The 125,945-nt window shown below is 35.7% G+C and overlaps 5 protein-coding genes and 1 non-coding gene across 6 annotated transcripts; 5 read left to right on the top strand and 1 right to left on the bottom strand.

Moving 5' to 3' along the window:
- Positions 1-17,036: 17,036 nt before the first annotated feature.
- On the top strand, positions 17,037-35,932 carry LOC146141562 (lipoma-preferred partner homolog). Its single transcript, XM_083389849.1, has 10 exons — positions 17,037-17,196; positions 25,886-26,041; positions 26,278-26,364; positions 31,059-31,184; positions 32,015-32,176; positions 32,728-32,845; positions 33,317-33,432; positions 34,129-34,259; positions 35,067-35,187; positions 35,506-35,932. Exons 1-10 carry the CDS (start codon positions 17,182-17,184, stop codon positions 35,617-35,619), a joined length of 1,146 nt encoding a protein of 381 aa, XP_083245975.1. The 5' UTR covers positions 17,037-17,181; the 3' UTR covers positions 35,620-35,932.
- A 9,940-nt stretch (positions 35,933-45,872) lies between these two features.
- Positions 45,873-68,504, top strand: LOC146141561 (solute carrier family 2, facilitated glucose transporter member 5-like). The gene is made up of 14 exons (XM_083390285.1): positions 45,873-46,187; positions 47,486-47,590; positions 47,664-47,759; positions 48,221-48,339; positions 49,005-49,129; positions 51,313-51,428; positions 52,315-52,477; positions 53,183-53,370; positions 61,084-61,197; positions 61,958-62,062; positions 62,640-62,712; positions 64,770-64,897; positions 65,888-66,018; positions 66,912-68,504. Exons 1-14 carry the CDS (start codon positions 46,149-46,151, stop codon positions 67,006-67,008), a joined length of 1,599 nt encoding a protein of 532 aa, XP_083246411.1. The 5' UTR covers positions 45,873-46,148; the 3' UTR covers positions 67,009-68,504.
- A 5,078-nt stretch (positions 68,505-73,582) lies between these two features.
- On the top strand, positions 73,583-88,582 carry LOC146141559 (glutathione reductase, mitochondrial-like). The gene is made up of 11 exons (XM_083389481.1): positions 73,583-73,774; positions 75,176-75,294; positions 76,045-76,114; positions 80,097-80,211; positions 80,545-80,638; positions 82,649-82,835; positions 84,185-84,346; positions 85,214-85,325; positions 85,513-85,644; positions 86,965-87,098; positions 87,396-88,582. Exons 1-11 carry the CDS (start codon positions 73,634-73,636, stop codon positions 87,543-87,545), a joined length of 1,416 nt encoding a protein of 471 aa, XP_083245607.1. The 5' UTR covers positions 73,583-73,633; the 3' UTR covers positions 87,546-88,582.
- Positions 81,757-81,830, top strand: Trnat-ggu (transfer RNA threonine (anticodon GGU)). The gene has a single exon. It is a non-coding gene; the product is annotated as a tRNA-Thr (tRNA).
- Positions 88,583-91,382: 2,800 nt separating the features above from the next.
- LOC146141558 (uncharacterized) lies at positions 91,383-94,410 on the top strand. Its single transcript, XM_083390181.1, has 3 exons — positions 91,383-91,406; positions 92,288-92,732; positions 93,632-94,410. Exons 1-3 carry the CDS (start codon positions 91,383-91,385, stop codon positions 93,754-93,756), a joined length of 594 nt encoding a protein of 197 aa, XP_083246307.1. The 3' UTR covers positions 93,757-94,410.
- A 14,131-nt stretch (positions 94,411-108,541) lies between these two features.
- LOC146141557 (uncharacterized) lies at positions 108,542-118,335 on the bottom strand. Its single transcript, XM_083389761.1, has 5 exons — positions 118,091-118,335; positions 114,507-115,087; positions 112,406-112,499; positions 110,463-110,618; positions 108,542-109,155 (listed from the first exon to the last, which is right to left on the bottom strand). Exons 2-5 carry the CDS (start codon positions 115,011-115,013, stop codon positions 108,968-108,970), a joined length of 945 nt encoding a protein of 314 aa, XP_083245887.1. The 5' UTR covers positions 115,014-115,087; positions 118,091-118,335; the 3' UTR covers positions 108,542-108,967.
- Between the last annotated feature and the right edge of the window lie 7,610 nt (positions 118,336-125,945).

The raw sequence follows: 125,945 nt of genomic DNA, 5'->3' as shown, positions 1-125,945 counted from the left end.
TGACAAATGAATTAATTTAACTCAAGTTATTGTGTCAAATAACTCGGGTTAAAATCAAGTGTTTTCATTAAATATTTTTTTTAATAAAATTTGGTTATTTATCTCAAATTTTGCACATAAAACAATTTGCTTGCTGTATATGTGTTAAGTGTTTTGTATTTTTTAGTTGAGATATTGCTTTTGCACGGACGAGATTTAATTGTTTAACGTTTTATTGTCATGTCAATGAAAGACTTGACCTGTACCAGGCTTGTGGTTTTTGCAAAATATTTAACTTTGACTTAATTAATTTCAGTTGATTTAACTGGGACTTGACTTTAAGTCAATTCGAACTGTGTATTAGTAAGCATGAATTTTGCCGAACTGGCAGACAAAGATTTTGAAGCTTGTAATATTAGCGTCAACATCTTGGTTGAAATAAGTCAGTACGAAAATATGCTCAGTTTAAAGTTTGTCCTTAGTTTAGAAAAGAGAGGTGTGATGTATCAGACAGTCGATAAACTATGGTTTGCATTATTTGTGATTCATCTATGAGGTGTTTCGCTTTGTTGAAAGAAAGCTAGAACGGTGTTTCGATAAGTAGTACCGATAAAAAGGTTATTTTTTGCCACGCCTTGTGCTTTATCTACAGGCCATCAGCACTTATAATTTTTTACAGGAACGCTATAGCGATAAAAAGGTTTTTTTTTTACTATGGCATGTCTTTTTTAGCAGGCGACCCCTTTATGTGCTTAAATGTGTTTAAACTTAGATTTTAGTGACATATTTGCTCGCTACATCGAGCGATAACCTCAGGTTTCCCTAAGCTTGCTTGTTTTAGACGTCCTGTCCAGTTATGACCAAACTTTGTGACGCCATCTTTAATAATGCGTTATTAATAATAATCTACCCCTGGTGTGTTGTTTGTGTGCAACCTAGTACTCTAATTTCGAAAGCCGCTCTAGAAATCGTTCTATTGATCAAGCGATTAGATTTGTTATTGTTAGCCTGTTTTTTAGCCCGAGGTAATAAGTTTTTCCAAATTTCCCTCAAGCAACCCTGTTGTTACTTTTTACAAACGCGCTTCTTTTATAAAATTTGCCCTGGCTGTAAAAAAATAAATTTGTTTCCTTCTGTTTCCAATCATCCTTAAATTGAGTCAAAATACATTCAAAACGTAAAACATGGGTTAGTTCATATTGAAGAGGATTTGAAACTGGAAAGTTGGTTGGAAACTAGCTTTACGCCATGTTTTTTACACCTTTCAAAGCAGTTAGTAGATTTACTGATTTGGATAAAACAGTTGTCTGATTGGGTTAAAAAGTGAAAAAAAAACATAGCTAATATTGTTTATCTGGATAAATACGATGCATCTCTTATCGCAGCATTATTTAAAACGCCCGGTGAGTGACGTCACAATGGCCTCTTGTGGCGCGGCCTTATCTTTGTTGACACAATGGGTGGATTGTGACGTAATGAGGCGGGGTGCGAGGCAACTTTTTTCGCGGTCGCTTGATTGATGTGTGAGAACGAAACCACGCTGGAAAACATCTTTCCATGAGATTTATTTAAATGATAAAGGCCTTTATTAATTTTCCTGAAATTTTGCGTTTGATGCCTAAGGGCGTTTTACTTTCTTCGCGCTAGTAAACAACTACTGGATTTTATGGGAATGAGTAAAACTAACTTGCAATAAAAGGGTGGTATTTCAGTATTTTGTTTTTTCTGTTCTACTTCTACTTGTAACTTTCTACTTGTGATTTTCTACTTGTTATTAAAATACCAATTGCCATTATATAAGGACAGATTGAGGAATTAAATAAACCTTGGCTGTTAAACTTACCACAAACTTAAAAATCACATTTTTAAGTAAATACTTTACAACGTTTCAACAAAATGTCAGAATTTTTTTTTATTTTAAGCTTTTTTTCAGACTAGCATTTTTCCGTATGTGTGAAACGTAGGAGTATCACAGCCGATATAATTATAGAAGATGGTAAAATTTTGAACATTTTCGACATGAATAAATAGTTATTCGAAACATTCAAAATGCTACCTATATACTTCTGGATGGGATTTAATATTCCAACCACGCCTAAATAAACGTTTAGCGAAATCTATACCGCAACTAAAGAAACCTCGGCGATTGCGATTTTTGCGATAAAACATTTATTACTTTACTTAAAAGTTTAGGTTTAAGGCCTAGGGGTGTTTGGTTTTCCCGCAGAAACAATTGTCCCCTTTAATATTGATCGATCACCGCTTTATAACCGTATCTCAAACGTTTCGTTCTCTTATCTCTTTAAAATCTGGAGACTGTTTGAAAAAATAGCACCCCATACTTGTTTTTCATAGAAAATTTTAGTAGCCTACAAGCAAGAAATCAATCGAAAAAAATTTAGAAAAAATAAAAATCAATGAGACAAAATTATATGTCGTTTTAAGAAAAATGTAATAGGCTGAAAAAAATAATTAATTTCGCCGTTGTTTTTTTTTGGTCGAAAGGTTAATACATTATAAAAAAATTATTGCTAATTTTTTTTAACATACAATAAAAAACCTATGAACACTAAACACGGATCTGTTCATAATATTCAGTAGAAAGAGAGTCGTTTTTATCTTAGCCTCACTTACAGCACTGATAATGGCAAAAGAAATTGCCGAAACGTTTGCTAATAAAAGAATGAATCTTTTATCTATTATTTGGGCCACTCTCTTTCTAAAAAAAAAACCTATCATTCGCTAAAAACTACTAAATTTTGCAATCTTGATTTCGTTGCTTTGTCTGTCGAAAGTATAACAACTTGTAAAAAAAAAACTATTCTCTATGTAACGTAAAAACGAAATTTCAAAATTTACCGAAACAAGTTAAAAGTGGTAGACGTATGAAGCAGTGATTCTGTATTCCGACCAAGGGTTAGTATAAACTTAGTCGGCATGCCACACATTTGACCAACCATAGCTAACACTGGGATAACCTTTGACCCCTTCCATCAGCACCTGTAGCCCACAAGGCAGTGTTTCTCAACCTTTTCTCATGGCGACCCAAATCCGAAGCGTAGGTAAAACAGCGAGGTTTTGGTGACCCAAATGCTCTGCACTGTATTTTGCAAGATTTAAGTGTACAGAACACAAAAAAATGAATAGCTTTAAAAATTCAAATTTAAAAAAATCTAAAAAAAAATTGGTAAAAAAAAACTTTTTTATAGTACTGTCTGTGGTATTTGGTCAAATACAAAACGGCTCTGCCAGTTTAAAGTGACCCAGAGGTTAACAAAAACTGCCACAAGGTCTATCCGCACGAAACATCACGTTTAAACAGGGTGGCCGCCCCTGAAAAAAAAACTGCTCCAGTTTTTACACGCGCTTTTAGAGCAAATGCAAGTAAGCGTGTCTTTAGCAGGGCGGGCGCGTGTTCTGAGCATTCTTAGCGGCGTTTTTGGACGGAAGAAATGTACGGAAACCAACCCGGTTGCTGCTGTAACGTGCAACAGGCCAGCTTGACTGTTTAGTAGTTAACATTTTTACTGCAGCGTTTTGTATTTTATTTTTTATTTTTGGTACAACAGGCTATATTGGGCACTTTAAAACGTGGCGGGCTTAATTTTTTTTACTTTTTTTGACGCTGCTGTTATGTGCAATAGGCCAGCTTGAGTCTTTACTTCAAAGCGTAAAGTTTACATTTTTACAGCAGCGTTTTGCATTTTTTTGGCACACCAGGCTGCATTGTGCACTTTATAGGCCAGCATGAGTGTTTAGTTGGTAGCGTAAAGTTTACATTTTTTCAGCAGCGTTTTGAGTTTTCTTTTTTTTTGGTCCATCAGGCTGCATTGGGCACTTTAAAACGTGGCGGGCCTATTGTGTTTATTTTACCTTTTTGTCATTTGAGCAGTTTGCATTGGTAATTTAAAAAGCGCAGAGTAGAAGTAGTTTTTTGCATTTTTTTTTCACGAAAAGCGCACAAACTATGGTAAAGCATAATGTTGAAATGAAGGCCACAGCGTTGTAACAGTTAATATGGTGCAAAAATCCATTTTCTTGCAGATTGAGCTTTTTTACGATTTGTGAAACCGTCAAAGGCGCCGTAGACTTGACTTGGACTTCAGTTATTTCAAAAAATGACTTTGCTTGGACTCAAGTCATTTCTAAATGACTAATTGACTTGACTGGGACTTGAGTTATTTCAACATGACTTGTTTACAACACAGCGGTTAGCCTTTTTTGTCGAGCTTCTAAATACAATTCAAGTGTTTTGCGCGGTGCGGTGCGATGCTGCATATTTGCGGTTTGGTACACACGGCGTGGTTCGCATTCTCCGAGTTGTTTGAGATTAGCGGCGACGCGGAAAACGTTATTGTGTGCAGACAGGTTTGAGCAATATCAGCTTGGTGTAGTCGTTTTTTTGAAATGAAACGAGAAAACTGGTTTTGACGAATTCGAATATGGCCTTTTTACAATGTTTACTAAAAGAAAGTGTTTCGCAGAAATTAAACGTTTTATAGCTTGATACCTGTTTTGGAGATTTATTATTAAGATACATTACAGCCCGTGCATAGTGTATACATTTTATCAATCTAAAATAGTTTTTAGAGTCTTAATCAAAGTCGGTTATTCATGAGTTCTTAAGTAAAGTGTATTTCTCCACAATAGAAGCATCGTCAGTCTCTTAATTCGAACGAAAGGTTCATAAATGATTGACTTTGATTAAGACAGTAGAAAGAATAAATTGGTATTTTTTCGCATTCGTTTTTTCCGTCGTCTACCATGGCTATTTGACAGAAGTGTCAACTTATTAAAGTTAGTTTATCGTCAAAATCAAACTGCAGAATTTGTGAAACTCTTTAATTAAACTTAGAAGTTATAACGGGCCAGATCACAGTAGTCGTTCTCACAAGGAATGTTTTCAGTAAGAATAAAATGTTCTTTTTCTCATTTTTTTTCCCGTCGAAGGTGTCAGGACGTGTATATACCCTTAGGAACAGATTTACCACTTTTATGGCACAAGTTTCGGCCGTGTGGGATGTTTTTAACCTTTCGGGATGTCTGGTTATAAGCTAAACATCGTTTTACCAGGATTGCAACCCTATAGCGTAAACCAAAGTGCCGCTACCGTTGGGAGTAAACTGTATTAAAACCTGTCTGTTGAAAATGAAATATGGCCTTTAGAACGGAAAAAAATGAAAATAATTGTTTTAAGCAACGCTATTTACAAAAAAAATCGTTACAGTTTAACGTTAAATTAAAAAATGTTCAGGATCTGTTTTTCACGATAATTTTGCATCTTTTTGGTTTCATTTTCACATTTTTAATAGACTGGAGCTTAATGGTCCGAGGTTTTAGTTAGAAAGCCCGTACAGAGGTAGGTAGCATTTTAAAAGTTTCGAATAACTATTAAGATAATTGTTGGAGGTTGTAGTAAGACGTACGTAGATTGCATGTCAAATCCCATACAAAAGTAGGCAGCATTTTAAACGTTTCGAATATATATTAAAATAATGGTTGGAGGTTGTAATAAGACGTAGTAAGTACATCAAAGCCCTTTGTGAACGTTTCGAATATCTTTTTATCCATTTTTGATGTTGAAAATGAATTAAGAGTTATTCGAAATGTTCAAAATGCTACCTACTTCTCTATGGGATTTGATATGCAATCTACGTTCAACTGCAACCTCCAACAATTATATCTTAAGATTTATTCGAAAACGTTCAAAAAGCAACCTACGGGCTTTGTATCGGCTTTGGTAGTATTACTAATATTCACTTTCGTCTGCTGTTCCGCAAAATTTTTTTGCAGAAAAGGTTTTACACGGCTCAAAAAAGGTTGAAAACACTAGGAGTTCAGTCGCGGCCAATTCCCCTGCGATTTTTAGCATGAAAATCCGCTTATTTATCTTTTTAAGAAACTTTCTTAATTACCAACTATTTGCAATAATTAAGTTTGTTGTTTAACTAAAGGCTAGCCAATTGAATAGTTTTCTACGAAACTTTTAAGTAAGATTTTAGAAAAAGTTACTGTCTTAATATATATATATATATATATATTAGCCTTGATAACAATATGTTATATTTCTTGCCATTCCAACACAAAAATGTATGGTATTGCACGTTTAGGTTGATTTTAATACACAAAAGCCTATCTAGAACAGATTGTTCTGAACAATGTACACTGGCCTATTATATCGCTCATAGCAGCAGCAATTTGCGCGCCTTAACCGCTCAAAATATCGTGGGAAAAGCTGTCTGCTTGCCCTTTTCTAATCGACTGCACCATCGCGTATGAGACGCCCTTTGCAAAACACGATGGAAGATAGGCAAGCCCTTAACCTGTGTCGTGTATCCGATTAGGCCCAATTAAGCCGGGACGAGTAGCGAAGGGCAAACAACTGCTAAAAAGTTAAGAAAAACAGAAGATTTGGCGTTCGAGATATATTAGTTTATACGCTAGAATATTTTAGGCATACGAATTGTGTATTTATTGATAACTGCAGGTTGAAAGATGGCTTGGATTTTTTTAAATGGTCAAATTATTGTGGCGCGATATTATTTTAAACGCGTGAAATGTTAATTTTTGATAAATGACAGATTAAAATAGTGTCCTGGCTTTTTTTAAATGATTAGATTATTAGGCGCGAGAATATTTTAAGGACATGAAATTGTCATTTTCGATAAATAACAGATTAATATAAAAGCCTGTTTCTTTAGAGCTGTTTGATTATTATGTTGAGGCGAGAATATTTTATGGACATCAAATTTCAATTTTTGATAAAAGACAAGTTAAAATAATAGTCTGTTTTTTTTTAAACAATAAAATTATTTTTACCCCATAATATTTTAAGCGCACACATTTTAATTTTGATAATAGACAAGTTTAAATAGTAGCCTGGCTTTTTTAAAACCGTAACATTATAATTTAAGGAAATTGAAGCACATAAAATTGTAATGTATTAGACATTGCTTGAAAACGACAACCTAGCAAAAAACGAATGATTTATCTCAACGTGAGCATAAAAAGCTAAAACGGAAAAATAAAAAGGCGATTTTGTTGTTTAAATATGGTAAAAGTAAGCTGTTATCTAAATATCGTTCAAACTTTAAACCTTCTTTGAATTAGAATTTTGCAGCCTTCGTTACAGACATAATTGGCCCAAATAAACACATTTCAAAGCTTCTAAACCATAAATAACCCCTTTGACTTGCCGATATCAGCCCTACACAAATATTTATCGAATATACAAGATATTTGCTTTGGAGATTGCCTCACAGTTTGTAAGCCTTTAATCGTGTCAGCTGCGCAGTTCTGCAAACTCTAATAATCTCCTATTAAAAGTGATCGGCTTTTGAAGGCCGACGCCCGACATATAGAACACAAAGGGTTGTCATAATTGCGCTTTTTAATCTCTGTTGGTTTTTTAAACTGGGTGGGACACTTTTTTCAATGTGTCTCTATTTAAGGGGAGATGCCATGGATTTTTCTATAGTCGTTTTCTGGTGAGAGTTTAGCAAAGTGGTCAGTTTGTTATTCAGGAGAAATCGTTGAAATTCTTTGGGACCCTTGGAATTGATTGCATATTGAATATTGAAAAGTCTTTGAAAAAACCCGTTTTTTTACCGAAGGTCTTTGAATATTTCGAATTTATTTTAGGTGCAGTTTAAGTAACTAGTTTTGAAAAAATCGTAACACTTTAGAAACAAAGCAATTTTTTAAGCCTTTTGTTATGACAGTTTTTTTATTTTCTTTAAAAAGTCTTTAAACCTTCGTATTTATTCAGTAAAAATGTGTAACAACCCTTGGTGCATAATGGTTGGATGTAGTAGGACGTAGAAAAAATATAGAATCCTATACAGAAGTAGGTTGCAATTTGACTATGTTGAAAATGAATAAAGAGATAATCGAAACGCTCAAAATGATACCTACTTCTGTATAGGCTTTAAGATTCTTACCACATGTGACAACGCTGTTATAGTAAAACGGCAAAAACGGCAGATAGTGATTTTGGCTGGAGAATAGAATGGGCATTACCAGACTGATTCCAGTTACAGCGAATTTTATAATAATTGCTTCGTGGAAAACTCAATATTTTGGTCGACCAACTATTGATGAAAGTTCGTTTCGCGCAGACGCTGACATTTAACAGGAACACAAATAGCTTTGAATTATTCTACGTTATAAAATGCGAACGCAGGTCTGGCCGCATAAATAGTACAACATTTTCTAAATGTCAATCCTTTTTTAGTGAACTGCCACAGCTTTTTTATCAACTGCCAGGCGGTTGAGTTAGTATCAGGCCAGTTGGTAGTGATGCTAAATTACACAGGCGTTTGACAAGAATAAGGTACAAAAGTAAAGTTGCGGCTAAACTTACCGTTTTGTAGGTATTTTGCGGTGTTGTAATGACTTAGGTGCACTTAAGGCACTGTTTTTAAATATCTTGACTTAAGTCTTTTAGACGAATGACTTGACTTGGACTCAAGTCATTCAGTCAAATGAATTGGGTTAAAATTAAGTGTTTTGTTTAAGATTTTAATATAAAATTGTGCTATTTATCTTCATTTTTGCACTAAAAACGGTTAGATTGCTGCATAATGGCTTTTTAGTTAAATTATTGCTCATAATCGGACGAGTTCATCCCTTTTAATGAAATTGTTATTAGCGTATAAGAAATTAGGCTTTTTCCTAGAACTGATAAAACGAAATTCGGTCAAACTTCAGAATTCCTTGTTTTAAAGCAAAGTTAGGTACACTATGCACGGATCTATGATGTGCTTGGTAATGGATTTCAAAGCATTATCACCAGTTAAAAAAACATTAACTGATAATGATACAAGTGCGTGTTGAAAACTTCTTTATCAAGATGACGTCGATTTACTCGACCTTTTTGGCTTTAAGACTTATTATGAAGTCAAAGCAAAATTTATCAAAGCCCATATAGAATTAGGTTTCATTCTAAACGTTTCGAATAACTCTTTATTCATTTTCAACATCTGTTGTCTGTATGGACTTCAATATTCTTACTGACTTACTACAACCTCAAACTATTGTGCTAAGTAAAGTTCTTTTTGAACCTTTATAATTGTTTTTGGATTGCTGTAGTGTACAATATAGACTTAAATCCACGAATCAATTACTAAAACCTTAAATAGATTAAAACTCACATGTTTGACGCTAAATTTAATGCAGGTACGCCTTACGTGGCATACGTAATGTAGAAAATCCCAATTAATACCATCCCGGTGATACGTATTATCACGTGGCGTAGCGCATTAAATAAATATAAAATTCCTAATGCGAACATTAGCGCCTGTCTACATAGTTTTGTCATATCCTAGTTAAAAATAGCTCGGCAGCTGACAGGTATAGCGGAAACGCATCTCATTTATATTAACACCAGTGTTCCTTTTTATTACGTATTTATGTGATGTCATCGGCGAATTTCCCAATTAAACAACTCCTGAACCGGTTACATCCGTTTTATCGTTGCGTGATTTTACTCTTTATAAGCCGGGTAGTTTAGCCGTTTTATAGGTGGCTGTTTGAATTTTTGAACACTGTACAATTTGTAAGTTTTACATCGCTAAGAAAAATTGTAATGCTACTCTGTAAAAAAACCGTAACGCACTTTACAAAGAGGGCCAGGCAATCTTTTAGTGACCATAATAAATTAATCAACCAATGGACTAGATATCACGGTTTAAATTGAAAGTATTGCGTTTTTATCAATGGAAAGTTTGGAAACTGACTTATTTATAGGCTAGAATATTTAGTAAAAAAAAATAAACCGTATTTTTGCAATAACAAAGAAAAAAAAACTGTCTATAAAAAGGCAAAGGCCACAAACGACAGAGTTGAACATAGACTAACAAAACCTAGTTTAAAATCGAAATCGAACGGTGAATGAAACTAATTTTGTAACGAGCTAAAATATTGCCAACACTACAAACAAAGAGGCCGAGGTGTAAAATAAAGCATAGCATTTTTTCTCATTAGAAATTAAACAACTTATAAGCTAGAATATTGGAAAAATCATTAAAAAACAAACAATTGTTTCAAAATTTGGCCTACAAAGAGCCAATAAGGCACAAAACACATTAAAAAAAAATAACGTTCGTCGTTTTTAAAGAAGCCACAATAACAGCCACACACGACACCTCGTTTCTTAACTTCGCGCCAAAGGGCCTTTTGATGTCGGTCGAACCCCTTCGCTTGCTTTGGATGACAAATCTAAGCCCATTACTCACCCAGTTTAATCAGCTAGCGTCGCCCGTGTTGCGTTGAACGCCTAAACCCTCCCACGCACAACTGCGGTAATATATAAGTTTGCCACGAGGCCGCAGACCAGCCTGAATAAGCTTGTGGTCGGCTACTGGTGAAAGTAGGTCGTGAAATTTGGATAGGAATTTTGGCCTGACTAATTGTTCAGTTGTTTTGTGCAGAAATTTGTTGTTTATTTATATTTTGTTTTTGTAATTTTGCCTAATTATTTTGTAATTTGGCCTATTTATCGGAGGTTTAAGTTAGACGTAGTAAGAATATCAAAACCCATACAGAAGTAGAAAAAATTTTGAACGTTTAGGATATCTCTTTATACCTTCTTATATGGGATTGATATTCTTACTTTGTTGTAAATGATTTGGAATTGCGGTTAAGCGCTCATTTAACGAGAAGAAAAATAGGAAATTTACAGATGATGCCATTTACCTGGCGAAATTCATATTATAGACTGTACGTTTTAAACACCTTGCTGGCTGTTTTTTGTTCCAAGCGGTAGCGCTTCTCAAGTTACTATTTTTTATAATAATAAAATCAGCGTGTTTATTTAACGATACAGTGTAAAGAGATAGGCAGCTTTTGCAAACAGGCCCAAAGATACTGCTACTTCATTCCTGGCTCTAAACGCCCCTTAATCCGATAATCGAATTAGCGGTCACCCTACAATGCCAGAAAATAGGGGTGCGGGCAAATTTAGTATCAACAACAAAAGACCTACTGTCTTGTGCGCAAACTTTTCGAAAAATCGAAGAACTTGCCCGTCGCGCTTCGCCGTCCTCCTTGTTACGTCACAGTGGTTTGAGGCGGCAGGGGTAATAGTGCGGGGGGCTGAGTTTTAAGTTCGTTTAATGCGGTTTAGTACTAATAACGTTAGGGCCTAGTTCGGATTGTTTTTCAAAGTTGACTAAAAATCGAGGTGTTTTTTGGCGATTAGTGTTTATTCTAAATTTAGGGCTGCGGAAAATTACATGCGACCAATTTGATCTCGGAAAAGTTCAGAAAATGATTGTTTATGTTCGAATTAGTTATTAAAATTAATTGTTTTTTGGTAGAATTTATTATTAAAAAAAATTGAAAAAAAAAGATTTTTTATGTTAGAATTATTTATTAAAACAAATTTAAAAATGCTTGTTGATGTTAGACTTAATTATTAAAAAAAATTAAAACAACAATTCCAATAAAAACAATTGTATCCCCCCCCAAAAAAAAAATTGGTGGGCCACATAAAAATGATTGTATGTTGGAAATTTTAGAGTTAGATGAAATAGCAACGCCTATATAAACCAGTGGCTCTCAAAGTGTGTGCCGCGGCGTACAAGTATTTCTCGAGAGATTCTCAAGTGTGCGCGAAACTTTTCGTCATTTTTTGAAATAACCTGCTCGTGTTACAAATATAGGCGCGGAGACAAGTACGTGAGCACAATATCCATAAAATAACCGACTATTGGGTTTGAGTGCACTATGCATGCATCTGTAATGTAGCTTGGTAATACATTTTAAAGCCAAAAAGGTCGAGTAGATCGACATAAGCTTTATTGAGACGTTTCGATACAAACTTTTATCATCATCAGTTTTCATATTCCTTGATAAAACTAGAAAAAACTTTTTTGTTAATCTTAGGTTAACTATGCACGGATCTGTAATGTAGCTTGATAATGAATTGCAACGCCAAAAAGGTCGAGTTGGTCGACATTATCTTTATTAAGACGTTTCAATACGAACTTGTATTATCATCTATATTAATGTGACTGAGAAGTAAATTAATCCCTCGACTATAGAAACTTAGAATGATAACAATTGCGCCCCACCTTTGATAAGTGATGCCTTGATTTATTTACAAATGACTTGACTTGGACTTGAGTCATTTTAAAATGACTTGTTTACAACACTGGCAGGAAAGCAAGTTTTCGAGTGTGTTACCGAGTTCTCTTATCCCACTTATCTCTGGAGTAAGGTGACAGTTTTGGTTGGCCGTTAATGAGTAACCAGAGGCCCGTTATCTCCTATAGCTATTAGGGCGCCCGCATAATTTACCTCGTCAACAAAGAAAACTTTAAAACCTTTACGGGAGGGCCTCCTATTGTACATCTTCAGTTTTTTAGCCTTGTTATACTTTTGTGCTAATTGTTTATCTTTTCGCACTTTTAACGCGCATAGAGAGAAATTGTATTTTTGGAAGTCGAATTAAAAATCGGCGCACAAAAAGTCTGTCTAATTGCAAACATAGGTATTCAGACAATTTTTCAAGTTCATGTCGTTCTAAATTTGCTGCAATTGTAAGTTTAGTTAAGAACGTGAATAATGTATTACCGCTAGATTTTAATCGTTTCTTTTTTTAATAATTTAATATATTGGCAAGTTTTTTTTTATCAGTTTGGTTTGCCATTGATGGCTTTTTTGTCGACAGCTACATGTTGTTTTATCATTCAGGAGTTTCTCTTTTGAGGCAGATTTACTTTTTCCAAAGCTAAACTAAAGCCCTTTGCAAATGCATTTTAATTTGACATAGAAGCAGGTAGTTCATTTTGATTTTAACAGCATATTTTCGCAAAAAGTAAGCCTAAATTTCTAAAAGCGCAGAATTAGCACAAATCTATTCTTTTGGTAGATTTCAGGCAAGTTTTTTTTTCAATTCGTTTAAAAACTTACACTAATAAGTGAAGAACTATTGAAAAATACCTGTTACTTTCAAACAGTGTTTCTCAACCAATGGGTTGCGCCAAAATTGGTTTGCCGTTTAATTTGGTTGGGTCGCCGAATGCAGTAGTTCGTGTCGTTAGGTATACTAATACCGATCAGCAAAATTTCCTAAAATTTTGGAGAAAATTAAAAGAAGAAATTTTGATGCGGTTTCGGCTATAGACTCACGTGCAACATCTGAGCACTTCCACCGTACATACATATTCGAGTGCGCGCTACATATACACCACAATACAATGCACGCGTCACCATACATTGCACTAGCATGTACACGAGTCTGTAAAGTAGTGAGAGATGTTCTTCTCCTTCCACGGCCGCCACCTCAGCTCGTAGACGCGCTGTTGCAGAGATTATTAACTTGATCGCGACTTGCGCTCTCTGCTTGATCTCAGATGTTGCACGTGAGTCTATAGCCGAAACGGCATCAAATTTCATTAAGAAATGACAAAGTTATCGTTTAAAAAAAAGAAGAAATGGTTTCTAAATAATAATTAAATTTAAGTTTGTTAATTGTATTGTCGTCATTGTGTCACTTAATGCTTACAAAAAATTCAGTAAAGGTTGAGAATCACTGCCATAAAGTATATTATGCACTAACTTTAAGCTTACAAAATGTTCACTAGAGAGAATTGCGTCAAAGCCTTGCTGTTATGCTTGCTCTAAGTCATATTTGGGTCGCCGCGAAAAAATGTCGAGAAACACTGCTTAAATGTATCAGTCCTTATTCGTCAAGAAAAAAAAGTACTAGAACGTTCGATTCCAAGCTTATCATAACAGACAAATAATACCGGGCGGATTATAATAGTTGTGAGAATCCTTTTAACGCCAAGCTAGTAGTGTATAAGGCTATCCGGCTACTTCTCCTTTCCTAGTATTTTGTCTGCACCTTGACAAAAGGCTCGTATTTCAAAACAAGTCACTCTGGCCCATCTCTTGCCAAACAGCTCATGTTTTCGCCGCTGTCTTTCTGAGAGAGAAAACTTGATATCGTTCTGTCAAGTTGTTTTTAGCATGGGGACACCTGAGTGTAGGCTCACAGGAAAAGTAAAATGCGCATAGGATGTTTTAAAATTTATTTTTTGCCGCTTAAAAGAGGTTAACTCTATGTCGGTAATTTCGTTTTTCAAAGTTGTTTTTAGCATTTGGACACCTTACTATAGGTTCACTGGAAAAGTAGAATGCGCATATATTTTATAGATGTTTTAAAATTCATTTTTTCCGCTTTAATGAGTTTAACTCTAAGTTAGTAATGTCGGTTTGCAAAGTTGTTTTTAGCATCGGGAAAAACGTGGATGTGGATTTGTGCATATTTTTCTGGATGTTTTAAAATTCATGTTTTGCAGCTTTAAAGAGATAAACCCTATGCCGGTGATATTGTTTTGCAAAGTTTTTTTAGGGCACCTTTCTAGGTTCAGAGAAAAGTAAAATATTCGACACGAAAGTTTTACAATTAGGTACACTATGCACAAATCTGTAGTGTAACTTTGAAAATAATCTAAGCCAAATAGGTCGAGTAATTCGACATCGTCTTAAAAAGACGATTCGAAACAAACTTGTATCATTATCGGTTAATGTCATTCATCATGTTATTATGATGATACAGGTGTGTATCGAAAAGTCGTTTTGAAAAGGATGTTAGGTTTGGTCGCCGACTGCAGTAGATCACATTGTACAATTTTACTTAAGAGCAACATTGCTCCAAACGTTTAGAAAAAATGCGTCAGCAATAAGAAGACAACAGGCCCATATATATTGAAATGGACTTTATCAATGCTACTGTCTTATTTCTTCTTTGTTTACTTTAAGCTTGTAACAAGTTCAGTGAAGATAAATTGGTTGCCAAAGTTTTGCTGTTATACGTAACGCTTAGCATTTAGGCCCGCAAAAAAGGTTGAGAATCACCGTTTTAGTGAAAAGATCCAATGGTTTCAATACTGCGCTCGTTGACTTCTTCACCTGATAAACCTGATCTCTTTAGCCGGATGTCAAGTACTTGAACTCCATTGATAGGATCCACGCTGTATAAATAGCCACATCCGCAGACACCAACGATTTGATTAACCCGCCAAGTCGTACTTTCGCTATCGCCAATCCCCTTTACACGCAGGCTTGATTTATTTTAGCTCTTCCAAATTAGATTAAGTAGATAATTTTAGTTTTTTTTTTAAATTGGATTAGAATTGAAATTACCGACTTATTAAAAGCCAAAATTTAAACCAGAATTTGAACTAAAATTACATTTAGTAGTTCACGATCAATTTAATTTGAATCGCAATTTGAAATGTGAATGGTAAATATTTATGGGCTAATTTTTGTACGTTGTAGCATAGGCTATGCTTTTCAGATTTTAAGAGTCACCTATAAGTCGTTCTGGTCAAAGAGTATGTATTTCGATTGTTTGATTCGACTAAGAGACTAAAAATGCTGTTCTACAAAGTAGCATTTTTGGTAAAACCCGAATGAGATTAGAACTAGAATTAGAGCACACAAGCAATTCACAACTAAAGTATAAATTAGAATTAGCCACATTTTGCTCACTATCTACTTGTCCAAGTCCCCTTCCACGTATTGCGGGAACGTTGCAATTTGGCAGCCAACTGCCCATCACGACTTTTTTAATGCTTTAATTCCGTTTTGGCGCCTCAGTCACTTTTTCTGTTCAACTATTATTATCACTGTGTTGTTCGACGCTTGGGCTTGAAGTTTGTATTGGCTGTGTATAGGTCGATCTTTTTTTGTTTTTTAAAAAGGGGTGCTTAAAAATTTTTGCGCTATGACGTCACACATTTTTTTCCGCTGAAAAGATAAGTTTACACGCAAAGTGGTGAAATGAAAGTGTTAAAACGTATTTTAAGTTTTTAAGTTAAAGTAAACAATTGACGATACAACTGTCAGTATTAATGTCGAAATGTGACCTCAAATCGTACGCATAAACAGAAATATAAAGTAGTTTGCATGAAGATTGATTATTATTTCAGAGGTGCTGAGCACCCCTAGTTTTCACCAGGGATGCTCTTTGTACCGTAAACACCCTACTAAACTCGGCGCCCATGATGATTGGCTGTGTAGTGTGTATGCGAATATAGCTTCGTGACAAATTGCAGTGACTCCGCATTTTAAATAGCGCCTATTAGGCTGTTTCGAAGAATTTCTATCTCGTACTGGCTTAAGTTCAATGCAGAAGATTCTGTTTTGACTCTTGCACATATAAAACAAGATTGTGTTCATTGCCTTTGGTACGGTATAAAGGGCCTAAACGTTCTATAAATAAGTATTGGCTACTTGTGTAACTACAGTAGGTAATTGTTAGTTGGTGCTTCAGTGTTTCTCAACCCATGGGTCGCGACCTAGAATTAGGATGCCGTTTGATTTGTTCGCGTCGGCGACTGCAGTAGCATGGTTAGATTTATTAAGATTGGTTTTGAGCAAGATTTGTCTAAATCTCGAGAAAGTTGAGCAGGCAATACCATTCGTGCTAACGCCAGTGCTTCGTGTTTTGTTACATTTATTAAATTTTTGAGCAACATTTCTTTAAACTTGAAAAAAGTCAAGTGAAAGATTTTTGGGTCCTAAAAATTCGCTGTCATGCTTAACGCTTAGTATTCGGATTGCAGCGAAAAAAGGTTGAAAAACACTAAGATGAACTACTAACGTTCTGTCGAATTTTCGTAGCAATTGTCAGCAATGCCCTGTCGAAAGTCTAGGCGTGTTGATCCAGTTATTTACAAATTTTCGAAAGTTTTAGAAGGTGCTGACTGCAATATGTTCAATGTGGATGCTGTCACATTTTAATTTGTAAAATTGTTTTGAATATTTTGTAGCATAACGGTTGGAGGTTGTAGCAAGGCGTATAGTAAGAACATGAAAGCCAATACAGAAGTTGGTAGTATTTTGAACGTTGCGAATAATTCTTTATTCATTTTCAACTTGATAAAGATTGAACCAAAACAACCGAAAATCAGTTTGTTTTCGATGTTTATAATTCGCTCCTAAAAGCATGATCAATTTCAACAGTAGATGAGGATTGAGATTCGGCGCTTTCGTAGCAATAGAAAAAAAGAAACACTTTTCCCAATTTTAAAGTCTACCTTTTTATTCAAATTTCCAGTGACTTAAAAACACTATAGGCCTCCCAAATACTTCTGTGCATAGCGAAATAAAATTTCAACCTTTCTGGATTGGACCATACCATAGGAAAACGTCGCCGCTTGCCTGTTATGCAGTAATATCTACGCCATGCTTAAATTCAAGGTGAGTTCTAATTGCCATTTCGTTCTGTTTTATTTCAGCATCGCAAGAAACTACAAAAACTGCTCCACCAGTGGTTAGAAGTGGGCCTTCAGGCGATGTCAAGCCTGCACCTGTACGTATTTCGTGTCTGCCAATCAAGAATTGGCTTTCTAAATCAGCACATAGCGCCTAATCTATTTATATACAGGCGCCAATCTGCCACACATTGAAATATATTTACTATTCTAAAACTGTTTTTTTTTTTATGCATAATGTTTTGAGGTTGTGGTAAGACATAGTGAAAATATCAAAGCCCATACAGAAGTGGGTAGCATTTTAGGTAGCAAAAATGCTAGCTATACTCCTTGGCTTTCATATTTTTATTACGTGTTTTTATGTTTTTAAATTTTTGGGGAATTTTTTTTTTACTGGTGTATGATTTCTGAATTAGACTTTCATTAAAATTGTTAAAAGGCTACCTAAGGTTAGCTAACATCAAAAGAAAAACAGTTATAAAATATAATTGCTTATAATCGGACAAGTTTATCAGTTAACGCTTTATTTTATAACAACGACTTGACTGCAACCAGTGACTTGGACTAAGACTTGACTTGTTATTTATTCGAAAATAGCTGACTTAAACTTTAATAACTGACTTTTAAAATTATTTTACGAATGACTTGGCTGGGACTTGGATCATTTCAAAATGACTTGTTTACAACACTGCAATTAGAAGTCACGATATGCCCAGTAAAAAGCTTAAATTAAATGTTGGCGGACTGCTCCGTGTCTCTCTAATTGCGCTGAATGCGGCTTTCTTGCAATATTATATGCAAATCAAATGCATATTTGCAGCGGTACTGTGGTTCAACTAATGCAGTACTTCCCAACCTTTTTCAGTTCGCAGCCAACTTTTAAGGCAAGTTTTATTATGCAACCCATAATAAGGTATGACCAAACAAATAAAGTTACATAAAACCTGCATCTTTACTACTGGCGTACGTAGTGAAACAGTTAATGCGACACAGCACATCTAATTCTTACGTATTTGCTACATAGTTGCATTCATGTTATGTAATGATAATGCAATAATTTCCCGATCGAATAGAAATCTATACCATTTAGAAATGCATCGCGACGCACTGGTTCGGAAGAACAGAATTAATACATGGGTTCTTAACTCTTTAAACTTTTTTTTAACGCAAACCCCTAAACGGCAAAATATCAAATATTTTTTGAAAATGACGTCATTAAACTATTAGATTCAACTAAACGTGTTTTTGGCTTCAAAGCATTTGTTTTCAATTAAACTAGTTTATTTAGAAAATTACTTTTCATTTTTTTAAACATTGCACTGAGATTCAAATTAAACCTTCATGGACCCCCTAAAACTTGTCCACGAACCCCTGGGGGTCCGCGTAGCCCTGTTTAAAAAACCCTGAACTAATATAACCTAACTTTTAGTTCGCTGCTATTTTTAAACATTTTCGTTTCAAATTTTCGGGTTAATCAGTTCCCGACTTGTGTATGAAGTAGCCAAACTCAAAAGCGCCACCTTCCGGTAAAAAATTGTGGTGTACTTTGCCGCTTGGTGGCTAAAAAGTTGCAAAAGCGTTTCTAATATGATTGGCCTTAAATTAGTAGTAGGTTATGTTACCACGCTATAGAAGGCCTATTTGAGTGGTATTTTTCACTATCCATTTGTCAGCAAAAACAGCCAAGTCCCAGTGTGAGTGGTGAAATTTTGTGGACAAAACTTGATTTAACACGATCATTTAAACCAGTGGTCGGCAAAATTTTTTCGCCGCGGCTTAAATTTCTCTTTCGAGGGCTTTTAAGGCCGTGAAACCACTACAACAACAGGGGTGGATCCAGGATATTTGTTTGGGTTCATGATTTTTTGTAGAATGACGTCACAAAGTTACATCCTGTTGTTCTGGAGAGATCTCGATATCTTTATCAAGATGATGTCGATCTACTCGACCTTTTTGACTTTGAGATTTATAATCAAGCTACATTACAGATCCGTGCATAGTGCATAATGTACCTAAATTGAATTCTGCTACGTAAGAACTGTATTATTGTAATATATCACACCTGGGCAAAATGCGACCCGCTAAGTAATCTGATTCGACCCGTGGCTAATTTCCAAAAATTAAGTAACCTTTACGTTGATATTATATTAGATTATGTTATTCAAAAAATATCTCTACCTTACTCCTTAAATATTGCTATTGCTACTCAATCATCACGTAAATCTTTTTTCTTAGAACTGTACCAATTTCTGCACACTAAGCCCCTCCCAGGTATACTTACTCACCTTATATTGTTGTCCAGGCGATCCAAAAAAAATTGACTTATATTAGTTTGGCTTTATGGGATTCACATATTTAATATTTGTTTACTTTTTTGTTATTGAAGGAAATTAATTAATTGTTTAAGGAAACTGAAACGCTTCAATGTAAAACAAATGCTTTTGAGAGCAATGTCAGGATGGCCTGCGGTAAAAATAATTTTTTTACATAAAATTGTGCCTAATTTTTACCCAAAATTAATTCACCGGAACGCAGTGTTACTTACTGTGATATATTAACCTAATTGATAAAACCGAAGCGTGTAAATGTATATTTTAAGTTGTTAGGCAAAATATACTTACTCACCCGGTAAATAGCCTGAACCTTCAACTGCGCGTATTAGATCGTCACAAAACGTGCCCTACAAATCACTTTGGCACCAGTTGCTTGACTCATTATGCGCCTCATCATTTAATGTACTTATCTTGGTCGATGGTGTACAGTCACGAAGTGGCGAAGAAAAGCTCTTTTCCTGTTTAACCGTAAACTTCTATTGGCGTAATCTGTGGGAAATCTTTTTTCAAGGTTTTGAGCATAATGGCTGGAGGTTGTAGTAAGACGTAAAAATAATATAGAGTCCATACAGAATTAAGTAGGATTTTTACACCGATGATGGCATGGGTTATTGCTGAAACGTCTGTAAATTGCGAAATGTCGATTTTATCGAATATTATGGCTTTGACATTTTTGTTGAAATTCTCCCCAAAAAAACGTGTATTGTGTTCAAAATATTTGACAATGATATGGAATACTATATATGGCTGCTGAAATTATTAATCTTTATTACAAATTTAAATGCAAATTTTAAGGTCTTAACTCATATCGTTTATTTAATAATAATTGATGGCTATTTCATAACATTACATTTTTTATAAAGGGCTTAATAAAAATTTACGAATTTCTTATAAGATGTAGCAATACTACAAAGGTTTGACTAGGCCAGTGGTTCCCAAACTATTCATTCCGTGGCCTGATGTTTTTTTACAAAACATATGGCGGCCATCGTTTTTTTTTTACATTTAGTTATGACTAGTGCATATTGATTAACAAACGTTTTTCAATATTATAAACATTTTTAGCCACGGCCCACAGTTTGGGAACCACTGGACTAGGCGATAGATTGCTTTTAAAAGTGGCCGGTTGAATATGGTTAGCACACCCACTGGTTTCACCAATGGCAAAAATGAATATTGAGATATTCTAAACATTCAATATGTTACCTGTTCAATATGTTACTTTGGTGTTCTTATTACGTCTATCTAACACCTCCAGCCATTATATTAATATTTATTCAAATCTTACGAAAAGGTGTCTACTTCTGTGGGCCTAAAATGTCTACTACCTCTTGCTAAAACCTCCAGCCATTACGCTCCAAAATCTTATTTCGCGTTAAATACAGTTTTTTTAACTCTTTTTATCGCGAACCACTAGAATTTTTTGGGGGTTTGGTACGGACAAATTTTGGCATTGAAATTTAAGCAGTCATAAATTGGCGTCATCTAATAAATAGACTTATATAACCTGCTGTTTTCGGTCCGACAAATGTATAACTTATATGAAGTCTAAATCCATTAAACGTCAAAAGTCTTGTTTTATAAAAAAATTGTTCCATTTTATCAATAATAACTATAAATATAATTACGCCTCCATGGAAACTAGTCCACGTATATTCGAGAACCCCTGGTCTAATGTAATACGAAATATTGGTCAAAAAGTTCGCAAAAAAAAAACAGCATCGGTAAACATGCCTTTACCTTATTTGTCAGCGGCAAAGCTTTTATCACACCAAAAATAGCGTTTCTTTTTGGGCTAGTAAACACCGAAATACCGTGAGCGTAAATACGACGCAAGCAAGACACCACAAAAATGCCAAACTTCTCGAGTTGGAAAAGCGGCTATCTAAGCTTCCATTTCGTCTGCGTAAAAAGCCGTGCCGTCGACGCTCCTTATAAGGCAATACATCGCTGCTCTGTCTGTTTTCAAAGGTCTCAGCAGCGTGCTGAAAAAAAACGAGAGTCTAGTAGTTTGCCTTGGTGTACGCAGCAGCGGCTGCGAGCTATAAAACGCACGGTTTTTGTGTGTTCGTTGCGTAAGCAGACTTTATTTATTTTAGGTTTTTAAAATTGGGTTAGAATTAGGTCATTTCAGTTTTTGCAAATTGGGTTTGAATTAGAATTAGACCGTTTTTGCTTTCTCAAATTAGATTGGAGTTTGAACTGCAATTACTTTTAATTCTTTACAATCAATTTAACTTAATCGCACTTTATTCTTATACGAATGTAAATGGTAAATTTTTTTGTGCTAATTTTTATATATTTTAGCACAGCCTATGCTTTTCAGACTGTAAAAATCGCCTAAAAAGTCGTTCCGACCAAAGGTTATTAATTTACATTCTTTATTTAGACTGAGAAACTGAAAATTGCCATTGGACAAAGTAGAATTTTTGGTAAAATCCCAATTAGATTAGAACTAAAATTAGAGCACACAAGCAATTCACAAACTATATTAGAATTAGAATTAGCCGCATTTTCCTCTAATTCATTAAATTAGAAAACTAGATTTATGTAGTTGTCCAAATCTGTGCGTATAAGGTGCTGTCATTTTTGTATAAGTACCTCTTTGGGGGTGAAGATTTCGCACTGTTTCATGACACCCGTGAGTTGTGTAAAGTAAAATATGGCGCGAAAGTGCCTTGAAATGCGATGATTATTTTAAGTGGCGCTAACTCGTCAGAGCCCTTGTGTTCTAGCAGCTGGTTTCTTGTTAAGTTTGAAGTGTGTTTTTAGCGCCGACCATGTGGGCTCCCAGTGTTATTATTGCTGCGACATGCGAGTGCTATTTACTTATAACCCCTTGTTCCTCTGCCTTTTCAGAGTCAGTTCTAGAAACTTTGTCATGCCAGACAGTATAGCTTCAGTAAGGAGCAGTTTGAAAATTAATTCATTCGACTTAAGATATACTGACGATGCTGAAATTATAGCTTCAGTAAAAAAAAAACAATTTGAAAATGTATTCATTCGAATTAAGATAGGATCCTTATAGGATATTTTTCAGACCGGAATTGCTAGATTATTCTGTACGAATAACCAATAGAGAATTTTATAATGATAAGACATCAGTGTAGACTTGTCTCTATGTTGTTACTCTTTTTACAATATTTCAGTTGTAGCTCAAGCTAGTCTATTGGAATTTGCACAGCTAAGCCATTGAACCCTAGTGATATGGGACTTGAAAACCGAAAGGAATACAAATCGATACGCAGACCCGTACCATGGCTCAATTTATCAATAAATAATAGATGTCGGTCTAGTTGGCAAAAGAAATACCGTCGCATTTAAGCGCGTGATCCGAAACATTTTAAGCGAGGGCTAGTTTTAGGGGATTTTTGTGCTAAACGAGAACTAGTTTTAAATGGTCCATGAAGCTATAATTAAAATATTTCGGAGTTGTTTGACAAAATTGAAATAAAATTATTTTTTTTATCTTTTTTTTATTTGTATATTTTTTTTTATCATAAAATATATTAATTATAAAAAAAACGCTTTGGCATATTCTCCTTAAATGTATTATAAAAAACAGCAGGTTTTAGGTCTAGTTGTATTATGACGTCATCTCTAAAAACTGCATACCGACCTGGTCCACGCAAAGCAAAATATTTGTTTAGGGATCCGCGTTCAAAAATATTTAGTTGTAAAGCGTCATTAAAAAATAGTCCAGCAATAAAACGGCCACTAGCCCCTGTAAAAAATAATTTTATCAGTAAAAAAAATGCTTTGGCACCTTTTACTTGAATGTATTTAGTGTCTATTTTAATTTCACATTTTTTTAGATTAGGGTATGCGCTAAAAAAAAGTGTGGCCCGCTTTAAAAAAGTTTAAAGACCTCAGCCCTAAAGCGTTCCAATAAAACTGCTAATAGCCCCTGTAAAAGATTTACCATCGGTCGTTCGGTACGTTCGTCACTTATCATTAGAGCGAGACAGGATGCAGTCAACTTATTCTCTCGCTATTACTCACGAAAAATGCGTGACGTGCAGTGTCGGAGGGTTTTACAACGCTTACAAGTTACACACAGCGCTACACTTGCGTTGTTACGAATGGACAGGTAGGCAGTTGGTATACATCACGTAAAAAAGCATAGGGTAACCAGGTGGCACTATCCAAAGACAAATTGTATTGATACTCCACAATAAGAAATTTTCCATTTTGTACTGATTTGTTTTTATATAATGTCACCTAGTTACCATTATATAGAAGAACTTTTAACTGTGATATAGAAGAACTATTAGAACTGTATTAGGGTAATCAAGGGTGTCACTTTATAAAGACAAATTGTATTGAAATCTCGACAAGTTTTCGCGCAACAGTGCTTCATCAGGTCAAAGTTCGAATCTACTTTTACTGTTTAAAGATTTCTACTTTGACCTGATGAAGCACGGTTGTGCAAAAGATTGGCCAGAATTCAATACAATTTGTCTTTATATAGTGCTACCTGATAGCCCTATTTAGAATTAGACGAATACGACCGTTTACAAAGATTTGCAAACATTTTTCTTCGAAAGAACCCTAAAGGCAAGATGTCAGCGAATATAAAACAGGTAATGTGTTTATACTTATGCGTTTTTCGCGAACCTTTGGGCATTATAGTCAGTTAGATAACAGACAAACTATCACAGGTAGGGCATCAGCTATGTACAGCAACATTTTGAATGGGTTGATTAGTTTAGGATAAAGCTTAACCTTTTTGTTAGGATAAAGGACACAGTCGAGTGACTTTCTATCGCACTTCAAAAGTTGGCAGCATAAAAAAGCCACTCAAGGCAACAGAAGCTGCAACAATGCTTAGATAGCTCTTAGGTAAACCACATTAGCCTGAGATTAAGTACACTTGTTTTACAAGCTGATATTAAACCGCTTTGGAATGGCTCTAACGTGACATAAAATCTGCTGGTTTAGATCATTTTACAAGGTTTATTAGCGGGTTTATTGCTGGAATAATTGATATTACTGCTTTAGAACAGGGGTTCTTAAACTTTTTTTAACGCAGGCCTCTAAAAAATGTTTTGATTTGCGCGGACCACGGTCGGCATGAATTTTTCAGAGGTAACGTCATAATACAGTAGACTTAAAACCGGGCCGTTTTCGGGTACGAAAAATGTGAAATTAAAATATGGTCTAAATACATCCGAGAAGCGTTTTTTTTAACGAATATATTTACTTCTTTATAGAGGCTTAATTAGAAGTTTTATCGCTTGACTATTTTATAATGACGCTTTAAAACAGGGGTTCTTGAACTTTTTTTAACGCGGACCCCTAAAAGACCACATGGTTTGGGGTGAGGCCAGTGACCCTCAAAAGTTTTAAATATTGTAGTAGTTATTTTGGCCCTATTCAAAAACATTCTCTAGATTCATTACATTAGGATTTCTAAAAGAATATTGAAAAATATTCACATCTAGTAGTGCCTCTCTTTGACCAAATTTTATATGTTTTTATAAAATTGGCCATTTTAGGGTAATGCACTGTTCAAAAATCATTTAATCTTACCATCAATGGTTAAATGATTAAGGGTATCGTAAATAAAGCAACTAAACCCAACCATGTTGGATATCATTTTTTTTAAAGATGGCGACATAAAACAAGTAAACTAAACAACGCGACTGTATTAATAGTTTCAAATAGCGCTTTTAATTCGCCATTTGAAGTAATTAATTAACATCACGGAAACGTTATAGAGCTCAAGTGTATAATCTGTGGTTTTAAAAGTTTAGCTGTAAGTTCGATAGCCAGAAAAGGCCATGAAAGGTATTATAAGCGTTTTAGGCAATGTTCACGTTGTACAACGTACCGGAAACGAGAATGACGTTTTCCTTTGCTTTTCTGCTTGTTGCAAAATTTACAGTTTTAAAGTTGAGGGGCGATGAAATATCAAGTCATTGATAAGTAGGGAGCATTTTGAACGTTTCGAATAGCTCTTTATTTATTTTCAACATCTTGAAAATGAAAATAGGCCTATAGGCTTTCTTACGCAAAAGCGGAATCTAGCCGGAAATCCAGAAAACTATTACCGATTACCGTTATCGATTTAATTATTTTGCCTATAAGATCATGGTAATGACGTCATTATCATGGGAAATTGTTATTTTTGTCCAAAATATCCAATATCGGTATCGAAATAAAACGTGGAACTTCATCGGACTTCCCTGCAGTTTTCGGCAAATACAAATATTCTTGTTATTTTTAACCTTTTATGTTGAAAAACAAAAATTGCAGAAATAAAAAAAATTGCCAAAAAAAAAGATTTTTTGTGACGTGACGTACTGAATGACGTCATAACCCGTGTGTTTGTTGCCATAGGTAACTAGTACTTTGCCGCGCGCTGAAAGCGAAGTGGACAAACTGACAAGTCAGCTGATCGAAGGACTGAGCAACGGAAAGAAAGACAAGTCCGACTCTTACCAGGGATTTGACCTTCCGCCGCCGCCTGACCTTGACGATTTCATCACATCGGTGGTGAGTTTTTTTTTCAGTTTATTTAATAAACAGAAAAAAATTGAAAAAACGATTTTTTGCCTTATGGACAGGGCCCTGTTTAAGCTCAGACTAAGTAAGCCCGAATACCTAGCTGTATTTTAATGCCTTCCTGCTAAAAACACAAATAACGCAACACACAGCAAGCAATATGTTTTATGTCGAAAAATTGAGACAAATAACCCATGGAATAAAGACACCCCTGTGTTTTTTAACAGCCTTCACAAGAAGCTCCAAAAAGTCCCGACCTGCCCCCACCCCCGAAACTCAACGGAAACTACAAACCCACTCCACCACCTGTACAGGTAAAACAAGTTGCAGACTTTCAACAAAGTGATCATTTAATTGCCTTTAAACCAAGAAGCACAAGTTTAATTTTTTCTAAATTATATTATAACGTGTGACAGAGTAAGCAGTTATGTAAGATTTTATTAAGTTATGTAAACAGGTATTACACATACGTTGGTGTACTACAGGTGTATACCTTTTCTGCTTGATGAGTAATGGATTGTTTGCTTAGTAGGCGGTACTATAGCTTTCCGCAATGAACGCCTATTTTCGTATCGGCTTATCATTTCGTGTGTAATGAAAGTGTTTTTTAATTGGTTTTAGTGAAGTTTATATTTCATATACATTAAAGCGATTGCAAAAACATTTTACTGTTTTTTTGTTTCCCATGGCATAATGGGTCCCATGTGATTACGGTTAGTATATTATGTGGTTATTTTAAAAAGGAAGTGGCTATTTGACTGGATCGCTATTTTGCGCTTGCACTAATGCTTGATTAGTTTTATGATTTGGGCTAGGGTTGGGAAACCCTAGGTTTTTTTACGCATTGCATTGTCTTTGAAAAAACTATGTATGTTTAAAAATCTATGAATAGTAATTTATTTTAGATCTAACTTAAGTTATGTTTAAAAAAAGAGCCGTTAAGAACAACTAAAAAAATATTTATAGTTATGTTGACCATTAGTCCATGGCAGTACGATATACTGATTTGTTTTTCAACTATTCAGAAATCGTCTAGAGATCCAATTTTAGGCATTTAAAAACGTAGAGATTTTCTTTAAAAATTCTTGGAATCTTCCCTTTGAATGGCACATTTAAATCTCTCCTATAAACAGAAAGCAACCCTAAAGGCCTCGGGTAAGTTACACACAGACTGAAGCGCACACTTTCAACACCACGACGTGTGTTGTGTTTACCGACTTATGAGTGTCACTTCCACGAGTTTGCTTTGATCTACGCCTGTCTGCACAAATCCCCGGTTTCCTTTAGCGTGTTGGTGTTTCCTCATATATGTCAAGGCAGTGCGGCGCAAATGCTAAGCGCAGGAAATATTACAGCGAAGCTTTGGCGAACCAGCTCTATTCACTCAGCTTCTTGTATAAGACATTAGTAGTCCGATAATATCGGATCGGAGCCGATATCCGATGACAAGTATTAGTATCGGAACTCGATACCAAATAAACATAGAAATTTTAGCCATTATTAGCGACCCAGCGCAGCGAATCAAACTTGAAAGGTAAATTTATCGAAGGTGACTAATTTTTTTTTAATGTAAAAGATTAAATCTGAAAAATAACTTTGCAAAAAGGTTATCCCAGTAAATTTAAAAATCGCTTTCATTATTATCTAACTATTTCATTGCAGTCTGACAATAAACCATGGTACAGTAACTTTGCTGGACGTTCGTTTCCCAATCAAATCATTCTACAGTCTACAGATGCCATTGTGGATTGGATTAGATTGGATTAATATAGCTGCATTATGCGACTGGAATTATTTTTAACCCAATAACCTGGAAAAAATGTGTCTTTCAATTTCACCTATTTGGCTTGTTGGACCACAGCAATGACGTCATTTGGTATTGGATCGGATCCTGATACTTTTTATTAAAAACGTCGAATATTGGTATCGGAATAAAATGTTAAGTATCAGACATCCCTAGACATTAGCATAAAACAGTTTGAATTGAATTATTATGAGCTATTTAATGGAAACGACTTCTCAAAAACAATTCATAGGTTTAAAACAACAAAAATTTGTATAAAAAATTACATCGCTCTTAGTAATATTAGAAAACAAAAAGTATAAATGTCATGGTGAACACGTTTAAAGTAGTTTAGAATTATTTACGACTGCTCTCTTAAAGCAAATAACTTGCACGCAAAATATCAATTCAATATGTTGAATAAATATCTTCCTATTTTCTCAAGTATCACAGAATTTTGCTCAGAATGAATCTCAGTAAATTTAACCATGTAAACTACTGCAGACCCATAGGTTGAGAAAAACTGTGTTAAGGCCTCTCCACGTGTTAACCTAATAACGTAGGATTTGTCATTTCCCTTTGCGACAAATCATTTTGTGATGTTCTATCTGCTATGACAAGCAGCAAGGAGTTCGAATGGCGGTCATTAACTACTAACAGCTCAATGAGGCCCAGAGTGACAAGGCCCAAAGTGACAAGGCCTAAAACCACATTACAGATTTTTATCGGCCCACTTTTTAGTTAAAAAACAACAGAATACAATGAAATATTTTTAAAGAATTTAATTACCAAGTATTTGCAACAAGGCTCCTATTTTATCTAAGTTAATATATATATACTTTTAGAGTTAAACTCCCTGGCAAATTCGCTGAACACCATGAAAATATTTGTTGTAGCTTTTTAACCTTGTTTGTTTTTAATATTCGTGCGAATCCTGATTTTCGTGAAATTATTTTATACAATCAGATCAGTCCTCCTAACAAACTTATTAATTACCAGAAAGTGATAATATTTTAAATTTTTTGTAGTTAGAATGCAGCAGCAACTCACGGATTACACGTTATTAAATGCATGAACCACTTGTGCCTTTTTACAAAGGATTAAGTTGGTTTCGTTTGTCATAAAAAAAAAGTTCGCCATCCCTTGCCTATCCATCAGCTTTTTAGGTCAAGTGTACTTTCATTCGAAACAAATCGCCCATAATATCCTTCTCACCGCAGGCTAGTTGTTTTTTAGTCTTGCCTGCAATACAATCCTGACCAGGCTTACTGATTTCGGTAACCCTCTACGAAGGCATCTTGTGCACTCTACACATGTTATGCAGTTGTATTACACCAGTGTTTGTTAACCTTTTTTCTTGGGGGCGCACCTAGAGACGTATAAAAACGTGGCGACGCACCTTGCGAGCGCGAAATTTTTTAGGTGTATCGGTGTTTCTCTTAAATTTCCTGCAATTTTTTATTATATAGGTTTTATAGTTGCATATCTGTAAAAGGAATCCAGCCTTTAAGACTAAAAACGTTATTCTGACCATTTTAAGTCTTATTCCAATTAATTTTGGATTAATTCGACATGTTTAGGTCTTATCAAGTCTATTTTAGATCTTATTCTGTCGTGGTTATTACTGCGAATATGGCGTTATTATGTCGGTGGTTTTAATAGGCCTACTACGGTAGCCTATTATAGATTAATTATCTGATTTAGATATTGTTGCTTTGAAGGTCTTATTTCGTTTTTTTTTTTTTTTTTTTTTTAAAAGGCTTGTGGCAGTGGTTCCCAAACTGTGGTACGCGTACCACCAGTGGTACGCGAGAGTCTTTCAGGTGGTACGTGACTAACTTTAGCATACATGTAAATTTGCGAAAACCTTCAACTTTTAAAACTTTTAGATTGGGTATTTTGTCATGTCGTTTTAGTAATTTTGGTTTTGTACATTTATGACGTAACACTTATCTGTTCGAGATAATAAAACGCTAATTGTTAGCTGGTTTAATCAGGGTTGCCAGTTTGGATTTTTTAAAGCCAAATTTGAAAATTTAGGCTTTTTTTGAACCTCTTGGGTTTTTTTTTTTTTTAAAAAAAATCCAAATGAAATTTTGCTTTTTTAGGCTTTTTTTGTTTCATTCCAAAATTTCATGAGTTTTATGTTAAGAAGAGATCAAACTATCACAACAAGAGAAAAATTGCCACAAAAAAATGTACAAAAAGAGATAAAATACCAATAAAATTTTACAAAATGCGCCAAAAAATTGGCACAAAACGTGAAATTCAATGTACAAGCATGATCATTTATTGTATTTTTATTAATTTAAGGAAAAACATAGGCTTGTTAGAGTTTGTAGTAGTTTTGGCTTTTTTTGGCTTTTTTTTTTAGGTGAGTTTGGCTTTTTTTATTTTTTCCATCTGGCAACCCTGGGTTTAATATGTATGTAATGTACTAATAATGAATCCAACTGATGGCAACAGTGTAGTATTGTCCTCTGTATATTGGTATTTAAATCATATTATTATTGAACTACTATAATTTCTTCTAAAATAGAGGAATAGCGAGAGAACTAAATTTTGTTAAAAATTTAGGAACATGTCTAAATGAAAGTACAGTCAGGGTCACATAAAGTACGGGTTTATAGCTATTGAACACAATGGAGAAGCTCTTTCACAATGTGTATTTGTATAAAATATGTTATCATGCTTTAACCGAGTGATCAAACTAGTAAATTTCGTCAAAACATCTGCCCTTAATACTCGGTTGTTTAAACGTCTTTGTGAGAATCTCAGTTCCAAATACACCTGTTTGCTCAATTACACGGAGGTGCGCTGGCTCTAACATCCATCGCATTAAAACTATTTGCTGTATTTTGTATAATTTATGGCTTTTATGTCTTCATGACATTTGTTAAACTTTAATACAGCCACATACTCATTTTCTTATCTATTTGCTAAAATAGTTATAGTTTGAGATATTCTAGTCAGTTGTAACTTAGGTGGTACGTGAATACTGTACAAAAGCTCAAAATGGTACGCGAGAAAAAAAGTTTGGGAATCACTGGCTTGTGGAATCAATTATCTAAGCTTAATAGGAAAGTAAAAGATAGGACAAACATTATTTTTTCCTTTTGTTCGCGGCGCACCTGGCAGCCTTTCATGGCGCACCGGTTGAGAAACGCTGTATTGCACCCTTGCGATTTCGAACAGCCAGATTTAACTTGCATCTTTGTTCGACAGCCAAAGAAGAAACAACCGCCTCCAGTGATGTCGAAACCAACATCCGGACCCCCACCAGTGATGCCAAAGCCGTCCAGATCTGCCCCGCTCAAATCGACCCACACCGGCATCAACACAGTAAGCTTTGTAAGTATTTTTCAAAGTGGACGTATTTGTCTAATTCTAAATAAGGTAATCAGGTGGCACCATATGAAGACAAATTGTACAAACTACATAGTTTGACCTGATGAAGCACGGTTGTGCGAAAGCTTTTCGAGAATTCAATACAATTTGTCTTTATATACTGCACCTTATTGCCCTGCACTTCGTAGGTGTAACGCTATGTGCAACGATTCGTACTTAAACACATACGTGTATGTATCTTCATTGAATGCATCTAAATCGTTCGATTGTTATTGGAGATGGAGGATTATATCAGAGTGGAGCCGGTGCCCGATGCCCAGCGGTAAAATCGGCACTTTTCCTAGGGTGTTATCTTAATTCCGAGTCAAGTCATTTGTAAAACAACTTAAGTCCAAGTCAAGTTTTTTAGAATAAATAACAAGTCAAGTCCAAGTCAAATCCTTGTCATAAAAGTTAAACGTTGAACTATTAAAATTGGTAAACTTGTCCGATTATATGAGCAATAACTCAAACCCAAATCACACAAAACGCAACATATACAAGCAATTTGTTTTATATGCAAAACGTAAGATAAAAAACACAGTTTTATAAGAAAAATACCTGATGAGAGCACTTCATTTTAAGCCAAGTCATTGTCCAAAAGACTTAGGTCAAGTTAAGTCATCTAAAAACAGTGACTTAAGTGAACTTCAGTCCAGTCATTACAACACTGTTCCTACGTACAGCTGACAAATCAGCCTAACTCAAAGATTTTTCAAATGCTCCACCAGTAGACAGGCAATTAGGTATTTACCAGATACACAAAAATAAAGATGTATTTGTTAACCTTCTAGCAAGTCAATCAGCCTTCTTCCAAACCCGAAGTTGCCCCGAAGAGTGAGCGACCAGCGGTCGGCCCAGGTTCTGAAGAAATCAAACCGGTGCCTAAGGCGTCTGTTGAGGACGAACTCGACTATGTAACCAGGACATTGTTCGAGGGAATGGACAACCCTAAGGTAAGTTTTTTCCAAGATTTGGCGTTTTTTTGGCAGCTGAGAAATTTCAAGAGACCGCTTACGAAGAGTAATGCTGTTTTTTTTGGCGTTAAAGTTAGCTGCCAGAAATTGTCGGCTGGTGTTTCAGAAGTAGGCTATCTTTTGAGGGAGAGATAGGAAGCTTTGAGAGAGCCGTTTTCGGTTCTTTTCAAAACACACTAAAAAACACTGCCTACAAAAAATATTCACCATTTCCAGGGCAAAACCAACTTAATTTTGGTAAATTGACTGTTTTTTTGATAATTAATCTCAAAGCCAAAAAGGTCGAATTGGTCGACATCAACTTGATTAGGACGTTTAGATACGAACTTGTATCATCTACAGTTAATGTGACTGAGAAGTATCAAAAAAAGGTGGGACCTAATCTCAAAATCGTGTATCGGTTAAAGAATAAAATGTTCATAGTACGTCTGTAGTTGCAATGACATGCTAATCTCTCCCCTAAAACAACCCCCAAGGGGTCCATGTACCCCAGTTTAAGAACCCCTGCTCTAAACCCTCGTTGTTTATAGGACGAAGACATGTATGGTTTCTGTGCGAAGTGCAACGGTGTTGTGGAAGGTGAAAAGGTTGGATGTCAAGCCATGGACCAAATCTGGCACATCAAGTGCTTCAACTGCACAAGCTGCCGTAAGTTCACGCACAAAACTGCATCCTGACACTCAAATTTCTTGTTTTTATATTTTAAGGTTGTAATAAGACGTAGTAAGAATATCAAAGAGCATAAAGAATATAGGTAGCATTTTGAACCTTTCGAAAATATTTTCATTTTTAAAATCCTTGATAAAAAACACAAATTGTTGTTCGATATTGGCCAACTTTCTTACAACTGTGCTTTGTCAGGTCGAAAAGAAAATAAAAGCAACCATTTTTTGTTTTGTTTACCTGTAGAAAATTCTGCAAAAAGACTTGAACTTAATTTATTTCACAAATGACCTGACTGGGCCTTAAGTCATTTCACTTAATTCAATAACTCGTTTACACTGACGACAGTCAGTATGTATAGAGTTATTCTGACCTTGGACACCTAGTAACGGTGGCTTTAACGGTTAACCGATTCTAAAAAACGGGTTTATATACAAACTATGTATTTGTTTTCAGAAACTCCACTTCACGGCGAACAGTTCTTCGCAGTTAAGAACAAGCCTTGGTGCCAAGAATGCTACACCAACTCACTGGATAAGTGTGACGTCTGCAGCCAGACCATTACCGACAGGGTAAGTTTATTTCTCTGTTTTTTTCTGTGACATTTTAAACCAGCGGTAAGTTTATATCGGTGACAGTTTAACAGAGTTGTGATGACTAATGACTTAAGTCTTGACTTGAGTGCACGTAAGTCACTGTTTTTAAAAGACTTGACTTGACTCACGTCTTTTGGAAAAATAACTTGACTTGACTTAAGTCTTTCAAACAAATCACTTGGGTTAAAATTAAGTGTTTTCGAAAAGCATTTTTTATAAAATTAGGTTATTTATCGCTCAATTTCTGTACATTAAACAATTTGCTATATGTTGCGTTTTTGTTATTTTTAGTTCAATTGATGTTTACGTTTCATTTTTTTATGTTTGACTTAGAATTAACTTCCTCTAATAATGACTTTGAGTTGGACTTAAGTCGTTTTAAAATCTCTTGTTTGCAACACTGCAGTTAAAACGCAAAAATTCATATTATGCTCATTTGTTCCAACCTTTTTGGCTTACGGCAGCCTGCACAAAAGATAAAATAGACTGCAGGACCCTTTACGAAATTCAAAAAATAGTTTGAAAAAAAAAGAAAAACTGTCAAAAAAGCAAAACAAATAAACTGAAAAACGTGATACTATTTCAAAGCGAGGATAGAGTATCAAAGCTGAACTTAGACCTTTCGTAACGCGGACCCTTAAAAAAATAACGCCTCTTTTTTTACTATTTCAGATATTGCGGGCCACCGGTAAGGCTTATCACCCAACCTGCTTCACGTGTACCGTTTGCAACAAGAGTCTTGACGGAATTCCCTTCACAGTGGACGACAACAAGTTGATCTTCTGCGTGGACGATTACCACAAGTGAGAATACTCACACACCTTTCTAAAAATACCCAATTTTGTAAAAAATAATAAAAATCTTTTTTTTTATTTGACAAAATGACTCAAGGGCATACTCACATTCTTAAGCGACATTTTTTCAATTTGAAATTTTTTGTGGTAATTTTATAACTAAAAACCTATAAAAAAGTACCCAATATTATTGAAAAAAAGTAATGAGAACACTTCATTTTAACCAAAGTTATTTGATAAAAAGATTCAAGGGCCAAGTCAAGTTGTTCAGTTAAAAGGCTCAAGTCAAGTCAGTCATTAGTTTGTTTTCTGCGTTTAGAATAACCGCGATTAGGAGTACCCGCACTTCTATAAATAATACCAAAATCTATCAAACAAAAAAAATGAAAACACTTAATCTTAACCAAACAAAAATCATAGCTAAATCCAGTCATTTGTTCAAAAGACTCAAGTCAAGTCAATTCGTATCAAAAATGTCTTGAGAAAAAGTCAAATCGACGTGAAACGTCCCAATAGTTATGTGCGTCACAATGTGCAATGTAACTTGTTACTCGGTGGTATCACAAATTGTTTTACCAGAGAAAAAACTTATACTCAATAAAAGCTTACATACTTAAGTATGAAAAATAATTTACTTATATATATATCAAAACGCATTTAACTTATAAAAACACTTCATTTGAAAGTTAATTGGCAAAATGACTTGAAGTCAAGTCAAGATGCAAAGAGTGACTTTAAGAACACTTAAATGAAATCATTGAATTAGATCATTACAACACTGTCCTTATGTAATTTTAATTTGCCTTCTTTTTTCAGGAAGTACGCCCCCAAGTGTTCGGTGTGCAACGAGCGAATAATGCCGGAACCTGGCAAAGAAGAAACAATCCGCATAGTGGCGCTAGATCGCAGCTTTCACGTGCTTTGCTACAAGTGCGAGGTAAGCTATTCGACATTCCATGTGTGACAATCACTGGTCTATATAAACACACATTTTTTTTGTATTTTTTAACTGACAGGAGCAGTACGTTTTGTTTCTGTTTGATATTTCGTTGATTCGAAAAATTCAGCGATTGATTTCTACCTTACAACGTTAATTCGTCAAAAAACTATAGTTTTTACAACTAATTATACTTTTTTAGCGCTAAATCAAATTTTGGCCCAATAACTTGAACAAAATTATGTTTGAGCGTTTTAATTTTTTGTAAATTGTGGAATACCCTTCTCCAAAAAAAATCAAACACTTTTCTTTTCTCAGCTCTGCGGCCTCAAACTGACGTCAGAAAAGGACGGAAACGGGTGCTTCCCCCTCGACAACCGCGTTCTCTGCAAGAACTGCAACGCCCAGCTCGTCCAGCGAATTGGAGCTTAAGTGAGCAGCGCCGTGACGTCATTTTGTGACGTCATCAGGCGGTCGAAGGAATTTACGACTTCGCTCCCGGTCTGTACTGTACAGTGTACATATAAGAGCCCAATCCGTTTAACCTCTGGTTATTTTGCTGGTGGCAGCTCTAGCTCCACCATGCGATAAAGATTTTACGCCTGTTTGCCCGCTGTAGGGCGCTCTTGCATTGCATTGCCAAATTTTTGGGAACTGGGGCCGTTTAGGTGCTCGGTTAAACTTCGATCTCGCTGTAAAGTACAAAGCGAAAAACCTAATTACCACAAGTAACTAATTCGTCTTGTATTTGGCTTTTTTTTATCGGCTTATATTTTGTGCCTTTATCCTATTCTACGGCAACTTTAAAACTTAACCAGGGGCAACTTTCCCTAAATGCATTTTCCAGCCCTTATGTTGTATTTTCAAGGTAACTTAAAAAAAAACAGGGAGAGAACGTTTTGTGCCCGTTTTAACGAGTTTATTTTAAATGATAAATTTTTTTTTTCGTAGCAACTTACAAATGCACTCAGGCCACTTTTTTGCCATGGTTCTGTGCCTTTTTAAATGTTTTTTTAAAAATAGCCTACATTGACAATTTGCATCAAAAATACCAATAGATTTTAAACCCCGATTTTATTCATTTGTAAAGTTGGAAACAAAAGCGGACTATTTTTTGAGTTGGCGTTTTCAAATCTGACGCTTAATCTATCCAGCGAAAGTTTTCAAAGCCGTATTTTACAACATCAAAGTTTATACTTACTTAAAACGAATCGGCTTGGTTAAAGGATCAAAATCCCATACAGATGTTTCGGATAATGCCTGGAGGTTTTAGTTAGACGTACAATGATTTTTAAGCCCATACAGAATTTGTGAACGTTTCGAATAACTGATTCAGTGTCTTCTTACGATGTTAAATATGAATTAGGAGATATTGGAACCTTTCAAAATGCCCCCCTACCTCTGTATGGGCCTCAAATATTTATTCTATGTACAGTTACAACCTCCAACCATTATCTTTGGATTTAAAAATGTTACCTTCTTCTACATGGGCTTTGCTATTCTTACGAATCGTAATGGCAGTTTCGTTTGTATGTAGCCGTCGAAATATCACAGACGTGGTGGTATTTTTTATTGTTGCCCTTAATCCCTCATTGCGCCATAACACAATACATCATAAAGGCCTTGGCACGCACTAGTTCTGTAAGCTATTTGTGGCACAACTCTTCATTCACAATACGTTTCGGTTCATTGTCATTGCTCACAACAGCATAATAACACGCCCACTTTCATTTTCAAGGAGGAACTTAAAATTCGTTGTGCTGATATTTACATAATAATTTATATTGTATTACCTTTCAAACTACCTTGAAATGACAGGTATTCGATAAAAATCGCTCTCATTATTAAGCTATGAGGTTTATATAAAATAAATAAAAATCCCCCCCAAAATGAAAAAATTGAAAGGAGTATAATGAATATAATACTGCAAATCACTGTAATGATCACCCCATCTTTTTTTGAAAAAACTTTAAAGCTAATTGTCAAAAGTTTGCAGTATATTTTAAAAAGGTCAATTGTATTTGGTAGATTATGAAGGCGTACAAAATTTCGGGGACTGAAAAAGCGAACCTTGTGCTAAACTTGGTTCCAAAACTTTACAGCTATCAAAGGCGCTCTTGGCCATCGACGAAATCAAATTAACATTTAAATTTTAAAATATAGTAACTGGAGGATGTAGTTGGACGCAGAATGAATATTAAAGCCCATACAGAAGTAGGTGGCATTTTGTAAACCTTTCGAATGAATCGAAATATACTGGCTGAAGGTTATAGTTATACGTGGAATTAATATCGAAGCCCGTACAGAATCAGATCGCGATACTTTTTTTCCAAAATATCGGGTATCGGTATCGGAATAAACTGTCAAATATCGGACATCACTAGTTTTAACAAAACTGACCGGTATAGGCATCAACCTGTTTATTTTCGCACCAAAAAAACAGGAGTATAATTCCAACGTGAAAACGCCCCATTGGTCAATAAAGCCCAGTCTCTCCCGAATTCGACAACTGGTTAAAGGGTGGGAATTGCTTGCGTTGTGCAAACACCAAAGCAAGGCCAAACAATAAATCCCCACTTTTGTTTTTGTAAAACGACGCCTCCTACTGTTGACTGGCCGAGACGTACTTAACATTCTTTCGCCACGCCGGGGGTGTTTTATTACGCTTTAATTGCGCGCGTTTGGGGGTGCGCGATTTACGTCAGGATGACGTCAAAAGATGGAATGTTTGCCTCTTGACAATGGAAAACAAATTGTTGACAGACGTAAGGATATAACGCTGTGTTAAAGTTTCGGATAGGCTTTTCATTCGCTTTTTAAGCATAGGTTTACTGTTTGACTTTCAATTTTTATTTTTAATAGTCAATGTACAAAATCTAACCATTAAACTCCCCAAAAAGGGGGAAATTTCAGATTTAAAGTACATTTCGCATACAATTCAGTTCTTGGTTAGATTTACGTTTTTATTCGTTTTAAGAATTACCAAACCCCATATAGAAAGTAGACAACATTTGTAAACTTTTCGTATAAACCTTTATTATGTGTAACGTCAATGTTACCTACTTTTGTATGGGCTTTACAGTTTAATACAGCTTACAACAGACATTTTAGTTAAGTTTAAACTTGTTTCTTCGAAGTTTGAATATAAATACACACAAATTTCCAGTTGATAAGACTCCCAGATTTTAAGAATAAATATCAAATGCCAATGAAAAGTAGGTAACAGTGTTAGATTCTTCAAAACACAATATACTTTATTATAGCCTTTAGTGTTTAATTTTTTACAAAAGATCTACAGCACTCATACAAAGGTTTTTTTTAAAGTTCATATACAAAAAAGACAGATATATCAACAGTTAGTCAAACTTTGGTGTGTAAACATCACATCCAACAAAGTTCTTTCACGGCGCGTAGTAAAGCGTCGCCATTCATTGATTCGCGCTCCATTGTCAGTCGCGATTGTTTCCCATTGTGACGTCACTGGAAGAAATCGTGTGCCACGTTACGAGATTATGTGACGCACGTGAATCGCTGGTGCGTGGCCGTTGCGCCGCGTTGTTTTGCCCGTGGGTTTATTTTCACCGATAAAATTGGCGGCTGGGCGAAATTCATGGCAAAATCTCAGCGCAAAAAATACAAATTTTATGCCGTAAAGTAGATTTCCAAATATTTCGCTTTGATTTAGAACCTGAACGATATAACGTCACTAACTAGTAAAGCAGCGTAATACACAAAAAAAATAAGTAAAGCTTATAAAAAACTAAAAGTTGGCACCTGAAATAAATTTCTTGACGAGCAAAATGTCAGTGAATAAAATACAATTTTTACGTCACGCGGATTGAAGTGACATTTCCGACTACAGTTCGTTTTAATTTAGAACCTAAACGAAATCATTTTAGTAAGAATATGAAATGCCCATGTAGTAAGTAACTTTTGAACGTTTCGAATATCTATTTATTTAATCTGATGTTGAAAATAAATAAAGAGATCTTCGAAACGTTAGAAAGTTACCTACTTCTATATGGGAAACTACGTCTAACTTAAAACCTTCAAACATTATAGACAAAAAACTTAAATTTTCTTTCTTGCATTTTCCCGGGTTAGCTACTCCAGACAACTGGTATGTGCGTTTTAAACACCAGCATGTAAAAATCCAGCGTTGCGGTTTTAACTCTGTTCAATTCAAAGCTCAATCGTGACGTTATTTTAGGGGCGTTGCCCTGCCATCCGCCTCAAGCTTTTAACGTAACTACGTGGCGTATTCTTGTGACCAATCATGCGGAACCGAGTCGTATAACTACGTGCTAAAAGGAAGCTATATTTCCTGTCTTGTCGCTTCAAGTCAAAACCGGTATTATCCTTCCAATTGAGCCGCGCTAAATCGTTTGAACACTTTTTGGAGTTTTTGATAGTGTTGTAAACAAGTCATTATGAAGTAACTTAAGTCCTTCTTAGGACATTTTAAAACTAAGTCAAGGTCTTGGCCTAAAAATCTTAAGTCAAGTCAAGTTATTTCGCCCAAAACACTTAAGTAAAGTCCTGTCATTTTGTCCAAAATACTTGAGTCAAGTTAAGTTAATTTTCAAAAAAACTTAAGTCAGGTCAAATAATTTTGCTCAAAAGACTTAAGTCAAGTCAAGTCATTTGAAAACAGTGACTTATGTTCAGTCAAGTCATTTCAACACTGAATTTTGTCGCCATTTTTTTAATGCTTTTTTTCCATAAAAAGCTTGTTTTTATGCCGTTTATCTGTATATATATATTTGTACATAGCACCTTTGCTACGTTTTCTTGCACTATAGTTTTCAGAGCGATTTTTTTTTGTCTAAAATCAAGTGCGTCGCGTATGCTTAGGTTTACCGAAACCAGTATTACTGATTCCCCTTTTTGGTTTGTTTTTGCGCTATTTGGTTTTGTGTAATTTTGGGCAAATCAATATCTTAAGAAAATCAGGTGGTTTACTGGCTCTATTTTAATTGCTTTTATTGTTACTTTGACCTGATGAAGCACGGTTGTGCGAAAGCTTGTCGAAAATACAATACAATTTGTCTTTATATAGTGCCACCTGATTTCCAGATTTCGAATTGGACAAGTACGTCTACCAACAAAAACTGAGAAAATTGCTAATACTTTTTTTTTAATTTTTGGGTAATGTATATATAATACCAGAATTCGAATACTGTCAATAACACTTTTTGCCCCAAATTGAGAACATTGTTGTAATTTTGCCATGCGCTTGTTTTTATTATTTGTACATTGTGATTTTGCTTTGCTTACGAATCCTTGAAAAAAACTAAAACGTGTTCGTCTTTCGCTTTTGTGTTTCGTTGTTGTTGTTTAAATGGCCCTCCGCAAAAGTTTCTTCCGTGCCAATGTGACGCAATACTCTGCATTGTGACGTCACCATTGCTGTGTGTGTCAGCGTCGCAAAAAACCGTAGCAGAATAAAAGCACCTGCAAAAAAACGACTGTATATGCACGAGCTTGTTGCGTGTTGATTTGCATATTAAGAGACTTTAGACTCGTAGACACCTGGTCAGCAGAATTTCCTTGTGAACAAGAGTTTGCGGCAAAGGGCGCAAAACTTCTTGCTTGCTAGAAATAAATGTTTCGTAATATTCCAGCATGAGAGACATCACTTAACTATAAAGCAGCGCTGCTGGTTTTAGAAGTTTTAGCGTCTATATTTTTTGTTGGATTATGTTAGTGCAGGGTTTCTTAACCAGGGGTGCTCGAACTGTTCCAAGGAGATGTAGTGATGCTGAATCAGACACAGAAAATACATTTCTGTAATTTATTTATTTGCTCAGTTAAATGTGCAACTCACATTTTGGTAACCGTGTTATCAGATGCTTGTATAAAAATAAAATTACAACGGTTTTTATAATTTAAGCAATTATAGAAGAGGAAAGTTTTTTAGTTTTTTTTTTTTTAGTTTTTTTTTTTGAATATAGCAGCATTTTTAAAGGCAAAAACTCTGGGTAAATTGTATGATGATTTTAAAGGGGCGCATCAAGTTTTGTATAGCATACAAAAGCAAATTTTGTATAATATATGTATTATATACAAAAAAACGTGCAAAAAGATAAAGACAAAAAATTAGGTATGATTTGGCAGTCTTGCAAGTGTTTTTGTTTAGTGTGACGAGTACAAATAATTAGATTTCGTATTGAAAAGTCTTTGGAAAACCCTATGTTTTTTCCCAAGTCTTTAAATAGTCTCTGAATTTATTTTATGTTCAGCTTGAGATAAATGCTAAAAGAGGCCGTTGTAAAACCAGTTTTTCAGCTATTTGTCATTGTGTATGCTACTTTTTAATTCTACACAACAAAAACGTTGGCGATCCAACTTTAGGTCGTTGAAAAGCTGTAAATAGTGTTTAAAGACGTTTTAAAGTTGAATGCGTTGAAACCTATTAAAGTAGAAGCATTTTCAGAAATGACGTCACAAAATTACGTCATACCGTGACATCTAGAAGTTAGGCCACGAAATACGTCAAAATGTTACGTCGCAAAGTTGCATCTAAACGTGACGTCAAAAAGTTACCTTAAGAACATCACACAGTTCGTTTATTTTAGTTAAAGTTGTAGATTGGAGAGTTGTTACTTTAAATAAAAAAGCTACAACGATGCAATAGATTCGCGCAACGTAAAAACGTTTTTCCAAATTAGATCATTTTAGTTTTCTTAAATTATATTATAAGTGAAAATATTCAATTCTTAAAACACAGAATTTGAACTCGATAACATGGGTAACACTAATTTATGGAATGATGAATGGTCGGAATGGTCGGAACGCACACAGTATTATTATTAAATATAGTAACACTTGACCCACCTTCACCCACAAACGTTAACCCACACCCTACCTCAAATATTGTGCGTTGGTTTAATAATTGTTTTAACGGGGCAACACTTAAATTAATGAGCGTTCCGACCATTCCGACCATTCATCATTTCGTAAATTAGTATTACCCGATAACATTAGCCTATTCACAATCAATTTAGTTTAAATCGCAAATTATTCTTATAAAATATCAATGGTAATTGCGCTAATTTTTATACGTTTTAGCATAGCCATGTTTATTATTCTGTAAAAAATCCAAAACTGTCAACATAAATTTGTTTCGACTGGCAGACTACAAAAGGCCGTTGGACAAAGTAATATTTTTAGTCAAATCCGACGTATAGATTAGAACTATAATAGATTACACAAGCAATTCACAAATTTGATTGGAATTAGAATTAGACGTATTTGCAGAACTAGAACTAGCCGTATTGCTTGGTTAGATTAAATAAGAAAACTAGGATTATGTAGTTGTCCAAGTCTGTTTGCCACGTTTTCTTAATGGCCTCAAGCAGTGCATTGTTTGTAAGATAACAAATTAAGCTGCATATTGCAATAGGCAGATACTGCAAGATAAGACTGTTGCATACCAGGCTGTGCGGCGTTTTAATAGCCTGCTGCTAATTCAATTACATTGCTTTGGTATTAGTTGTGACTGCACTAGTGGTTTTGGATCTGTGTTAGGGTTTTAGGTGGACGTTTTGCAGAGTCAAGTAGCGTAAGAAATTTCTAGTCACAGCAGGACAGCTTTCTGTGTATTTCAAATGATGTTAGTTTGCTAAAAGGCTTATTTTGTTGAGTTTTTGATATTTTCGTGGCAATGGTGACTTGCCATGTTATTAGGATCGTCTTTAAAAGCCTTTACTTCATAAATTGTCTCTTATTATCATTGAAATTTGTTTATTGTTATCAGTTTGGGAAGCTTTAAGTTTAAACAAATATAGACGGTTAGATGTGAGTTCTATATATTCTTTATTGTATTTAAGGGTGCAACTTTCGTAGCATGTTTGACAAAAAAATCCTTTTTCGAATAACAGCCCCGATTTATCTGTCCTATAAATATACGAATAAAATGTCAGTGCACATTTTTTTTAGAATAAAGGACATCAGTTCTCCTAAGGCGCACTATTTTTAAATCCATATTGTCTTTCTATTTTTACCTATAAAAAACGCTACTGCTTTTGCCCTCGACACATAGTAAATAGCAACGTGCAATTTAGCACATATAAGTTGTAAAACCATGAATAGGCTGGCTTACGACATTCAGTCAAACGACCTTGCGTAGTAACAACTTTCAAGCATGTTACGTCATCCGCATATCCCCCGACCGTATTGACACGCTTGCGTCATAGCTAATGACGTCAGACAGGGTTTCAATTTGGATTGGAACGTGCAGCTAGTCTCACGTTCGCTGTACGGGCTAAATTTAAAACGGCTGATCCAATCGATTTTCAGTTTTCCTTAGCGCAGTGTTTCGCAACCTTTATTTCGCGGCGACCCAACTATACTAAGCTTAAGTTTAACAGCGAAGCTTTGTCGACCCAATTGCGTCTTTACTGTTTTTCAGGCTTAAATTGAACACAACACAAACTAGATAGTAGCATTAATAGAGTCAAATATAAATGATATGAGCATTGACTCCGTATGAAAAAATGACTTGACTTTATTAAAGTCTTTTGGACAAATGACTTGAATCGGACCTAAGAACTTCGTGGCATCATAAGCAGCTAGAGCTAGACCATGTAGCCTACAGCTTAATCGTGCCTTCCAACAGCTTCTAAGCCACTTCTAAAATGGTATATGGCGGGCTGGCGGCCTCAATGTCACAGACACGAAGCCAGACAGACACCTCAGCTGAGTTCTAGCCTAGTGTACGTGCGGTGTTGCATGTCTAGAGTGCTGCGGCCACACTTTAAACGCCCTGTCTAAGCGTTCTTTACTTCCAAGAAGGACGTGCAAGCATGCATGACACACCCTCTCTGTTAGACCGCTTCTCAGTTCAAAGAGTTCGATTTTAGTTTGGTATATTGCAGTGGTTTCAAACTTTTTCAGCTAAAAGCATTTTTGTTTCTTGTGGACCTGGGTCGGCCTGAAATTTTTAGACCTGACGTCATATTTTGACGTCATGAAACAAGTACTTATTACGAAGCTTACAGTTTTCGGAAGAAATAGTGTAAAATAAAACTGTAGTCTAAATAATTTCAAGAAGTACGCGTAACGCGCTTAAGCGTCTTTTTCAGTTAATGGACCATGTTCCCCCAAGGGTTCATGGAGTTCAGTTTGAGAACCCCCGGTATAGTGTCTGTGCTATTGGTGTATAACATTGGTACTGTTTTCATAAGTTAATCAATTTTTATATGATAAATTAGCTGCTATGTTAACGATAAATTTCGTTTTTGCACAAATTGGCCATTCAAATTCTTTTCGAATGTAAAAATGCCACAAGTATTTCGATATTATAATAAAAAGGGGTCAATTTAAGCGAACATTTCCATTACGCAAACGTTCAGCAATATGTTATGCAAAGTGACGTCAATTTTGATGACGTCAAATCGTCAATGTCATCTAGATCGAGAAAGGCACCTTTTAACACATACACGTGCAGTGAAGGTGGTTTCACTACATCACAAGTCTTTCCGACTGCTTTTTGGACCTTAGACTCTGAGGTAGCTCAGCCATTTCTTCTTAAGAATTTCTTGCCTAGGTGAGAATTGCGTCATCCAAGTTATGGACAGTTCGCCTCGTTTTACTACGTATTTACTACATTATGTTCTTAACAGGATTTTGAGTCTCAGTTACAGTTAACCAATAGATGGATCACTTTTATAAACAAAGTGAAACAACAATGGGGAAATTTAGGACAAAGGCCATTGTTGGGTAGTTTCGTTTGTTACGTACTCACACGACAAAGGATTTCACGCAAAATCTTTTCTTAAAGTATAGGAACATAACGTCCATGAACTTAACAACAATATACGATTGGAATATCAACATTTTAACACAACCTAAATTTAAGAAGATGTTTTCTTTGTAGATTCAAAAAATATATACATTTAACAGCAAAATATCCAAACAGTACGCAGTTACTGAAAGCTAATTCAGTTATACTGTACCGTGTGGTGCATTAAGCTTTATAGATCGATCTATTTATGATACGAGGCCGCTTTAACAGTTGTGACTGAAAAACAAAAAGCGCCCATAAAAATCAAACCGATTCCTTGTCAGCAATTGTAAAACAAAGATGCAACGTGGCAAGTCAAACATACGTGGATTCTTTCACTTAAATTCATCTCTACCAAGCGTCCGTATGCTTTATTACGAGTACTTTCTCCAAATGCTTCTCATTGGCCAGGTTTTTGGGGCGTTTTTCCTCCCAACAATCATGGATTTTCAATAAAATGGTTAAGTAATAATGTCAACATAATTCCAAATAAAATTCCCTCACACAACATATACTCTGAAGTGTTTTCTGTTTACCAAGAAAAAGTGCAGTATCCGTCGTACGTAATTGTTTAAATAAGTGTTATAATTCCAACACTGTTTGTTTTTGGTTGCGTAACCATTTTTTCTCTTACTATAATTCGTACAGTCATAGTGGCTTTTATTTCGCTGTACGCTGGCTCTCTTCTGATTGGTCACAATTCTAGGCGTCGTCCCGATAGAGCTTTAAAAAATGCCAGAGGGGTCTAAATCGCTTCATTATGAATGGACTGAACTCACGCGAGGTTTTACTAGGAGAGGTGTAAGATGGGCGTTGGCGCTAACGTAACAGGATACGATACCAGCTTGTTTTCACAGAGGGACGCTTAGAAATGGAAGCTAAATATGAAGGAAGGGTAACAGCATGCGAGCCAATGATGAATGTGATTTTACTTTTGGAGTTGACCTATGTTATGACCCGCTTTTAAACGGCGGACGTAAACATATGATAGAGTAGAAAAACTAGCTTTGGGCAATTCTATCAAAAAGGAGTTTTTCTGGCGCACAATTTTTGTGTTTTTACGTCTTGAAATGCTGTAGAATAAAATCTGGACGTTTTGCTGAAACCTAACGTTTTATTTGCGATTACAGATTTAAATTAAACTAACATTTTTTGCTCTAAAAACGTAAAAAGCATGTCTGGCTCCGATGTTCTTGTTGATCAATATGCACCGGTATGTATTTATTTGTTAGTTCTGTAATGTAAAGTAGAAATACCTTTAAATAATTTATTAACCAAGTTAAGATTTGAAGGACTTTAAAACATCAATAATAGTCGGTCAAGCCTGCGGAAAACACGCCTTTTAAGGATGGTTGTGACATGTCATCCTAACATATTAAAATTGATTTTTCTGTCAATTAAAAATATAATGGAGATCCAAAAGTCCTATAGCCTACTTGTATACTTTTGTGTGTAACTTTAGTGAAATTGTTAAAAGTCACCTTAATTTATGTACCTTATTTTACATTCAACCTAGGTACTTTGATTTTAGATTGGTAATCCTACTATGAGGAAAATGAATTGTTTCAACTCACTATAAGATTTAAAAAAATGAAAGCCTCAAGAAAACATTTAGCTTAATGTAGAAATACAACCTAAGTATTTGTCAGAAATTTTAATTTATTACAAAATTGCAAATTCGAGTCTGAGTTAAGAAATTGTCCATCTCAATATAAGATTTCAGTGTTTCTTTTTAAGCGTCTGTAGAGCGTTTAACCTTATTTATTTATCAGATTAGAAGTGACAGTTTTACACAGTTAAATGTTTGTTTGTTGACTCGGTAAACATCCTAATTTGTGTTTACAGCTTGCTAGTCAACATCACCTGAGAAAAGTTAATCATTGACAGACAGTCGGTGTAGTATTAATGCGACAACGTAAAATCAATCGCAGTTTTGTTATGATTTGTGATCAGAAGCAGTTATGACTTTACAGACTTACAGTCATAGGAAAGGTAAAAAAGTATTAGGTTGTTATTTTTTTTTCAAGAAAGATTTTAATCCTGAAGATTTCCTCGACCAGATATTCAGCGAAGAAAAACTACTTCAGTGTAATGCTCCAAAGAAAGTATGGTACAGTTTAAAGTAGCCAAAAAGCAGTCTTAAAATTTAGTGTAAAATAAAAGAGTTAGACTAACTTAATCTAAAAAATGGACAGCACGACAAACTCAAGGTATCTGTTGCTATGCTGCTTTTTGTAAAGAGGAAATTTGAAAAATTTGTCGCTAAAACATTTAAATTGTTAAAGACTCCAAATATAATTGTTAACTGTGCCAAATTTACTTTAAAGTAAGGGCCAAAATGTTATATATTGCAAATATAGTTGTGTAGATTTCTCAATTGTATTATGGATTTGGTTATTATTTAAAAACATAAAAAAAAATGTTTTTCAAAAAAAAAAAAAAACAGTTTCGAGTATCGTAAATACAGCTATATATATTCACCATATATTTATTTATGATGCATTTATTCAGAAACCGGTTGCTACCTTTTCCCTGACTATTGGTGTTTTGATGGCCGTCATCGGTGCTTCATTTCAATACGGATACAACATAGCAGTGGTCAACGCTCCTGCAGATGTAAGTCAACTCGAACTAAAATTCGATGCGAACATCATAAGAAACGATTTGAAACTTCCCGTTTTTTGTTTAGGAAATTAAGGATTTCTTTTTTGGCGAGCTGTGTGAGAACAACACCAACACCATGAACATCACTGCGAATTTCAGCACTGTTCAGACTACGTGTATGGTAAGCATAGTTGCAGTATAGTTTCTTATATAGACATTTATATATATATAAATATATAGGAATTGCCTATACCTGACATTTTAATCCATTGCCAAACCAATGACGGCATTAGTATGATCAAAATAGCAAATTAGATAAAAATAAAAATGTCGAAGGACATCATTTTCTGGAAGTTTAATTACCATCACTTATTTATGATATTTTGTTAAATTACCATTTAAGGTAAAAATTGCTGCATGGGATGGCAAATTGTATTCCAATAAAGTTTGGTATCGAAACAGCACTGATACCTCAACGAATATTGATAATACCGCTTGGCGTCTGGCATCCGCTCTGACGTGATTATACATATATATATATAGTTTTTGTTTATAGGCTTTGCACTTCTTTTATGAGACTTTATAATGAAATACATGCATTATTTTTTGATAGAAAATTTCTCATGTGTTTATTCTTTGTAGCAAGAACCAGGCCTGGCCGACTACCGAGACAACATGTTCGCCATCGCAGTTTCGGCTTTTGCCGCAGCTGGAATGGTTGGGTCTTTAATGGTCGGGCCAATCGTTGGAAAGTTTGGAAGGTAAATATCAATATTCACGAAAATTGCTGTTTTCTTTTCTATTCTTTAAAAATGTGCTAAAGTTTTATGGAGCTTTTGCTAGAATTCGTAGTCTTGCATCATAATCTTTAGAAACGTATTATGATGTTGCCAATGTTTTGAACTGTAAGTTACACACAATCAATCTGATTGTTATCAAAAACTGATTGTCATCAAAACAACTGTTCATGTATTTTAAAGCGTAATGTTTGGATTAGAGGTTGTAGTAAGATGTAGAAAGAATATCAAAGACCATACTAAAGTAGGTAACATTTTGTGAACATTTCGAAGAAATCTTAAGATAATGGTTGGAGGTTACAGCTAGACATAGAATGAATATCAAAGCCCATACAAAAGTATTAGCATTTTGTAAAGGTTTCGAATAAATCTTAAGATTATGGCTGAAGATGTAGTACGACGTAGTAAGGGTTTTGAAGCCCATACAGAAAGACGTAGCATTTTAAACATTACGAGTAACTATTTATTCAAGATATTAAAAAGGAATAAAGAGTTATTCAAAACACCTACCTCAGTATTGGATTTGATTTTTCTACTATGTCTATGTGTTGTATTTTCCTGTGCAAATTATTTTCAATTTTCAAGATTTTGTCTTAGTATTTTCATTAATGTCTTATATTTTTTTACAGGCGTGGAGGTCTTATGGTGAATAACTTGGCGTCGTTTCTTGCCGCGCTTTGTCTCGGACTGGCAAAACCGGCAAACAGTTTTGCACTCATCGTGATCGGCAGAATCTTCATTGGTATTTTTGCCGGTAAGATAAGATTTTTCACTTTGAATGACGCAGTGTTTTTTTTCAAATGTTACATAATGAGAAATAAAAGTTTTTATTTGAAAATTAACTGCTAAAAAAGTCTACAGCATTTTATAGTTTGATAAGAGTTTTAGAAAATCAAATAATGAAGATTCAATATTTTAAAGTTACTGCTTCTTCATTTAATTTTTTTTAATTTAAATGTTTTACAAACATGGCATTTGAATGCTAATCCCATATGAATATGTGTTAAACTTTGATATGCATTAATAACTACATGATTCTAACAATGATAAGCGTCATGTACTTTTTAAGTGTTAGAAAACCAAACAGTGAAAATCCAACATTCCCTCTGTATTTCTTTCTTTTTTTAGTTTAAATGTTGGACAAAGCATTCGAATAATAAAACGATACAGGACATTTTGCATTATAATAAACGCTAATCCCATATGAATAGGTGTTAAACTTTACTAATTCTAACGTTGATATACTGTCATGTACTTAAGTGTTAATGACATTTACAACACCATGCTTTACACTGATGCAGCACACTGAAAGCTGTCACGCTCCACAGCTTAGAATGTGACCCAGTTTTATCCCTACAAACAGAAGTCAATTGAAAAGGGTCATTTGTTCTGCCCGGCAGAATGCCCAGTTAGCTATAAAGAGGGTCATTCGAGCTTTTGTTTCCTGAAGTTTGGTTTCACAAACAATAGGAGCTTTGGATGCTCTGGTTCATTCAAGAAAATACACCACTGTGCACAACAAGTTAATTTCTGGGTTTAATTTTGTTTTGTAATCAAACGTTGTTTCTCCAACCTTTTTTTTAATAAATGAAATCAGCATTTACATGCTACCCCAGTTTATTTTCTGATAATTAATGCTTGAACTAAATAACAGGAGCGACCATTTATGGCTTTATGCCTAAATTATACACAATTAAAAAAAAATGTGGCTACACATGTGTACCAAAATGAGAAGTATCAATTAACCCATTAATTTTAAGTTAGCACATTAAGCACAAAAAAATCTAATACGATTCACAAATTGACCATTGAAATGTTGTATAACAAAGCACATATAGAAGAAGGCAGTATTTTTAACTTTTCTAATATCTCCTATACTAAAACCTCCAGCCATATAATTATGACACATAATTTGTCCAAGCATATTTAGTATCTTTCACACAGACTTAACACAATCCGATAATGTGTTAGCTGACACAATGCTAATCAAGAACAAAACAGTTTTAAGTTACCAGCCACAAAGCACTATAATGTAGCTTTTAAGCTTGATTTGTAATACCGAATACTTTGTTGGACATTCTTTGATGACAAAAGTAGAAAGGTGTTAGTGTACATCAAACACCCAGTTTGTAAAGTGATCTCATAATCAGCGATGCTTTCTACTTGTAAAGATAAATGTTCAATTTTTGTCTTGTCAATAATGAGCTAATTCTGTCATTTGCCTGACAGACCATTTTATATAAGAACATAAATAATTGGCTTTGGCTTCAAATTTAACATCTCAATTTTTTTCAAAATGTTCGGTTTGGGTATTAGAAAAATGCACATATCTCTATTTAGCAGTGTCTAATGCCAGCACATAGAGGAAAAACTCCAATACCTTTAAGCAGGGCTGTGGAGTCGGTTAAAAATAACCCGAGACCGACTCCACTCAAAAAACTCAACCAGAGTTTGATTCCGGCTAAATGTGTGATTTGAGTCTTGAGTCCAGCTCCTACAGCATGATTCAACCCATTTATGCGAGTCAAATAAGGTGGATATTCAGCAATCTACTCATAGGGAAGTCATACAAATCATCCACTCCCATGACATGGTTGGAAAATGTTTCACCATATGCTATTCCACCTTAATTTGCAGCCTTTCAAATTTTATACTGCGCATGCGTATGTGTGGACTCGGGACTAGGGTAGCCTTACATGGTCCTACTCGAGTCCCGACCCAAACCCAGCAAAAAAACGCTTTACGCGTTCAAGGTTGCAGCCCTGCTTATAGGTTCAATTGTTGAGGTTCTAGTTAGACATAGACTGAATACCCAACCACATACAAAAGTAGTTGGTTTCAAATGTTGAAAATCAATTAGGAATTATATGAACAGTCTAAATATGAACGTCTGGTTATTCTCGCACTTCCTTGTAACACTTTTGTTATGTATATAAGGTCTTGCAACTGGAATTGTGCCGATGTACATTGGTGAGATTTCCCCCAAGGAATGGAGAGGTGCTATTGGAGTGCTCAACCAACTGCTCATCACAATTGGAATCCTAGTAGCACAGGTACAATTTCCCGTGTTATATAACATTTTGTTGCGGTTTTATATCTCTTCATACTTATTGCCATTTAAATTACAAGAAGTAAGATACTTTAACCTAAACTTCAGGTTTAACAGTTTAAAACACAGTTTCCTATAAGCATATCAGACAGGAAAAAATTCCATTCACATTACGGAAACTAAGATACTTTACCTCAAACTTGAAGTTTCACAGTTTAAAACCCTTTTAAACATACAACAAACCAACCCCTAAATAAATATATTGTTTATTGAGGTTAGGAAGTACGGTGCTATATTTAAGTTTTTGTTCCAGTTGTTTTCAGTTTCAGTCTGCGCTTGTTTCAGTTTCAGTCTTGGCTTTTAAATGGAATACCACACATAACAAGCCCAAATAAAACTATTCATTCATAAGGCTAGGAAGCACCATGTTATATTCAATTTTGACAAACTTACAACAAATTTATTTAAGTATGCTATAGGACCGGTGAATAGATGTAATGGTGAATATCAATTGGTTTTCAGGTATATATTAAAGTAGTTTGGAACCCAAAGTAAAAAAAATAAAACCTAAAGTTAATAAATGTTAAAATACTGTGTATAAGTACAGGGTTGAAAGACTTTCTTAGAAATGTCAAATAACTTTACCACACACACACAAGTTGACACAACCAAGCCCTACTTAAATTATTGTTTCTTAAGGTTAACAAATCACTGGGCGTTATAATGGTTTTAAGGTTGCAGTAAGACAGAGCATTATAAACATTTTTAATATCTCACATCAGACGTTGAAAATGAATAAAAAGCTATTTGAAGTGTTCAAAATGCTTCCTACTTCTGTATGGGCTTTGTATTCTTACTACAAGGTGCTATATCCAAGTTTTTGCTTGCAGCTGTTCGGACTTCAGTCTGTTCTTGGAACAGCCGACATGTGGCCTTACCTTCTTGCTTTCACGTGCATTCCCTCCCTTCTGCAAATGGTCAGCATCCCCTTCATGCCAAAGAGCCCTCGATTCCTGCTCATCGACCAACAAAAGGAAGATGAGGCGAGAAACGGTGAGTGGAAGAGTATTAAGATTAGGTTGCTATAACTTAAGTTAATGACTTTACTTGAGTGCACTTAAGTCACTGTTGTCAAATGACTTGACTTGAGTTAAGTCTTTTTGGGCAAATGACTTTACTTGACTTAATATTATTATTTTTTAGTTGAGGTATTGCTTGTAATTGGTCAATTTTTATAGTTTAACATAAATTTTGGTAATAAAAAGGTAAACATGTTATCTACAGTTAAAGCAACTTCAAATAACATTTTTTTTCCCCAAACCGTTAAGTTTTAACCTTGAGAAAAAGCTGTAAATTGAGTAAAAAAAAAACAAAATTGAAAAGAAGAAAAGCTTTGCGTTTGTAAAATTTTTTTTTTAAATTTTATAACAGTTAATTTTAAAGGTATTCCTAGTTTTTGTTTAGTAGTGCATATTTAAAGCTAGTCCTAATCAATTTCTTTACTTTTGTTTAGTGTTTCTCGTTTTCTGATTATTTTTAGTTAACTACTCGAATTATGACGTCATATAGCTGGATCACAGCTTCCAAATTTTTACAATTATGTTCAAAATTTTAATTTTTAATTTTTTTTATATGTGCAAAATTACGTCAGGTGTTAATACGATTGTGTTGATATAATCTAAAGCAGAGATGATATAAACTAAAGCGGTCGGTTTTTGTGCAAACTCTCGGGGAATCTATAAACCCGATTTTTTTCAGTGCTTGTGAAATTGCGAGGAACCGACAATGTGGTGACCGAAATGGACGAAATGCGAAACGAAGCGGCTTCCCAAACGGCCGAGGGCCAACTTTCGATCCTCCAGCTCGTGCGAGAAAGGTCGGTCAGATGGCAACTCATCACTGTACTTTTGATGATGGTCGCCCAGCAACTATCCGGAATCAATGCTGTAAGTTTTTTTTTTCAATTCTATACCGTGAGTATTTTTTAATGATGGGGTGGATGGATTTGTAGATAATTTCTTAAAAAAAATTTTTTTATTTTGTTTTTATTTTTTATGCAATATTTTTGTGTAAATCGCAAGAAAGCTAAAGGTTTTTGATTATTTGTGCTTGGTGATAAAATATGTTTTTATCCCGAATCAGTTTTTTTTTTTATGGTTTAACTATGGTTTTTTTTAATGGGGTGTATGAATTTTGTTTGTTATAACTTTTTTTTGATCAATTGATTTGTGCATCGTTAAGTCCCTTGGCACCTGGTATTTTGTTTTGGACAATGTTTTTAATTTAGATTTTGGTATTTTTGTGTAAATTGTAAAAAATCTAAATCGCCCAGCAACTGTCAGGAATCAATGCGGTAAGCTTTTTTTAATTGTACCATCGGTATTTTTTTTAATGGGGTGTATGAATTTGGTTTCATAAAACTTTTTTTTGATGCATTGATTTTAGGATTTTTTAAATATTTGTTTGAGGTGTATATATTTTTTATGTAGAAATTAATGTCCTTGGCCACCTGGTAATTTTAATAGTTCTATTAGTTTGTTTTATACTAAGATTTGATTTTAATATTTTTATGGATTATATTTTTGTCATAAGTCCCAGTCAAGTCAGTTGGTAAACAAATTAAGTCCCAGTCAAGACAATTGTGAAATAACTCGAGTCTAAGTCAAGTCATTGGTGGAATAACTTAACTCCAAGTCAAGTCTTTATAAAGAAATACCCAGTCAAGTCCCAATTAAGTTTAAAGTGAACTTTATAAAACTATAAACTATAAAAATTGGTAAACTCGTGTGATTGTGAGCAATCAAACAACTTAAAAACAACAGAAACGCAACATGTAGCAATAAAATCGTTTTACGTGCAAAAAAATGGGATAAATAGCTCAATTTTATGGTAAAATATGAAATAAAAAACACTTAATTTCGACCCAGTCATTACAATACCAGTGATAAGTCTCCTAAAACCGTTAGGACATACATACTGCATCACAGGATGTTTAACGCCTACCACACACAGTTAGAACAAAACGGGGTAGGACCGTTTTTCCGGCCAATTTATCCGAAACCGACAAACGGTGCCTTTGTGTTCAATTGGTTGTTTTTAGATGTCGTTAGATCTGTTTAAACCAGGGTTTCTTGAAGTGTGGGCCGTAAACCCCTTGGGGGTACGCGGACTAATTTTAGGGAGTCTTATAAAGGCTTAATTGAAATCCTAATGGATTTTTAAAGAATAACCGGATTTGTGAAAGAGGGTGTAAAACATTCAAATGTTACCTACTTCTACTTCTGTACGGGCTTTATATTCTTACAACGTCTTACTACAACACGTTCAACCGTTATCTAAGATTTATTAGAAACGTTTACACCAAAATTATGTTGAGTTCATTTCAGTTTTGAGATTTCTTTCTAAAGTCTACTTTCCCTTACGGCTTCAATTTATGACGTCATCTTTAAAAACTCGACGCCGACCCCGGTCCATAAAAGCCCCCAAAAAAATTGTTAGGGTTTGCGTTGCAAAAAGTTCAATAACCATTGCTGGTGTAGGCTGTGCCAAAGGGCTAGGCCAAACCTTAACAGAAAAACTGGACTCGTGTCACTCGGTACAGGCGTTTCTTCGAACCTTTTAGGAAGCCTGCAACAAACGCTATTTGATTGACAGCTTACTGCTTGTGACTTATTTTGTATTCGTTCGTTTCAAGCAAAGCGACGTTTTCGGCAGCAGTATGGCCGGAAACGAACCTCGCCTGTTGACGCCAATGCTTGGCTGTCCTCTTGTTACCCGATATAGTTTACCACACACATAGGGATTACAATTTTGTTGGAACCGATAAAACGAGTTTACGCTTATTTGGTCCAAGTCAAGTCATTTGTAAAATAACTTAAATACAAGTCAAGTCTTTTTGACTTAGTCGCAGGCCAAGTCTCAGTCAGGTCTTAATTATAATAAGTCAATTTCAAGTGAAGTCCTACAGACTACAGTCATAACAATTAAACTTTAAACTAGTAAAATTGGTAAATTTGACCGATTATGAGCTGTAACCTAACTAAAATATAACACAAAACTCAACCTATTACAAGCAAATTGTTTTATGTACAAAACTTGGCTAAAAATGCGCATCGCCAAATTGAACGAGAATTCGTGGGCCGAATATTGGTAGCCTGGGGGTTTAAACCACCCTGACTTAATAACTCCAGTTTTCACCAAAAAACTCTATATTTTTTAGCAATGTTTAAGCATGAAAAAAATTCGAAAACTGGTTTTGCAAAACAAAATTCGAGCTTACTGATTTTGACGGACGCACAGGCTAGAAAATGTTGTGTTTTTTTAATGGCCAAAGTTCGTTTCTGGTTGTTTTAGCGCCATTTCGAGTGTTATATGAAGAGGGGTGAAAAAGGTTTGTTGTTTTTTACTTGAGTCGTTTTGTTACCGGCAAAGTTAGACCATGCTTTAAATGGCAAAGTAATTGAACAAGTTATACCTTGTACTTTTGTTGTTGTAAATTTTGAAATGACTGAAGTCAAAGTCAAGTCTTTTTTAAGTCCGAAATCATAACTAGAGTAAGTCAACTTTAAGTTAAGTCCTTTAACCTTGCATATGCTATTAAAATTGGTCAACTAGTCCGAATATGAGCAATAAGCCAATAACTCAATCAACAAATTCCCAAAAATACAGCAATTCCCAAAATACAGCAAGCAGATGTAGATAAGCAACTCAATTTTATAAAAAAGTGCTTAATAAAAACAGTTAAAAGACTTTAGTTAAGTCGAGGCATTGACTTAAGTCATTACAGCACTGCCTTGTACCGTATACATAAAAAAATGTTCCGTGTTACCCCAAAATTCCACCTAATATGCCACAATTACGTTGCACTGTCTTTTGTGAAGTGTTAAACAAAATGCACTGCAAATAAACTTCAATTTTTTAATTGTAATCAACTGACAAATTGAATTCGTGATAAGTTTGTTGTAAAAATTCCTAAAAAATTAACACAACTTTTTCCGCAAATTTTTCAATCTTTGTCCAAAAATTGACATTTTTTAGCGAACTATCCTAACCCTTAATGCGATTCGACTAAAAGCAATAGCTTCAAAATCGTACGACAAATCTCGCACCAAGTTGACCAAGTTTCCCCCCCCCCCCCAAAAAAAAAACAGCTCATAGTATAGTTTTGGTTTGTGTAAATATTAATTGACTGCACTTAAAAATAGTGGTTATGAGGATAACGCTAAGATTATGTAAAATTGTGTACTTCAAATTAGTCTTTCTGTCTGTAAAAAAAATTGTCAGAAACAAATTTGTAACTAAAATAAGTTATGAATATGATAATTTAACAAAAATAAAGTTTTTTTTTTTCAAAAATAGTTTAATTGCTGCATTTTTTGCATTGGGTTTTCTTTTTTAATAAATTTTGATTATAAAAAGGTAACATGGTATAGTCATTAGTCAAGTACCTTTAACCACCAGTATGATTTAATTAATAACCATTTTTCAAGAGTAGTTAGTAAGATTCTGTTTAGAAATTGACATTTTTCAGCGAACTATCCAAACCTTTAAAACGCGATTCTACAAGAAGCAATCGCTCCAAAATCGTACGAGAAATCTCGCACCAAGGTGCCACATAAGCGACCTTTAAGGATCTCTAAACCGTCTACGTAAGTCTAAAGGCGTTGCTCGTTGCTGGAGGCTGATTGGCTGAGCGGTAGGCGTGTGCGTGGGCGTATATGTCAGGTGGTTAGAGAGCTAGTGATCTAACTACACGGAGAAGCGGCTTACGTAGCATATTTCCGCTACGTAGAGGAGCTAGTCCCACGAGAATAGCGCTGATTTTCATGATAAAGGCGCCTCAGTAAGACACGCCCCCTGGCAATAATGCTCGTCCGCTAGGTTCAAAAGCCTTTTAACTGATGGTCCCATTGCTCGCATTAAAAGCAATATCTTTCACCAGTGTTGTAAACAAGTCATTTTGAAATAACTAAAAAAGTCATGGTCAAGTCATTTGAAAAATAACTTAAGTCCAAGTCAAGTCTTTTCGAATAAAAAATAAGAAAAAAGTCAAATCCCAGTCAAGAAATTTCATTCAACGCTATGTTGAGTGGTTGTAAATGAAGTCCGATTTAAGTCATTTTTTTAAGAACTTAAGTCCAAGTCAAGTCATTTTTATAAGAACTTATGCCAAGTCAAGTTATTTTGAATGGAAAATAAAACAAAGTCAAGTCCCAGTTTAATAAATTTTATTTAACACTATGATACGTTGTTATAAACAAGTTAGTTTAAAAATCCCGGTCAATTTCATTTAAGTCCCCGTCAATTTCATTTAGGTAAGTCAAGTCTTTTGTAAAAATAACAAGTCAAGTCCCAGTCAAGTAATTATTAAAGCAAGTCAAGTTATTAAAATAAAAGTAAAACCTTAAACTTTAAGACTTTATAAACTCGTCCGATCATGAGCAATAACTCAACTAAAAATAACAAAAACGCAATATACAGCATAAAAATTGTTTAGCGTACAAAATTTATGATAAATGACCCAATTTTATTCAAAAATATTCAATTAAAGCACTTAGTTTTAATCCAAAGTATTTGACAAAATGACTTAGTCCAAGTCAAGTCATCTGTTCGAAAGACTTGAGTCAAATCAAGTAATTTTGGTCAAAGGACTTTAAGTCAAGTCTTCTAAAAACAGTGACTTAAGTCAAGTCATTAACCCCCAGCCCATACAGAAGTATGCATTATTTTGTGAACATTTCCTATAAGGCTTAGGAGAATGGCTGGAGGTTTTAGTTAGATGTATAGGAGGAATGTCAAAGGCCACATAGAAGTAAGTAACATTTTCTTTAAACTGATTTCCCTAAAGTTAAGCCTTAACCACCAACGGATCTCTTTGGAATGCTATCTAAATAGGTGAGCCGTCGTGTGTTGTTTCAACCGGAATACCAACGGTTCTAAGTAATCTCAAGGCGCATTACTTGTCCCTAAAAACAACAGCGCCAACCACAACCAACAACCGTCAATACCAAACAACCACAAAAGCGGAAATGGCAAAATAGATACACCTATGACTTCAATCAGTAGCTAAACACGCCCGCTTGGCGTTAAATTATTCGTTGAACACGTATAGCTCGAAAAGTTCTGAGTTTACGGAATAAGTTTGAAAGCCTGCAGTTTAATGTGGTTTGAGGCTGCGTCTTAAGACTTTTTGCTAATTCATACATTAGACTTTGCATGCTCGAAATGCTTTACATCTCCCTGGTGTTATTTGCGCATTTCTAGCACTGCACCCAGTATAGAGCTTATATCTAAATACCATCTAGATTTTAGACATACGCTCAACAATGATTTTTTAGAAGAAATTGGTTTGTTTTGAGATACAAAGATAGTTCTAGCACTGTACCCAGTATAAAGCCAAAGATTGCTAAAACATTTTTGTCGCGTTTTTTTTTTCAGAAAGAAATGTATTTTTTGTAATGTAATAAAAGGATTGTGGCTTTGTACACCGGTTCGACACAAATGATGGCTAAAATAGATGGTATGTTATATTTTCTTTGAACAGCAACCATCATAGTACAATCTTTTTTTCATTCTTAAACCAAGCAAGGTCTTAATTTAACCTAATGAAGCACGGTTGTGCGAAGGCTTGTCAACATTGCAATACAATATGTCGCTAAACAGTGCCACCCGATATCCCCAATTTCAAATTACACAAATACGAGTTTCAGCAAATATTTTCCAGCAAAGTTGTAACAAAGTCATTCGCCCATAGCTTATATCATCAAAGCGCCATGCGTCCTTAGAATTCCACCTCTCGTCAAACGCGTGATAAACGCCACGCACTAATGACTTTAATGCCACACCCATTTTACGCCTGGTCGGCCTCAATATGACCAGCTCAGCTAATGAGGCGAAATAGGCGGTCAAACCGGTAGGGCTACTTACACAAACGGTACAAACTACCTGTTGGAATGTGGCTTTAACCCGGCCCGCTTAACTGGAATAAGATTTTAAGGCTGTTAGACTTGAATTGTTCCACGTGTGTTTTTTCCTTTCTCTGTAAGTTTATGGAACACGTTTTGTAGCACCATGAATTACCTGCTGGAATATGGCTTTAAACTGGCCCCGCAATTCTGGAATAAGATTGTAAGGCTGTTGTACTTGATTCATACCACGTGTGGTTTTTTTCCCTTTCTTTGTAAGTTTATGGCAAACGTTTTGTAGGACCACAAATTACCTGTTGAATGTGGCTTTGGCCCCGCCAAACTGGAATAATGTTGTAAGGCTGTTGTACTTGAATCATACCACGTGTGTATTTTCTTTCTCTCTAAGTTCATGGAACTCGTTTTGTAGGACCACAAATTACCTGCTGATATGTGGCTTAAACTGGTCCCGTCAAACTGGAATTAGGTCGTGTAAGGCGTAGGCTGTTTTGAACGTGAATCATACTTTGAAGTTTTTTTCCTGTTACGTGTATGGCACACGTTTTGTAAGGCTGCTTATTTACGTCCTGAATCATTAACCCTAAGGGCAAATTCACGTGTAATTGTTGTTAGGCTAAAGGGTGTTATTTGGAGTTCATTTTATTATTTTAAGGGGGGACGTGTTTTTTTAATATAGGAGACATGTTGTTTTTTTCTCAAAAAAAAAAGTTAGAACAATAAGCTTAAAATGTTTTAATCTTTGTAGAATGCCGCAATTGTCTAACTTTAAAAATCTGGAAACCAGTTGGTACTGTTTGAGATTTTACTTTTAACCTGATTCTCATATTTACTTCAAAAGCTAACCTTGCAACAAAGTCGGTGATAATGAACTCACGCACGATTTTGATTACAAAATTTCGGTTTCCTAATCCCAAAGATGGTTAAAATTGTTTTTTCCACAACAGAATCTGGCTCTTCAACAGAACACATAATGCCGACGAAAAAGTTATAATTTTTTTTAAATGCCTTGAAAAACGCACTGCTTCAAACAACAATCTGATAGAAAGGTTTTAGAACTTGTTTTTTTTAAAAAGATGCATTTTGCTAAGTAAATGGCGTCATTGGTTTTTCTGTGGGCAAATAGTAAAAAATATTAGAAATATGTTGAAACAAAATTGGAACAATTTTTGATATTGGAACAATATTAATAAAAACATATTTATCGCACAAAAAAATACAACTCATTAAAGCGTATTTTTAGCAAAAAAGCAATTAGTTCTCAACTGTCCATAACCTTAACTGCACAAAATAGTGTATATTTTTGGAATCCAAAACCATCGGCAGGTTTCTGCGTGTCAATCACTGTTTCTCTGTCACGCGTATATAAACACTCAAAGTTAGAAAAAAACCGAGTGAAACAAAAGAGTGAACAGTTTCTAAAGGAATTGTTTGTTTCGCTTATACTGACATCGTCAGTTCTTATGTAAAGTGAAATACATATACATGGAAAAGTAATAATGTCAAAAACATATGAAAGCAGTACAAGTTACGTAAGAAATTAACAAAATATCAGGCTGTCAGATAAAAACTATAAGCATGTAAAACAACTGCATTCAGCGACCCAACCAAATCAAACCGCGACACATTAGTTTCGAAACACTGGTATACAACAACATTGCTTAAAATATACATGTAGAAAAAAAACAGTCGTTTTTGAGTACTATTTTTCTAATCTCGAATTGTTTTGTACTTCAGGTCTTCTTCTACTCAAACATCATCTTCGACAAAGCGGGAATCCCCAAGGGTAACCCCCAAGATCTTGCATCGGTAGCGGTCGGAACTGTAAACGTGATCATGACAATCATTTCGGTGGGTTTTTTAAGAATTGTAAAGTGGCTAGGTACGCTATATGCACGGATCTGTAATGTAGCTTGATAATGCATTCCAAAGCCAAAAATGTCGAGTAGATCGACATCATCTTAAATGAGACGTTTTCGGAACTATCATCTTCAGTTAATGTGACTGAGAAGCAATTCAAGCATTACTTATAAAAGGTGGGATGCAATTGTTATCAGTTTAAGTGCACGCATCGAAACGTCCTAATTAAGATTATGTCGATTTACTTAACCTTTTTGGCCTTGCAATATAAAATTGTTCTTCCGGCAATAACTTCGTTGCAATATCACTATATCAGTGCCCTGATGAAGATTTCCTGTAAAGGTTATCAAAACGTCGGTGCATTTAATAAAAAATACTTGCCTGAAGATCAATTTTACAAATGATACAGTCTGACAGCAACAGTATATTCATTAAGTTTTCAAATCTTTCTAAACCCCCTATAGAATTGTCACATTTGAAAAGATTTTTTTTTGTTTTGTGCCTGAAATCATATCAATATTATTGTAAGAGGCTGTAACAAAGCCCGTAGAGAAGTAGGAAGCATATTTTAATGTTTTGAATAAATCTTGAGATAATAACTGTAGGTTGTAGTTGTACGTGGAATGAATATTAAAGCCCATACAGAAGTAGGAAGCATTTTTTAATGTTTTGAATAAGTGTTGAGATAATAACTGTAGGTTGTAGTTAGACGTAGGGGGCATATTTTAACGGGTTTGATTCTTTTTTGCAGGTTGGAATTATCGAACGTGTTGGTCGTAAAGCATTGATGGTGTACGGCTTCGGAATGATGATTTTCTGGTGTTTGGCCATGACAGTCGTGCTTAACCTTCTCGGGGTAAGCATTACTTCTATTTTTATTCACAATCTGGCAGCTCTGACTCTTGTGGCTTAGGATTATTGACGGCTTTAAATAAAGGAGTCTTTAACATCGGATGAACTTTATTTATTACTCATCTTACGAGTGACGCATACTGGTTACGTGGCAGTTTAATTATGAGTAGCCTAAAACATTTTTCTTACTTGATAGAAAACAACAGTCTAGAAAGAAAATTAAAACAATTAATTTAAACCTATGTCAAGTTACAAATAAATAAGAGTACATAAGCCCAATAATATGTTAAGGCCCATTCTTAAGCAATGGCTTAAAACTGTAATCAAAATGAATTAAGAGTGAAATAAACCCCAGATGTTTTTTTGGTCTTATAGTAACCAGTTTTCCTTAAAATAGAAGCTTTTAATTTTATGAAGGAACATTTTTTTTTTCAATTTTGAACCTAATTTTCACAAATGTGATTTCCATTTTTTCACAAACATGAAACACACAGCATGTTTTCCATATTTATGGCCTAAAATAACAAAACGTGTATTTTTTTCAACTTTATGTAAAATATGATGTTTTTTTAACTTTTCAGCACGCCTCTTGGATTTCTTACCTGAGCATTGCATGCGTGATCGGTTACATTGTCGGATTCGCGATTGGACCAGGTAAAAACCTTTGATTTAAACAATATAATTTATAAAAAAAAACTTAAACAATGAAAACATATTTAAACAATGAAAACACTGACAGATTTGGGCTAGTCAAGTCTTTGTCCAAAAGACTAAAGTCAAGTCTTTGTCCAAACGACTTAAATCAAGTTTTTGTGCAAAAGACTAAAGTCAAGTTTTTGTCCGAAAGATTTATTTCAAGTCTTTGTCCAAAAGACTTAAGTCAAGTCAAATCAAGTTGTTTCAAATCAATAATGAATTACGTATCGGAACCGAGACCACCCTAGTATCGGACGAGTACCGAATCTAACACTTGTCATCGCGTATCGGCTCCGATCCGATATTATCGGACATCCCTAAAAACCTTGTCTTGTAAGTGGAATTTATACAAGGTAGTCCATTGCCGCCTATAGCTGATGTTCAGATGTTTATCAACTCATTCTCGTCGGTTCATTTTTGATATGCGCATTATAAATCGTTTCAGACACTTGAAAAGCCAGCAAACTAAACTGTAAATTGTAATAACTGCAAAGTGTAGAAACCCTAGTGATGATTAAACGTTGTTGAAATTATACTTTCCTAAACGTTTTAACTAATCAGAAAACAAAATCGACCTACGACTTGGCCAATCCCCTTTATAACACAGTAAGGCAAAATGGAACTCATGATGTAATAAAATCAATTATATCTATTGGATAGTAGGCGAGAATATGCCAAATTAGCCTACATCAGTGTATCATTGCCGAGAGTTTAATTTTCAATTGCTTAAATGAGTATTCGCTTAATATTTTCAGCATTTAACTATGTAATTATTGCTTGCATTATTTATCGACAGATAGATTACGGTGTTTCGTTCGCCCATCGGTTCATTTTTGTTTTACATGTAATGCGATTTTTGGTTTGCGAATGCCCCTAGGCGCAATCAAAATGCTTCTAAAACGCCAAGATCCTTCCAATTACGCTTCAAGCTTTGCGCGATCGCGCCGTCTGTTATCTTTTTACTAAACACCCGCGTCCGTATGCCACGAATTCCAGATAAACAGGTTTGATCAGATTTGTCCTAGTGCTGTAGTAATGTCCTGTTTGGGATTGGTGCGCCGCCTGTAGCCTTCTTTTCTTCAGAACCTCAAAATGTGTGACACCGCGTTGTAATGACTCAAGACAGTGACTCATTGACTTGACCGAAGGGCATTTAAGCAACTTATTTTAAATTACTTCACTTGAATATTTGTCTTTCGGGCAAATGACTTGAGTAGCTTAAGGCTTCTGATAAAATGACTTGACTTGACTTAAGTCTTTCGGGCAAATGACTTGATTTGACTTAAGTCTTCTGATAAAATAACTTGACTTGACTTAAGTCTTTCAAACAAATGACTTAGGTTGAAATAAAGTTTTGTTTTTTTTAAAAGCAATTTTTTTTTTATAAAGTTTGGTTATTTATCTTGGTTTTTGCACATAAATCAATTAACTTACTATATGTTACGTTTTGCGTTGTTTTTAGAGTTATAATCGGACGAGTTTACCAATTTTGTTAGTTTAACATTTTATTTTTATGCCAATGACTTGACTTGCACTTATTATGACTTGATTGGGGCTTGTTATTTAAAAAAAAATACTTGGCTTGCCATTTGAGTAATTTTGAAATATGCAATTCCTTCATACAACGCCATATTTTGTTGAATTATTCGCCAAATATGCAATTTTCTCATAAAACGTCAATATTGTTGAATTTTTCGCCCAAAATTCTCGCAGACCCCTCAAAAAACGCAAAATTTTGTGGAAACTTTCGCTAAATATACAATTCAATATTGTTGAAATTTTCGCCAAAAATTGTTGCAGACCTATCGTACCACGCCATATTTTGGTAAATTTTGGCTAAATACGCAAATCCCTCCCTAAAACGCATTTTTTTATTTTCGCCAAATATGCTAATTCCTCATTCGACGCCAATTTCGTGGAAATTTTCGCCAAAAATTGCCGCGGAACCCTCATACAACTCCATCTTTGGGGAAATTGTCGCAGACCCCTTCGTAAAACGCCGTATTTTCTTGCAGGACCCATCCCGTGGCTTATCACAGCCGAATTGTTCCGCCAAGCCGCCCGTCCCCCTGCTTTCATGATCGCCTGCCTGCTCAACTGGACTTGTAACTTTATCATCGGAATCAGCTTTCCCGCTGTACAGGTGAGCGTTCAATTCAACAATTTCGCTTTTTTCATTAACGGTAAACCTCCTGTTTACAGTGTATGCTTTATTGTCGAATAAATCTAAATACTTAAAGCAGATAGCCCTGCCTATGTTTTATTGCCGCAAAATATTCTTTTTTTTTATTAAAGTTTATTTTACAACAACAATAAAACTGTTTTTTTGGGGGGAGGATGACAGCTAAGCACTGTGATTGCATTCCGTTTGTCAACTGTTCTTCTAATGGTAAATTCGACACCAGGGAGTTCCGATACTTTACATTTTATTCCGATACTTCACATTTTATTCCGATACCGATAGCCGATATTTTGGTCAAAAAGTATCGTTAGAAAATTACATCACGTTGTTAGCCTATTATTTTTTTTAATTACGGAAATATCATAAAAAAAAAAAAAAAAAATTTGAACGTTAAATCGCACATCATAGCTGAAATTTCTGTGTTAATTTTGGCACTTGGCATTTGGTATCGACTCTAAGCATCAATTGCAAAAACTCATTTTCAAACGCTTTTGACAAAATTAAACCGAAGCAATCTCCTTGTCAAAGTTTTAACTAATGCGTCAACCTCAGTGTGATGCAATGGGATTATGTTCTGATCTATAAACTTCAAACCAGAGAATTACTGGGGTCCATTGACCCTTGGGGGAATACGTGGACTATTTTCATGGGGTCCTTGAATTTACTTAAATCTTTGTTGTTTTTGTTTTGGCTAGAAACAAAATATTTGTGCTTGTTAATTACGTAACTTTATGACGTGATTTTAATTAATGACGTCAAGCTTGTCAAAGCGGACCAAACATATTTTTAGGGGTCCCATTTAAAAAAGTCCACCTATGGGGTGAGAACGGTCTTACCACCAGGCATTACAATTTTCATTACCCAAGTCCCGAATCAGACTCCGGGTCTGACACAATCAGGTTGTAATATAATACAATCCTTTAACCCGTCAATTTCGCTCTCTGCCCACAGAAACTGACCGGTCCGTACGTGTTCATTCTGTTCATGTTCGTCTGCATCGCAATCACCGTATTCCTCGCAATTGTGATGCCAGAGACAAAGGGAAGAACCTTCCAGCAGATTAGCAACTTGTTCGCTAAACGGTAAGCATTATACATAAGGTCCCCCCCAAAATTGTTTGTCAGTAACCACTTAAAGGCTTGTTCATTAGTAGCTTCAAACCAACCTTGAGCTGTACACTGTTTTTAATAATTTCACTACAAGTTTTCAATTTAACGTTTGTTCGCGGACCAAAATGCAAAAATTAGTTCTGAAACAGTCAGTTTGCTCTAAAGTTGCTAAAATTAATTATTTTTCAAAAAAAATTTAAAAACGCAATTTCAAAATTGGTTGGTCTGAATTGAAAAATAAATCACATTTTCTTAATACACAAGTTTTTTGTGATACACAAGCCCCCGAAAATCTTTTCATAAAGGTCCCCAACTTTAAAGCCTGACTATCGCGGGGAAGATACCATTTTTTGTCAAACTATTACCTTAATTATTGTAAAACTAAGGAAATCAAAATGTAAAAATTGTTTTGAGCTTTACTAAATTATTTGTACAGTTTAAAAATTTATAAAAGCCAATGTCTAGTTTTATAGGAATAATATAAGTTGTATAAATACATTTTTCCCACTTGACATTGCGTGGTATGTAGACGTAATTATTGTGTTTGTTGGTCAAAATGAAATAAATTGCGATTTTTTTTCTGCAACAAAGTTTTAAATTTGTCTAAATAAATAAAAATACGATTTTCTTTCTTGGCCTAAATTGAAAAAAATGCAGTTTTATACCAACAAATTGTAACATTTTGTTGTGGTTAAAATATATTGCCATTTTTTTCAGCAACAAAGTGTAAAATGTGAATAAATTGCGTGTTTTTTACCAACAAATTGTGTCATTTTGTAGTGGTTGAAAATATATTGCCTTTTCTTTTCAGCAAAAAACTGTAAAATTTGTAAAATTTCAAAATACTGAAAATTTTTTTTTTTTAGCAACAAAGTGCCGGTGAGTGTCGACCGTGACGATGGCAACATGAAGATGCCCTTGAAGGACATGGACGGCAACTCTCACGGGGGGGAACGCGTGTAAATTAACCCCCCAGGTCGGGCTCCGTAACAGTGTGTGTGCGTGTGTGGACACTGGACAGCGTAGCCATGTTTTCGTGTTTTCTGTCGCGCGCGGGTGCTCCAATGGTCCGTGTGTCTGTCTTTTACTGTCTCTCTGTCTGTGTGTCGCCTTTTTTTAAATTTTTTTCCCTTTCAGAGTCAAAATGCACACCGTAACAAAACGACTAAAAATGGGGATTACTTGCTTGAATTTCAAGCGTGTAAAATCCAAGGGGAAATATTTTTTCGATTGCTTTTTTGCCAAAAAATATCCTTAAAAGGGAAAACCATCGGGCGACTGTAATATTAAACACATCGCGTAATGTGCCATGGTAACTTATAATTATTGGCCTGAAAACTTAGTTAGAACTTAGTGGTGCCACCTGCAATGCACTTGTCACTTATAAAAATAAAAACGAGCTTTGGGAATCGGCTCCGATCCGATATTATCGGACACCCCCCTTTTTCACTGATGTTTTTTTAACCCCATTCGCTCCTTTTGATGTTGTGTGCTTACCTTTCATCTTAAGTGCATTACCTACAGTGCGTATTGCAAATTTCATTGCGCCAAAAATAACGAAATAACCATTTGCTAAACCTAACGCAACGCAACTGTTTTTACCATGAAATGCACACTAATGTTCTATCAGCACAATAATTTGTCTTTGTTGCTACCATGAAATGCACACAAGTCTAATGTTCTATCAGCACAACAGTTTGTCTTTGAATTTCACAGAGTGCACAGCATTTAAACAACACGTATTTCTTGTTCATCAAGTTATGTGTAAGTTATACACATAAGCTACCTGTTTTTATATACACAAAATGTCATAATCGTTTAATTGTGCCCGTCCATTTTCAAGTAATTTTATAACATTCGCTCTCACTGTTCACCTGAATAGACATTTTTACATCTTACACTTGAGGTTCTATAATAAACTTTTATACAAAAAATTTGAAACTTTTTATATGTAAGAGCCATGAACTCCAACCAAAATGATTTAAGAGGTGCCCTAATTTGAAACAAAATCGGTGCAGTTATATCAAACACTGTTCAAATGTCAAACGCAACATTTTAAGTTTGTCGCCATGTTACATTTGTCTTTACTTTTTTAGGCGATGTGAGTCACTGAAAAATGTCAGTATCTTAAACGATTTAAGATTTCGTTTATCCTTGTAGAATGTAGGTGTTAATCAGAAGTCCGATTTTTTTTCCGGTTTTGATTTTTCTCTCACATTTAACTTATTTTTCACCTTCTCTTTATTGTGCATACCGTTGCGTCTTGTTCGATAAGCTATGCTTGCTTCGCGTAAACGATTTATTGCATAAATATGTCCGTCATTGATGTAAATAGGCAAAAAATCGAGTGTTGGCGCTTAGGTTAAAACAGCGCCAATACCGAGACTGTTAACGTACTTTATGTGATCTCATCTAACTTATGCGCGCCATTCTTGTGTAAATAAACGTGAAAACAAGTGCTTTTGCTTGAAGTTAATGCAGAAATATCAGCCATTCAAATGGCTTGGAGATTTGTTTTACACCAGCGTTTTGCAGTTGTGAAAAAAATTGCGAAGTTATTTCTATAATTACCAACAGGCATACACGCAAGCATTTTAAACTTAAATATCCACTATTCAATACAATTTAATAATTTTAGGACATTTACATATAGTTTGTCGTGTGTTAAGGGCGACTGTAAAATTACAAGTGTGCCGCAAAATAGTTAGGATTTTTTTCCTGTGCCGCGATGTAAAAAAGATTGGGAAGCACTGCCTTACGGGATAAATGTTTCAAGTCGAGTTTCACAAAATATTTTTTGATGAGTAGAGCAGTGCTCTTCAACCTTTTTTGTTTCGGTAAACCATTAAAGTGGTTGTGACGAACTCACGAACCCTGTTTACTTGAAAGGTGAACATGGTAAACTGAGGTAAAAAGCGATATGAAAAATTATTATGCATAACAATATCATCATGCCAATTAAACCGAGCGGAGCTGCCGAAGTTTTACACATTGTCGGTGAGAGTTCAATTATGGCTGTAGGCTTCTTGCGAGTTCTATTGCATGTCACAAAACAGCATTCAAAATTTACAGATATAACAGGAATGCAACTTGCACCACGACAGTCAGGCAAAAAAGAAAGACCACGTGTCTCAGAAAGTTAGTTCACATCGATTACAGCTCCATTGTCTCATAGAAATCGGTTATTACTGGCAAATACGTAATGGTTTATTAAAAGTTTGTGATGCATCCTTGTATAGCTTTTCCTAATGGCCCATGCATATATTTTTGCACCCTAGGGTGTACCTTGTACACCGGTTAAAGAGCACTGGAGTAGGGTAGCAACTGAAAGGTTTTACTAATTGCTACCCCTATGCAGGGCCGGATTTACCAATAGGTTAGGCAGGCTGAAGCCTAGGGCCTCATGGTTCAGGGGCATCGAAATTCGGTTTCGAAATTGACAAAAATTGACAAGTTTAACCCTACCTAAAGTATATATATATATTCAAGAGTAGACAATTCTATCCACAACTGGTTTCAACCACGTTGAAAACCAGGGGTCGGCAACCTACGGCCCACGGGCCGGAGCCGGCCCGCTGATCTAATTCATCCGGCTCGCCGCCTCTTTGACAAACTTAGACAAGTCCATTTGACATACTTTTTTACTATTTTTACTACTTAATTGCGAAAATTTTTCGCGCTTTGCGCGATTGTTCATTCTACGTCCGCTTTGTTTAGTTTTGATGCTGCGTTTTCAACTAGATCAGCGCTTTGCGCCGTGGAAGGCTGTCAAGTGCGACGCGAAAAATCGGAAAACGTATTAAAAAATATTAGGCATATAATTTTTTTTTTAACTTTTTTATTTTTTTTTTCGGCATTAATAAAAACTTGCAAGAAATTTAAAAGAAATACCAGTATACCAAAAAAATCGCGCTCGCTTTTAACTTCAAACAGTCAACAAACACTGAGCTGATTAACTTTAAATGTCATCGCGTTCCCTTAAAGTAGTTTTATTACACTTTTAATTAGTAGTAAGGATGATGACGTGTGAACTCGAATTTTAAACCAAACAAACGCTTTTTGTCGCGCTTTGCGCAACACTTTACTGCCTCTGTAAATGCAATTAAACACGTCTTCGCGCTTTAAGTGCAAAAAATATCCAAGGCCCGCCTTATTCACAGTTGTTCTAACATTTCAAAACACACAATTCTTAGTTAACATTTTGTGCGGCCCGCAGAGACCTTTCTGAGTTTGGTTTTGGCCCGCGACTAGAAAAAGGTTGCCGAACCCTGTTGTAAGCAGTCATTATTACGTCGTTTGCATCTTAATAAGGGGGGCGCATTGCTAATTCGTTTTCGTAGGGTTAGCAAAGTTCTTCAGAAATCTGAATCGTTATTAAGTACTTGTGCCGAATTATACAGTTCACTTGTAGGGCTTTTTAAGCGAAATTAGAGATGGGTTTGACGAGTTTGATCAGGAAGCAAAAGCAACCTTGCCGAATATTAACTACAGAGCTGTCGCTAGGAGGCAAAGAAATGCACCTAACGCTTTGAGTGAACTTTCTGCAAAGAAAATGTTTAAAATAAATTCCTTTGTCCCTATGCTCGACGCACTTGAAGCCAATTTAAGAAGAAGAGCTAATGTGTACAGTGACATTGCACAAATGTTCCTCTTTCTTGCTAATCTGAAAGCAACTAAGGTAGAAATTTTACGAGGCGTAGAACTTTCAAAGGAAGCGTACCCGTAAAATGTTGACCCAAAACTGACTGATGAGCTTCTACAATTTCATTTGTTCGTGCGGCAAACACAAAACCAAGGGCTTACCGCTACAGAAGAGCAATCTATTTCTTTGTCTCATGGAAACAAGGAAAAAAATAAACACTGCCTTTCCTTTTTTATCGTTTGTACGCGTGTTTTCGTTTCCTCTTTCTTTCTCACTCACGTAAATTATATCGCTTTTCCACTTTTGCACCTCACCTTTCTTATTGTTTTATGTGTTTTATCGTTTTATTTACGTTACCTTATTTTAGTACAGTTTATGAAACGTGTATAGCGCTTGGCATACGACAAGTAGGCGGAGCAAACGTCATCGTCGCCTAACAAAGGAGCGGCGGCGTCAAAGTGCACTCGCTTCTCCATGGGCGCGCGCACGACGTATCGTTAAACTCTTAACATAACCGCGCAAATCTTATTTTCAAGCACAATTACCTGCGTATAAACATAAAAATGAAATTTAAACTATTGTGGTTATTGCAGTTGTATTTGGTTTACATCGACTAAAAAACACCAATAGTCCTTTACCAGATATAATTAAATGGGTAAATGCTGCGTTTATGGCGGCAATTTTAATAGAAAGCCAATTTCATTTTTGAAAGGGATTATGTTAACGTTTGACGTAGTTTGGTAGCACACAGCACTGTCTTTTGGTTACTTTGTTGCATTGTTTAAAAAATTGTGTAAAAAAAGAGTAGGCCTAATTTAATGTCACCCGACGAAGAATTAAATTTGATTTTTTACAGTCACGCGGATTGAAGGGATAATAATTATACCACACCAGTCGATTCAATGTATAGCTTCCACACAGATCTTATCCTAATAAGGTGGTAATTTAGTTTTATTGTGGGAAAGCAGTAAGGTAACTCGTTTCAGACACAGTCAGTGGCAAACAGTCAAGGGAAGACCAACACATTTGCTGTTTTACAGTAGGCTACACGTAAACGGAAAAAACATCATGTGTTATGAAATTTGTTGTTACCAAACATATTATTGTTAAGAGTATTCAGTTATCGTAGGTCAGTATTACTTCGGGTCTTAAGACGTGGATTTCATTCATCATTGCTGTATATTGGTTTGGCATTGAGCTTTGTGTTAAAAAAAATCTATACGGAAGGTAGCAAGTGCTGCCTTTTTGCAATTGTCTTAAACTGCGCTTGTTAGCTTACCATTACTATTGCACCTAAACAAAAGTGAAAAAACAAATTGTGATGTTAAGGTGTAAATTCCCGTAAACCATAAAAGTGTTTTGTTGATCCAACAAAATATTCAGCCTTTTACCGGCAGTTGCTTTATTATTGCTAATAATTTTTTTGTTATTATTTATTGGAGATAAATAATGTTGATTAAGAAGTCAAAATAGGTTTACCTTTTCCCTAATGAACTAACTAACAATAAACGACGTCAAGTACGCTTACTTGGCTTTAGTCAACAAATTACAATCAGTTGCTGTTACAAAAAAGAGAGTTAAATAGAGTAATGGTTGAAGTTTAAAAATTTTCTAGCAGTGAGTTTGCAAAAATGTCGCGTTTGTTGTCGCAATTTAAACCAGGGAGTCGAACCGTTACCGAACCGGAACTTTATGAACCGGTTTTGGGTTCATTTTTTCCGAACCGTAACCGAACCTGAACATTTTTTTTGTAAGATTTTAAGAATCCGAACCGGAACCGAGCCAAATAATTTGAAAGAACGTAAAACTTAACCGAAACCGATCCTGTAAACAAAAGCGGTTCAATCCAGCATGACGTTACAACTTGTATTTTACAGAATCAAGTTACAAAATGCTCGAAATTTTATGAAAAAAATACATAATCTTGATTAAATAAAGCGTTGATTTTTTTATTTTTCAGGTAGGCTATTTCAATAATGAGTGCTGTTTTTTTTTTAAAGTCACGAAACTTAGATTAATTGACTTACAATTCAAAGATTATATTATTCTCTACATTTATTGACCCATATTTTCAGATTTAACGCCACTTATATTGTATCCCAACCGGAGATGAAACGAAACTTTTAAATTGCTCAAAACCGAAACTGAACCGGATTCCGAAGAAATGCTTGAACCCGAACCGAACCAGAACCCGTAAAGTCAAACGGTTTGACTCCCTGGTTTGAACATTTGGTAATTTATATTACGGGTTTGTCTGATGTTTGACGCAGCTGAATATGGCGTTTAGTGCAGAGGTTTAGCAATTTACACTTTTAAACACGATACAGATTTTTCTTGCGTTGTGCGCCATTTGGTACCGGGATTACGTGTTTGCTTGAATATTACGCAAGTGGAACAAATACTGCTACCACACGGGTCGTATACTAAACATACACCTACACGGATTTCGTACAACAACCTTCCCAAAAATAATTTGATAGTGATTGAGGCCAAAACCTAATGACTTCTTACAAAGTGTTTAACCACGCAACATTTAAGAAGAGTTCGCAAAATACTGCGTTTATTGCAGCAGTTTTATAGTAAGCAATTTTTATTTTTATTGGGAAACAGCACAAATCAAAACCAAATCATAGTTTCACAACATTACTAGAAAGAACTGGCGCACAATCTGCGCTTTTACATGAGCACAAAGTTGATCCCTACCCCGTCACTATCTAACAACAGCAAAAAAGAACAACAAAACAACCAAATATTAAAAACTGTGCCGTAAAGGATGGGGCTAAATTATAGCGTGCGGCGCAACGGATTAAGCCGAGCTTTTTTTCTTTTTTTTCTCTTTTAGCTTTGCAGTCGCAAATTCAGCAGCAAATGAATTTCGTCACTCGAACAGTTCGCTTTGCCGCAAGACACAGATTTCAAACTTCGCAGAAAACAGCTTTAAGAAATATGGCAAGTGGAAAAGAAATCACCAGGGTCGACTACCTGGTTTTGGGCGGCGGTTCTGGCGGTGTGGCCAGCGCAAGGCGATCGACTGAATTCGGAATTACGGCGGCAGTTATCGAGCACGGCAGACTTGGCGGAACATGCGTAAGTTTGTTTACTTTGTGGTTACACACTTACGGGCTTATAAAATTACTTTTTTTACATGAGTGTGCATTATTTTTATCCATAACGCAGCCTTTGGTAATCAATAAGAATTTACTTTTCTTAAAACTGACAAAACCTTGCTTAAACTTGAAACATTCTTGTTTTATGGAAGAGGCTATTACGCGGCCAACAAAGCAGGTTTAATCAATATGTGGTTACTCATTTAGGAAGCTTGTATTTCTTTTTTGTGAGTGTGCAATTTGCTAATATTTCATTTTTCCCTAAAACGCAGTTTAAACAAGAAATAAAGATTGGTAAACATTGCTTTAAACTGCCAAAAGCCTGCTTATTTTCTCAAAAATTTGGCTTTTTGGTTGCTAGAAGCATTAAGGGCGCTGGTTTAGAATCAAATTTTGTTGGGTGGTACTAAATGGCACCGAATGGAACCACATGGAAGTGAATGCTAACAATGAGTCACAAATCTAAACATCTGTTATACTCTCTAAATCTAATTGAATTACACACTGAAGCATATAATCACATGAGAGGATTTTCAAAATGTATGGGACCTATGAGGGTTGCAATGAACACAAAAGGGATAAAATAAAATGTGGTCTGTAAAAGCAATACTAAAAAGCGAATGGGACCCAATGGAACTCATACAAGAATCACTAACTTTGGTACCATTTAGTATTTGGTGATTGTTTTACATAAAACGATAGTCAATTAGTGCAACTATTATAAAAATTCATTTTTGTGTGGGGAAGATTTAGTCTGTTAAAAAAATAAGGATACACCATATTTTCCATAGTTGCACTTCTGAAAATTTGGCGCTGTACTCTAAACATTTTTTGTGAAAATTGCCATTAAAAGCAGATTGGTTACACAGTATGTAAAATAATTAGGAACTTCTCTCTGTCAAAACCATGCTTTTCAGTTTGTGTTGAAAGCACAACACACAATAGGATCCAAATGATAAATAACATGCAAAAACTGTTTATGTGTTGACAGTATATTAATGTTGAATTTATTTATTTATTTATTTATTTGTCATGAGAATACGTTATTATTAATTTTAAAGCTTGTCTTGCAATTTCAACATGCTTTTTGCATTACTGGATGTTTTATTCAGGAAAAGGTGAAGTAAAATACAACAGAACATTATCGCTTGCTTTACAAAGCAATTTTTTTTATTTTAAGTTTTGAGTTCATGACATGTATGAAGTTATAAACTCTTAATATAAATCTAATGCAGTAGAATATTTTCTAAAATAATATATAAAAATCTGATGCATTAAAATATATTTTAAACCATAAATGCATAAAAGCATTGGCAAAAAAATATATATAGCAATCCTTAAAAAGTTAATACTGTTAAAACATTTGCATTTCGTATTGTAGGTCAATGTTGGTTGTGTCCCGAAAAAGGTGATGTGGTTTGCTGGTATGCATGCAGAAATGCTTCACGATCACGCCGATTATGGCTTTTCTCTTGACGGAAAGGCTACTTTTACATGGAGGTGTGTTTTCTATGTGATTTTTATTGTTTTCTCTTGTTTTTTTAAGAAAATGTACTCCATTAACTTATTTAAAAGTTTAACATGTCCATAAAAATAATAATATTTCTAAAAATAACATTTGAAAGGAACAATTGAACAGAGAAATGTTGATTTCTTTGAATATTAGGCTTTATTTTGTTTTTTGAATTATTGAGAAAACTATTGTATTTGTTTGTAAATTTTTTCAAGAAAATGTACTCCAAAAAAAAAAGTATCTAAAAGTTTATTATAATTGTGAAAATATTAATATACTTGCAAAATAAACATTTTACAGCCAAACACAGCAAAATCTTGATTTTTTTGAATAGCAAGGCTACATGTTTTTTTAATTTTCAAGAAAACTTTTTGTATTGATTTCCTAATGTTCTTAGGATTTTTCTGAGACTATGTGATCATTTAACTGCGTTTTGTATGTTTTAAAAAATCAATGCTGGAGTTACTTTAACTTACAATAATGACAAAAAGCCCAAATATGTGCTCCATAGTCTTATTTTTTACTCAATGTCATCATTACGAACGTCGGAAAATCCTATTGTCATAGTGACCATCGCAAATACTAGGTGCGCGCCGTGCTGTGTGCTGAGTCACTGTAGCAGCGCTCAGCTCAAGCGTGGAATGACGCCGCTTTTATTTGCATTACCGCACGTATTGCTTTGGGCAAAGGCGGCCGGCGAATTGCCTGCCTAAAGTTACCATTCGTGTCGCTTTCAGGACCATCAAAGAAAAGAGAGACGCCTACATTAAACGGCTCAACGGAATCTACGCGAACCTGTTGGAGAAGGTAAAAACGTTGTTTGGTGATTATAAAATATAAAACGTCTTTTGCAAATGCTTCCTTTTAAAAAAGGTAGGATCCAGCCGTTTAGGAACTCTTAAAGTATGGTTACACGCCTGCGTTTAAATTTGTCTTTAACGACGACAAACTAACAAATATTTAATAAGGTTGCATTACAAAATGTCAGAGGTCTTGTTTCGTTATTCCAGTAATACAACACAAGGGGAAATTTTATTGCCTCTTAATTTAGAACCATCACGTTAGGGAACTGTCATAGCTTAATTGTAAGCCGATTAGCTACCTCAAGCAAAATGCCCTAAATCACTTTACACCATATAACGTACATTTTTGTACATTTTTTGTACATTTGAAAGCCGAACAACCTAAAAGTTTTTTTTTCCTATCGCCCAAAACGCGTTTTCAACCTAAAATATGACTGTTTTGTTATTGACTGTTTACTGTTTATTTTTAAATCAAATTCAAAGTTATATACTTGATTGAACGCGCTTTGGGTCTAAAGCCAAAATAAGTTGAAACATTACATTTTTTTCTAACTCTAGGTTTTCGTTGAAGTTTATTAGTCCGTTTTTATGCTTTTTGTGTTTTTTAGGCGTGGAATTGGTACTGACCATGTAAAGAAAGCTTATGTGGCCGTTAAAATTGGCTGGTTCGTTAAAATTGGCTAGCCGTCAAGAAATGGTTGAAGTGACAAATAAGATAGGCACGCTTTTTAAAATGCCATTCATCGTAAGACCAGTACTCGGCAATTTAGTCTTAAGCGACTGTTTTTTTTGACTTACAAATTGCAAAGACTGTTAGATTGGGAAAATAACCATTATTACCTAAAATGCGCTAAATAAAACACTTTTTTCGATAAGCCGTTGCGTTATGCTTCGTGGTATCCGTTCTAAGCCAACATCCTGCCGTCATTTTGTCGTGTTTATTTTCACGCAAACGTTACTGAGCTATGCAATTCGTGCGCGACATTACTTCAAGCATTGCAGCGTTTTGCTGGCTGGTAGATTGGGGCTAACATGTCGTTTCACTTGCGATGGTTTCGTATATGAATATTATCTTATACTTGCGAGGCAAAAAGTTCTTTGTTCAATGCAGGACTGTGTACCGCTTGGCAATTTATGGAGAACACACAATAAAACATAAATAGCAACAGAACCCAAAGCAGAAATATCTTGAATACCATAGTATTAAGACGAGCGACATAATAAAGCCAAATACGCAGTAATATCAATGGCAGAATAACATCGAAATCGTCTAAATAAGACATAAATCTGTCGAAATATGTTCTAAATTCATCGGAATAAGGCCTAAGATAAATAGATTTTTCAATAAAGCCTGGAGTGCAACTTAATACGGTCCGCATTAAAATCTTGCGAATATATACAATACGGCATTAAAATACAGAGTCTCTGTACAGTCCTATGCATTCAATATTCGGCAAACAATCGAAGCTGGTCGTACGAGAATTATACAAACGCATTAAAATTTAAAATTTTGGTGAAAAAAACATTTAGGTAGGACGTAAATTCGTAAATTCGCAGACAGCGTGTCGACATTTTTTGGCGACTGCTTTTTCACCGGGCGAGTGTCTACTAATGGTAAGTGCAAGTTTCAATGCAATACCAAGCTTCTACTGTTGATTGTTGGACGACAAATACTATTGCAATTTTGCGAGTACACTAAGACAGTACTTTAGGGTTAACCAAAATATTCATGGGTTCACCAGTACGAAAAGGTATACAAGGGTGCATCACACAATTTTAATTAACCATTAATGTTACATCGTATTTGCCAGTAATTTTATGAGACATAGGTGCTGTAATCGTTCTATACTAACATTCTAAGACATGCGGTCTTTCTATTTTGCCTGACTGTCGTGGTGCAAGTTGTATTTCTGTTTTTTGTGTAGAGATTGAATGCTGTTTAATGACATGCCATAGTACCCGAAAGCAGCCTACAGCCATATTCGAACTTTCAACGACAGTGTGTAAAACTTTGGCAGCTTCGCTCGGTTTAATTGGCATGATGATATTAATTTGCATTAGATTTTTCATATCGCTTTTTACTCAGTTTACTTTTTAAGTAAACAGGGTGCGTGAGTTCGTCACAACAACTTTAAGGGTTCACCAAACCAAAAAAGGTTGAAGAGCACCGCACTAAGACACGCTTGTTAGTGTATTTAAATTGCTTTCATTTCCACTTTGACCTGAGGGACTGTGTAATTTAGCTTGTCGAGATTGTAATACAATTTGCTAACAGTGTCACCTGGTTTCCAAATTTTAAAAATAGACTAATATGGCTATTAAACCAAACTTTCTTAAGTGCCACGCATTCGAAAATTTTGTAACCTATAACACTTGGCAGATTAAAGTATTCCGTAGTTCAAATGTTTTAAAACTCGCGCTCGAAATAATTCAGATTAAACAGATTTTAACTGGATTCATAGCAAGATTATTTAAACTGAACTTTACTGAACATTTGGTTATTGTTCGTTGAATTTTTATAAGACAAAATACAGACAAAGTTTGCTTTTTTCGAGATATTAAAGCTATAAACAAACATTATTTAAAACGTAAAAGCATTTTGACCTACTTTAGGTATCGTGCTAACTAACCACAGTCAACACATTAAATAAACTTAAATAGTAAAAATGTACAGATCAGGCTTAAATCCGATCCCGATAAACGATATTTTAGACAAAAGTATCGCGATCCAAAGCCAATGACGTCATTACTATGACCAAACAAGAAAAATAGATGAAATTGAAATGTTCAAAGGTTTTTGTTCTCAGATAATTTGGCTTTGTTAACCTACTTATTTTCGGATAGATCTACCTTTTAATGTAGAAATCGTTGGTAAATTATAGCCTAAGACTTGGTGGTCCTGACAGCATCGCGGGCCACAATATTTCTTGCATATTCTTTGCGGCCTGCGGGCCACATAAAGTAGGCTACATGCGTGTTTTAAGAGGACGTCACAAATAATCGTCCAAGACATATAAGTTTCACAAACCTGCTACTATCGTCGAACTTGTGCGTAATGAAATCGTAGGGTATGAGACTGTGAAAAATGGTGCGCGCGATGCGCGAAAATTTTTTGCGTATTTGACCATTACTTTTCAGTTAAAAGACAGCATTTTATAAGCGTAGAATGTTCACGGAAACCAAAAAAATTAAGAGAGATGTTGCATACTACACAATCGCCAAATACAAAGACGTTTTCGTTTTGCGCAAAAAGGTTTTAACCAGATAAATTTAGCTGAAATTTCATCATTGAATGGGTCAGCGCGTTAGGGTAAAGTCACAGTGAAAACTTCATTTTTAGAAAAGTTTCGTTATAAGACGCACTGCGGCTCAAACCGGTCATTAGTTATAACACATACCAAACTTAGGCGTCCTTGCTACTCCCAGTCTGCGAATTTGGTGAGCGATAGGAATCTGGTTTATTTCATGGTATAACTGGAAAAATGTGATCATGACCAAACAATTGCAGTATTCTTACTGTTCGTTTGTCACTTAGATTTCTTTGAGTAAACAATCAACGGTACGCATTGCAATAATTCAACAGTGCTCGCGGGCCACGAAAAATGATGTAGCAGGCCACTTGTGGCCCGCGGGCCTGGGCTTGGACCACCCGGCCTAAGTCATCATTTTCTCATGTAAGTCCTAGTCATAATTTGAGCAAGTCAACTTCAAGTCAAATCATTGGCATAAAAAACAAAACTTTAAACTAATAAAACTTAGTAACTTTGTCCAATTATGAGCAACAACTCGTGTAAAAATGAACCAAACGCAACATACAGCGTTATTTGTCCATAAGACTTAAGTTAAGTCAATTCATTACAATACTGGGTATCGGCCTGAATCCCAAATTATCGAACATCCCTAGTACAGATCACAGTTGTGCATTTCAAATGTGTATAATATTTTACTCCACGTATGGTCATAAACGTACGTTTTGCATTTTGCAGGCCAAAGTGAAGGAGATACAAGGCCATGGCGCATTCACCGGCGAAATGGACCCAACCCCGGTTATTTCAGTAGCTGGGAAGAAGTACACAGCACCGCATATTCTTATCGCCACAGGTAAGATTCTGATTTATGTGATGTATCTCTGAGGCAGTGGGTTTTCAATGTTTTTTTTCGTTTTTTTAATTTACCTTTACTTTTTTTGGAATTAAAACGACAATTATCCGTTCAATGCTGTTGTACGTATAACGTTGATTTAAATAAATAAAACGTATTTCACACAAGAAATAGCAAACCTATGGCGGCTTTAGCAAGCCGGATTTGTCGGTTTATCAAAAAAACACAGTCTCTTTATGTTTTTGATTTTGATTTTGCTTTTACGTTCAGGGGCTTTACCAAACCGTTATTTTCTAATTTAACCAACAAACATTGCATCTTTGTGAATATTAGGGGGTTACCCTGCTGTCCCGACGGACGACGAAATACCTGGAGCTTCATACGGGATCAGCAGTGATGGATTCTTTCTGCTCGAGGATTTACCAAAGTAAGGTTAAACCATTTTAACTGAGAAGTGGGGAAACTATTTTTTGACTTACCAAAAAAAGCAAAAAAATTTTGTCAAGATTTGTTAAATTTATTTCAAGTTAAAATCGTTTACAAAATGCCAAAAAATCGTAAAAACTCAAAAAGGCTTTTTGAAATTGTAGTTCAGTTTAAAATTAATCAGAATTTAGTTTTCAATTACATCCAACTTTTTTAATTGTATTATATTTCCATTTAAGTAATATACGATATACCTTTATCGCGTTAGGTTCAGCGAACTTCGAATTTGCTTCAGGTTAGATAGTTGTGAATCTTGAAGATTTAAAAAAAAATGTTTATTTCACATGCCAAAAAAAGCATGGTAAACAGAATTGCATTTTAAACCCGAAAAAATAGCTAATTTGTGGTTCACGACGCCAAGACACTAATGCAGTACTTTATACAACATTGTGTTGTTTAAATCAATGTTTTTCTACTAAGTGCTAGGACTAGGTCAAAAAATAATCGTCCTACTAATCAAGATCAAAGTGTGTATCAGAATTTCTAGTTGAAAAAAATTGAAAGGTTTGTTCAAAAAAATAAAGTTTAAACTTTTTATATCCTAATTACGTAGACTTAAAACAATCATACAAACATCAGATTCGTTTAATTTCACGCCACTTTAAAATAAAAGTAGCTATCGCATCGACGTAATCTACTTAAATAGTTAGGATTCTGTTAATTTCCATTTGCTGACCCCTGTAATCTTTTAACCCCTGCAAGGCGACTCCTATTTCAAAATATGCCCCCAAAAGACGGAAATTTTAATTTCCAACTAATCCAATAAAAGATATATACGCATCATGTGTACAACAACTGTGATCTAATCATTTTTAAGCCTTCTCTTGATCAACCATAACGTGTATCATAGTGCACCGAAAGCCTTCGACAAACTAGTCTAATCTGTCGACCAATTAAGAAAATCACAGTTATTTCCCGTCATTCACTTCTTTGAGGCTGTGGAGCTGGGGTCACGGTATGACCGAGGTCACCAGTTCGATCCTCACTGCAGGCTAATTTTACAAACAGGATGCAGTAGGAAACGGTGCTATGTTTGTTTCTCGACTTGCTCCCTTCTGAGCCTGTGTAGCTCAGTTGGTAGAGCGACGGTCGCGGTATGACCGAGGTCGTGAGTTCGAACCTCACCACAGGTTAGTTTTACGAACAGGATGCAGCAGGCAACGGTGCTATGCTTGTTTTCTCGACTTGCTGCCTTCTGAGTCTGTGTAGCTTATTTGGTAGAGCCACGGCTTCTGTATGACCAAGGTCATCAGTTCGAACCTCACTGCAGGTTAGTTTTTCGAACAGCATTTAGCAGGCAACCGTACTATGTTTGTTTCTCAACTCGCTCCCCTGTGAGCCTGTGCAGCTCAGTTAGTAGATCGACGGTCCCAGGTCGTGAGTTCGAACCTCACCGCAGGCTGGTTGTTTTTCCAGCTTGTACTACAATCCTGCTTAAGCCAACTGATTTCGGTAAACCTTTCCGAAGGCATCATCATGTGTGTTATATTATGGTGTCGTTATCGTTGGCTTAAAAAGAAATGATCACAGATTATACATATTGTGTATATGAATCTTTTAGTGATGTTACTAGTTCAACGTATATACTAATTTAAACCTACATTCATTGTTCAAAAGCGTTCAAGCGCGCAGATTAAACGAACGTCATTTCACAATTAAGAGAATATAGAAGGGCGTGTCTTTATGGAATCTAAAACCATTAGCAGAAGGTGTCTGCTTGTCGATCACTGTTCGGCTGACGCGTATATAAACAATATAACTCAAAAGTTTAAAAACCAGAGTAAAATCAGGCTCAGGCATTTTTTTGTCAGTATAGGCGAAATATATATATATATATATATCTTTTAAAAAATGTCTGATCCTGATTTTACTCTGGTTTGGAAACAAGTAAAAGTTATGTCATTGATCGGGACCCTACACTTCATTAAAAGCGTATTTATCTTCAACACAGGAAAGCAGTGGTGGTTGGAGCCGGGTACATCGCCGTAGAGTTGGCAGGCATTCTGAACGCGCTCGGCTCCCAGGTACGACTGGTCATCCGACGACACACGGCCCTCAGAAACTTCGACTCTCTCATCAGCGAAAATAACCTGCTCGAAATGGAAGCGGCCGGCATTATAGTCGAGAAGTTCTCAAAGGTTTGTACTTCGCAATAAGACTTCATAGCCATAAGACCTATATAAGAACAACATCAAGGTCGGAATAATAAGACTAAAAGAGGATAATACCTGTATTTCTTTGTAATATTTGCTCGAAGAGTAAAATAGAATCAGTCACGGAGTAATGAAACAAGCATTTATAGCTTGGATAATTGCCAATTTACATAGCACATACGAATAGTAATCACCACAGGCAAAACGGTAATGCGGTACAATTAACGAATCACGTGACTGTGGAATGAGCGTACGCGATTACTGTCTTAAGGAAAGTACACGAAGCGGAACCACAACAATACCTAACAGTCGTAATAACCACTAAATGCATCGGAATAAGACCTTATTTGTCAGAATCAGTACTGTGCAATATTTTTGTGTTGGGTGTCCGGACCGGACCCCCCTCTTTTCGTTAGTGCTATTATCGGTTTTTGTTCGTTTTCGTCAGGGTTTTACTCACCGTCCTAAGCGGCAATGTTTTTAATGTAATTACGTCACGCGTCTTAAGCTAATGGGAAACCAAAATAAACGCAAAACGCCGTTTTTCATTTCTTGTCTGGTCGATCGTAAACGCAGGATTTTTTTCTCTATCGTTATTCGTTCAGGTTGGTTGATCAGCAAGTGTGTTTGACAATTAAAAACAATAAATCAAGCGGTTTTCGTTTTTTTCTTGCTAAAAACGTTGAGTTAGGCGCACCTGATGTTTCTCGCTGTTCACTGTCTGCGCTAAAATCCGATGTTGGTGTAAGTCTGCAAGACGTGCTTGTATTTTAGCTGACTTGGCACACAGCCCGGCGCAGATGTTGCGCTAATCGAATAACACCCGGGAAAACGATCTTCGTTTAGTAGTGCAGGTGGCGAGAGACGTGCTTGCAATTTAGCGTACTCCCGTGTACATTGGATCCAAAATCAATGAGATATATTTCACGGTCTTGGTTTAGTTTTTTTTTCCTAAAGTTAACGATTGCATACGAAGCGGTTTTGCAGCTGGCCCCTGGCAGGATTGTTGACGACGCACCTGTTCGCTTTGCGTCTGAAGTTTCTCTTTTGCTGGACGTTATTGGGCGGTTTCTAATTAGTTTTTTATTTATATATGACGTCATTACAATCAATATTTTCACATCCGTCACTATTTTATGACGTCATTAACGTCAGACGGAAAAACGGGTAATTATCTAAGTTAAAAATTCGTAACCCCCATATTTTGGATTTCTGGATACGCCCCTGGTCGAAATACTATGCTTTTATAGATTTTTGTGCCTTAGGTATTTTTTCCTTGTAGGTCTTGTGTGTTTCCTTACATAGGATTTCCTTACTATTTCTTTCGCTCGCAGGTTAAAAGCGTCTCCAAGGAAGACTCGAGCGGAAAACTCTCGGTCACCATCGACAGTTTGCCACCAGAGGGCGCTGCGGGGTCAAAGGTGGTCGATGACGTCGAATGCTTGCTTTGGGCGATCGGACGAAGCCCAAACACCGATTTCGGAATCGAAAACATTGTAAGTGTGATTCATTTGGACCAAGAATAACCCATACTTGACATTTATTCCGGGTTAAAATTTGCTTCAAAGTTAGGAAGTTAGTTACCTTCAGTTTTTGACCTATACTGTTTTTGAAAAGTTAACCTTTGAAAGTAAAAGTTCTTGCGTTTAAATGCAAATCATGGCTGTAAATCAGTGATTCTCAACCGCGGCTGTCAGAGCCGCATGCGGCTCTCAACTGTACATTTTGCGGCTCTCACTAACGGAGTGAAAAATTAGTTAGTAGTAGCAGAATTGCAACAAAGGAAGTAAAAGAAATTAAAAGTGAAAGAATTTGATCAGCAAGGATCCCGAGTACGAAGTACTAATGTTCCCGGGCTACTTCCGTCCGGCTCTTTAAAATAATTTTGTGGTTTGTGACGTCATAATATATTTAGTCTTGATCGACAAGCTATGGCAATAAGAAATAGCTGTTTCAACAGTGCTAAATAGTTAGCCTAGGCTAGCGTAATGTATATTTGTTGTTTTCTTGTTGCTTTCTTAATGTTTTTTAATTACACGCCTACTGTTGTTTTTTATGCGGCTCCTCGCGAACTTAAGTTTTGAAATGCGGCTCTGGCTCTAAAAAAGGTTGAGAATCACTGCTGTAAATGCTATATTAGTTTGGTGTCGGATCGGCACCGATACCACCCTAGTATCGGACGGTTCCAGACACTACCACTTTGCATCCAGTATCGGTACCGATCCTATAGTATCTCTAGTTTCGACTGCTGTGTATAAAACAGATGTTGAAATATATAGAAGAAGAGCGATTTTCACGAAATTGGAATTTCCGAGCGCCAAATTTTGGCCGTGTTTTTTAATTTAGTTTTTTTCTACGTTAAGGGACTGGAAATGGACAAGCGGGGCAACATTATCGTGGACGAGTTCCAAAACACAAACGTGAAGGGAGTTTACGCTGTGGGAGACGTGCAGGGAAAAGCTCTGCTCACACCAGGTTTGTGATAGCTATTATTTCCGATATTTCAACTTGTTTATTTAAATTTCAAAATAATTTTTCCAAATATTTATATTTTTCGTTTAGGCCTAAAATTTTTTTATACTGTCAGCTGTGCATATTAGTTTTTCACTGTTCAAAAATTTAACATTTATTTTAATTACGTGTATATTTTTATGGTGTGCAGTGGCGATAGCAGCAGGACGACGTCTGGCCCACCGCCTCTTCGATGGAAAGAAAGATTTGAAGCTGGACTACAGCAACATTCCAACTGTAGTGTTCAGTCACCCGCCCATTGGCACAGTTGGATTTACTGAAGGTAAAAAACCAAACCTCACCCCTAGGCTTATCATTCACTAACTCCCGGCGTTGTAATGACTTCACTTATTCTTTTGGTTAAAATGAAGTCGTATTTATCCTTATTTTTCTACAATAAACAATTTGTCCGCTATATGTTGAATTTTTTAATTTTATTCGAGTTCTTGCTCCTGATCGAGCTAGTTTACCAATTTTAGTAGTTTAACGTTTAATTTTTATGACAAGGACTTTACTTGAGATTAACTTGCTATAATTATGACTTGATTTGGAATTAAGTTATTTTTACCAATGACTTGATTTAAGTCATATCAAAATGACTTGTTTGCAGCACTGCTAACTCCCCCAATCGTTTGAACCCTAACCCATTACCCACCCCTAACCCGAAACAGCGGCGCTGTTTAAACTAGGGTGTCTAAACGTCAATACTGAAACGGTCGATGCCGTACATGTGTCCTCCAAACCCATATGTTCGAATCTCACCACAGGCTAGTTAGCTCATCTGAAAACACTCTAGTTGGTTGTACGCACTTGTATGAATGTTCAAGGCAGGGATGTCCAACATTTTATTATAGTGGGCCGCATTAACACTTCAAATAATTTAATGGGACGCATAATCTATTACGTTTCAAGATTAAGTATTGCTCTTTAGAGTTGTCACGGGTCTTTAGTGTTATATATATATATTTTTACCCATACTATACTATTAGTGCGCCCCTAAAAGCTGACTGGTACATTTTAATTAGGCTAATATTGAACGTTTAAAATACTATTTGGGAGTGAAAATGACTAGCGGGCCGCACAAAAATTTCAGACGGGCCGCAGGTTGGACATCCCTGGTTTTAAGGTCGGTGATGGTTTTGAGCAGGGCTGCGGAGTAGGTTAAAAACAACCCGAGGCCGACTCCCGAGTCCGACTCCTGCCAAAAAAATACACCCGAGTCCGACTCCCGAGTCCAGCTCCGACTCTACAGCCTGTATTTTACCCATTTACGCAACTAAATTAAGGTGGATTTTCTGCAATCCACTCATATTGGTGTCACAATTGATCCACCCGCATTACATGGTTTAAAAATATTTCACATTTGCTATTACACTTTTACAACTTACATTTTGCCGCCTTAACAGTTAAAAATGTGATACTGCGCATGCGCACGTCGGACTCGGGACTCGGGTAGTTTTACGCGGTCTTACTCGAGTCCCGAGTCCCGAGTCCGACTCCGACTCCGCAGCCCTGGTTTTGAGTATAGCTTTATACCGCCTTTGAGCATTAATTCATGTTGCCATCCGCGACAGTAGCCTAATTTGTTTTCTTGATTTTGCAGACGAGGCTAGAAAGGAATACGGCGACGATAAGATAAAGATTTACAAATCTACCTTCAACCCGATGTACCACGTCATGACCACTAGGAAGACAAAGTGCGCAATGAAACTGGTTTGCCTTCTGCCCACGGAAAAGGTAAAAAAATATGAAAGTAGTTTGATTTTTATTGTGCGTTTACAAAATTGGTCATTTTTCTCAGTTTTATGTTAGGTGCAGCCCGGCAAACTTTACGTATTGTGATAATAAATTTAACCCAAAGTCTGTATTCTTTTCACAAACACAGTTTATTACCCTGACGAAGATTGCCTGAATAGGCCATCGCAACGTCGGTACGTTGTAACAGAAAATTACTGTTAGCCATTTATTTCCTATATAGGTATATCGGTCGAGACGACGCTTACAATTTCCTTAAATAAAAAAGACTATTTTTAGGTGATCGGTCTGCACATGCAAGGCATAGGGGTCGACGAGATGCTTCAGGGCTTCGGGGTGGCCGTCAAAATGGGCGCCACAAAAGCCGACTTCGATAATTGCGTCGCAATCCACCCCACTTCGTCCGAAGAACTTGTCACTCTGCGCTGAATTGCCTGATTTTTGAGCCATTGATGCACTTTTTTCATTTTGACGGCATTTTGAGCAGTTTCTGGTTTCTCACTCGACTGTTTTTTTCAAAACAGATATGATTTTCTTAGTTGGTTGACAAGTTTTGGAGAATTCGTTTGATGACAAATTTTTGAGAACATTTGTTTTTTTCTCATTTGGTTCACAAATTCTTTGAAAAATTTTGTTTGTTTATTTTGCGGACTAATTTTGGATAAAATATCTTTTTTTATTATGTTGGTTTGACAACCTTGAAAAAAAATACCTGCTTTCTAGAAATTTGTTTCCTACTTGATTGTATGTTAAATGTTTATCCTAGTCGATCAATCAGAGTTTTACACATCCCTATTTTTTGATGCTATGACTTTATGAATCAAGAAAACTTTGTCGTGAGATCGGCTTCAATCGTATCATCTCCACGTTTTCGAATTGACAAATCAGGTCAAGGACGACTCTGATTTGTCGCCGACCTATATTGCAGTTTTGTGCGACCAATCAGCTCGCTAGAAACTCAACACTGATTAGTTCTGTACAAAGGTTGAAGATTATATTGTGGTGTAATTAACTAGTTGTATGCACTTTTGTAATTGTAATGGATCCGATATCTATGCCTGTACTGCCCAACCTGGCCAAATAAACTTATCTAATTTTTTAGTACAGCAATCTTTCTACCTCAAATTCACACAAGTTCAAATTCCGGCCAAATTCTGCACTTAGAAGTGCTTTTCCAGATTGCAAACCTTGGCCTACTACGAATCAGTCTCTTTAATGTATCGAAGCAAAAAATAACTATGCATTTTTTTGTTTGTTTTCTAAACTAATCGCTGCATGCAGATTGTTTTGAAATCCGGTTAACTGCGCTATACGTGGATTTTAATTGCTGTACAAGTTTTGAATTAAAACCGTACCCTTTGGAATGTGATTTGTTAACACGTTGAACTACAAATATCGGAAACTAACTCAATTACGAGCAATAATTAAACTAAATCTACCAAAAACGCAACATATAACAAGCATATTGCCTTATGTAAAGATGGATGTCTATATTTTTATAGCTAAATTCGTTCGAATGAAATAAAAGTTTTGCCAATCCTAATAAAGTCGTTCCCACTCATAGAGTCGTAATATAAGTGTTTCGCCCACGGTGGGAAAATACTCCATGGCCTGATCAACTTCAAACAAAGGCACATGTTTTCACGTTTATTTACACGAGAGTGTTCCAGAAATGCAAAAAGTTGCATGGCACACCTAACAATCTCTCAAAGGCTCACAGGTTGGGAAGCACTGCTATTTACCTTAAAATAAGGACAAATCTTAGAGATAAGGACAACGTGGTAGTCCTGGTTATATCTGATAAGATTTTCCCCAACTTTAAGGTTTTGCTGCTTTTTGCATTGGGTCGTTTAGTTTCAAGGAAGGTTCGTAATGGTACAACATCTTCTAAGAACTTTAGAAATAATTGAAAGCAATACGAAGCTTTGGCTCATTTAATTAGATCTAAACTTTCTATGCTAAGGTATTTTGTTTTCGCTTGCAAAAAGTTTGGTAAAAAATTGGGTCGTTTGCAATACACATCGTAGGTAACGCACTAAAAACAAAAGGTAAGCGCACAACATCAATCAGGACACGAACAAGTTAAGAGCATCTGTGAAACGGGGGTTATCCGATAATATCGGAGCAAAAAGAGAGAAAGAAAAGGAAAAAAGCTCGGCTTAATCCGTCGCGCCGCACGCTTTAATTTATCTACGTCCTTTACGGCACAGTCTTTAATATTTGTTTGTTTTTAATGCTGTTGTTATTGGAAAAATAGTACTGACGGGTAGGGGAAATTTTTTTCTCATGTAACACAGCTGATTGCGCACCTTTTTTTATTAATATTTTAAAACTATTCAAATTATCTGGTTTGTCAAAACTAGTCCATAAAGAAATAACTCTTTGTGTAAAGCAAAAATTACTACAATTATATTTTACTGAACACTTGAAGACTTTACAAGAAAGGCCTCGTATTGTATTTCTTTGAAATATAAAAAAATATTTATTATTTAAACCTTCTTTTCCATGCATAATCTTTCACAATTCTATCAGGTCTTCCCGTAATCTTCTCATTACCACGCGTAAAAGTTGGGTTTTCTCCAATTTAGCTATGTCAGATTTGCTTTTTAATTCCATAATCATACGTGTTGCTCTTCGTTGGACTTTTTCTGTTGCATTAATTTAAGTATATTGCAGGGCCCTAAAACATGTGTTATGATGAGACTGTAAATTTTCACCCGACATTGCGTTGCGCAATTATTAGGCTACATAGGCTATTACTTCATACAAGTGTATAGTGTATTTAGCGACTGGTTTTGCCAGGGGTAAGCAAGGTGCTGACCCTTAGGGCGAGGGCCGACTGCTAAGTCCCTCGTTGCTTGCAAATGTAGGTATCTGACTTTCAAAAGCAGGCCGCTAAATATACCTGTTCTTATACAGTAACTTCTTGAAATCCAGAGTCTAGACCAGCGGTTCTCAACCAGTGAGCCATGGATCACTGGTGGGCCATAAGAACATTTGAGGTGGGCCACAGACCAATTTAAAAAAGCTACATTTGGTTTCATTTGTGTCACTATATTTAATTTTATAGAAATAATGGCTTGGGGAGGATTAAAAAAGGAATGTAAATTTATTGTTCAGCCACTATCTCACTAATACACGGTTGAATAAATGATCTGTTTTGAAATATGTTCTGCTGTGTTTTGTTCTAAACCTTTATTTATATTTTTTTCTTTCATAAAACTATTGGGCCACAGAATTTTTTTGCAACTGAAATGGGCCACGAAAGAAAAAAGGTTGAGAACCACTGTTCTAGACAGAGACAATTTACTCAGTTGATATTGCTCGTTGGTAAGTATATTGCTTGAATCTCAACACACAGGATAACGTAAACTGGTAATATAAGACGCTAGTATAAAGCGGAGTGGAGAGCAGGTAGAATCAATTGAAAATTGTCGAGAGCTTGCTTTTTACGTCAGTGGACAGTGGACATCGTTTATGTGTTTTATGACGTCATACACGGCAACGCAGCACAATTACCACGAGTAGGCTAATATAAGCGAATGCTACATGTAGCCTATTATCTGTTTGAATCATAGTTTTTCTAACTTTCGATATGAAACTTAAAAAATATTGCAAAACACCACATCCAATTGAGTTATTTATGCGGGGAGTCAAACCGAACAAGAACAGAATATTTATGAAATGAATTGGTGTTAATTTTTCCAGAACCCGAACTTGTAATTATAATTCAAGAAGCCAAACCGAACCTGACACATTTTTTGAAGAGCATGTACCTTAACCCAACCCGATCCCCGGTTTATTATGTAACAAACATAAAATCGTCATAGTATCACGCCAATTTAGTGGAGCCCCACTTAACAGCCTGTCGGATGCCAAGCGCTACACCAGGGGTTCTAAAACTGTGGCCATGGAACCTTGGGGGTCCGTGAATTAGTTTTAGGGGGGCCATGAAGGACTACTTAAAATATTAGTTTACATTTAAGAAGAAATCATTTTTTCGAATAAAATAGTTTAATTAAAAATAATACGGTTTTGCAGACTCCATTTCACTTTAGGGCAGAAATTTTTTTTTTTTTTTTTTTTTTTACAAAAACCTCCAAATGTTATTCAAGCTTTACCGAAACCCGACTGCCAAAATTTTTCTCGCTTTCCCAAACAACTATATAACAAAAGGGTGCAAATGCCGAAACTAATTATACTAATAACTAATTAACTAATTATGCCAGCAGGAAACGTGGTTAGATGAGAAATAAAATCTGAAAGATGACGTGCACAAGTGAAAAAGCGGTATAATTTGTAAGTGAGTGAGAACGGAAAGTGTAAGAACAACACACGTGCAAACGATAGAACATAGAAACAATGATTAACGCGCACATAACCGGTAAAATATTCGGGGAAACAGTATACTTGCTGTTCAATTTATTAGATTGTGGATGAAAAAATAATCCGTGAGTTGTACCGGGTTCGACATTACGTGGAGTCCAATCGATTCACTGAAGGAAGAAATCTGAAATCTGCTGCGTCCCGGCTGACAAAATAAATAACAAAATAAAATAAGCCAGGTTCAACACTTGCTTTCCTTGATTGGTCAAGCTTAAATAGTCGGTCTCCCATATCACATTAACTTTACCAGGCAAACACAAACAATAAAATAATCTGTGCAAATACCCCTTTACACCTTTGTCACCCACTTAAAAAGGTCATAACAGAGCAGGGCTACCTAAACTTTTTTTTAACGTGGACCCCCTGAAGAACATTTTTGATTCATGTGGGCCAGGACCACATAAGTTTTTCATAGAAGACGCCATAAGCATATTGAGACTGAAGAAACCTGCTTTTTTAGGTCAACAAATGGAAAATTGAAACTAAGGCGAAATACATTTAAGCAAAATGCGGCAAATACTTTTTATATTAATCTACTTTCTTTTAAAAATGTTATTCCATTTTTAAACGTATACACTATTATTTAAATTAGGCCTTTATGGACACCCTAAAACTAGTCCACGTACACCCAAGGGGTCCATGGACCCAAATTTAAGAATCCCTGATATGGAGAGAGATTAATCGTAAACCTGTGGTCAGTAATACACGCTAAAACAGCCGAAAATGATACAAACGTCGCGTGATCATAAAAGAAAACGTTTTATGTGATTTTGAACATTGACCAGCCTCGGACCAGCATTCGCAGCTGTAGGATAAGAGATGAAGAATCACACTCGTCATCCATTAAGATCAGCTCGGCGCCCGAAAGCTCGCATTCCATCGGTTACTCGATCGCTCAATTCGCCGAGGGTAGCTACCACCAGAAAGTAACCGGCACCCTGCACATGTCATTTCCAGCACTGCGGGATGACGTCACCGGGCGCGATTCTGTCGTCATAAACGCCCACGATGGCCACGTGATCATTGCGGACCTTGTAAACCAAATAAACAGCAACTCGGACAACAGCGGAGATCAAGCAACGGTCAATAGGCGAAGTAGAGTCAGCGACAGAACACCTGTCAATCAAGGAAGTGATGAGAATTGGTCCGTAAGGCCCGCCTCTCATTTTTCGACGTCATCTGGACCCAGAAGCCGGCCTAACTCTGTAACATCGCCATACTCTACGCTAGGTTAGTTGTTTCACAAGTTGTTGTTTTGCTAAAATGGTAAAAAAAATGGCAGAATTATACGGATCTTTTATTGCACATAAAAACTTGTTTAATTACATTTGAGGAGGCAATAAAGTGTAACGCGAAAAAAAGCGTTTGTTTGGTTTAAAATTCCCACATCGTCATCCGTACTACTAATGAAAAGTGTAATAAAACTACTTTGAGGGAACACGATAACATTTAAAGGTATTCTAGTTGTTTGTTAACCTTTGTAAGTCTGGACACACCTGACGAGCGAAACGAGGGCCTTTTTTGTTTTGTATATAGGCATTTCTTTAAATTTCATGTCTTTATTATTTGCCGAAAAAAAAAAATGGTTAACAATATATGTCCAATATGTTTGACTGCGTTTCATGTTTGTCCGCGACGCACTTACAGCCTTCCTCGGCGCAACGGTAAAAAAGCGCTAATCTATAGTTCAAAAGACAGCATCAAAACGTAAACAAACCGGATGTAGAAAGATCAATCAGAAATTTCTTTTTTGCACTTATAGTTAAAATAGTCAAAAAGTTTTTGAAATGGACTCGTATCTAGTTTGTCAAAGAAGCGGCGGGCCGAATGAATTACATTGGCGCGCGAGCCTTAGGTTGCCGATCACTGTTATGTAAGGTAACCTTATAGCCCTGTTTCGAGTTAGACAATTACGGCAATCTGCAAACAATAATACAGGAGTGAACCTTGCCGCCTTTCTGAGGTCACTTGTCGACAGCAATTTTAGTTTAAACATCCCAAATAGACGTTAAACCTCTGTCAATTTTGCAAGATTAACTCCTCTGCCATCGGGAACCTTTTCACAAATATTGGTGTTGCACACACAAAAAAGCAATGTTATCAAAATCATTTGATCTTTAAACTTTCAGGAAGTCGTTCGGAAGCATCGGGGTCTTCATCGCGACAAAATTTTCAACTTTTAGAAAAGTTGCGTCATTTGGAAGACGTCAATTTTTCCAGAGCATCAGCAAATCCGATCATGCGAAATTTCTAAGACGCTTTTTGTGTGAACCTGTCTTTTTTTGCTTGTATATAGGCTTACAGAAATTGCATTGTATTTTTGAGGATTTTGATCAAATGAAAAACGTTATTATGTAAATAGCTGGAAGTCTAAACTAAGCGTTAGCACGAGAAACAAAGGCTTGTCACAATTCTCTTCACTGAACTTTGTGTAAGCGAGCAAAACATTATACATTATAGAAGTAAAGTCGAAATTTACAAAATGTGTGTCATATATTCCTAGTGCTTCCACAATTTTCTCAAATTATGTGAACTATTGCTTTCGGCGACCCAAGCAATTAATCGACGACCCAATGTCTGGTGTCAGCTATGAAAAAAATGAGAACTTTCCTTTCCGTGCTTGAGTACATTTTCTTTTTTGTTATTTTCTAATTTGTACGCTAACATTTTTAAAGGTGGGCTATAGAAGTCATTTTATGTTGTTTTGAGAGTCATCTTTTCGACTTTTTTCTTGATTGGGCAGTCTGAGAACCGCCAAATTAGAATTTAACAAGCACATTTTTCAATCACACCAGTGGCCACCCGGGTTTTATATTTATTAAAACACTTCTGTTGCACTTTAATTATCCAACCGAGATGTTTGATGAGCTATGTGTGTCCCTTTCTATGTTTTATATGTAGTATTTAAACTCCCTTTGAAACTTATCAAGGGCACATTTATGTTGTGTACCCAAGTATGTAAATAATATATGTAAGACTGTGCTCTCTATAGCGATATAGAAAAAATAATATTGTTTTAAACAAGTTCTCTTGACATGGAGCTCCCACATACAGGATTGTACAACTAGATTTAATTGAGCTTTTTCAGTTTAAATCAAAAGCAAATTATTTTTTTAAATTAGATTAGAATTAGAATTACCGAAATCTTGAAAAATCGAATTTAAACTAGAATTACATTTAATTATTCGCAATCAAATTGTCAAATTATTCTAATAAGAATGTGAGTAGTAAATATGTGTGTGCTAACTTTTAGGCTATGCCTTTTAGCAAAAAAAAAATTACATACAAGTCGTTTCAACTAAAGAGTTTTAATTTAAATTATTTGTTTCGACTAAGAGACTAAAATGCCGTTGGAAAAAAGTAGCATTTTGGTAAAATCCGAATTAGATTAGAACTCGAATTAGATCACACAGGCAATTTACAAATTAGATTAGAATCACAATTAGTCACGTTTTGCCCTAATTCATTGAATTAGAAAACTAGAATTATCTAGTTGTTCAAGTCTGCCCACATAATCATATTTACTTATTAAATTTAGTTCACCACACCTTTGGCAAAACCCGTTCTTTGTTCGTCGATTTGCTTTAGTAATATTTCCCCATTTATTTTTCCCGTTATTGCCCGGGTGCTTTTTTACGGGGATTTACGGGTATTCCTCGCCTTAAAAGCCGTATAAGGAGAATAAACACTAACGCACAAAAGAAAGGCTCCGATATAACCAGGAAGTGATTTTGAAGTTGACAAAATATGACTTCTGAAATCCAAGACGTTCTAGAATTTTCTAAAGTTTGTTAGCATAAATATCTAAAGTTAAAGTGAGACTAGGGAAAAATATTTGCTCAATACGAAGGTTGCTAACTTTACGGAAATTGTCAAGCTTTATCTAAAACGTGAATATTTGACATGTTATTCTACTATGGAATAAAGGTTTCAGTTAGGTCATTTCAGCATTGCAGTATGAGCCTTATTCAACCGTACGTAAGTCACAGCTAGAATTCAGCAACCTTTGTTAGTTGACAGCAGTCGCCGAACCTCAGTAAAGCGAATATGTACCTTGTGGCGCAAGCGCTGCGTTTTTACGTCTTGTGATGCGGAAAGTTTGACAATCGTAAACGTGTGGGCGGAAAACGGGCTTTCCACTTTTAGCTTGTATAGTCCGACGGCAGCGGCCTGCACAGCAGGGACTGCTGTTACACTGTTACAGCTAATACAGCAAAAGCGAAAGTTTTAAGAGTAAGATTTAACACCCCTTACTTTCTGCTCTTCATTCAAGTTCTTTTGTTAGGTATACCTTAATTCGAAATATAGGAAGATCTCGAAAAACGGATGAGGGCGTATTGACTTTCCGAAAAGCAAATACCAAAATGAATCCATGTCATACCAAGCCAGAACACAAAACTCTGCCCTTGACATTTCAAAACTTCGAGATCTATGCTTTAGAGCTGGAATGAGCAACTTTTTTTGAAAGGCGGCCTGTTTGGTCAAATTGCAACGGCCCCCATAGTACACAAGATGCCTTTCTAGAGGCTTACCGGAATCATATACAGTACTATATTTTTATTTCAGTAAGCCTTTCCGTGAGAATCTTGTGTACATTACAACTTGTGTCAATTGTTTACGGAAATATAACAAACATGTTGTATTTTAGGGCTTATGTTGACGAATTTGCTTTTAAGGTTAACATTTAACTCCGATGTTAAAAGCTAAATTAACTTAAAAGCGGACAACTGAAATAGTGCTTTAAAACTGACATGGCAACTCCTAGAAGTTGGCAAGGACGTTCAACCACATTCTTTCCTGATTTTGATGAAAAAATGTTTTTCAATAACACCACGCCGACTGAACCTGTCGTGTTGCGCACACCGACATCTATTCAATCTTTCCCGTGGCTTCCAGTGCTTTATATCATTCCTGTCGTCTTCGTGATTGTGATTCTGTTGATCTTAAAGAACACTTCCTTCAGTTCCAAGGCAAAAAATCCAAAAACTGGAACGAAAAAGTACTCTGAAAGAAACAATTTGAAGCTGCGTGACTTTGTGTCCAAGGATAGCGAACGACAGGCGTTTGTCAAATGTCACACGAGCTCGTACAAGACTGTTGAAGTGCAAGCCAATATATCGTACCCGCAAAAATATTTAAGCAAGTCTGTTCATCAATGCACAAAGACCGATGTCAATTATAACTTGACGCAACCAGGATTGTTGGAACCGGAGGGAGCAACTTATAAGGTTGGGTGTTACACCATTAGCTTTCCAGCAGGTGCTGTTAAAACCCCGACACAATTGCATTTCTCGCTTGACAACGCAGTCAAACAGAGCAGCGAATCGTTCCTTATCGCGCCGGTGCTGACTTGCAAACCTTGCGGAATCCAGTTCGAGAAGGACTTTGCCGTTTCCGTGCGAACCGGATTCTTTTCGGCAAACCGAAATGAAACACTTGTCGCCGTCAACGTTTCGGTAAGGAACGATTCAAACGCGCCCTGGGCTAAAGAATCGTCGTCTATTCTCGGCACCGACGGCATTGTAACGTACAGGGCGAACCACTTTTCAGATCGCGCTGTTGAAGTAGAGAATTGCGACATTCCAAACGTGGGAAGGTCGATGGCTACGCTTGGCTTTGTGGTTGACAAGGGCAGCGACGTGAAAATCCTCACTTGGTACGTGTTTGATAAGCTCGGAACGACCTGCGAGCGTATCTTGAAACTGCACAAGAACGAAACAAGGGCCATTAGCTACGCAACTTTTAGGGCTAAAGTGGACAGGGACCTTGTCCTCAAACTGGACGCCAGTGGTACTTGCGTGAACTGCAGCAATCCACAGGTCACAATCAAACGGGAAACACTGCGAAGCGAAGACTCGCACCCGAGTTCGTTTGACCTTAGAAGAACCGCAGCTGCTTCTAATGAAGGTGAACAAATATCGACTCTTTCCTATCAAATCACACAGGAAATGCCGGATGCAGCGGAAAGCTGGTGGCACGAGCAACCGTCGGGCAGCATCCACTTGAATTGGAATCGGTTGGCAGCGGGAGGTTCAACCTACACCATACACAGCGAGCACGCTTACGTCGGAACTGAACACAACACTGTGCTTTACAGTGACCGCAGTAACACAAGCACAATGGAACGAGCTTTCCAGGTCGCAAACGGAAGGACTGATTATGTCGGCGAAGTTGAAACTGTAAGGGAGACTAGCATTCACGGTACGCCAGCCTGTCGGTACAACACGAGATCCAGCAGCAGTTCCACCACCCCCGCATCGACTTTGGGAAGGGGTTCGACGCTCGCTTCACCAAATGATGATGTTTTCACGTCGGTGGCCGAACGGCGTCAACTATTCGAGCGTCTGAATTTGACGTCGACCAGTTCAAATCGAACAAGCACCTTATGAAGTGAGATTTTCTCGCTATTCTCGCGCCAATTAATTTTTAAAGGTTGGTTCACATTAAACGCGTTTTGCGTCTGGTGTCAAACGCTAGCGTCTTCCAGTTCACATATAATTTGTCCAAAATACTCAAAGTCAAGTCAAGTATTTCGTCCCAAGAGACTTGCCAAGTTAAGTGATTTTACCCAAAAGACTTCAGTCAAGTCAAGTCATTTGAAAACAGTGACTTAAGTCATTACAACACTGCTACCTAGTAACCCTTTATATTACTCTACTCCGGTGTAATGGCTGGTTCAAACTAAACGTTTGGCGTTGAGCGCTAACCTCACCCCGTGCGAACGTCAACGGCAAATTTCCTCGCTCCAGACCGAAAGCGTCAAAGTTGAAATATTTCAACTTTCCGCAACCCCAAACGTTCGGCAACCGAAAGCGATTTTTACGCTTTAGGCGTCGATGTTTCCTTTAACGCAAAACGCTAGCGTCGTCCATAATGCGTTGCCAGTGTTAACGCCATGTTTATTCGCTCCTAACAGAAAGCGTCAAAGTTAAAAATTTTCGACTTTGCGCCAGGGATGCGGAGTCGGACTCGGGACTCGACGGAGTCAGTTTGTTTTGCTGGAGTCGGGCTCGGGATTCGACGGAGTCAGTTTGGAGTCGGACTCGAATAAGACCATGTAAAACTACCCGAGTCCCGAGTCCAACATGCTCATGCGCAGAACCAAACTTTAAAAACTGATATGACCGCCAACTGTACATTGTTAAGGCGGAATGGCATATGGTGGATATTGTCCAAAAATGTATTGAGTTAGATAAATTATGCGAAAAAAGAAGATAAATTCCAAAGAGGTTTCAATAACGTCCTTATCTACATATTTCTTGCTGTCCTGTTCTGTTTAAAATTTAGCTTTGTATTGTTCTATACATGTTTTTTTTTATTTCGCGTATTTTGCATTTATACCACACAACGCTGTATATAAGCTACCTGTAAATGACTGCAGTGTCGTTCATATAAAGATGCAGTCAATTTATGAAGTAAAAAAACACTTGCTTTGTTATACATTTGCATGTCAATCCACACATTACGATTAGGGTAACCAGAAATAGACTGCAATAACATTTTGTATGATATGCTTTGTTTTTGATAATTGCGATACAATCCTGTTGTGCTGTTATCTACTGAACTTGTTTTTGTATTTTTTCGATCACATTTGACACACATCATACAGATAATGCCTATACGCTAACATTACAATATGCAATCCATAAATGCTGTTATATATCGTGCTCATTTGTTTTAACGGTGCCTTGTCGTTTTTAAAATACGTTACCGCTGCTTTTACAATTGTGTTTGTACATATAACATGCTGCGAAACAATTTTGTGTAGGCTCTTATACAATGGTGCCCTTATAAAAAAAAAGAAAAAAGCAAAAAAGCTTGATCATATAATACACATTGTGTATATGTATGTTTAAGTTACTTCTGTATGGACTTTATTATTCTCTTTATTCAAATATTCCCTTCATTCTGTAAAGGTATGTTGTGCACTATATATGTGTGCCGTGGTCGTTGAACAGCGCGACTCCAGAAAGGCTCGATCATGTAATACACAATGTGGCTGTATATATGTATGTTTCAGCTACTTCTATATGGGCTTTATTATTCTCTTAATTCAAATAGTCTTTTTATTCTTTAAAAGCATCTTGTGTGCTATATATGTGTGCCGTTATCGTTGACCAATAGGATTGCAGACCGGATTGATCACACAATACACATTGTGTATATGAACGCTTCAGCCCCCCCTTGCCTTATAAGTTCAACGTGTAGTCGTGCATATTTCGCTGCCGTGCTGTAAACATAGCTTTACTCGCCACAGCTTCAGTTATTAAAGTTATTGCATTGTTTTTGTTGCTATTCAATTATAATAGTAGCCTAGCACAATAAATTTAACAGATCCAAATCAAGTTTTTAAAGGGCCTATAAACTGGGGTCCATTTACCCATTTGGGGTACGTGGTCTAGTTTTAAGGGGTCCGTCAAGACCTAATTAAAATCTCGGTCTCACAAAAGGAAAATAATTAATCAAAAGTAAAATTTAAAAAACAAAAAAACGCTTTGACGTCTTTTCCTTAAATGTATTTAGACTTAAAGTTCGATTTCTAAAAAGAAGGCTACACAATAAAGCATTTTTCTGCTTTTAGTTAACATAAATAGGATTTTTTGAAACTATGCTAAAATACTTAGACTTAGAGGAATAACATTGAGTAAAGTTGCATACCCCCTTATTCTCAGCATAAGAGACGCCCGATAATATCCAATCTGAGCCGATACCTGATATCAAGTGGTACTTTGTCCGATACCAGGGTGGTATCGGTGCCGATCCGATACTAAATTAACACAGAAATTTGGCCATAATTTGTGATTAAACGCAGCGATCTAAAGGTAAATTTGTTAAAAAGTAGGTTAACGACTGGAGGTGGCTGAACTTCTTAACCCTGAAGCAAGTTTTGGCCACCCGAGCTGAAAAAGACCTTTGGGCGTTTCAATTTTACACAGTTTGCTAGTTTGAGCATTATCAATGACGTCATTTGATATCGGATCGCGATGCTTTCTGTTCAAAATGTTCGGTGTATAGTCATCAATCATCAAGTACCACATGTGTTTGACAATCTAACGTTAATCCACCCAATTTTCCTTAAAAGCATAATAGGCTACTTATGCCACTGCTCCATAATAGGCTACTTATGCCACTGCTCCTATGCTTTATTCAGGTTTTTACTTTTCAATTCTAAATTTCCTTAATTTTGCGCTACACATGTGTATATGCATACAGGTTACATCGAGACTACACAAATTTTTGGAAGTCATTTGACTCAATGACTTAAGTCCACCGTAAAGACTTTTAAATTTAAATCGTTAGAAGATGGTGACTTGGGTACAATTAAGTTATGTCATTGACTTAATTCATTACAATTAGTCTACCAAGTAACAACATTGACAAAGTTTGCGTATAGAAGTCGATAGTTTTTTTTCCCTAACGTTTATACAATCTCATTAACGGTAAAAAGTAGAAACAACGGCATACATATGAAGAGGTTTTAATTAAGATACAAAGAGCTTAACATGAAGTCAAAAACAAGGACAAAAAGCAGGTTACATGTTGGATTTTTAAATGTTTTAAATGATAGATTTATGAAGTTGCAGTTCATTGTGTAAAATCATACATTTTAAACGTTTAAATCGTGCGTTCAAAGGGAATTTAAATACTATATATAACATATATATAGAAGGGCGTATCTTTAGTCGCAGGTTTCTGCTTGTCGATAACTGTTCCGCTGACGCGTATATATAAATTATAAACAATAAAACTCAAAGTTTAAAAAACAGTAAAATCAGGATCAGACATTTAAAAAAGGAATATATAATTCGCATTCTATTTGAATAAGGAACTGACGATGTCCGTATAGGCGAAATATATATTCCTTTTTTTAAATGTCCTTTCCTGATTTTACTCTGTTTTTTAAACTTTGAGTTTTGTCGTTTGTATATAACATAGAATGGGGCACACATAACTCATTAAACATCTCGGCTGGATAATTAAAGTGCAACAGATGTTTTTCAATACATTTAAAGCCCGGGTGGCCACAGTTGTGATTGAAAAATGTTATTTTTAAACCAGGTGGCGACAGTGAAATACAGTCATTGAGAATGACTGATGAATTGACTTTACAATACAAAGAAAACTGAATCAAGGACGATGCTTTTAAACGAAAACATAAATCAACCTATGGACTTTGATATCACATGTTTTAATGTTAAAAATCTCTGGTTGTATGTTCAGGTAAGTGTTTGGCAGCATCACTAACATTTAAACACTCAGGTAGAAAATAATTAGAATATTGGGCTCAAGGCAATAAATTTATTATTTGTTTGTCAGCTTTAAATCTAATTAATTGGAACATTGAGCGAACAAACAGTTAGTTTACACAAATAAAGCAAACCACTTTCCTGTTTGGTAAAGCAGTTTAAAATGGTAAATTGTCGGTTTTCAGACTAAACGTTTCACCCCCCCCCCCCAAAAAAAGAAATAAAACGAAAACATGATTCCCAAAACAATATAAAATGACTTATTATAACCAAAAAAAAAAATATTCTCAAGCACGGAAAGGAAAGTTCTCATTTTTTTCGTAACTGGAACCAGACATTGGGTCGCCGAAAGCAATAGTTCACATAATTTGAGAAAATTGTGGAAGCACTATAAAAATATGATTCATATTTTGTAAATTTGAACTTATTCCTTCTAATGTATTATATTTTGCTCGCTTACACAAAGTTCAGTGAAGAGAATTGTGCCCAAGCTTCGTTTTTTTTCATACTAAGTTTAGTCTTAGTTTAGAAATTTCTAACTTCCAGCTTCTTTACATAACAACTTTTCATATTTGATTTAAATCCTCAAAAATAGAAATACAATTTCTGTAGGCCTATATACAAGCAAAAAATGAAGGTTCACACAAAAAGCGTCTTATCATTTTCGCATGAACGGATTTGCTGATGCCCTTGAAAAATTGACGTCTTCCAACTGGCGCAACTTATCTAAAAGTTGAAAATTTTGTCGCGATGAAGATCCCGATGCTTCTGAACGACTTCCTGAAAGTAAAGATCAAATTATTTTGATAACATTTCTTTTTTGTGTGTGCAACACCAATATTTGCGGTTTCCCGATGGCAGAGGAGTTAATATCGCAGAATTTACACAGGTTTATCGCCTGTTTGGGATGTTTAAACTAAAATTGCTGTCGACAAATTAAAAAGGCGGCAAGGTTCACTCCTGTATTATTGTTTTCAGATTGCCGTAATTGTCTAACTCGAAACAGGGCTATAAGGTACCTTATATAACAGGGATCGGCAACCTAAGGCGCGCGCGCCAATGTAAACTATCCGGCCCGCCGACAAACTAGATACGAGTCCATTTCAAATACTTCTTGACTATTTTAACTATAAGTGCAAAAAAAAATTTTTTTAATGATCTTTTTACATCCGGTTTGTTTAAGTTTTGATGCTGTCTTTTGAACTATAGATTAGAGCTTCTTTACCGTTGCGCCGTGGAAGGTTGCTGCTAAGTGCGTCGCGGACAAACATAAAACGCATTCAAAATATTGGACATATATTGTTAACCATTTTTTTATTTTTTTTGTTTTCGACAATGTATTAAAAACTTGCAAAAAATTTAAAAGAAATGCCGATTTACCAAAAAAATCGCTTTCGCTTCGCTTTCCAGGTGTGCCCCTATTTGCAAAGGTTAACAAACACAGAACTAAAAGAACTGTTAAAGTTATCGCGTTTCCTCAAAGTAGTTTCATTTAACTTTCCATAAAAAAGTGCTTTGAAAGATCCGAGGTCCTTCTGATTTTAAGTTGTTCTAACATTTTAATAACACAATTCTTAGTTAACATTTTGTGCGGCTTTTTCGCACAACCGTGCGTTCATTAAGAAGACATGAGCATTGAGCATTTCTACTTTGACCTAACGAAGTACCGTTTTTGGAAAGCTTGTCGAGAATTCAATACAATTTGATTTTGTATAGTGCTACCTGATAACCCTGTATTATTCTGTTTTTTTAGTTTTTTACATTTTTTGCAAAACAACAACTAGCGAAACAACTAACCTAGCGTAGAGTATGGCGATGTTACAGAGTTAGGCCGGCTTCTGGGACCAGATGACGTCGAAAAATGGGAGGCGGGCCTTACGGACCATTTATCATCACTTCCTTGATTGACAGATGTTCTGTCGCTAACTCTACTTCGTCTATTGACCGTTGCTTGCTCTCCTCTGTTGTCCGAGTTGCTGTTGATTTGGTTCACAAGGTCCGCAATGATCACGTCGTGAGCGTTTATGACGACAGAATCGCGCTCGGTGACGTCATCCCGCAGTGCTAGAAATGACATGTGCAGGGTGCCGGTTACTTTCTGGTGGTAGCTACCCTGGGCGAATTGAGCGATCGAGTAACCGATGGAATGCGAGCTTTCGGGCACCGAGCTGATCTTAATGGATGACGAGTGTGATTCTTCATCTCTTATTCTACAGCTGCGAAAGCTGGTCCGAGGCTGGTCGATGTCAAGGCGAGATTCGGGCAGCTCCAGTTCCAAGATAAGATCCCTGTCGAGCCGGACTTTGAACGTTGCGTAGTTGATGGCCGTTTCTTCTCGCTTGTGAAGCTTCAAAATGCGATCGTAGGCCACGTCCAGCTTGTCGAAAACGTACCACGCCAGCACCTTGGCGCCGGGATGTAGATTCTTCACGAAGCCTAGGGTCGCCATTGATCTGCCCACCGCTGACACAGCACTGTTGTCCACTTCAATCGCCCTGTCTGAGAAATGGTCAGCTGTAAAAACGACCTCGCCGTTTTTTCCAAGTGCAGTGGTTGATTCGTCGCGCCAGTCTGAGTTGTCGTTATCTCTCACCGAAACTTTCGCGGTGACAGCCATTTGCGTGGCCTCGAAAAAGCTTGTTTTCACCGAAACTCTGAATTTTTCTTTGAACGTTGTGCCGCAAGGTAGGCAGGTTAGCACAGGCGCGATTGAGAATGCCTTTTCACTGTGTTTGGTTACTTTTCCGATGATGAAATGTACTTCTGTTGCCCTGCTAACCGAGCCGCTTGGAAAGTGAAATTCATAGCAACCTACTTTGTATGTTCCGCCATTAGGGTAAATGATTTCAGTTTGACGGAGTTTCGCCTGGTGTTCGGTCTTTCTTGATTGGTCAGATTTAGGGTTTTCGTTTATTTCTGTAAAGATGCTTTGCAAGTCACAAACCGACGCTGCTTCTTTTTTGATCTCTTCAGTTTCTGCGACTTCCATAAGTTTCACCTCGGCGCTTTTTTCAAACGTCTTGCTGCTGTTCGTTTTGCGACAGCATAGAAATCGCAAACACAACAGCAAAATAGAAATCAGCCCGATAGCCAGGAATATCATGAGAACCCAATATTCGAACTTCATGAAACCACTTTTCGGGTGGATTTCGGCAAACTGGGATTCTTCTAAACTGTCTTGCGGCATTATTTTACTGTATAAATTATTATTATAGACGTATTCAGTGCTTTTCTAGGGTGTTTCTAGGGACCGTCTCTTTATATACTCCAACGGTCAAAATGTATAGCCTATACTTCTGTAAATGTACAGCAAATATTTACAAGCGGTCTTAGCATTGACCTAAGCAAAATCTTAAAAATCCTAGACGTTTTTATCTCTTTGTTGTGTAAAAATTGTTTTCGCACTCAATGTTGTTTAAGGTATTTTGAGGGTTTCTTAATTTTTTCCATTGGCTTTCCCAAAATCCAGCTTACAAATTTTTTAAAGTTGGTCGTTGCCATTGTTTTAAATTTCTAAGCATTTCTCATTGCCAAACGTATAAAATGCTGGACGCATTCAGCTCTCTCTATAGTTCTTACTTGACTCTAGTTCGATTTTGCTTTTTAGTTTACAAAGACCCCAAGAATATCAAAGCCCATACAGAAGTACAGGTAGGATTTTGAACGTTTCATTTAATATTTAAAAAGAAGAAACGTTTAAAATGCCACCTACTTCTGCATGGGCTTTGGTATTCTTGGTACGTCTTGCTACAACCTCCAACCATTATGCTCCAGAGTTTACAAGTGTTTCGGGTTTGTACAAACGCAATGCATCACGTCAACGAAAATGATACAATCTAAAAGCGCTGAGACAAGCGATACGGTGGTGTTACACACCCCTCCCCCTTTGTAAGAAAACATTGCGCTATAGTTCATATATCATCTTTCACAATACATCGTTCGACCGGGGTCACATATTCAGCCGGGAAACGGTGACTTCAAATTATAGCGGCTTTGTTGTGATTTTGAAAGCTTAATACCGTAATAAATATCATTTGTACAATTCAGTCACGAAAGAAGTCCTTAGGTAAAGGCCCGCTTGGGACGATACAGATTTAAGGGTGTGTCAAATTAGCGGTGGTGGCCTTATTTGGGCAATTCGTTACTTTTCAACATTACGTAAGGCTTAAAACAGTGTTGTAAACAAGTCATTTTGAAGTCCAAGTAAAGTATTTTTGCAAATATAACAAGTCAAGCCCCAGTTCAAGTTATCAGTTACCCAAGTAAAGTCCCAGTCAATTATTTGATCAAGTCACCTACAAGTCAAATCACTTATTATAACTATCGAGATTAAAATTGGTTAACTAGTCCGATTGAAGCAACAAGTAAACCAAAAAGTAAGAAAAAAGCAACATGTGGCAATCTGGTCGTTTTACGTGCAACAATTAAGTTAAATATCTTATTTTTATAACAAAATGTTCAATAAACACACCTAATTTGAACCTAAGTCATTTGACACAAAGACTAAAATCCAAGACAAATCCTTTGTCAAAATGACTCAAGTCAATGTCAGTGATTTAAGTGTACCTAAATCAAGTCATTAACTGAATTCATTACAACACTCTGATAAAAACCATAAAAGTTATTAGGGTGAGGTTTCAGGTGAATTTCCACCAAGAGGGTAAAATATTTATTAAGCTGCGCCAGGGGATTTATATCAGCGGTGTAAGTAGGACGGGACGTAAAAACAGTTTTGCGGAAGCTTTAAAACGGTCACGCGGTTATTTAGGTTAGTAGCCTACGAACCACACAGTAAACGTTTAATGAAAAACTGATGCCATATATGAGTAAAGAGTGTTACCAGTATGGCAAACAAGACATTTTTAAATGACGAAGTTCTCAGTCAATCGTCAGTTCAACTCATCAGCTTCCTATGTGATGTTTAAGTCATTATCAGAGCGAGTCATCTCCAAGTGAAATTTCAGAAAAAAAAAAGATTAACCATTAAAATTGGTAAACTTGTCCGATTAGGAAAAATAATTCAACTTAAAAATAACCTAAAAAATATAATCGTTTATGTGCAAAACACGAGATAAATAGCTCAATTTTATTAAAAATCGTTTATTAGAAATGCTTAACCTTAAGTTTAGCCCAAGTCATTTCACTCAATGACTTAAGTCCAAGTAGGCATTTATCCGAAAGACTTTGCGGTGTCATTGACTTAAGTCATTACAATAAGGCTACAAGTAACAGCATTGACAAAGTTTGGGTATAGAAATCAATAGTTTTATTTCCCTAACGTTTCTATACAATCTCATTAACGGTAAAAAGTATAAAACAACGGCATACATATGAAGAGGTTTTGAATTAAGATACAAAGAGCATAACATGAAGTCAAAAACAAGGACAAAAAACAGGTTACATGTTGGATTTAGTAAATGATAGATTTAGAACGTTAAAACAGATCATGTTTGTTAAATCATACATTTTAAACGTTTAAATCGTGCCTTCTTTTAAAGCAGTGGCGGCTCTCAATATTAATGTTTGAAAACAGTACTCTGACATTTAAATGTATTTGAAACTAAACTATATTTACTGGACATAAGATATCGAAAACAGTGTACCCAGGTAATATTATCATATTTTAAGATCTCAAGAACCCCATATAAGAACCACTGATTAAACCCAATAGAATTTTGCCATGGTTTTGACTTCTGTTTTTCGCCAATAGCAAAAGTCGCTTTACTACGCATAAAAACGCAAGTATAAAATAAAAAACAAAAACACAAACACATACGGTTAAATAGTTGTTATATAAAGGAACTGCAAGGCGATAAGAACTCTTTACAATAGACATTATAAACGGCAGAAAGTGATGTAATAAACGGTAGATAATGATAATGTTTTGATTTAGTTTTAATATTGGATTTGAGATAGAAACCTTAGTTAGTTTTTTGGTGGCGTAAACTGATTATTACCTTGATGTTTTCAATTTGAATTTAAGCAAAGCAAGACCATTTTTAATATTTTGCCAGTTGTATTTGTTATATGCTTTGTCTGGTACAATAAAGTAGCCTAAATGGATTTTAAATGTAAACCAAGTGAGCAAAACTATAGGACCGGATTTCGTTCAATGAAATAAAGTAACCTTATTTAGACAAAAATGAAAAATGTGTAATAGTAATGAATATAATAGTGTTCATTGCTTGGTATATTGAACTGGATTGCAGCCAAAATTCAGAATAACTAGAAATTAAAACAAAAACTTAGCACTAGACTTATCAATGAACCAGAAGCGACCTATTTTTGACAAAAATGAAAAATGTTAAAGTAGCCTAGAGTTAAATAATAATGAGGATAATATCCTTTATTGCTTTGTATATTAAACTGGGTTGCAGCCAATTTTGGTCAAACATTTCTTGGGTTAATAATTTTGTTGGTAAACTCTGGATGTTTGGGAAATCGAGAAAATAAAACAAAAGCGCTAGACTTGTTTCAATGAACCAAATCCTATAAGTAATCTATTTTTGACAAAAATGAAAAATGTTTAAGTACAGTTAAATAGTATTTAGGATGACAGCCTTTAATTCTTTATATATTAAACTTGATTACAGACAAAATGCAAATATTTCCTGGGTTAAGTGTCATTGGTAAAACTCTGATGTTTGGAAAATCTAGAAAATACCACAAAAACATAGCACCAGATTAATTCAAAAAACCACCATCAGCGACCTATTTTTGACAAAAATGAAAAATGTTAAACCACAGTTAAATAATAATGAAGATAATAGCCTTTATTGCTTTGTACACATCTGGCCAAAAAATCCGTGGGTTTAATATTAATACAGGTATAGGTATACTGTTAAGATGCTGGCGTTTTTCGTTGTTTGTCTGACATTCACGTTACTCAATTCGACACGAATTATTTAAAAATATCTTTTATCTTAAGTTTTTGGTTTCATATTATTTTGGATATTGTAGATGGAACGATTTGTTAAATGACAATCTAACTGTGACTGTTTATGCTACTGGTAATGCAACTGCCGTAAATTTGTAAGGGCATTAATGGGCGCCTACTCTTTCAAGAAATGCAAAAAAAATCAAGAAATTCTTGCTACAAATTGGGAAGTTGCCCAGTCTACGCAGCTATTTAGTTTGTCAGGTATTTTTACGCCTGCGTTCTGCATGTCGTAAAGCAAGGCTTATAAGATTCTGCCTAATTCTCTATTGCAACTTCGTTCATTTTTTCGCCCACGTTGTGACGTGAGATAAAAAGCAAACTGCTGCTGCTATGACCAAAAGAGAAACGCCACACCAGCCCATATAGAAGGATAGGCCGGCAAATGTGACCGTAGAGTTGACAGACTGGCTGATGTTGTTCGAAAGAACCAAAGAGAAGCAGGCCATGGCCGATACGCCGCAAATACCTACAGAAAAGATAGAGGTTTTAAGTTTAGGTGAATTGAAGATGCATTTGTATATATACAATTAAGAAATGTAAAAAAACATCGCGATTTTTTAATAAGTATTCGGCTCAAATCATGTCTAAAGTCCAATATTAATTTGGTATTGATAGGATACTTGGTATTATAAGTTGAAATGATAAATGCCCGATATTCCTTCTACGTCTAACTATACAACCTTCAGCCATTACCTTAAGATTTATTCGAAACGTTTGAAATGTTACCCACTTCTGTATTGGCTTTAATATTCTTACTACGTATTCCGATACCTATAGCCGATAATTTTCTAAAAACATACCGCGATCCTATACTAAATTAGTCCATTGCTATTTGCCTGCAGAAAATATAGGCTGGTTAATGAAATTTGTCTTACGCATTACAATTCATTTTAATTATCAATTAGGATGACCTGTCAGTGTTACAAAAAGTCTACCAAAACCCGATCCGAAACTTTATGAACCGGTTTAGGGCAAGAAGAGATAGGATTAAGCTGACTAAAAGACGCATTTACATGTACATAACAATCAATTAGGGATGTCTAGCACTTTAATCCGATACCGATGTCCGATATTTCGGACAAAAAGTCGCGAACTATACTTTTAACTCGTGGCTGAAATTCCTATATTAATTTGGTATCGGATCGGCACCGATACCACCCTAGTATCGGACAAGTACCGATGTTAACATTTGGCATCGGGTATCGTCTCCGAACCGATATTATCGTACATCCCTAAAATAATTAGTCCACTTGTAGTACTTTAGCATATTACTATTAGGCGTATATATATATATATATATATATATAGACGTAAGCCGCTGATTTTGGCAGATTTTAAAAAGTATCTTTTAAGACAACAATTTTAAAAAACACTAGTTAAACTCAAGTGATTTGACACAATGACGTTCAAGTCAAGTCATTTATTCAAAAGACGTAATTGCAAAACTGTACACTTAATTTAAACCCAAGTTATTTGACACAATGAAGTCCAAGTCAAGTCATTTGTTTATAAGACTTGACCTAATTCAAGTGAAGTCATTCGAAAACAATGACTTAAATACACTTTAGTCAAGTTGTTAACCTAAGTCATTCAAAAACGGCCTTCACCTGCCAGCAAATATTTAAACCCTTGTTATTTAACGCAATAAAGTCCAGGTCAAGACATTGTTCATAAGACTTAAAAGACCTAACTCGATTAACGTCATTCGAAAACAATGACTTATATAAACTTTAGTCAAGTTGTTAACTGAAGACATTCCAAAACGGCCTTTACCTGCCAGCAAATACAGGGCACCGCTGTAGAACGCGCTTCTCCTTCGTTGGAAATGATGCAGACCGAACACTACGTTCACAACGAATCCGGCAAAACCAATAATGGCGGCGATAATTATTAACCCTCTGGTGGCTTGCTCTAAGTCCGTCAGAAAACCTAAACAGAAAAAACGGTGCCAAAAAACGCAAAGTGCGAGTCTATGTAGCAAAAAAAACACGGTTTATTTTATGGATTACCTAAAGGTAAGTAAGTAAGTAATGTTTATTTTTCCTTTTTTAACAAACAAATAATTAGAGCACATAAAAATGTAAATAGATATAAGTTAAACGGTGTGAAAATAACAATGAACGTTGTGATTTGTGAAATGTGAACACAACAATTTAGCAACAACACCCAATGATATGCCAACAAAATTAGGAAGATTTTACTACATTTAAGAGTATCCTAAGTCAAACTTTGCACAGGGGACCACCAGACCAAGGTCCGCCAGTTTGTTTTGTCCGGCCGGCAGCACAACAAAGTTTTTTTTTTTCAAAAAACATAGTTATTGACATATTATGTATAGGCCTATAAACAGTCCAATACAAAGCTTGCCAAATTTTTTGAATGAAGTTTCAAACTGCACTAATATTTTTCGAGCATAATGGTTGGAGGCAGACTTGGACAACTAGATTTATTTTAGCTTTTTAAAATTAGATTAGAATTAAAATTAGATTGTTTTGAGAATTTTCAAATTAGATTAGAATTAGAATTACCGAATTCCTAAAAAAACAAATTTTAACTAGAATTTTAACTAGAATCACATACAACCAATTTAATTTAATCGCAAAGCATTCTTATAAGAATGTGAATAGTAAATATGTGTGTGCTAATTTTTTAGCCTTTTTATGCTTTTTAGACTGTAAAAATTACCTACAACTCGTTCCAACCAAAGAGTTTTAATTGAAATTCTGTGTTTTAACTGAGTGACTAAAAATGCCGTTGGACAAAGTAGCAGTTTTTGAAAAATCCGAATTAGATTAGAACTAGAATTAGAGCACACAGGCAATATATAAATTAGATTGGAATTAGAATTAGCTGCATTTTGCTCTAATTCAATGAATTAGAAAACTAGAATTATCTAGTTGTCCAAGTCTGGTTGGAGGTTGTAGTAAGGTGTAATACGAATATCAAATCCCATACAGAAGTTGGTATCGTTTTGAACGTTTCGAATAACTCTTCTATGTATTTTAATAAATAGTCAAAAAAATTCAATACAAAATTTTTTTTTAGGCCTGAATATGTATAGTTTACCGGCCTGAAATCCACATTTATCTGGCCCTGGTGATTATTCTGTGATCAAGCTCTTCTGGAGTCGTACTGGCCAACGATTACAGCACCCATTATATTATATAGAGTACAGTACACTAAATCTTGGCTTAGCTGACTGGTGCCGGTAAGCCTTTCTGAAGGCTAACAATTTAAATTGTTATGATTTGTGTTTTTCACCAAATATAAAAAGCTTCTGATGTTTGTGTTTTGCAAAATTGTGGAAAAATCCATAACCAGACTAGTTTGGTTATTAACTAAACTTACAACTTCGATTAGTTCTAATTTATATAACCAAGTTGTTCTTCTCAAATCATTAGGCTTTTTAATTTTTTAAACCCTTTTTAAAAATGTGGTTTTAGGCCTAGATTAGTTCTAATTTATATGACCAAGTTGTTTACGTTTGGCTAACAAAATTTTTAATTTTTTTAACTCAGTTTTAAAAATAATTTTTCGGGCTTAGGCAGATTTGGTGTTTTTGCTATTTATTTTCACATCAATAGTTTTAATTCCGGTAGAAAAATGTTGAAGAGGACTAGAACCTAGAAAAATGAAATTTTACCTGTTTAAATTTGTGCTGGTATTTTTTTTACATCTAATTGATAATTAAAATAAAAGTAATTTATAAACCGTACCTAGACCTCCGATTTGACTCAGATTATCTATTGTCCCACATGTTGTTGCGCTGTTCTCGTAGGTACAGTAGCGAAACAAGCCCGTTTTGATGATCTGTAAAAGTAATACTTTAGAGCAGTGGTTCCCAAACTGTGGGCCATGGCCCAGTACTAGGCCACCAACACATTTTCAATGGGCCACAAAGCCATTTGAACAGATTCTACTGTTTTGTTTTACTGTAGATATTATGCGTTTTGTTTTGAAAAACAATAATTATTTAGCAAGAAAGGTCATTGTCTCCTAACAATGGGTTTTAGCTGCTGTGTTGGAGATAGCAGTTCAAAGTGGGTGAGCAGTAATGTTGCCAACCTTGCGTTTTTCAAGCGAATTCGGGCTTGTTTTTTTCTGAGTTTGCGTTTTTTTAAATTTGGGGTTGCTTGTTTTGGGCTTGTTTTTTCTTTTTTTTCTGTGTTTTCGAGCTTGATTTTTCTCTTATTGTTGGAAATGTTTTTCCAAATTTAGAGCAGGGGTGAGCCACGCAATTTAAATATTAAATACTCATTTGGGCCACAGACCAAAACAGTTTGGGAACCCCTGCTTTCGAGCGATGAACAGAATAACCGAATCAGTCGATCAATAAAATTAATACAAGCGAGGCAAGAAAACATTTCACTCGACCAACACAGCTACACAAGGCTCAAGGAGGATACAAAAGGCCTTTGCGCGCAAATATAGAAGTTATTTCACAGTCAATGATGCAAAACACACACAAACTCTTTACGGTCTGCTGGTCGCATGACTGACGGCCGTAACGCCTGCGAATGCCAGGATTGGTTCCTGTGTCAATATTATTGCTATTTCGTGGTTTACCAACGCGTATAGTTGGATAGTGTCTACTTATTGTTTTTGAATTGACAAAAATGACTTAAGTTAAGGCATGTTTCATTTAAAAACACAGAATTAAGTGCACCAAGTCAGGTGATTAATTCAAGTTCGTTATTGTTTTCAAATTATTTAAGTAAAGTTTTGTCATTTGAAAACAGTGACTTAAGTGCACCTAAGTCAGACCCTTAAGTCAAGTTCGTTATTCTTTCCAAATGATTTAAGTAAAGTTTTGTCATTTGAAAACAGTGACTTAAGTTCGCTAAAGTCGAACTATTGACTCAAGTCATTAAAACCCTGGCAAGTGGTACAAAAAAGTGAAAAGCAACTCGCTAAGCCAAGTTTCAAGCTATTGGTTCAAAAGTTAAGCGATTTGTCCAAAAGACTTAAGTCGAACCAAGTAAAAAACAAGCCAGGCCATTAAGTCAAATCTGTCATTTGTGCTGAATGGCTTAAGCCAAGTCGTTTGAGAAAAGTGACTTAAGTCTTAAGTGCACCCAATTCAAGTCAAATGACTAAGCCAAGTCTGTCATTTTCTCCCAATGACTTACTTTAAGTCCAAACAGTCACTTAAAAGCACTTAAATAGGGCTACCATATTTTCAGCACCTAAAAAAAAGGGAACATTTTTCTGCCGGCAAGTAAAACCAAAGTAGAATTGTTAAGTTTGAGTTTAATAATGTTTCATGCTAATTTTCGGGATGTTTGGTTGTTTTGGAATTTTCGGATTAATTTTCGATAGGAAATTTGGTGTTGCTGGCAACTCGAGCGCTCATTGTTGCGAGCGCGATGGTTTTGCTGTTGGCGGCAACGGAAATAAAAGTGACGATTTAAAATCCAACGTTTTAAAGTGAATAATCACAAACTTTTTTACTGGGCCTTCATGTGAGGTTCGGTTGCAATTTTTCTGGCGCAAAGTTTGCAATAACAATCAAGAAGGTAGGGCTGGCAGGGCAACTTGTTGGAAAACCTTTTTTAAACCAGCAATTAAGCATGTTTCATGGCTACAGTATTTTTTGGAATTAAATACAACGTCTCGCCTAAAAGTCCGGTTGGAAGTATAAGCAACTAAGTCGAAATGCGAAAAAATGTCATTTGGGCGTTTTTGAGCGTCCTCGGTGGACCATTCAATTTTCTTAAAAAATAGGACAAATCCTACTAAAAGAGGACATATGGTAGGCCTAGCTTAAATAAGTGCTTACAGCAAGTTAAGTGCCACAAAAATCGTCAAGCAACTTACCGTGATGCTGCCAGACTTGGGTACAGTCAAGATCTGCCATTCCGCGACTACAATGGCCGCAATTACGACTCCAACGCCAACCAAACCAGCAAAAGCGGCCAGCATAGAAGGATTAACCGGCAACCTTCGTCTTCTACTTGTCGCCGTACTTCCGTAATTTACATGAGACCGCGGGAAATAGGCCTGCTGGTTGGAGGTCACCGTATAAGGCTGCGCACTGGACGCTAAGGCGTCTTTGGCTTTGCGCGAGCTCCTATCATAAGAGTTTCGCCTATATCTCTCCACACTCTCGATCTGACCGCGTTTGATTTCCGCCTCGGGCTTGCGGTAGGGATCGGTCACATGACCAGGCACCCTACGCTCGCGCCTGTAGCCGTCGTAGCGGTCGTTTTCGTCTCTTTGGCGCTCGGAGTGATGTCGGTCTCTGCGGTGATGACGTTCGTCTTGATGGTAGCGATCCCTGGTTGAGTGTCGGTGCCCGCTACCGTTGGAGCTACGACCGCTCATTATTTTTGGCTCTTGTTTTGTGCAAGTTTAAGATGTAAGCTTTGTTATTTTGGTTTCAGGCGGGAAAATGATTGCTGAAATACATGGAAAAAGGTTTGCTTAAAAAATATAGAAAACGATTTGCTTCAACTTGCTTGAAACACATAGAAAATTTTTTTATTATTTTAGGGCTCTTTTTTGTGCAAGTTTAAGCTATATACGCTTTGTTTTGATTTTAGGTGGAAAAAATGGATTGCTGAAATACATAGAAAACGGTTTGCGCTTGAAAAATAAACGAGACCGTTAAGAGTGGAACCCATATTTCGGTACTTTCATACTTTGAACCAGGGCTGCGGAATCGGTTAAAACAAGACTTGATTCCGGCCGAAAAAATAAAGTGGATCGAGTCTGAAAATTCATACCCCTAAAAATTTAGCTAAAATAAATTGAGATTTGGTTTTAAGGTGAAATATTCTACCGCGCCTAATGGCCAAAACACTGCCAAATGACATGATAAGACCAAGCTATTCAAAAATAACTCGCGGTCCACAGTTGGCCTACCACTGTGTAAGTGACTACAACAAAAAAAAATTGCTCGCACGCGGACTACGTTGAACCGAACAAGCCACCTTAAAAGCGACGAACTTTCTAAGCTGTGGAAACTTATTTAGATTGAGATGTTCGCGGTAAAAAACTACTTTTTTAGCTGCGCTGAGCAGAGAAATTTGTTTCTTTTTTTTACAACTCCCATGAACATTGAAATTGAATATAAAACAATTACATTTCAAATGAGCGAAAAAGTTCAAACGGACATTTTTAATATGCTTTCTTTACAAGGCCATAAGTAGCTATTCGAAAGCATTTCAAGAACAAAAAAATTGCAGCGCTCAGTGCAATTCACTTTCACACAAAGTTGTACACTTTCCGCAACAGCATCCAAAACACATTTTGTTTTATTTTGTGAGCAGGCAACATTCTATTCTAAAATTTAGCAGGTCACATTCTATTCTAATTCTAATAAACTAAAAATTTACATGCTATATAAGGCGACCTAGACTAATTAAGGAACAGTCAGGAAGTTTTAATATTTTAACAGTTATCTGAATGTTTAGTGGTGCGGGCCAAAAACCAAAGCACACCGCGGGCCCCATATTTTGGTTCCGCAGGCCGCAGGTTGCACGCCCCTGACCTAAGCAATATCGGCAATCAGAAACAAAACTCAAATTTTGCAAACAAAACGACCTTTGTAGCAAAAAACGAATTATAGAAGAAAACCTAGATTCACAAATAAAAAAATAATAACCCACAAAACTTATCACAAGTACCTAAATTCGAAAACAACTTCAAAATATGTCAAATATCTGAATAAAGAGATATTCGAATAGTTTAAATTGCTACCTACTTCTGTATGGGCTTTGATATTCGTTTTTTATCTAACTAAAACCTCCAGCGAATATCTTCAGTTTATTCGAATCGTATCGTTCACAAAATGCAACCTACTTTTGTATGGGCTTTAATATTCATTATACGTCCAACTACAAACTACAAACATCACGATTTAAAACTTAAAATGCCATTGCATTCATATCACATTATACAAATTCAGCCAAAAAACTCACAGGTCTGATCAATAACAACCAAACTATAGGCTAGGTGCGAAAATGCGGCCAAATCATCTATCTCACAACACAGGGCTGTTGACAGAAGGCAAACGCACACAATTATGCAAGTAAGGGAGGCGCATATCTTGTGCTACACCAAGCGTGGCTTGACGAGCTGTAGCAAGCACGACTGTGCGACTTACTGTATGCCTTTGGCTGAGTGACTGCGTTTAGCTCAATCACGATTACGATCCTTAGGGCTAGTACTGGACAGTGGACAATGGTCAATGGTGCTGTCTACAGGTGGCTTGCAATCGATTTTGCGTTTTTAATTGTGGAGACAATGCTGTAAAGTTGACTTCATCCAAAATTTATAACTTTTACAAAAGGCGTATTTGTTTAATAGCCTTTTTGAAGCTATCACTTTATTGAAACCTATGCCACTATTAAACTTTATTAGGATTTATTTGTTGAATTTGTAATAATTTTTCTCACTCTTTCTCACTTTTTTTCTGTAATACAAGCAAGTCATGTCATTATTAGAGCAAGTTAAATATAAGCCAAATCACCGATATAAAATAAGACGATAAACTATTAAAATAGGAAAACTCGCCTAATTTTTATCAGCAATAACTCAGATACAAAATAACAAAAAACAGCGTGTAGCAAATCTAATCAAACTAACTTGAGATAAATAGCTCAATTTTATAACAAAATGGTAAATGAAAACACTTTCTTTCCACCCAAGTCATTTGTGTAAAGGACTTAAGTCAAGTAAAGTCATTTGAAAACAGTTTTTTAAGTGCGTTGATTTAAGCCATTACAACACTAGTCGCCGAAGCATGGCTTTAAAGATCGTGACACTACAGATATGATAATGTGGACGTATTTTTTCGAGAACGTATTTTTTCAAGAACAAATAAAAGCTTTATTCATATATAAACCTAATTTTCTAAGGTTTTTTAAAGTAGAACAAAATATAAAACGTAAGGGTCGTCAGCAAAATCCAGCTTTGCGTTGCTGTCGCCTCCGAAAATGTTGCTTATATAGCGGAACTAACGTACAAAATATCCTGCGAGGTTGGATAATTGCTTGGCATGCTAAACACCTTACCAGTAACGGTCAATTTTGTCTGTACGACCGAAAGCGCCTTAGATTTTGGGATGACTAGAGTCATTAGCAGGAAAATGGCAAATGTAGCTTGATAATGAATGTCAAAGCAAAAAAGATCGAGCAGATCGACATCATCTTGATTAAGACGTTTCGATACGAACTTGTGTCATTTTCAGTTAATGTGACTAAGAAGTAAATCAAAACATCACTTATAAAAGGTGGGAAGCCCAAATGGCAAATTTTATTTTTAAAATAAAAATATTTTTTGGCAACAATTACTGCTTATGTTTATGGTGAGAATAAAAAATATAGTAGCTAATTTAGATGATTGGACTTGACTTTTCCGTATTTTTACTTGTTATTGGCATTAAAAGTATGTCTCACCTGAAAAAATAGGCCGTTAACTGAAGATTTTGTTATGCTATGTTATGCTTGAAAGGTAAAAATACCCAGATAGATTTTATTTGTAATATTTTTCAACTTATCTGGTAAAAATCACATTTTTAACAGTCCCAAAATTGAAAATGTATTCAGAAAAACGGTCGACACCCTAACATAGAAAAATGAGAGAATACACCACTTAACCCAGTGCTTCTCAACCTATGGGTCGCGACCCAAAATCGGGTGGCTATTTGATTTGGTTGGGTCGCCGAACGCAGTTACATGTTTATATTAATTGAGATTGGTTCTGAGCAAAATTTCTCAATTATGAAAATTAAGGAAGCAATACAAATAATGTCTTATAATAATTATTAAAATGAGAAATTTTCTGTGCCTATTTTTTGTTCGCTTACAAGGAAAACCAACGGGTCGCCAAAGCTTAGTCGTCATACTTAACGCTTAATATTTGGGTCGCTGTGACTAAAGGTTGAGAAGCGCTGATTTAACCTATACATTTGCAATAAATGTCTGCCTTTTAAAAGTCAATATAATCTACAGCGTTTTCCTTTCACAGTACAATAGAGAAACTAAGACTTCTTTGTTTTCGGCAACAATTAGCCTACTGCTCAAAAAATATAAGTAGCTGACTTAGCTGATTGGACAAGAGTTTTTCGCATTTAGACTTAAGTATGTCTTACTTTGGCCCTTAACTAAATATTTTGTTACGCTCATACAATTATTTAAAAAAGGTAAAAATTACCCAGTGGTAGATTTTATTGGTAATTCAAAAAACAAATCATTTCCTTTCTGTAACAGTCCAAAAAATCAAAGTGTATTTAGTTAAACGGTCGAACACCACCATCATAACAAATGTGAGAATACCTTACCACTTAACCTATACATTTACAACAAATGTCTGCCTTTTAAAAGCCAATAAAATCTATAACACTTTCTTTTCACAGTGCAACACAGAAACAAAGACTTAGCCTTCTGAACTGTTCTAGCTCTTACGGCTCAGTATCAAATCTATTTCAAGGCAGATATCAGTCGAAAGCTATATGACTCAAAATACGACAGGGACAAATATATAAGACGGCGAGATTAATCATTAACCAAAGTCAATATTTGTATTTTTTAAAGCCTAGCGCTGTGTCGCACTGTGGAATGCTTTTGTCGTTTTGCGATGCTTTTTACACATAACGCGAGACAATGTACTTGCGATTGGGTCGAAATAATCAATGGTTTATTGAAAAACAGGCAAGCAAATAGTTAAATGTCATTAGACACAGTTCAATTGACACCAAATAAAGCCCAGAAATCCCCATTTAAAAAACGTGTACGGTAGTCTATCACGTTCATTTAATTAAGATAAACTGTAGTTAAAGTAGAAATGACATTTATAAAAGTAGTGATAAACTGTATTAAAACAAGTAACTACTCTATGTCGTTAGGTTTAAGTTCTTAGAGTGTAAAGACTACGTTGAAATGAAACGTTTGTTGAAATGCGAAATGCTAAAATCAGCAACCTTAAAGCATAATAAAGCGGAAAGTGTATAACTATGTATAAAATGCGGTAACCTTTATAACCTTTCGAAGCAATCCTATCTACAAAAACGCAACACTGAATACCTTAATTTTGTTTCGACATAGTGTAAACTGTAAAGCTTTTCATTTCACCATAAGAACAATATTATTATGCTGGTCGGACACACGGTATACACTATAGACATACTTATTTTGCTTCTTAAAGTAAATATTGACATAATAAAGCAATTGTTTTAGATAAATTTGAGCATCTTGTTCCTTTTCATTTATGTTTTTTATATACTCGTAGCTTGTTGATTTTATCTTTCACGTTTTAAATGGCTTCAACGAATTCGTATAGACTAATTTCCACTTTAACTGCTTCCTGTTAACTATACAACAATATCCCGCCTTTTCCAAGCTGTATAGTTTATATTTCGAGGAAGAATATGTCAATCTTTATCATTGCTTTTAAATATGTAGACACAAAAACTTAAAACGGATTATCTATTTCAACTTTTGATTTCACAATAAGAACAATACTATTTCCTAGTCGGACCCCAGTAGGTTTATAGGCTACCTAGGTCTTTACTCCTTCTTAAGCTAATACGGACATAGTAAAGCGTACAATTTGGACATCTTAGAACTTTTCACTCATTTTTTTTATATAAAGCTCGTTTATATTTAACTACTTCCTTTAAAATCGTTGCAACGAATTATTTCTAACCTATTTTCAACCGTTTCCTCTTAATTATAAAACAATATCCCCCCTTTTACAAGCTGTATGTATATAACAAGGGTTCTTAAACTGGGGCCCGCGGTCCTTTTGGGGTCCGCGAGACAATTTTCTAGGAAGCACCTAACAAAAAATCAACACGGCGCTCCTGAAGAAGAAAATTTTTTGTGCAATGAAATTTTCAGCCAACTTACTTTTCCAAACCAAGCTGAATATTATCATTAGTTGTTCATTCACTTTATTGCACGCTTTGAGTTGAATTGTCCATTATGACGTCATAGTGATGCGTTGTGCTAGTCAGAATTACGTTTTTACAGCTTGCTGCGCTGACACTGTAGGCGGTACAGTGTACGGTCACGGTTTTAAAACTGTTCGTGATTGCTTAACTCAAATGAAGTGATTCATTAGAGGTTAACATAGCTGAGCTGGTAGCAAAGAAACAAGTGCACACGTCTCATTGATACCATTAAAAACAACGTGTTATTTTGTGTTTATTTGTGTATATTTTTAAGGGACCGTGAGCAATTAAAAAAAATGCTGGGGGACCGTTGCGTCATTTTTTACAAAAAGTTTGAGAACCACTGGTATAGAGGGATGTTATGCCAACCAGCGTTATTCGCTTTTAAATATGTGGAGATAAATAACTAAAACGGTTTATCTGTTTCAACTTCATCAATAACTTCCAATTAAAACCATAAATGCAATATATCTTTCGGTCGTGTACATCTTCGCACTACAACCAGTATAGAACTAGATTGATCGGTTACTATATAAATATACGGGCAATTAAATTTATTTTGACATTCTTAACAAGCAGTTCCGTTTTTCGGTTCGTATACAACGTGATATACCTACCTATGCGTCCTTTATGGGTATAACTTAACTCTGTAGCAATTTATTTACACCATTAAAGGCCATCAACTTCTCAGTACAAAGATCAGTAAAAACAAAACACTTTTTAGTCGGAAAGTATATGTATAAGCGCAGAATTCCTTTATTGTGTTGGTTACTTACGTAGCCCTTGACAACTAGAAACTATAGTAATAATTCTCTTAATTAGTAATAATTATTTCAGAAGTAATTTGACCGGTTTAAAGCCGCTTGGGTAAAACAGAATACTTTTTTTTCGGTCCGTATTCATGTCTTGGAATTATTGTTTAGAAAATGCCATAAGATAAAAAAGTTTAAAACCACTGATTTCGAGTACGGCTTTTTTAAAGCGGTTTTCTACAACTTTTTCGAAATATTTTCCGGTCCACAAAAAGGTCTTGCGTTAAAATAAAAAATAAAAATAAGATATCTATAGCTTAATGAAAATCCAAAACTGGTAAATTGTGTTTGATAACATTGCTTCTGACTACCTGCCTACTTAGATCCTTTTAAATAAGTGAACACTGAAGCGAATTTTCTCTTAAATAGTTCGACTTGTTTCACAGCACTCACTCACAATGGTAAAAACAACATCATACTTATTCCTCGATGGTAGGCTACATTGAAGTTCTTAATAAACAGATGGACCACTAATGCGAATTTTTTTTTCCACAAAGAACATGTAAGATATGTAGCCTAATAGTCATAATGAATTTCAAAGCCAAAGAGGTCGAGTAGATCGACATCATCTTAATTAAGACGTTTCGATACGAGCTTGTATCATCATCAGTTAATGTAACTGAGAAGTAAATCAAAACACCACCTTTAAAAGATGGAACGCAAGTTCGTATCGAAACGTCTTGATCAAGACGATGTCGATGTACTACCCTTTATGACATTTCAAATCATTATCAAGCTACATTACAGAGCCGTGCATATTATACCCAAGTAGGCTACATCATTTTTATTAAAAATACGGATATAAATACGAATTCCTCAGAATATCTTAAAATCCCAAAAGCTTCGGTAAATAAAACCGTACCAGGCCAAACATATAATTTTATTTGTTATTAGTTCCTTACGAGTAGTTAAAAAAAACGCGAAATTCTCTCAAGCTATTTAAACATCTCTAAAAGCTACCACTTAAAACCGTAAAAAGCGTCAACCTGTTTCGGAACCTTGCATATAAAGGTGTACGGACTGTGTTGTCAGGCCAGTATAACGCCTCGCTTGAGCGCAATTCGGTCACGCGTATCACTCAGTGCTTTCGTTTCCTTAACGGGGTCCAAGAACGTTACAAGGTAAAAGGGGCAAGTCAAGCAATCGCATATGCGTTATTCAGTTAACAGTAAAACTCAAAGTTTAAAAATCCGAGTAAAACCAGTATAGGACATTTTTAAAGGAATATTCAGAGTGGGCCAAAAGTAAGCTTACAGTTATAAAAAGTAGGGTAAAAGTAAATTTATTGTTTTGGGGTTCTTCTCATACACGGTGCACCTTTCTTTACAACACCCCCAAATTGGTGTCAGGTCAGGTGAGCGTGGTGGCTATTCAATGCAACCTCTTCTTTCAAGCCAACGCTGTGGAATAACTGTAAGCCTACTTTTGGCCCCCCTTCGGGTTTTTAAACTTCAAGTTTTATTGTTTAATTCACGCGTGAGCGGAACAGTAGAAAACAAAGGAGAAACCTGCTGCCAAGTGTTTTGGATTCCATAAAGATACGCCCTTTTATACGTTTTTAATGATATAACCTTTATCTTTGTGGTTTATAACTTACGACAATTAACTCCCAAGGTTAATTTTACATTATGTGGAATAATTGTGACAATAACATTCGTTGCTATGTGGTTGACTGCTGAATAGCTACACTGTGTCCAAAGCTTTGCAATCTTTAACAAATGTAATATATATTGGAGTGCAAATTAATTTATTGTAGAGTGGTAAATTAATTGTGTTTCATAACTATCTATTTTAAAAAGATGTAACTAGAATTCATAAAAGGGCTGCTTTAGCCACTGGTTCCTTAACCCTTTTCCTTGCTGCAACCCTTTCAAATCACCAAATAAATACCGCACCCCCTTTTAGAATTGGTTAAATAACAAACCGTTGTAATTTTATTTTTTATAGAAGTAACTGATAATACAGTACCACAATACCAAATTGTGATGGGGTGCGAGCAACCCTTGTTAAGAAACCCTGGCGTTAACTGATCCTATGATATTTACCCTTTATAAAGTCTGTATCGCACAGCACTTTTTCATTAACCAATTTATATGCTGTAAATCGATTTTACACTCACATCACATGGTGGTTTAACTGTCTGTAACAACACAAACAAACACAATACAATAACAACGCAATACCCATGTAGAATTGAAATACAAAAATATTGCCTAAAACGACAAAGTTAAAAAAACATAGACTCTCGCGCGGACTCCAGCCGTAAGAACGAAGTAAGAACAAAATCAACGTCGGAATAAAACACAGTTAGGGATAAGACCCAAATAGGACTAATATCTAACTGTCGTAATACAGTCTAAATCGGAATAATTTGTAAACCTTCCAGAATAAGACCTAAATGTTTACAATCAGGCCTAAATAACACTTTATCTAACCTCAAACCCCACTCCTATGTACACCACTAACTCCCCTATATAATTTCAACCCTAACCCATTTTCCAACCCCACCCATTACCCGCCAATAACCCTAAATTGGGACAAAAATTTCGGTCTCAAAATAGTGTCGCCCTAACGGGGCTATTAAAACTAGGGCGCTCAAACCTCGTCACCAAAACGACCGATGTCGGCCAGGTGTTCCCCGATCGGCCAATGCCCTCTCCCTACAGCTTCAGGCGTTATTTTGGCCATTTAGGCTATATTCTGATGAATTTAGGTTATATTGCTTTCCGACAGGTTTATGTCAGAGACGATTAAGTTCTTATTCTGTCGCGGATATTACTGCGTATTTGGCTTTGTTATATGGTTGGTCTTGATACTATGTTATAATAGATTATTCTGCTTTACATGTTGTTGCATTATAGGTCTTATTGTGTTGTCAACACCGTTCTCGCTTGTCTGTGGGGCTGCGCCGTTCTCTATTTAAAAGCCTCTGACCTTAAATTTCTTTATGACGTAACACAGCGCACTTTGTTATGCTTGGCGCAGTACAAACAATCCACAAATAGCTTGAATAGGAAAACTAGAAGTTTTTCAGTTTTTTCCAGTTTTTGTAAGAATTAAATTTATAGCTTTTTGGTTTTCCCTTATTAGATTAGAAATAGTATTACTCGATTGGAAATTAATCTAAAATCCAACAATTAAATTCTTTTACGTAAATTTACAACCAGTTTACCTGTGTTGTAATGACTTAAGTCAATGAATTGGTTGCACGTTTTTGTGAATTTTAGTTCAGTTATTGCTAATAATCGAACGAATTCACCAATTTTAGTACCTTAGGTTAACATTTTATTTTTATGTCAATGACTTGACTTGGCAATTGATTTCTTGGACTGGGACTTGACTTGGACTTCAGTTATTTTAAAAATGACTTGACTGAGACTTGAGTCATTTAAAAATGACAGGTCTACAACACTGCAGATTACAAAAATCGAACATCTCTAAAAACAATATAAACGCTAGAGTGATTACCTTCATTTTACGTTTTCTGCCTGTTAATACGACTTAAAGCTTATTAGGATTTTAGGACTGAAAGGTACCTTAACTTAAACAAAGTAGCTTTTTACGTCAAACTGGAAATTAGATTGCAACTATTCAAATCAGTGCCATATCGCTCTAATTCGTCAAATTAGACAACTAGAATCATCAACATAATTTTAAAAATAATGATTCTATAAATATGCTGAAGGCAACCTGGATAGGTAGCCCAAACGTCGGAAAACAAGTAAATACCAGACGAACTTATTTTCTGTATATTGTAATGCCTGGTAGCAACAGCATATTTATAGAATCATCAGGTTTGTACGAGTCCGCTTACAGTTCATACTTCATATCCGTTTTATATCTAGTAATACTATAACTCCCTATGGCCTTCAAAGTTGCCATTTTCAAGACGTCTGACCCACACTTTACCTTTGTGATCATTATGGGTCGCGCCAAATATTATCTTTGGGTAAAATTTAGGCTGAATAGCTTGGATTAAAGCTAATGGCTTCGCCAGAACTATTTAAGTGGAATGTCTCAAAGATTGAATATCTAACGCAGACCTATAGGCAAACTACGACCAAAGCAGTTTAGTAAGGCCCGCTTTTTCATTTTCCATATAACTTTTTGAGCAAAAAGAAGCCTTTAACGTTTTCTTGATTTTAGAATATTATATTGAATAAATTACACTTGTAGAGGAACGACGTATGTCTGTTGGTGCTTGTAATTATGGCGTGTTCGCCTGGTAAAGTGTTAAATACTTCACCTCGATACTCATTTCCTTTCGTGGCCGTTCTGGCAAATCCAACCGGCATTTCGTCTCAATTAATCCCCATCGCAGTCGCTTTTGTGCTATATGTGTCACGCTACTGCTGGATAAAAAACTACAGTCAACAATGCACGCCTTACTGGCAACACGTGTTTTTACTGCGCTGCCATTTTATTGAAAGCGAACTATGCCGAATTATGTGAATGTACAATAAATCTATAAGCGACCTGACAGTATGCTCTTTAAATTACAATTGCAGTTTGTTTTAGTTTCGATTTAGTGGAGTCAGATAGCACGGT

This window comes from Ascidiella aspersa, chromosome 5 (assembly GCF_963924565.1).
Source record: "Ascidiella aspersa chromosome 5, kaAscAspe10.2, whole genome shotgun sequence".
Lineage (NCBI taxonomy): Eukaryota > Metazoa > Chordata > Ascidiacea > Phlebobranchia > Ascidiidae > Ascidiella > Ascidiella aspersa.
The sequence above is the reverse complement of the archived record's forward strand: the minus strand, read 5'-3'. Positions and strand labels throughout refer to the sequence as shown.

What these genes read in the sequence shown, in the direction of transcription:
- LOC146141562 (XM_083389849.1), top strand. An exon ending in AGGGAATGGACAACCCTAAG is followed by an intron (nt 32,177 to 32,727) that starts GTAAGTTTTTTC and finishes CGTTGTTTATAG; the next exon opens with GACGAAGACATGTATGGTTT. An exon ending in TGCGTGGACGATTACCACAA is followed by an intron (nt 34,260 to 35,066) that starts GTGAGAATACTC and finishes TTCTTTTTTCAG; the next exon opens with GAAGTACGCCCCCAAGTGTT.
- LOC146141561 (XM_083390285.1), top strand. Translation starts at nt 46,149, where the DNA reads ATGTCTGGCTCCGATGTTCTTGTTGATCAATATGCACCG. An exon ending in ATCGTTGGAAAGTTTGGAAG is followed by an intron (nt 48,340 to 49,004) that starts GTAAATATCAAT and finishes ATTTTTTTACAG; the next exon opens with GCGTGGAGGTCTTATGGTGA. An exon ending in GGAAGATGAGGCGAGAAACG is followed by an intron (nt 52,478 to 53,182) that starts GTGAGTGGAAGA and finishes GATTTTTTTCAG; the next exon opens with TGCTTGTGAAATTGCGAGGA.
- LOC146141559 (XM_083389481.1), top strand. Translation starts at nt 73,634, where the DNA reads ATGGCAAGTGGAAAAGAAATCACCAGGGTCGACTACCTGGTTTTGGGC. An exon ending in AAGGCTACTTTTACATGGAG is followed by an intron (nt 75,295 to 76,044) that starts GTGTGTTTTCTA and finishes TGTCGCTTTCAG; the next exon opens with GACCATCAAAGAAAAGAGAG. An exon ending in GCCTTCTGCCCACGGAAAAG is followed by an intron (nt 87,099 to 87,395) that starts GTAAAAAAATAT and finishes GACTATTTTTAG; the next exon opens with GTGATCGGTCTGCACATGCA.
- LOC146141558 (XM_083390181.1), top strand. Translation starts at nt 91,383, where the DNA reads ATGACGTGCACAAGTGAAAAAGCG. An exon ending in CGTGCACAAGTGAAAAAGCG is followed by an intron (nt 91,407 to 92,287) that starts GTATAATTTGTA and finishes AACATTGACCAG; the next exon opens with CCTCGGACCAGCATTCGCAG. An exon ending in ATCGCCATACTCTACGCTAG is followed by an intron (nt 92,733 to 93,631) that starts GTTAGTTGTTTC and finishes TTAAACTTTCAG; the next exon opens with GAAGTCGTTCGGAAGCATCG.
- LOC146141557 (XM_083389761.1), bottom strand. Translation starts at nt 115,013, where the DNA reads ATGAGCGGTCGTAGCTCCAACGGTAGCGGGCACCGACACTCAACCAGG. An exon ending in GAGTCAAATCGGAGGTCTAG is followed by an intron (nt 110,619 to 112,405) that starts GTACGGTTTATA and finishes TTTTCTGTTTAG; the next exon opens with GTTTTCTGACGGACTTAGAG. An exon ending in TGCCCTGTATTTGCTGGCAG is followed by an intron (nt 109,156 to 110,462) that starts GTAAAGGCCGTT and finishes TCTTTTCTGTAG; the next exon opens with GTATTTGCGGCGTATCGGCC.